The 144,179-nt window shown below is 44.9% G+C and overlaps 4 protein-coding genes and 2 long non-coding RNA genes across 10 annotated transcripts in view; 3 read left to right on the top strand and 3 right to left on the bottom strand.

Annotated features, from left to right (window-relative positions):
- LOC138745503 (sorbitol dehydrogenase-like) overlaps window positions 1-3,068 on the top strand; it is a 45,257-nt gene extending 42,189 nt beyond the window's left edge. For all 4 annotated transcript variants that reach the window (XM_069902586.1, XM_069902584.1, XM_069902587.1 and 1 more), the window contains one exon: window positions 2,775-3,068. In XM_069902586.1, coding sequence (XP_069758687.1) covers window positions 2,775-2,928 — 154 coding nt within the window. In that variant the 3' untranslated portion in view covers window positions 2,929-3,068. The remainder of the gene's footprint in view (window positions 1-2,774) is intronic.
- A 2,422-nt stretch (window positions 3,069-5,490) lies between these two features.
- On the bottom strand, window positions 5,491-81,168 carry LOC138745501 (dual oxidase 2-like). Of its 2 annotated transcripts, none has more exons than XM_069902580.1 (34): window positions 80,912-81,168; window positions 72,656-72,801; window positions 70,542-70,625; window positions 67,235-67,399; window positions 65,902-66,089; window positions 64,750-64,951; window positions 62,351-62,517; window positions 57,361-57,421; window positions 57,181-57,277; window positions 56,403-56,493; window positions 55,151-55,253; window positions 53,895-54,064; window positions 52,550-52,725; window positions 50,104-50,222; window positions 47,089-47,226; window positions 45,283-45,402; window positions 44,081-44,274; window positions 42,412-42,597; window positions 39,849-40,074; window positions 37,725-37,818; window positions 36,272-36,447; window positions 35,043-35,106; window positions 31,612-31,680; window positions 28,531-28,709; window positions 25,845-26,075; window positions 22,039-22,138; window positions 18,031-18,080; window positions 17,219-17,346; window positions 15,528-15,681; window positions 15,144-15,376; window positions 13,533-13,691; window positions 9,776-9,931; window positions 8,441-8,569; window positions 5,491-7,365 (listed from the first exon to the last, which is right to left on the bottom strand). In XM_069902580.1, the coding sequence occupies exons 2-34, from the start codon at window positions 72,723-72,725 to the stop codon at window positions 7,243-7,245; spliced, it is 4,602 nt and encodes a 1,533-aa protein (XP_069758681.1). In that variant the 5' UTR covers window positions 72,726-72,801; window positions 80,912-81,168; the 3' UTR covers window positions 5,491-7,242. The 2 variants fall into 2 exon arrangements, with proteins under 2 accessions (XP_069758681.1, XP_069758683.1); XM_069902582.1 differs by lacking the exon at window positions 80,912-81,168 and adding an exon at window positions 75,900-75,964.
- On the top strand, window positions 77,798-93,268 carry LOC138745505 (dual oxidase maturation factor 1-like). The gene is made up of 8 exons (XM_069902595.1): window positions 77,798-77,944; window positions 80,027-80,084; window positions 84,652-84,786; window positions 85,927-86,140; window positions 87,060-87,274; window positions 88,085-88,257; window positions 90,482-90,554; window positions 92,853-93,268. The coding sequence occupies exons 1-7, from the start codon at window positions 77,798-77,800 to the stop codon at window positions 90,527-90,529; spliced, it is 990 nt and encodes a 329-aa protein (XP_069758696.1). The 3' UTR covers window positions 90,530-90,554; window positions 92,853-93,268.
- Window positions 91,839-95,852, bottom strand: LOC138745506 (uncharacterized). The gene is made up of 3 exons (XR_011346311.1): window positions 95,519-95,852; window positions 94,146-94,233; window positions 91,839-92,927 (listed from the first exon to the last, which is right to left on the bottom strand). It is a non-coding gene; the product is annotated as an uncharacterized lncRNA (long non-coding RNA).
- A 4,717-nt stretch (window positions 95,853-100,569) lies between these two features.
- Window positions 100,570-130,401, bottom strand: LOC138745509 (sorbitol dehydrogenase-like). Its single transcript, XM_069902597.1, has 9 exons — window positions 130,176-130,401; window positions 126,677-126,710; window positions 122,938-123,102; window positions 120,734-120,893; window positions 113,262-113,380; window positions 111,886-111,951; window positions 105,279-105,457; window positions 103,073-103,194; window positions 100,570-100,914 (listed from the first exon to the last, which is right to left on the bottom strand). The coding sequence occupies exons 1-9, from the start codon at window positions 130,227-130,229 to the stop codon at window positions 100,671-100,673; spliced, it is 1,143 nt and encodes a 380-aa protein (XP_069758698.1). The 5' UTR covers window positions 130,230-130,401; the 3' UTR covers window positions 100,570-100,670.
- LOC138745510 (uncharacterized) overlaps window positions 129,952-144,179 on the top strand; it is a 15,285-nt gene continuing 1,057 nt past the window's right edge. Inside the window, exons 1-2 of the long non-coding RNA XR_011346314.1 lie at window positions 129,952-130,052; window positions 144,068-144,179. The exon at window positions 144,068-144,179 is cut by the window's right edge and continues 18 nt beyond it. This is a non-coding gene — a long non-coding RNA (uncharacterized lncRNA). The remainder of the gene's footprint in view (window positions 130,053-144,067) is intronic.

Genomic DNA, 144,179 nt, shown 5'->3' on the forward strand with positions numbered 1-144,179 from the left:
ATGTCCCGGACCCTCCACATTTACAAGTTGGCGGTAAACCGTCTTTCCATTTCATCAAAACTGCTCGTCTGGCTAGTCCTTTGTGAATTAAATTCGAGGAAATAGTCTCCTTTTGAGAATAAAATAGTTACGCACCTTTTAAATGTCACGATTAATGTAGAAATTAATTTACCATTTCATTTTAATGACTATTATATTTTGAAATTTTTAAAACTTATCAAGGTTACAAGAAAAATAGGAAGTTGGATAATGTCTCAGCCTCCAGAAGATGGACGGATTAGCCCTAGGGCTCCCAAATCCTCTAAAACTGGCAATTCTGATCATATCCAGAAAATGGGCTCTAACACCTTGTCAAACTGAAACGTTTTATCTTTAATACTATACCTAATTTTCTCTAAGCTTAAATATGGCATTACATCGTGTGGCCACCGTGCATGAGCCGATGGGAGTTCATCTTTCCACCTCATTAAAGCCTTCCCGTCTGGCTGTCAACGTGCTAAAAGCTAAAAGTTTCTTTTGAGACACCGATAAAAGTTTATCTGGTTCACGTGAAAAATCAAGCAGTGCACTTAAAGGGCAAGAATCTAATCTTAAAAATCAGAGACAAGGAATTAAAAATATTCGGCCAATAACTTCATAATTTAGGACACTCCCAAAACATATGAATCAGTGAGGTTTCAAGAATGTTACACTTGTCTCAAAAGGGCTCGACATCCACATAGAAACGGGATCATTTGAGTTTAAACCTGTGCATCACCTTAGATGATGTCAGAATGACACCTTAGATGTTGCACAGAATGAAGATTCATTGATCAAAGTAAGAGAGGGAGCACCAATCCTCATCTCGAAATCTCATCCTTATCATGTTCCCATTAGCTGTTGGGGCTAATCTTAAATCCAATAGATCAACTTATCTCTGTATACATATTCTAAATTTCCATCTAAAATAGTTCATGATCAGTTTCAATATTTAGGAATCACTATTTACAAACAGTTATAAGAATATTATGAAAGAAAATTTGATAGCATCACTTAATCGGATTAAAATATTATTATCGGGATGGTCACCTCTTTCGATGACATTGATTGGACGTATTAATTCGATTTGGCAGGGAAAACAATCACGTAGAAAAGAATTGACAGATATGCAGGTATTCCCTGACTTACCACCTATGTGACTTACATATGACCAAAAATAAGAAATATAGATGTAAATATAAAAATTACAATTTTGAGGTGAAAGTAGTGGCTTACCTACGGAAAATAGTGCCTGTGGCAGGGGTGGCCAACCTCTCGGCCTTGGTGGCCGCCATGTTGTATTTGACGAACGGTAAAATGGATACAGTGAATTTCCAACGTATGTCGAGATATGACCGGTCAGTCAGAATGGAACGCAAGTTAAGGACTACCTGTATATTCACAGTCGTAGTTAAGCCACAAAAAAAAAATTGTTTTATTAGTGCAGACAGATCTTTTAGCCGTTCTGGAATAGTTTATGGACAGGGTTAAGGTAACACAGGTTCTGTACCTTCTACCTGAAGACTGGGGTGATGGGAGTCCTTCATGACGTTGACTGCTTCCTTGAGGCAGCACCTCAAGTGAACAGGAGGTCAGAGCCCATGATGGTCTTGGCCAGGTTTGCTACTTTCTGGGTTTATGGCCAGTCCAGGTACCAAACCACCAAGTGCTCCAACCAAACTTCAAATTTATTGTTTGAGTAGATACGTGACATCACAAAGAAACCTGCAATTTTTTTCTGGGCAGTGTGCTCTCCACAGTAGAGGTTCGATGACATGCAAAATTGCCCCAGATTTCTCAGAGAAGTATGGTTGGTTGTTTTGATGAGTTGGTTTAAATTTTACCAGCACAGTAACAGTCCCTTCTGGCCCATGAGCCTGCACCACCCAATTAACCTACAACCCCTGGTACATTTCAAGAGGTGGGAGGAAACTGGAGCTCCCAGGGAAAACCCACGCAGACACGGGGAGAATGTACCAAGTCCTCACAGACAGTACGGGATTTAAACCCTGGTCCCAGTAATTGGCGCTGTAACGGCATTGCGCTAACCGCTAAGGGAGGTCATCTACTATGTGGATTCCTAGGAACTTGGAGGAACTAACTATCGTCCCATCAATGAAGACAGGTGCGTGATCCCTTAGGTCCGCCATAAGCCTGGAGTCTTGCTGACATGAAGAGGAAGGTTGTAATCGACATAAACCTCAGCTCACCTAAAACTCAGCAGCTGAGCCCAGCTCACCCATTGACCTTGTGATCTCTGACAATATGCTGTGTCCTGGTCAAACTTTGGTTCAACTTTCACATTCGAATTGTGGTCTTCCAATCTCTCTGTGTCCTCAATCCTCTCTCTCTGACCCACTGTGGCTCAGAACATCTCCCAATCTCGCTCCCTGTCTGTTCTGGGCTCCCCAGTGTTAAACACTCCATCAATGGCAACAATGCCTCCAGCATCATCCATCCATGAATCTTCTATCCCCCACTAATTTTTCCCTAATCCTCCCTCTCCCCTCCCTATCCCTCTCCTTCCTCAATCTCTTTCCTCCCTACCCCTCTTCTCCCTCAATCTCTCTCCTCCCTGCCCCTCTCTTCTCACTAAAACTCTCTCTCTCCTCCTTCACTACACCCCTTACGTGTCTCTGTCTGAGCCGTTCCTTTGCGTCACTCAGTCACAGATTTGGTTTGTTGATGTGCTTTTTAAGTTCAGTTGAATTAGGTTCCAGACCAAATGCAAACATCCCTTTACTTCTCTACATCAGGTATCCAATGGCAATTGCTATGTTGGCTTCGAAGAAGGTGGATGTGAAGCCTTTAATCACACACCGTTTCCCACTGAGCCGGGCCATTGAAGCATTCGAAATAACAAGGAAGCAGCTGGGAATTAAAGTGATGCTAAAGTGTGACCAGGTTTGATCAGATCAGTAGGTATGTGAGATTGGCCAAGTTGACTCCTCAAAATAAACTGCAGACCGTACCAGCGAAGGAAAGTCTTCCTCCCCAACAGAGTGTATGTTTAACTCTCTGAGAGCATCATTAAAAGATTTTCTCTTGGCTGATGCTGTATTCACCTGCGTTTTTGTTCAGCCTGAGAACAGAAACTAGGGCTAGTAGATCCCATAATTGAAACATTTCAGCACAGAACAGGCCCTTTGGCCCTTGTTGTTGTGCCGACCTAGACATATTCCTTCCAAAAAAAAGTACTAAACCCTCCCTACCCTGTAACCCTCTATTTTTCTTCCATCCATGTTCCAGCTTCCACCACCACCTCTGGCAAGGCATTCCAGGCCACCACAACTCTCCGGATAAAAATGATCCCTGACATCTCCCCTCAACTTCCCTTCCTTCACTCTGTACAGATATCCCCCGATGTTTGCTATTCTTGCCTTGGCAACAGGCTGCTGTCTGTCTGTCCACCCTATCTATGAATCTCCTCTCAAACTTCTTCGCTCCAGAGATAAAAGCCCGAGCTCTTCTAACCTCACCTCAAGTTTTCCAATCCAGGCAACATCCTGGTAAATTTCCCCTGCACCCTCTCCACATCCTTCCAGGAGCATGAGAGGTGCTATGTAAATGAATCATTTTATTTGAATTCAAAGCCAATACCCAATATCTGATGATGTTCATTTGTGCCGAAATTCTTCCTTGCCACAGCTCAACAAGTACTTTACAAGATAAAGCAACTTCAAAACCAATTAAAAAAATACTTGGTGCATCCAGCTCTCCTCCCCCCTTCCCTCTCTATTCACCCAGCCATCCTTCCCCACCTTGATCGCTGCTGTCCTCTCCCTTCGTTCTCCACCTATCACCCCCTACCTTTGCGACTACACCTCCCTGCCCTACTCTTCTGTTCGGACGCCTGACCACATTTTTCCGTACCTTGATGAAGGGCTCGGGTATGCATTTTCACCTTTGCTGTATAAAGGACACGATTTGACCTGCTGAGTTTCTCCAGCATTTCTGCACTTCTTGAGAAGACCGAAGTGGGCAAGGCTACCGGCCACCATTTTGTCAACCTTCCATAGGAGTGCAGCCCTGCGCCAGTCCTCCACTTCCCTGGAGTCTGCAACCCCTCGTAACCACTGCTGATTTTAGGCGCCGCCATCTCGGGCGCGGACCCTGCGGTCATGGAACTTTAAATAAAACCACCGTCGGCTCCATTTGCAGGCCGTTCATAGCCTTTACGGCGCCGATGGCAGACGGACTAGGCGGTTGGACCCCTCAGGAGCACGGTGTCTCTGCTCCCTGCGGGTCTTCACCAGCATTGCTGTTAACAGCCCCTCTGGCAGTGCCGTCAATTTCAAATCCATTATATAGGTTCCAGTACTCCCATTTTTCCCTTTATACAGGCACCTGTCTGCTTTCTACTCGAGGAAGGGCTCAGGCATGAAACATTGGTGATATATCTTTACCTCCTACTGGCGCTGCGAGACCTGCCGAGTTTGTACTTGGTTCCTTAGAATGATTACTGAATGGTTTCTACAGAGAGCAAATCCATTTTTGAACAGAGTTTCTGCCCAGAGTACGTCAGTGAATAATTAACTACAGATTTTGCATGTTGTCGGTATGAGTCCAGGTGCTTATCCATTTAGCCGTAATTCCGAAAACCAAAATTTTTCTCTGGATGTTTATGAGCTCACCAAACATGACCTGATGTGACCTTATACTTAACTCGCGTTTGGAAATCCCGAGCCGGCCCGCGTTGGTAGTCAGTGAACCGTGGGGGACGCCAGTCTGCAGGCATCAGGGGAGACACTGTACAGGTATGGACGCCGCTGCAACCCCCTCCCCCTTGTCCAATGCCATTGCAACCCCACCCCACCCCCCTTGTCCAGCGCCTCCTATTTGGAACACGTGCAGATGGGTCTCTGGGGAGGGAGAGAGACCAACAGCAACCTGCAGATCCGTTCGTATCAGGTACACCTGGTTCCCCGACGTCGGCCTCCAAACAGGAGCGGGAACGATGTTATAATCCCCCATCCCGTTCAGCGCTGCCGCAACCTCCCCCTGTCCAGCGTTGCGTGCCTTAGTTTTGCCACCATTTTAATTCCAAAATCCGAAATGATCCGCGTCCTGAAAAGTGTGCAGTCCCAAGGACTTTGGATAAAAGGACAGGCACCTGTACTATTAATTGACTTTTAGCCCTTCTGGCCCATGAGCCCGTACCACCCAAACACCCCAATGAATCCACGATTCTAACACACTTTGAAGGCTGGGAGGAAAGCGGAGAAAACCCACAGCGGACACGGGGAAAAAGTACAAACTCGATTCGAACCCAGCTCACTAGCGCCGTGGATGGTATTGCGCTAACCCGCCACGTGGCGATGTTGAATGTTTGCATGCTTTAAACATCACATCGACTCCCAGACCATAATCTCTCCACAATGACAGGGGTTCATTTGCAAAACCTTAACCTCACATCGAGAAGAAATGGCCACTTGATCAAAATTAAAAAGCAAGAGGACCAATCTACATCAAACCATTTAATTTTTATTTTTCAACTCAAAATTGTACATAATTTACTAACTCCATCATCGGCAAAAGTCAAGTGGAATAGAATGTTTTGGGAGTCTGGCCATGGGAAGAACAATCATGTGGAGGGTATTAGCCTGGGAGATTTGAAGGAATCTGTAGAGCTAATTTTGGTAGCACCACTCAGTTGCTTTGATATAACTTCTGTGGACATCCCTGTTTCTGGAGCGCATAGGAATACTCTGAGATTTACACTTCATTTAGGTTCTTAATTGCAAGAGGTTGGAGCTTTAGAAATGGAACACATTGTAAGAACTGCAGAGGGAACTCATAACGGCACACTGAGCACAGCTCCCTTCATTTAAGAACGGATATATTGGGTTTGGAGGCTTGAGGGCAATTCTTGCAAATGAGAGGGGGGTCCCAACACAAGCTGCAACTCCCACTGACTGTGCAAGAACACTTACCCTCCACAGCTCCTTTAAACTCCCCCACCCCCTCCCTCTTGCTTGAAAGGCATACCCTTCAGTGTTTGACATTTTAACCCTGGGAATAAGATTCTGATTGCCTACTAGATCAACAAATGTGATTTTGTAGCGAATGGTCACAAATCCCAATCAAACTGGCAAAGACTTTTCTTCTACACGTGGTGGCCTCAGAGTTCAAGTGCCCCTGAAGGTGGGCACTTGGGAGGCCAGGATGCGGGTGAGAGGTGCCACTGTAAATCGCACTGCAAATCCCTCGACTCTCACAGCGATTACGCTCCCTTCACCGCGACTCCGGAATGTGACCTAGATTGCTCTTTCAATGCACGCCCGTTCTAGAATCTGGGATTGGGAATAATCGGATGCCAATGGACTACTTTGGAAAGGGAAGGTGACCTCTCGGAGCAAATGACAGGGAAAATTGGCTTCGACAAGCTCAGTAGCAACGAGATTCTCAGGTGTACGTCAAAGAAGGTGGAATTTTGCCACCACATCTCCAGTTTGTCAATAGAAGAAGTGAAGTGGCCAAAAGGAGCAAACAAACAAGATAAGCAAAACACATTCCAAAGTCACTTTAATTCTCTTCCTATTTCCTGTTCCCTTTTGTCATCACCTCCTGTACCATTCTGATGTAATATTTAATCAAACATTAGAATTCCGACTCCCTCCACAAACACAAATTCTACCTCTTCTCATTGATTGGGAAACAATTTTAAAATTCATAGCACAGTCGAAGCCGATTCCGGCCCTTCAGACCCGTGCTGCCCCACTGACCGACAACCCCACGTGCTTTGGAGGGCGAGAGGAATCCGGAGCACCCGGGGAAAGCGCACGCAGGCATGGGGAGGTCCATACCAGACAGCGCCATATTCGAACCCCGGGTCGCTGGCGCTGTTATAGGATCGCGCTAACCGCAACGTTAACCGTGGAAGGACCGAGACTCAACTGGCCTTCTTCACACGATTGTCAACTCAACCCAACCAGTGTGCTCCCTGTCCTTGCAATACTTAAATGGCAAACACTTTGAACAATAAAACCCCATTGGCAGTTCTTAACTGATTGCTGAATGATTATTTGTTCTACCACCTCCTTCCCACAGGTATCCTACATAACACTATCAGTATATAAGTACACCTACATAACGCTGAATACATATCTGAGAGATGAGAAGAGGGAAACAGTGCATTGGAGAAAATAGCGAGGGATTGTACACTGAAAAATTGTTACAAGGCATATTGTTAACATCTTTGCCCTTGGGCTGAGGGCTCGTGGCTCAGAAGTTCTCGTAGTGATGGACAAAGTGAGCTTGGTCTCGTTTGTTGATTTGCTGGGAAGCCTTATCTACATTTTTGGTCAGGCCTGGTGGTCCACAGCTGAACACTCCAATCTTGCCCACCTGGAAAAAAAAGTCAAGGAGGTGCCGAGTCAGAGATCGATCCAGCACTGACTGAGGCCCCATCAGACCATCAAGTCCACATTGACCATCAGCCACCCACTTGCACTAACCCTTCACGAATGGCATTTTTACACTCGTACATTCTCACCAATGCCCTCCCCCCACCCCTAGATTCTACCATTCTGCCCACGCACAATTTGCAGTGTGATTTACAGTTCACCTCTATCAGCTCACATGTGTTGTGGGAGGGAAACGGAGTGCCCAGAGGAAGCCCAATTAATCACAGGAAGGGGTGGAAAACTCGATGCAGATAGTGCCCCAGGTCAGGGATTTAACCCGACACTGCTAAACTGTGGCCCATTTGAACACAGTTACTCTCACAGAACTCAAACCCACTCATGCACTTCCATCCGATGTAACAGACACCACCCCACACCTGCAGAAAGCCTACGGGAAAAACAAATGTGGAAGTTGGGGCAAGACACGGGAAATTCCAAACTGTTCAGGAGTCAGGGGGAATTACAGAGATTGCCTAACTGCTCATGTTTCTGATGTTGACCTTTTGCCAGGTTACGACTCTAGCCTCCACTCCAAAGATTGGAGCCCATTGTCTGGTTTGACCCTCCAATGCACACCAGGAATGATTGAATCTTCGGAGGCCCCCTTTTTTTTTTAAAAAAAAAACCTGCCTGCTCTTTCAGACGAAGTGTTAAACGATTTTATGGCACAGAATTGCTCAGAGAACTCTGGGTGTGAATTATAGGGTGGCATGGTTAACAGCGGTTAGTGCAATACTATTATGGCACCAGTGACCTGTGTTGGAATCTGGTGCTGTTTGTATGTGCTGCCCATGTCTGCATGGGTTTCCAGGTGTCCTTTCACATTCCAAAAATGTTAGTAAGTTCATTGGTCACATGGGTGTATTCAGGTGGCACGGGCTCGTGGGCGGGTATCTCTAAAAACGCAAGCAGAATTTCCATCTCTAATCCTGCATTCTTCTCCTGTTTGTCCATGATCACATCAATGGTCCTCTGACGGACTCCCACGTCTGTGCATTTGAAGATTTCGGACTCACCTCTGGATGAACTTCCTGAAGTGAGTTGAAGAAGGGGACAAACTGGGGCCTCCCGAAATGTGTGATGGACCGCAAACCAGTGAAGAGGCTACGGTTTGACACTTTCTGAAAGTGGCGCTCACAGATGTACTGAGAAAAAAAGAGAAATTTGTTAATAAATGAATCCCCTGTTAATATCTACATCAGGAGCTGTTGCAAGAGACCTGTAACACCAGGAGCTAATAATCAAGGACCTGTAAAACTATGAGCTGGCAATGACCTGTTAAACCAGAAACTGATAATCATGGATCTGTGACTCCAGGAGCTGGTACAGGTACACAATCCTTTATCCGGACATATAAAATCCGGAAAGCTCCAAAATCCGGCAAGTGGGGAGAGAGACGGCAGCGCTAGTCGGGCAGGCAAGGGTGAGAGACTGGCAGCGCGAGTCGGGCAGGCAAGGGCGAGAGACTGGCACCGCGAGTCGGGCAGGCAAGGGCGAGAGACTGGCACCGCGAGTCGGGCAGGCAAGGGCGAGAGACCTGCAGCGTGAGTCGGGCGGGCGAGAAACCGGCAGCGCGAGTCGGGCAGGCAAGGGTGAGAGACCGGCACCGCGAGTCGGGCAGGCAAGGGCGAGAGACCCGCAGCATGAGTCGGGCGGGCGAGAAACTGGCAGCGCAACTGGAAGGGGGTGGGGGTGGATACGACAGCACTATTCAGGTGGGCTTAAATCTGGCTTTCTGAAATTCGGAGCACATTGTCCCCCAAGGGTTCTGGATAAAGGATGTGTACCTGTACATGGGAAAACGGAACACCAAAAATTGATACAGAGGCACCATAAAACCAGGGGGTTGGTTGGAACAGGGGCATGTAACTCCCGGAATTGATACTTGGAGACCTGTGACTCCAGGAACAGATACACAGGGATTGCTAACACCGGGATTTGGTACACAATGCCCTGTTACTGCAGGAGCTGTCGATGTGGTAAGTTGGCAGCACGATTAACGACCCAGGTTCGGATCCCACGCTGTCTGTAAGGAGTTTGTATGTTCTCCCCGGGTCTGCGTGGGATTCCATCGGTTTCCTCTCACCATTCAAAACCTACCAGGACTATAGGTGGATTTGGTGTAATTGGGTGGCAAGGGCCTGTTTCCGTGCTATATGTCTAAATTTAAAATTTAAATTTAAAATGACCATGCCAGAGGAAAGTGATGTTCCTCCATAATTTTACTGAAACATTCGGCCCGCTTCTTGCTGCATGGAAAGGAAAAGAACGGTTTACACAAACTTTGGGCCTTCTCTGGGCCTTGCACGAACAGTATTTTGTCAGTTATTGGCATTGAGAGGGCAACTTACAAGCATAGTGGTCCTGAGGTCAAACTTTTCAGCCAGCTGGGTAATATAGATGTGGACGGACACGAGGTCATTCTTGTCATTCTCCTCCACTTCGCGGATGATGTCCGCCATCCATTCAAACTGCCGCTGCGTCCGCGTCACCCAGATAAAGTACACCTGGCGAGGGAGAGGTTTAAAACACCAGCTGAAATCTGGGTCAAGAAGGAACCAAAGAGTAGCCAGTGTTTGGGCTGAACTGTTCAGATACATGGAAGGGAAGGTGGTCAATCACACAAAGGAGAAGGGATAGATAGGTAGAGAGTCATATCAAGGTCCTTTGCCCTGACAAGTCTGTGCCAGCCGTCAGGCCCCAATTTTACACCCTAAGCATTTTATCCTTCCCACATTGCTGGATTTAGATAGCCAGTCCATTGGTGCGGACACAGATTGCACCTGAGGCCCGTAACAAGTTAAGGGACAGAAGGTGAGAGAATCCGGTGATGGGAGAACCTCCACTGTCCTTTCCAGGAGGAAGACTCGACACCAGAAAGGAAAATAAGGAAGACCTTCTCTTTCAACAACATTCCTTTCAGGGCTGTCCCGAAGTGGAAAGGGGTGTGAGGCAGGAAAACCTTGGATTCCATTCACCCCCACAATGTGAGTGAAGAGATTAGTTTCCAGAAGCAAAACTAGTAATAATCTGCAGGCCCCAGGTGCTTAAAGGTTGACAGGAACAAAATGAAATGAGTAGCAACAAGAAATGCACTGGAGGAAATCAGCGAGTTGATCAGCATCAGTGGGAGACCAAACGCTCGGGGCTGGAACCCAGCCTTGGAGAGTGTTTGTGGCCAAAAATGGACTATTTTTTAAAAATCTCCCACCTGCTGATTTCCTCAGAAGCAGATAATTCGTTATCTTTGGCTTGGCTTCGCGGACGAAGATTTATGGAGGGGGTAAATGTCCACGTCAGCTGCAGGCTTGTTTGTGGCTGACAAGTCCGATTCGGGACAGGCAGACACAGTTGCAGCGGTTGCAGGGGAAAATTGGTGGGTTGGGGTTGGGTGTTGGGTTTTTCCTCCTTTGCCTTTTGTCAGTGAGGTGGGCTCTGCGGGCTTCTTCAAAGGAGGTTGCTGCCCGCCGAACTGTGAGGCGCCAAGATGCACAGTTTGAGGTGATATCAGCCCACTGGTGGTGGTCAATGTGGGAGGCATCAAGAGATTTCTTTAGGCAGTCCTTGTACCTTTTCTTTGGTGCACCTCTGTCACAGTGGCCAGTGGAGAGCTCGCCATATAACACGATCTTGGGAAGGCGATGGTCCTCCATTCTGGAGACGTGACCAACCCAGCGCAGCTGGATCTTCAGCAGCGTGGACTCGATGCTGTCGACCTCTGCCATCTCGAGTACTTCGACGTTAGGGATGAAAGCGCTCCAATGAATGTTGAGGATGGAGCGGAGACAACGGTGGTGGAAGCGTTCTAGGAGCCGTAGGTGATGCCGGTTGAGGACCCATGATTCGGAGCCGAACAGGAGTGTGGGTATGACAACGGCTCTGTATACGCTTATCTTTGTGAGGTTTTTCAGTTGGTTGTTTTTCCAGACTCTTTTGTGTAGTCTTCCAAAGGCGCTATTTGCCTTGGCGAGTCTGTTGTCTATCTCGTTGTCGATCCTTGCATCTGATGAAATGGTACAGCCGAGATAGGTAAACTGGTTGACCGTTTTGAGTTTTGTGTGCCCGATGGAGATGTGGGGGGGCTGGTAGTCACAGTACAGGCCCTTCGGCCCACAAAGTTGTGCTGGCCTATATAAACCTACTCAACAATCTAAACTTCCCCTACCCCAGACCCATAATCCTCTATTTTTCCTCACCTGTTCCAAAGTCTTTTAAATGCCCGTCGAACCAGTTTCCAGTACCGCCCCAGCAATGCAGTCCAGGCACTACTTGGTGTAAGAAACGTGCCCCTGATGTCTCCCACTGTCCTCCCTTCACCTCTCCTTTCTTTAGCATTTGCTGCTGTCACCCTGGGAAATAAAGGTTCTGGCCATCCACTCTATCCATACCTCCCATAATCTTGTGAACCTTTGTAGATCTGAAGTCTCTGATAAAATTATAAAGCAATTTGTGAACACATACACCCTAGAGAGAAGGCTGATGGAAGCACATTTGCTAAAAGAATGTGTATTATGACCAGAGAAGAACTGATAGATGTGGTGGGACTGCGGTACCCATGATTACCCGGCTCTGCCCAGTCCTGTGACCCCTCCCTCTTTGACCTTGTATAAAGCCTCTAACACCTTTGCCCTTCCTCAGAAAGCCCGGGTCACGGCACAGGACGAGATGCCTGTCCATTGTGAATAAAAGCCTGTGGATCAGTGAGAGGACAGAAGAGATCAGAATCAGAATTTATTGTCAGGAACATGTCCCGAAATTGGCTATTTTTGCAGTAGCTTCACAGTGCAAACATGTCAGTTCAAGAAAATAGGAGAAAGTGAGGTAGTGTCTGTGGTTCATTGTCCATTCGGGAATCTGATGGCAGCGGGGAAGAGTGGGGGGGGGTTCCAGGGGTGGAGAGTGCTGCACCGAGCAGTGCCGTGTAACCGTTTCCTGGGCCGGATCACTGACAGCCCAGCTGCCTGTCACCACTGCGTGTGGGAGTCGACGGTGGGCTGCATCTTTGTGGAATGTGGGAGGCTGCAGCCCCCTCTTTGTCTACCTGAATGGGCTTGCTCCTCAACTTCTGGTTGCACCCCAGCCTCCGTGTTCCTGATCTACGGCTGCCCAGTGCAAAAGGGGGCCAGGCGTTCAGTGGATCTCCTTGTGGGGCTGCTGCTGGGGTTGGTGTGTTGGGGACGGGGTTGTGGTAATATGTAATTACACCACTAGGTCACTAGGAGTCATCCTGGTGACCTTGTCTCTAAAGCAGTCCAGAGCTACAGTCTAGCCTTCCAGGTTCGTCTTGCAGAGACAAGACCTCTTGTAATTCCACCACTAGGTCACCAGGGGTCATCCCGGTGACCTTGTCTATAAAGCTGTCCAGAGCTACAGTCTGGCCTTCCAGGTTTGTCCTGCAGAGAGACAAGACCTCTTAGTGTCCATATTAGTTTATTAAAGCTGCCTTATACTTGCACTGCTGGTGTGGTTATTGTCAGTATATGGGTGGCGGGTGGTCAAGAGGTTGTGGGGAGAGCTGAATGCCTGCCCATCTTTCGGAGTTGCATCTGGTATTGGAGCGGGAACACTCAGTGTCTGAGGGAACGGTGGGCTTCCCAGGGGATCGTGTGTGTGGTAGGTGTTTTAATTTGATGTGTAATAGATTTGATGTGATTACTGGTTCTCATGGCTTTGTTATATGGTTGTTTTTGGTTTTAGTTGTAATGTTTGTAATGTTGTAATTTGAATAAAGTTTGTATGTTTAAAAAAAAATCTGTCCTTGTGCCGCTGAGTGCTCGTCTTTAGGCTCCTGTAACCTTTTTCCCGATGGCAGCAGAATGAAAAGGCCATGGCCTGGGTGGTGGGGGGTCCTCGAGGATGGAGGCTGCTTTCTTAAGAAAAGAATTGATGAGATAGTGAGAGAAGAACAGATGTAAGAGCTTCTCATGGGATAGAAATCATTGTTTCTTGGCTATATTACAAGTTACAGCAGGAGAAATTTTGTCTAGCATTCCATGTAAAATGTTGGGAAACAAAAATGATGTTTTAATTATTGGATTGACGAATGCCAGTCAGAAATACCACAAGCTGATTATAAACCAGGTTTCATCGATAGATTTCTCTGGTTACCTTCTTGCAGACTATCTTGTTATAGGTTGATGACTTAAAGACGAGATCTTTGAGGATTGATGAAAATGGCGTCACACCAATGCCCCCTCCGACCAGGACGGACACTTCATATTGATTCCATTCTTGGTGCCCTTCCCCGAAAGGCCCATCCAGGTAGATCTGGAGGAGAAGACAATGTTTCCTGTCAGTCATCACCAATTGGTCCTTCTTTATCTTAGCTCTGCAAATTAGCTTTCTATTTGAGATTTTCACTCAATTTTCTTGTCAATCTGGACAATTTAATTTTTTCCCACATTTTATTCCATTTGTCACAACCTTGTCTACCTATTTAACCGACTTATACTTAAGAAATAGGAGGAGGAGTCGGCTGTTCGGCCCGTCAAGCCTTCTCCACCATTCAATGAGATCAGGGCTGATCTGACAATCGGCTCATCTCCACCAATCTGCCTTTTTCCCATATCCCTTAATTCCCCTACTTTGTAAACATCTATCCAACCTTGTCTTAAATATATTTACAGAGGTCACCTCCGCTGTTTCAATGGGCAGTGAATTCTACAGATTCATCACCCTCTGGGAAAAGCAGTTCCTCCTCATCTCCATCCTAAATCTACTCCCCTCGATCTTGAGGCTATGTCCCCTGGTTTTTGTCTCCCCCACCAATGGAAATAACTTACCTACCTCGATCGTATCTATGCCTTTCATAATATTATACATTTATATTTGATTCCCCTCTCATTCTTCTAAATTCCAGTGAGTACAGTCCCAGATGACTCAATCTCCCCTCATAGGCCAACCCCCTCATCTCTGGCATCAACCTGGTGAACCTCTTCTGCACCACCTCCAAAGCCAGTCCATCCTTCCTCGAGTAAGGAGACCAGAACTGCACGCAGTCCTCCAGATGCGGCCTCACCAGGACCTCGTATAGTTGCAGCTTAACTTCCAAGCTCTGAAATTCAGTCCTCAAATGTACCTTCTTTACATCCTCTTCAGAACTGACTATCTATAAGATAGATTTGGTGCCTCCTTCTAAGCAATTCACAAAGCTTGTAAACAATTGAAACCCCAGCATCCAAAACCATGAGATGCAACACGTCATTGAAAATTCATTTTCTGCATTCGCACTGATCCTGGTGCCATCCGTGACGAACATAGTGAAAGGTTTCACCAGGACATTGCGACCATGGACAAGTGGTATCAGGGTAACTGGAATCCATCAATGCTGACCAACTATTGTTGGACTGACATGAGAGGCATCAGATGCTGAGTACAAACAAAAATCACCGACCGCACCAGGATCAGCAGGGAAGGAGTCCATGTGAGAATGTATAAAATGAAGTTTCAGTGACATGTTGTACTTCATGGTTTTGGATGCTTGAAGTTGACTTAAAATATGACAGGAAATCTCTAAAACAGGTATTATCTAAAAAATACAGTTGGCGATAGGAAAATTCAGGAAGTGCAATCTTCATTGTCCAGTGTTATTGTTGAATTCAGCTTGAGGTTGTCTATCTTAAGTCCCATATTTTTTTCCTCTGTGATTAGCCCGAGATCAGAAGCACCACATCTGCCATGCCACTGTGTGAAAAGCCAGAGCTGTGTGCTCGTCGGTACCTTTGGGTTGCCGCCGAGCTTTCCCACATTCTCTGGAGAGTAGGTCTCACGCAATTTTGTCGTCCATGGTCCCACTGCCCTGATGTGGAGACTGAGGGTGTCCTGATTCGGTGCTGAGGTCAATGTGAAGGGGTGGTACTCGTCTGTCCCCAGTGACAGACATGCTATGCGCACCCACTGACCCGATTTGTAGTCAAAGTCCTGAGGCCGTTTAAATTGGAGGTAAGTCACACCTGCAACCAAGAATAAAAGCACACAGGTGAAGGTGAATCGGAGCAGCGGAGGTTCTGGACCGCGATGTGATGTTATCCATGTGATAACTACAGTCGTTTTGGCTACAAGTCAACCTGTGCAAAAACTCGGCAGAGAGCGGTGGGGAGTTACCTGAGGGCAGCAGCTCTGCATTGACAACCATCAGCTCCTTCTTCTTTCGACTGAGGCTGATGAGTTTGTCTCCCAGGTAGATCAGGGCTGGGGCGATGAAGTAGAGGTAGAAGCTCTGTTGCTGGATCAGGTTCGAACTTCCGTGGATGAGGATCTGTTGTTGGGATGAAGCGGGTGAAGGGGATCAGGAGAGAAAAGACAGGACTGCGATGTTCGAGCTACCCAAGAGAGGACATGTGCCTGAAAGTGGTCAGGAGGCTGCGGAAAAAGCCATTTGATGCCAACCTGCTTGCACTGTTGAGGAACCGTGGGATGGATACGGTGGACTGCTGTAGCCAACTGAAGCACATGCGCACAAGTCATGTCCATTGACTTTCCTGCACTGACGCTTACACAGAAATCTTTCCAAACTCAGTAGCAACGTCCAACCCAGAATGATTTGGCTCATCATCGATATCATGTTTGCTTCCATCCACAACTCCTCCTCTTTCCCATTAGCCCAGCCAATCATTTCTCTCCTTTTCTCTTTTTCCAGCCAGTTTCATGTCATTACTATTCCTCAAGGGATAAATATGATTCTTCTCACCTCCCCCCCACCCCCACCTTTTACCTTATACTCAAATATTAAACCTAAGCCCTTGAACCATCTAGGGTTGGAACAGCTTCCCTCCACCATCCCCAATATTGACCTTGGTCACCTCAATCCAATTTCCTCTCACGTTTCTTTTCTCTGAAGAAAACAACCTTCAATTGACTTTGTGGTTGTGATATTCCTCCCTGTAACTATTCTAATCATTTCTCTGGGATTTCCACATTCTTCAGAAAGTCTGACAGCCCAGAATGGAGGCTGATCTCCACTTGTCTCCTAATCAATACTTTACAACCATAAACCTCTCTAATTTTACACTTCATGCCCGGTACACTTTCCTCTCTCAATGTGTCCTGCCAGTCAGACAAAAGTGATATCATCCCATTTTCTTGTGAAGGCACCTTCCATGGTACATTTAAGTGGGAGATTCTGCCTTTTGATTCGAATACAATGGAAGTATCCATGTTACTGTCTAAATCAATGAGATGTACATGAGCCTATTTAAATGATAGAGATTCATTAAGCTGTGTTCCTCTGTAATTAGATCTCAGATTTATTGTCAGAGTGCAAATGTGACATCACATACAACCCTGAGATTCTTTTTTCTGTGGGCCAGGCAGAATTACCCCTAACTGGTAGTGCAGATCAAAGCTGTACACCATTATGAAGTCAATGACTTCAAGGAAACTTGACGTCATGGAAGCAGATAGGCCAGGGCTGCTAAAGCTGTACACCATCAGCTCTATCCTCTGTCCATAGTGTCTCAGGATTTATTCAAAGACATGGCTAGCGTAACTTAGTTATAGCCCCAGCGACTGGGGTTTGAATCTGGCACCATCCATCGGGCTTTGTATGTTCTCCCTGTGTCTGCGTGAGTTTCCTCTCACCCTTCAAAATGTATTGGGGGAGTAGGTCAATTGGGCTCGTGGGCCAGAAGTGCCTGTTATGTCTAAATTTAAATTTAAACTGCATTCTTTGAAGAAACCGGCTCACCAACACCTTCTCAAGGACCAGAGCTGAACAATAAACACCGGTCTAGTTTCTACTGGGGACGGGGGAGAAGTACCATCACCCTGAGATTTAAATTGATGAGGTAAATTACCAGAATATACAGGATCACGTAGAGGTGATGTGTCACCCAGAATCCACGAAAGCTCATGCGACGAAGTTGGCGGGAAGCGAAGACGTATATGATAGCCAGCACCACAAGGAGTAGAATGCCCGTCATTCCTAAAGTGAAATAAAAGAAATGGCGTCATGAGTCCAGCTCTGGCACTGCGCGAGATTACAGCTGACACGCCACCTCAAATCCGCATTCTCTTCACCCTCTCGTCCCTTAAGCTTCCCTTGGTCTCACGCCCAGTGATCATTCACAGCCCTCTGACAATTTCAAATGTTGACAGCTCTCTCTCAGCCCTAAATGCCAGTCCTCCTCCTGTGACTGGTCCAGCTCGAGAACCAGGCTCTCAGCATCTACTCTGTACGTTCCTCTCAGCCCCTAGTGGTTCAGCAAGAGCACCCCTCCTACCATTGTCAATATCTAAGTAAAAGCCTTGTTTTCTTTACACCTCACGTAACAAATACTTTTGTTTATTTAGTCGATAGGAGAAACCAAAACATCACAGGGAAGGGGGCCCATCAACTTTGAGCAAAATCCTGACAGGATGCCCATAGCAGTAAAAAAGGCTGCTCTAGGCCAGCTCTGGTTTCCTCCCACCCTCCAAAAGCATTTGGATGGCACGGGAGGGCCTGCTACCATGCCAAAACTAAATTATAATGGCCAAAGGGAATCTAACTGATTGTGAAGCCAATTTCAGAACTTTTTGAAGGTTCAAGAATAACAGTGGTTATGAGCTGAGATTTAACAGTTCAATTCAAGTCCTTGGAAGATCATGATGGTTCAGAATAAGTTACCTGGAATGGTCTGAAACAACCACCAGTAGTATTTCTTGGGAAGCTCCGATCTACAAATCAAAAGAAGAAAGGTATCATTACACTGGACAACAAAGATTTTACTTCCTGAACACTTTTGGGTGCAACGTGCCATTGAAAATTCATTTCCTACATTCGCACTTGGACTTCGTCCCTCCTGATCCTGGTGCCGTCAGTGACAAACATGGTGAAAGGTTTCACCAGGACATTGCGACCATAGACAGATGGTATCAGGGCAACTGGAATCCATCAATGGGGCCGATTATTGTTGGACAATGACATGAGAGTACAAACAAAAATCAGCGGCAAAACATTTTTAGGTCAGTTGACCTAATGCAACGTGTCAGTGTCACGATGAGATTAAACACGCCAAATTCAATAAAAGTTAATTTAACATTTCTCCAACTTCCTACGTGATGCAGCGAATCGGAAAGTATCTGTGTTCAGTGTGAAGTTGTCTATCATAATTCCAAACTTTTTTCAGGAAGCAGACCTTTTGAAAAAATTGTTGTCTATTGTAATTAAAGTCCGTGGAATCGAGGCTCTCATGTAAAGTATTTATGTCTTGCATCTTTGCAAAGATCGAGACCATCAAGATATTGTTAACCTGCATGTGTAGACGGGGACATCTGAGGTCAAAGGTGGGTATCCAACAGGGCAGCATTGGCTCTGCAACAAAGTCAGTCCCCTCCAATACTTCCTGAATATACAGGCTCTCCAGTAATGCAGAGCTCCTCAGTACTGCAGCAAGATGTAGCAATCCCACAATCAATGCCACACTCCCTCTGTACTGTACTGTTCCTTCATGCTCTCTCTGTACTGGGCTCAACCAGTAAGGGACCCTCTGATAGGGTCCAATTCCTCAGTAATGGTTCTCTGCTCGGCTGCCACTTATTCAGTACTGTCCTTCCAACAGTTATGACAGAGTATTTAGAGGAATTGTTAGAGCAGCTTGCACACACACATTTTAAATCACAGAATATTTGCAGGACTTTTTTTGCAGGAAGCAACAGGAGCTGGCCTGGGAGAGCTTGTGATCTTTGCAGGCAGAGGAGAAAGAAGGAGGGAGTGAAGCAGGGAGAGAGGAGACAGAAATCAGTTCCAGAAGGACGAGCTGGCAAACTTTGGAAGGCTGCCTGGTCAAAGGAGAAGACTGGTGGCGTGAAAGGTGACCTGAAAGAAAAAGGATAATCCGGAGAACCTTGAAGGGGGCAAGTTTCATCACCAAGACTGATTGAGAAGGAATCAGTTGCGGATGTCCTGGAAAGGGAATCTCTCTCTGAAAACCAGCAAGGACCCTCCTGAGTGGTAACCATTTGCCTGTTAAGCACTGAAGACTGGTGAACTTTGTTCATGCTAACTTCTGTGCACAGTCCAAGAATTGCCTGCAACCAGTGAGATTGGACTGTGATCCAAAGAACTTTTCTAATCTTAAATATACATTGCACACACCTGCGCTTAGTATTAGAGGGGGGATTAAGTCGTTAGGTAGGTTAAGTAATAAGTTAAATTCTGTTTTCTTGTTCAATTGTAATTAAACACTACTTTTGTTTTAGTAACCCAGTGTTGTGGTACATATCTATTGCTGGTGGTTTTTGGGGTCCTCTGGACTCCGTAACACAGTATACCTTCAGTTTGGTCTTTCTGACTGTGATACTCCCCCAGTTTATATTAACTATGAAAACCCATTCAGATTCAATGCCATGTTATTCCAGGTACAGAGGGAAGAGTTCTGCTGCGAGCAGACTAAGAGGTTATCTCAAACATTCATGGGGCTATGTAGAGGAGCACAGAGAATGAAAGAAAAATAGAGGGTTACGAGATAAGAAGGGCTTCATTTTTTTTGGTAGGAATATTGAGGGCTGAAGGGCCTGTGCTGTGCTGTAATGTTCTATAATATTACAATAATCAATTTGTTCAAAGGGAAGTCAGCATGAGAGCACTGTCATGGGGGATATTCAGGAGGGCACTGTCATGGGGGACATTCAGGAACTTGATGGCTGTTGGGAGGACGCCACCTTTAAGACTGTTAGTATGCGCTTTTCCATTCTTGAGCCTTCCACCCATGGGAGGAGGGAGCAGAGAGAGAGAGAGAGAGAGTCTGGGATGTGATGTGTCCTTCACCATGTTGGCTACCTTTCCTAGCCAGAGGGAGTTGTAGGTGGAGCCCATGGTGGGGATTTCAATGCATCGTACTCAAGTTCCTTTATTCTTCTTTCTACACTTGGATTTGCAATCTGATTAGCAAATCAATCAATTGGGAGCTTCTAACATTCAGCAAAGGAGTTCCTCAAAATTAGCCACGTGTATTATCTTTAAAGCAGACTTTTGCTTGCATATACAAAAGCTCGTTGATGTTCGCATTCTGGGGAGCTGCTTCTCATTTCCACTGCCAATGAACTTGACTGGTTGATGCTAAATCTAGGACACTCTATGTACAAGACCCAGTGGTGACTGTGAGTGACATTCCCCCTTCGTCACGAGAACACAGCCACCCGCAGCGCTGGAGTCGGGAGCGAGTCATCCTCGGCCCTGCAGGGTTGCTCGAGGGAGAAGAGGAGAGCGCAGAGAGACGGGGGCCTGCGTGGAGGTATAAACGTTTGCAGAACCACGATGTTGTGGCCAGATTCAGTGCAGCACCCTCGAGGCATGTGGGGACACAGGCCCTAGCGCTGGCACTGTCTGGAATGAGCGGAGTTCAGATAATATCAACAACCTCGCCTGGCTCGCTGCGGTCAGACAACTCTTTAGCTGTAACACATTCAATTGTAAATTGCCACTCATGCAGATCGAGTGAATGTTAGTCTGTGAAAAATTAACTGACGAATTCCACGGTGTTAATTACAGAGACATGAATGTCCTGAATTTATAGCAGAGGGTAACAGGTAGTTTTATTGTGCAAGAAGGAAGTGCACGATAAGATTTCCCTTGATCATTAATGTTTTTACGAAGCAGTTGTGTCCCGCTCTGTCCACAGATTCAACACTTCCCTACCATATGCATTTCATGCCCATCCTTGCCTTTCACACTAATGTTTTCTTAGCAAGCATCTGTCAGGGCAGGGGGGCCACCCTGCCACAGGGGCAGGACTGAGGGATCTCCACGATGTTGGAGAAGTACTGCGAGAGAAATGAGGGATCAATGCTCTGATGAAGAGACAACACGGAGAGGGAGTGCCACAGTGCTGGAGACTTGGCACTAAGAGAGAGCTGTCCCACTGGGGGAATGATGCAGGGAGAATGTTGGAGGAGCGGTGCTGAGTCGGTGATATGTTGTTAGAATGGGAGGACTGACAGATTGCTTGCTATCCACGGTGGAAGGAAAAATGGAAGATCAGAATATTATTTAAACAGCAAACGATTGCAGGTGTGCAGAAGGACTTGGGATGGGGTGTGCATGAATCGCAAAAGGTTGGCTTGCAGGTACAGCAGGTGATCAAGAAGGCAAATGGGATGTTGGCCATCATTGTTCGAGGGATTGAATTTAGAAGCAGGGAGGTTCCCGCTGCAACTGTACAAGGTCCTGGTGAGGCTGCATCTGGAGGACTGGGTGCAGTTCTGGTCTCCTTACTTGAGGAAGGATGGACTGGCTTTGGAGGAGGTGCAGAGAAGGTTCACCAGGTTGATTCCAGAAATGAGGGGATTGGCCTATGAGGAGAGATTGAACCATCTGGGACTGTTCTCGCTGGAATTTAAAAGACAGAGAGGGAATTTTATAGAAACAAATAAAATTATGAAAGGCATAGATAAGATCGAGGTAGGTAAGTTGTTTCCATTAATTGGGGGAGACCAGAACTAGGGAACGTACCCTCAAGATTCAGAGGAGTAGATTTAGGACAGAGATGAGGAGGAACTGCTTTTCCCAGGGGGTGGTGAATCTGTGGAATTTGCTGCCCATTGAAGCAGTGTGGGGACAGTGGGCTGAGGGAGCACTCACTGTTTGAGTGGTGGTATTTAGTGAGTGCCACTCCTGCCAGGGCCAATAACTTACCCATCATCGATGAACACACTGGGGAAGAGGCAGACAAGACTGCTGAGGGAACTGACACAGAATGTGTAAACATTCACTCCATGCCCAGCACTGTGAAAGACTGAAAGAAAAGAAAAGGATTATCTTTCAATGCACTTGCTATGGTCATTACCAGAGGCCCATTTTCCCGTGTTTTACAACTAATGACCAGTCTCCGGAGCTTTGCAAGGGGCAAAGTTTCCAGTGTTTGTGAATCTATCCTCAACGACCGAAGAGGAAACTGTTTCACTTGCTCCTTCACCTTGGTCATCACGAACAGCTTAATTCCACCAATCGGAGACAGAATCTTAGTCGGACAGAAATGTCAGGTGCAGGCAAAGGCCCACCACATCCACGCTTGGCAAAAGCGTCGCATGGTTAATCCTCTTCCCAGGTCCTGATCTGTGGCCCTGCACGTTTTGTTACCTGTTCAGGTGAGTGAAGGTTTCCACCCCTCATGCCTTTGCAGGCAGTGAAGCCCAGGTTCCCACTGATCATTGAGTGAAATAATTCTTTCTCAAAACACCCCCTCCCCTCTCCTTCTACCAATTAACCAAAATATGCACCTCCTAATGAGGAACTTTGCCGATCCGTGAAGTGCATCCTCTAGTTAGTCTGCCTTATCCTCTCATGGCTTTTTTACATCTCAATTAGAACTCCTTTTAGTCTTCTTTGCCCCAAAGAAAATCTAATCCTCGTTCTTTCTGTAATCTTATAGTCAACCTTTGTCTAATGGCACGGTTTGTCTGATAGTGGCATGGCTGGCATAACGGTTAGTGCAACACCTTTACAGCACCAGCGATCGGGGTTCAAATCCCGCACTTTGTAAATTCTCCCCCGTGTCTGCGTGGGATTTCGTCGGGGGGAGTTTCCAGTTTCCTCCCACCATACCCGGGGTGTAAATTGGGCAGTACAGACTTGTGGGCCTAATTTAATGTGCTGCATTTCTAAAAAAAAAATGCATAGTCAAGATCTTCTGTCCTCTGTCATTTGATGAATTATGCTCCATGAATAACTCTCCGGTGGTGAACTGGAACTGAATGCCCTTGCAGTTAGGGTCCACTGGAGCGCAAGAGATTGAGTCTCCTGGGACTATAGTTGATGAAATTTAGAAAAATGACAGGCAATGTATTAAAAGTAGATAAAAATATGCCTCAGATAGAGGCAGGAAAGTGGTTTCCATTGGTAGGTGAGGCTAGGACTAGGGGACATATCCTCAGAATTCAGGGGAGTAGATTTAGAACAGAGATGTGGAGGATCTGGTTTTCACAGAGAGTGGGAGGCACGGTTGGCACAACGCCTTTACAACATCAGCGAAAAGGACCGGGATTTGAATCTTGCACTGTCTGCAAGGGGTTTGTACATCCTCCCCATCTCTATATGGGTTTTCCCCGGGAGCTCTGGTTTCCTCCCACCATTCAAAAATGAACAGGGGGTGTAGTTTAATTGGGCGGCATGGACTCGTGGGGTGAAGTGGCCTGTTACTGTGCTGTATGTCTCAATTTAAATTTATTCATCTGTGGGATTCTCTGCCCAAGAAGGCAGTAGATGCTGCTTCGATATATATATATATATATATATACACACACACAAAGAGGTGCACCAAAGAAGAGGTACAAGGACTGCCTAAAGAAATCTCTTGGTGCCTGCCACATTGACCACTGCCAGTGGGCTGATTTCGCCTCAAACCGTGCATCTTGGCGCCTCACAGTTCGGCGGGCAGCAACCTCCTTTGAAGAAGACCGCAGAGCCCACCTCACTGACAAAAGACAAAGGAGGAAAAACCCAACACCCAACCAACCAATTTTCCCCTGCAACCACGTCTGCCTGTCCCACATTGGACTTGTCAGCCACAAACGAGCTTGCAGCTGACGTGGACAATTACCCCTCCATAAATCTTCATCCGCGAAGCCAAGCCAAAGAAGAAGATATATATATATATATATATATATATATCTCGACTTCAGTAAGGCCTTCGATAAGGTCCCGCATAGGAGGTTAGTTAGGAAGGCTAAGTCCTTGGGTATTAATTTGGAAATAGTTAAATGGATTCAACAGTGGCTGGAAGGAAGGTGTCAGTCATAATAGTTTGTCAGGATGGAGGCCGGTGACAAGCGGTGTACATCAGGGTTCTGTATTGGGACCGTTACTGTTTGTCATATACATTAATGATCTGGAGGATGGGGTGGTAAATTGGATTAGTAAATATGCAGATGATACTAAAATAGGGGGAATTGTGGATGATGAAGAGGGTTTTCAAAGATTGCAGAGGGATTTAAACTGCTTAGAGGAGTGGGCAGAGAGATGGCAGATGGAGTTTAATGCTGATAAGTGTGAGGTGCTTCATTTTGGAAAGAATAATCAAAGCAAGACATGTAGTAAATGGGAGGGCGTTGAAGAATGCAGTGGAGCAGAAAGATCTAGGAATAACGGTGCATGGTTCCCTGAAGGTAGGGGCACATGTGGATAGGGTGGTGAAGAGGCCTTTAGTATGCTTGTCTATATAAATCAGTGCATAGAATATAGGAGTTGGGAAGTAATGATGAATCTGTACAAGGCATTAGTGAGGCCAAATTTAGAGTACTGTGTGCAGTTCTGGTCACCGATTTATAGGAAGGATATTAACAAGATAGAGAGAGTGCAGAGAAGATTTATAAAAATGTTGCCTGGGTTTCAGCATCTGGAATACAAGGAGAGATTGAGCAAATTAGGTCTTTATTCCTTGGAACGTAGAAGGCTGAGAGGGGATTTGATAGAGGTGTTTAAGATAATGAGAGGGGTAGATAGAGATGATGTGGAAAGGCTTTTCCCATTGAGAGTAGGAGAGATGGATACAAGAGGTCATGAGTTGAGAGTTGACGGGCAAAGATTTAGGAGTTACATGAGGGGGAACTTCTTTACTCAGAGAGTGGTTACTGTGTGGAATGGGCTTCCAGGAAAGGTGGTGGAGGCAGGGTCAATTTTGTCATTTAAGAAAGAGTTGAATAAGTATATGGATGGGAGGGAGATGGAGGGATATGGAGATGGAGGGATATGGGCAGAGTGGTGGTAAGTGGAATTAGAGGAGGGTACTTGGATCAGTGCGGACTAGAAAGGCCAAATTGGCCTGTTTCTGTGCTGTAATTGTTATATGGTTTTATACACACACACATATATATATATATATATATATATATATATAGTTAAAATTCAACCCCACTACTTTGGCCCAAAAATCTGGTATTTTCCATATATTACATGTAAAGGTTGATTCTCCATCAACCCCCCACCACACCCATTTTTGGCCCAGGCCACCCACCCACCAGAACTCACAACCACCCACCCACCAGAACTCACAACCACCCACCCACAGACTCTCACCTAGGCCTTGGCTGCCCACCCATCCAAACTCACAATGCCCCAACAGTGGACTTACCACCCGGTCCCGGCTGCCCAGCCTTCCTTCCATCCCAAACGACATAGGTACTTACCGCGATCAAAATTAGTATACCTGTATTAGTCGATGCCCTAAATTTTATCCTAAGAATTGGTGCACAAAATTCAAATATAGATGGCATTTAAGACAGAGATAGATTTTTGCATGATAGAGGAATATTATGGGGAACGGTCAGGTCGTCAGATGGACCATGACGGGCCAGATGGCCGACTCCTGCTCTCATTTCTTACGTTGTTACTCTAGCTCCGTATACAGGTAAATTAAGTTCTGTCACACTTTGCATCATATTACAGGCTTGTCACGATGGAGGACGGCCCCGGAGTGGTGATACTTGCAATAGGAGTGTACTAACTTGAGAGGACAACCGCTGTCATTGCAATCCAGCGATGAAAGTCCACAGCTGCGTCGAAAGGGATGTACTGGTTGAGGAAAGTTTCTCGCAGGAACGTGATGAGGTTGCGGCACATTGTCAGGAGGATGTAGGCGTACATGAAGGAGATGCTGGCGGCTGATCCACGGGACACAATGATGCCAACATAGGTGGTTTGGGGGATCCCGGTCGTCTCCGCCTCAACGGCGTAATCTGAGCAGAAAAGTAAAAGCAAATCTCAGTACAATGAGAAAGGGAAGAGGTGGTGTCGATTCCTGGTTTTAATACAAAATGGTAGCAGAAGATCTTGTAGATAAATATTGGGAGAATTTGGTAAAATTAGAGTAGATTACGTACATACACACATTTTAAAACAGATCTTATTTGAAATACGGAAGATAATTAAAAACAACTTTTGTTTAAGTGTCTTGGTGAATATCTATTGCTGCTGGCTTTTGGGGTCCTTTGCACTCGTAATAATCTAAAGAACCTCAGGGCTGTATGTAATACCTACTCTGACTATAAACCTGAACTTTATTTCGACCAGCACAGTAACCGGCCCGCGTTGCCCACAGACTCCAATTAACCCACAACAGCCATGTGTTTTGAACGGCGGGAGGAAATCGGAGCACCCGCAGGAAACCCACGCAGACACAGGAAGAACAAGCAAAACTCCTTACAGTGCGCGTCGGATTTGAACCGGGGCCAGTGGTGCCTCAATAGCTACACTTTTCCGCCCTTTGGAACGGCTTGAGAACAGGAACCACAAGATTCAAGGGTAGATTATTCCTGATCTTATCAGACTCTTGAACTGACTTCTTATTGGTAAAAGATGATACCCTGTACTGTTTAACGGTTAGTAAAAACACAACGCTGGAGAAACTCAGCTGGTCGAACAGTGGGCTTTATGCGGCAAAGATAAAGATACATAACCAATGTTCTGGGCTTGAGCCCAAACGAAAAGGTATTTCAACCATGGTATCTGTAGACTTTTGTGTTTCACTGTACTTTTCCCTATATCCTGCACTTTGTTCTTGTAATACTAAACCTTGCACTTTGGGACTTGCTGCAAATTGCACTCTTGTTTGATTATTGCACCACCTATTGTACTGGATGAACTTGCCTCGAGAGCATGAAAAACAAAGCAGTCTCAATGACCAATTCAAAAGGTGTCAAGGGCTTTCACACAACAAATTCCCACCCTTGGAACGGAGACGACTCTTCAGGTCATGAACTCCTCCGTTTCCCTCAGCATAACATCTCGTCCTTCCGACTAAAAAGGCCGCCTCATCGACTCGGCCGAAGGGAACGGTCGCTAATGGCAGCACTCTGAGTAAGTGCAGGCTGGATCTGTGTGTTCGTATTCCCTGGCGTGGGATTCAAAGCCAGACATCTGACTCAGGCAGCTGCCTCCTGTGGGCTTCAACGGTTCAGAGGGACTATTACTTCACCTTCAGTGGTTTGCTGGGGAGCTTTGAGTGCACTGAGAGCATTTTTCCCCACAAGGAGTCCGCCCATCAACACAGAGGGACTCCATCAAGAGCTGTGAACTATGTGGAACTAGCTTTCATTCTTCCTGGTATCTAACGTCAAAAAGGAAGGTACAGAAGCTGAGGTTTTGTGGTTGGAAATTGGTGACAACTCTTGGTGTTCTGCGGGGGTATGGTTTCACATTGAAATCCCAACGTTTTGTCAGTGATTTTCTGCGTTCCTGCAAGGTGTACTGTCCAGTAGGCCTTTTCATGTCAAACAGAATTAACCACAAATTAGACTGTTTTAACCATTCACACTGTAAAATGCTTTAAAAAGTGCCACACTGTCAAGGAGTCATTGGATGTTCAGCCCACGGAGATCTGCATGCACCATCATGGACTCTAACCATACCCTAACCCATCAAATCTTTCAGCTCTCCCCATGGCCTACGCACTAGTGACCAATGAACCAACCCACGGATCTTTGGGAGGTAGGACAAAACTGAAGCACCCAGAGGAACCCCCCCACCCCATGGGCACAGTTAGCATGACACTATAATAGCACCAGTGACCCGGATTTGAATCCAGCGCTATCTGTGTGGAGTGTGTACCTTCTCCCTGTACCTGTGTGAGTTTCCTCCGGGCGCTCCAGTTTCCTCCCACTGTTGAAAGCGTAAGGTGGGGGGAGTTGCAGGTTAATTGGGCTGCAGAGGCTCGTGGGCTGGAAGGGTTGCATTGGGCGGCACAGTAGCACCACGGTGTGACAGCGCCGGACACTGGGGTTCGAATCCCACGCGGTCCGTAAGGAGTTTGCACCTTCTCCCCGTGGAGATTTCCCCGGGAGTCCCGGTTTCCTCCCATCCTTGAAAAAGCACCAGCAGTATAGGTTAATTAGGTGGCACGGACTGTGGGTCTAAATTGAAATTGAAATTTTAAGCACCCAAGACCTGACTGATACATTGACGAGGCAGCGGACTTAAACATTGCATTACTGTGTCACCAGTATTTTCTAGAGCTGGAAGCAGATACTGAACCACAACTGCACCTGACCTAATTCTGCCCTTTAAAAAAAAAATGCTGTTCAACGTGACTAAGATCACTTTATATTAGCAATGGGTTTTAAAACATTACTACCATATTTACAATTCTGCAGATCATCGCCTTGAGCTGTTGGGCGAGTCTGTCCCATGACTTACGGTAGGCTCGTTCCACAAAAACACCGGCTGCGATTCCATAAAAGATCAGAACACAGATGATGTGCCGCCGATAATTCTCGATAAAGCGCTTGAACTGTTGAATTTTCTGCTGCACTTTGCTCCGGTTGTATTTCTCCCGCTTTGCCTCTGTGAAGGGTTTAGGGTGGTGGTAAGGAGACCTGTTGGTGGGGCGGATGGGGGAAGAGAGATTTGAAATGCCAAATTATGTTTATTCCAGAGTTCCCAACCCTTTTTTCCCCACTCACACCCTACTTTAAGTCATCCCTCTGCCATCGGTGCTCTGGGATTAGTCAGGGATGGCTTAAGGTGGGATGTGGGTGGGAAGGGAAGGTTGAGAACCACTGCTCTCGACCCAATTGTAACTGAAATATGTGCACGGTTTCCGAGATCCAAAGGAAATGGGCCAATGACAGTTTTTCTCAAGCAAAATATTTCAGTAACACTTGGGTCGAGAGCAGTGGTTCTCAACCTTCCCTTCCCGCCCGCATCCCGCCTTGAGCCATCCCTGACGAATCACAGAGCTCTGATGGCCTTGGGATGACTTAAAGGGGGACGTGAGTGGAAATAAAAAGGTTGAGAACCACTGGGTTATTCCTACCCTCCTTCTCCCCCCATCTGCCTCTCGCTTTCCCTGCACTCCTGAACCTGGCTCCATTAGCTGTGAAGATCCTGGTGGATATTCTACGCAAATCAGACCAGGGAGGACATTTGATCAGGCTCTTCAACTTTGTGGCGGCAAAATAAATTATGGCAATATCCCGTGAGCTCCTCCAACGTCTTCCCTTACAATGTATAATCAGTCTGCTCTCCCTACACTTTATATACTACTAATATTTCACTTTAACCCTTCTGATCTTTCTTTGCATTGTAATCGTAGACTCTAATTGTCCTCTGCACACAGCAGAATGAATCTTTGGAGAAGTATCCGTCTCGCTGTGCAAGTTACTTTGTGACATGGTAGATGTGAAGATCATTTAAACAATATAATTTTGGGAGAAAGAACTCAGCTATTGAATGCAAATGGGCCATATATCTCTGGGGGCCAATGTTCAGGCATTGAATGTAACGTCGAAGTACTCGAGATGGCAGAGGTCGACAGCATCGAGTCCACGCTGCTGAAGATCCAGCTGCGCTGGATGGGTCACGTCTCCAGAATGGAGGACCATCGCCTTCCCAAGATCGTGTTATATGGCGAGCTCTCCACTGGCCACCGTGACAGAGGTGCACCAAAGAAAAGGTACAAGGACTGCCTAAAGAAATCTCTTGGTGCCTGCCCCATTGACCACCGCCAGTGGGCTGATATCGCCTCAAACCGTGCATCTTGGCGCCTCACAGTTTGGCGGGCAGCAACCTCCTTTGAAGAAGACCGCAGAGCCTACCTCACTGACAAAAGGCAAAGGAGGAAAAACCCAACACCCATCCCCAACCAACCAATTTTCCCCTGCAACCGCTGCAATCGTGTCTGCCTGTCCCGCATCGGACTTGTCAGCCACAAACGAGTCTGCAGCTGACGTGGACTTTTTACCCCCTCCATAAATCTTCGTCCGCGAAGCCAAGCCAAAGAAGAAAGAATGTAATTAGAATTGAGAAATGCAAGCTGGAATGCTGAGTGAATCTTGAATCTGGAGGGTCTCAGCAGGTCAGGCAACATCCACGGAGAGAAATGTTCAGTCAGTTTCGGGTCAGAGCCCTTTATCGAGACTAAATTAGAAGGGGAGACGTCAAATTCAAGTTTATTGTCACACGTTTTGAAAGTGCCATGATAGAGGTAGTTTTGCAAGCAGACAATAGATATCACAGACATCATACAATAAGTAAGATGCAGTCCAAAAATGCAGTTACAAAGAGAAATCAGTTGGCACGGAGCAAAGGCAACGTAAAACAAGTCCTATGAGGAAAGGTTAGCAGAGCTGGGACATTTCTCTTTGGAGCGCACAAGGAGGAGAGGGGACTTAATAGAGGTCCACAAGATTCAGAGAGGCATAGATAAGATGGACAGCCAGATCCTATTTCCCAGGGCAGGAATAGCAAACACCAGGTGACATATCTACAAAGTGAATGGAGGAAAGTTTAGGGGAGACATCGGAGGTACTTTTTATAAAAAAAAAGAGTTGTGGGTGCCTCGAATGCCTTGTCAAGGGTGGTGGTGGAGGCTGAAACATTAGGGGCATTTAAGAGACAGACACATGGATGAAAGAAAAGTAAAGGGTTACGAGGTAGGACGGATTTAGTACCTTTTTTTGGTAGGAATATTTAGGTTGGTACAACATCGAAGGCTGAAGGGCCTGTACTGTGCTATAATGCTCTATCTTTTATGTTCTAGAATTTAAACTAATTCAGGGCTCATTTGACCACAGTGGAAAAGAGATTCTCCTTGAATCTCACTCATGTGATCTCACTCATGTGAATCTTCTTCCAAGGGGGAAGGGAGTGTGGAGAGTGTGAATGGGAGTGGGATGCTGGCTGCTTCTCCAGGGAGGTATGACAAATATATAAAGGGAGGGGGGGAAAGGGAGTAAGGGATACAGAGGATGATGGGGTGTTGGAGAGAGGAGGCTGGGAGAGTTGAGGGACTGGTACAAGCAAAAGGGAAGTGGAGATGGGTGGGAGAGAAAGTGAGGGATAGAAACAGTGAACTTGCTAGAGGCAGGGGATGGGCTTACCAGTCATCAGAATATTCAGACCTTTAGTACTGCCTGTGTGGAGTTGGCACGTTTTCCCCCCAGAACCACATGGGGTTTCCCAGGCACTCCAGTTTCCACCCTTATCCTCAAGATGTGTGGGTGGGTAGTTAACCGGTGACTATGAATTAAACACCCGTGTTTGGGTGAGGGGCGGAATCTGGGAAGGGGTTGCTGGATACAAGGGGAGAATAAAAATGGGACTGGTGTGGAATTAACGTGGCTGAGCGAGGGATGGTGGCAGTTTCCTTGCTATGCAGAAAACTGCTAAATTTGATCTTCCGTAGTATTTTACAGGGGTTGACTATGTCAAAAACAACGCTAGAAATTTCACTTATTGACATATATTTCACCGACAGCACAGAGGGCGAGGCCTTACTTTTTGTAATATCGGTCTCGGTTTCGGAATTCCTGTCCAACCTGTTCCACTGAGGTCTCCTGGTTGCTCCTACAGCAGGAGGAGAACAAGAACGTTATTCATTTGCCACGAGGGCGTCGGTTTCATTCATGACTGAAAGGACAGGCCTTATAATTCGGCACAACCCACAAGCCTCGGTCGTAGAAGGAGGGAAAGCAGAAGCTTGGTCACCTCAGATCGATCACCAGAGCCGAACGGAATTGGGTTTCTCGACAGTGATTTGCAGAATCAGGTTTATTATCATGAACACGAGACGTAAAATATAGCGCGGGACAAGGAGCAAAACTGCAATAAATTACAAGCCCGTAAATACAATATTTAAATAAATAAATAACTCAGTAACTGGTGCAATAAGAGAAAAAGTGAGGCAGTGTCTATAGATTCGCTGTCTATTCAGAAATCTGATGGTGGGGTGGGGGGGGGGGGGGAAAGAAGCTGCTTTTGTGTGTCTTCAGGCTCCTGTCCCCCTTTCGTGATATTAGGATCGTGTGCTCAGGAAACTTTTCTTTCCCAGGGCCAATTCTCCAATAGGATTCCACTCCAGATACGCACGCAATTGGTTCCAACACAGGTGGGAATTACTGCCTTGTGCAGAAGAGGTTTGCCTGAATAAAAATTGTGGCTGGCTGTCAGAGCTGGATCGTAAGTGCTTCCGAATCACAGAGAGTTTCTGAACTGTAGGAGAAGACTGGACCCTGTGTGTCCGAGATGCTGATTCATAGCTCTGCATGTTAGAGTATATCAGGTAATTATCTGGGAAATTTTTAAGTGTGATGGCATTTTCTGCCTCTCTCACTCTTTCAGGCAGAGACGTCCTGAACCCCACGACTGTCTGGTTGAAAGAAATTTGATTCTCACTCCCATTGCTATGTTACCACCAAATGGACTGATTACTACTGAAAGAAGGATTTGGTTAGCGCAACGCTATTCCAGTGCCAGTGGCCTGGGTTTGAATCTGGCGCTGTCTGTAAGGAGTTTGTACTGTCTCCCTGTGACCTGTGTGGGTTTTCCCTGGGCGCTCCGGTCTCCTCCCGCCCTCCAAAACATTCAGGGTTTGTAGGTTAATTGAGGGTCAATGGCCAGAATCAGCGTCGACCGAGCTGTGAATAAAAGAAAACACTGCCTTTTTATTTTTCATGACATCCTAAGTCAATTTAAGTTGATTGTCAGGTAAACAGTGAGAAGGTTCATTATGCAGGAAATCCAGCTCGTCAACACAAGTATAGTACAGCGACAATATACAGAGTTACAGATCATTTAGAATAGAGCAAAGGTAATGTGATTTGAATAGTGTGAAGGTTCACTCAAGAGTTTCATGTAACATTGAGAACTTGGGCACCAAAACCCCCCCATAAATACTGTAATAGTGGAATTTTGAGGATCCATTTTTAGGGTAAAATTTAAGGGCTTGATCATTGCACGCATGCTACATTTGACCGCGATAAGTCCATGCATCATTCAAGAAGTCGAGAGCTCCGAAAGGTGGGTGGGCGGCTGGGACTGGGTGGTGCCACGTTTGGGGCATCGGGAGTTCGGATGGGCGGCAGGCAAGTCTGGGTCGAGACCTTGGATGGGCGGGCGGCTGGCCGGGATTGGGCGGTAAGTCCACGTTCGGGCCACCGAGAGCTTGTCCGGGCGGCTGTAGTTGAGAGTCCATGATCAGGGCGTCGGGAGGTCCGGTGCATGGGCGGGTGGGGCTAAAAATAGAGTGGGGGAGGGGTTCGACTTTTACACCCAATATATGGAAAATAGTGATTTGACCTTTACTATTACATGTGTTTCTACCTTTCAAATATTGTCCAGAACATCCCTCTTCTTTAAAAACTCAGATAGGGCCTTGGGCTTTAATGTCTGATCTAGACTTACAACATTACAGTACGTCCACACCAGCCGGGCCAGCAAAGATCTCGAGTGAGACTTGGATGTACACCAAACCCAGTGGAGAAAGTGTCCATGAACTGTTAGGATTGGCTCTTTGAAATACTCCCCTCTGATTAATTTTTTTAAAAGAGTGAGAGGCAGGGAAGGTCAGTTTGTTGAGTGGGTTGACACATCGTGGGCTATGCTGTAATGTTCTATGAATTTATAGCACGGATGGAGACCATTCAGTTCATCGTGTCTCTGTTGACTCTCTGAATGAGCTTTCTGCCTTTGTTCAACATTTCTGGTTTTTACCCGTAAACCTGACGATTTGTCACTTAAATCCCAAATTCAAACAGTGGGGGGGTGGGGGTGGGGGGAAAACCCTAAGTGATTCCTTTTAAAAGGGTCTGTGGCCTTAGTCTCAAATGCATTTTCCAAGTCTTCAATCCCAACGCTTCACCCAGTGAAAATGTGCTCCTGCACCCTGCTAAGGGGAACGTGTAGGCACAAGTGGTCCTTTCTTCTGAAGAAGATCAGGGAAGGTTTAACATGACCGGTACATACCTGAGGGAAAGTTGCACTGGCAAGGCTTATATCTGCTGAAAGATGAGGCAGAAGCGTTAAAGATCCAAAGCTGTTCTCTCTATCCACTTATCCGACTTAAAATGTTGATGTTACTTCACTCGTCCAGTTCCGAGTGCCGATGAGTTGAAGCATTCTCATTGCGGTTTCTCATTCTGTGAATGCCTCCTGACCTACTGAGTTACTGAATGTGTAGCTATTTTGGGGCCAGCAGATCCTTCCTCTTGAGAAGAGACTGAAGGATCTTTGAGCAGTTGAAATTTGTGCAAATGATGTACCCTCAAGGGAATGCCGAACGTGGAGTCAACAATTCATCCCTATCACACTGTTCCTCTCTTTAATGAGATTATAACTAATTTGTTTCTTAACTTCAATCTGTCATATTTATCATAACCTTCTGAGTGAAACAATTACTCTCTTCTCTGTCTCAACTTATTGTCAAACAATGTCCCCTTCTTCTCAATTCTGCCACAAGTGGTAAACATCCTCACATCTATGCCATCAAAACACCTTTGGATCTTTAACACTTCAACCGAATGCCTCATCTTTCAGCAGATACAAGCCTTGCCAGTGCAACTTTCCCTCGTTAAACAGATATGTTTCGGAGAAGAGGGTGGAGAGCTGAGAGAAAGGGAAGGGAGGGAGAATGGAGAGTAGGGCGGAGAACCCGGAAGTCGATGTTAATGTCATCTGGTTGGAGAGTGCCCAGATGGAAAATGTTGTTCCTCCAATATATGGGTCTTAGTGGGATAGCTGCATAAAGTTTCTCCAGTTGTGTGCTTTTACAGTTAATAATCATCGCCTGCTTTTACTTCCATCCAATAGTTATTTCAAAACACATGCCAAATCCCTTCTAATAGATACCAATGCAGAAGATTATTGACCCTTTAACAAGGTCCCATCTTTAAAGTCTGATGGGGTCCTTCAGCTGAGATACTTCGACTCACTTGTATGGGTTTTTCACAAAGGAGACTCGCTGGAACTTGTTGGTTTTATCTCGGAAATCCAAACCTGAAATAGAAGTTGATAATGACATTTTTGTGGTTGACAAATAGAGTCACAACTTGGTTCAGAGCTCACCACAAGATACTTCAACACGGGAAATCAAATAACAATCAACTTTTCTAATTTTAGCTCACCCCCCCTCCCCCATCTAGATCCATCTCTTATTTATCTATTTCTGTCCTCACCATTCTCCCTCACTCCCTTCACCTTTCCCTTCAATATCCCTTCACCTCTTAACTCTTCCCTACCGTCCCTCCTCTTTATCCCCCTTGGTATCATCTTTAAATTTTATATTTAAATTTAGACATACAGGATGGTAACAGGGCCCTTTGATCCATGAGCCGCCCAATTGCACCCAATCCCCACCCCGTGGGAGGAAACCCCTGCAGCCACAGAGTACGCACCAACTCCTTACAGACAGAGATGGATTCGAACCCCGGTTCCAGTCACTGAAGCTGTAACGGCATTCGTCTAAACCAGTGGTTCTCAAGCTGCCCCCCCTAAGTGCTCTGTGGTTAGTAAGGGATTGCTTAAGGTGGGATATGAGTGGGAAGGGAAGGTTGAGAATCACTGCTCTGGACCCAATTGTTTTGCTTGAGAAAAATTGTCACTGGCCCATTTCCTTTGGAGTTCTGAAACCGTGCACATAACGAGTCAACGAGGTATGATTTTCAAACTTTTTCTTTCCACCCACATCCCACCTTAAGCAATCCCTTACTAATCACAGAGCACCTATGGCATAGGGATTGCTTAAGGTGGAATATGGGTTTAGTGGGTAGTTTAAAAACCACTGGAATGGATCTGAAATGTTGACTGGCCATTTCTCACTCCAGATACTGGCTGACCCGCTGAGTCCCTCCCGCTTCTCCTTGATCATGTATTGAGACAGAATGGGCTTGAGGTGCCAGGTGGCCGACTCCTGCCCTCGATTCTTGACAGTCATGTTCGCAGAAAAGGTGGGCAAGGTCTCAGCACAGGAAGTGTGAAGAAACTTGCCTGTTGTCAGTCACTCTGCCCTACTCTTTTCACCATCTCTGTCTACACAGTGAATGTGGGAAAGGGGAAGTGCCCTCTAGCTCATTGTTGGGAACCTTGAAGCAATTGCCTTCAGGCCTACCAACAACTCCCAGTTTCTTCCTCTGCCCAGTTATGCATGAAAGAGATTGCTGACCTTTAACATTGAGCTGAGCAAATTGCAGTTCATCTCCGTGATCGCGGAAGAGATAATGGAAATCCTCCCAGGTGAGCTCGTCTTTGTCCTGGAACCCTGCTTCCTTGAACAGTGAATCCATGATCTCGTCTGCTTGTAATTTTGATAAGCAGTTGTGGGAGATTTCAATGAAGGATCTGGAAGGATAAAATGCATGATGCCCATGTTCACTGAAGCAGTCAGGTTAATGGTTCAGAAACTACCCACCACCATCCATTCAACTTTCCACAGGAGCTCCATTGAGAGGGTCCTGCCCGGTTGTGTCACAGTGGGGTACAGTTGCTATAGAGCATTCGATCAGATGTCAATCCACTGAACCATAAGAGTGGCAGAGAGAATCACTCTCCCTCATGGACTGGGACTGTTGTCTGAAGAAGGCACGCAAAATCGTTGAGGACCCCTTCCACCCTGCGCGCAGAATCTTTCAGCTGCTCCCATCGGGGAAGAGATACAGGAGTATTAGAGCCAGAACCACCAGGCTGAGGAACAGCTTCTTCCCATGGGCAGTGAGACTGATGAATGACTGACGAAATGCTCATTCAATCCCTCCGAGACTCTACTATTTCCTTATTTTTTTTCCATATTAAGTGTGCTAAGTATATATGTGCGTTTTGCATGTTTTGTCCAGTTGTACTTATACAACGGAACTATAATAATAAATTTGAATTTGAACAAGAGACTCAATTGCAAAAAAAAACCATTCAGCCGGAGGAACTCGGCGGGTCAAGAAGCATCGGTGAGAAAGAGAGAATTGTGGGAACCATTCATCAAGTCTGAGAGCGCAGAGTGGATATGAGGACAGGGTAGAAGGGGGTTGAGCAAGGACCTGTGGGGGAATTGGTGAACCAAGGAGGGTTGAAGGATGGCGGGCTGACGGGGAGGCGGAGGCAGCTGCAAGGTACAAGTCTACAAGGTACTAGACACAACCAAAAACATTGAAGGAGCTCAGCAAGCCTCGCAGCGTTCACAGGAGGTAAATATACCGTATACGTCAGCATGTAAGACAGTATTTGAATCTTAAAAATGTCATCCCAAAACCAGCGGTCATCCTATATGCCAAGTATAAAAGCTGAACCTTAACAGCGAAGTCTCAGCGCTCCCCTGCGGGGTCTTTCCGCCCAATCTGACTGCCATTGTCTCCGTACATGCTTTAAACAGCCCGTTAAAGGATTTATTTTAAAATTTAAACTTTTATTGTGACAACATCGCTCCACTGGTCAGTGGGATGGTTGGTAAAGGACTATTGGGGTAGTAGGACTTGGGGTAGTCTTAAAGAGCAAGTGCAGCTCAAAACCTACATTTTAGGTAGAAATTCAGGGGGTCGGATTATATGTTGGCATATACTGTCTATACCCAATGTTTCGGCCTGAGCCCTTCTTCAAGAGATATATATATGACATTTATCAGAGTTTACCTCAGTAACACAGAAAATTCCTCTTTTGATAGGAATCCATTTCCATCAACGTCATACATCTGGAACATCAGCTTCGACTTCTCTTCAGGAGACCCTGTGAGAAAAACCCACAAAGAACATTACGGCCTTCTGGAACCAGGACTGCAGACAACTTGCTCCTTCTTTCTGTCTGAATCAGAAGTGGCCACTTCTGCCAGTCATCCACCTGGCCCTTTTTATTCTGACCCCCCCGCCATTAGTATAACGTGGCTTGCTGGGCACGTCCCACACCCTACACATGATCTGCTGGATGAACCCATTTGGTCTCACCCGATCGCAGATATTCCCTTTGTCCCTTCCACCCTTCCCCCTACCTTCTCTCTGACTGAAAGCGAGCATGCTTTCCCTTTTTTCCCCAGTGCAGACGAAGAATCTTGGACCTGAAACTTAATTTCTCTTTCCTCTGGATACTGCCTGACCTGCTAAGTGTATTTTCTGGTTTTATTTCAGATGACCGGCATCTGCAGTTTTGAAGTTCCTTGAAAAGTAACCCATTTAATGAAGTATCAGTTAACTGGCATGTTTTTAATATTATCTGAAGAACACTCATTTTATGAATTAATAAGAACTTAGCTTCAGAGAGTACTTTTATTGTAAAACCTTTTGATGGGAATCACCACCACAATTTGAGAAGGGGATAAGGCTTCACAATCACCATCATGGCAAGAAATGAACAATAACTTTTAGATCTTCCAAACAAATGGTTTTTGTTTGATGCCAATGCACATTGGACTGCTTCCATGTTAGTTATGGGAGTGGATCGTGTTTCACGGAATAATGTTATAAGTCTCTTTCATCGATACTCATAAAAACTCATCTTCATGCTGCTTTGTATTAAACTGGCTTGCATCACAAACAAGGTTTCTTTTAAATGCTTTCAATTCATGTGACATTTACACATGATAACACATCCTGTGCGTGGACAGGATGAAACATAAGGGCAGTGACCACTCAGGATGGAAAGCTGTCGTACACGGCTCCCTGAGTTAATACTCACTCACGTCAATCAGCTCTTAATTTGATCAATTTCAATGCGGTCACGCATGGTGCCCCAAAGCGCACCCTTGCACACGAGGCCTTCAAAGCAGTGCCGTCCATCAAGTGGATTCCTTCCAAGACACTTAATTATGTAAGCACTCCTGCCCTAACGTCATGAGAATCAATTAAACCAAGTATAAACCTGAATCTTTACAGACTAATTCTAAATAAATTACCTTTCGTGCAATGAACAATGTGTTAAATCAACTATCGTTCATGGGTCCCATTTCACTGGACAAGGAAGATTTTGCTTCTTGAACACTCTGGGGTGTATTTTGTGGATTTTGGATTGCTGATCATGAAAATCACCTTAAAAAGTTCCTATTATTTGCCATTTTTTGAAAAAGATATAACCTATGTGTTATATTTTAAGTCTACTAGTATATTGTCCACAAAACAAACTGTTTTGGTCAGTCCATGCATGCCTGGCCATGTACTCAGTACAGGTTGTATGCAAACGTTGTCTTACGCCTGGGCATGCTTCGTCAGGATAGATTTAAAAGCAGCTCACATATACAGATGCTGTGCATTTTGTTGATATAGATTGAACGTACGTTGATGCGCACGTTCTTCAGGCCTAAGCATAGAGAGTGTAGTTAACAATAACATTTATTGTCTTCAGGAAGATTCATCACATAGAAACCTTACAGCACAAAGTTGTGCCAAACATGCGCCTACCTTAGAAATTACTAGGCTTTCCCACAGCCTTCTATTTTCCTAAGCTGCATGTAGCTATCCAAAAGTCACTTAACATTGCAGCAGAAATGTCTCGTCAATGCCACAACAACTGTGATACATTTCTGGCTAGTATATGCTTAATGGTAAATTCCATAAAATAATGTTTCTCCAACTTTCTGTGTGATACAGCAAATCTGAAATTATCTTTGTGTTCAGCTCGAAGTGGTCTCTAATAATCCTCAATTTATTTTTCAGGAAGCAAACCTTTTGGAAAAAAAAAATTGTTGTCCGGTGTTAAAAATGTTTGTCAGAAAGTACTGCTGTCGATCTCAACTGGATCCAAAAGATTACACAGAGGTTTCTTTTTACCTTTCATGAATATGATCAAAATATCGAAGAATTCTCGGAAAGATAGGTAACCGTTTCCATCTTTGTCCGCTAGTGAGAACATCTGCTCAACAAACAGGGAGTCGTCCTTTAACCCCAGGGCGTCCGCAAACTCCACCCGTGTCAGCTCGCAGTTCAGAGACTCCTTTGCCTTCCTCGATATCTCCATGTTGAAATCCCCAGCATCTGATCTGTCAATCTCTAGAATCTATGGAGTAAATGAAGGAATTCATATACCTCCTTTCCCAGCCTCCAATTTGTCCCGCCATGCTCCAACGTGACGTGGGGTCCACTTGGCCTTGCTGGAAACCCTCCAGACAATTTTCAGACAGAAAAGTCCAAGGTGCGTTAACAATTTATTTTAAGGATGTTATATTATTATGGGTCAGGGTTCCATAAAGAATCTGCTTCTTAAGGCGGGGGAGTGGGGTGGGATCTCTTATATCCAACTCAGTGGGTAGATGATTTGGATTATAGTATAGATGGCTTTGTGGCTAAATTTGCAGACAATACCAAAATAGGTGGTGGGGTGGGTGGTGCTGAGGATATAGAAAGGCTGCAGAGAGATTTAGATAGATGAGGAGAAGAGGCAAAGAGGAGACAGGTGAAATACAACGTTGAAAAGTGTACGATCGTGCACTTTGAAATAGACTGTTATAGAGATGGGGAGAAAATTCAAAATTCCAAGGTGCAAAGCGACTCGGGAGTCCTCATGCTGGGTACCCTACAGGTTAACCTCCAAGTGGTGAAGAAGCAAATGCAATGTTGGGATTAATTTCTAGAGGGTTAGCATACAAGAGCATGGATGTGACTCTATAAAGGACTGGTGAGATCTCACTTGTAGACGGTGTACAGTTTTGGGTTCCGTATTTGAGAAAAGACGTGCTGGGCGTTGGAGAGGGTTCAGAGAAGGTTTACTAGAATGATAACAGGAATGAAAGGGTTAATGTATGAGGACCAATTGTCGGCTTGTAGACTGTTCTTATTGGAGTACAGAAGGATGCGGGGGGGGGGGGAGAATCTCTTAGAGGCATTTCAATTTAACACAGATGCGGATAAATTTCTTTAGTCAAAGGGTTGTGAGCCTCTGGAACTTATTGCCACAGGCAGCTGTGGAAGCGAGGTCATTGGGTGTATTAAGGCAGGTTGACAGGTATTTGATTAGTCAGGGCATCAAGAGATATGGCGAGAAGGCCAGGGAGTGGGGTTGAGGGGGAGGATGGATCAGATCATGATTAAAATGGTGGAGAGGACTTGATAGGCCAATGGGCTTCCGTCTGCTCACATATCTTGTGATGCGCCCTCTGTTTAATATCTCATCAGAAAGCCCGTTATCTCTGCACAGCAGTGCCAGCCTCAGATGTTGGCTCAGGTTTCTAGGGCGAGGCTATGTGGAAGTTGACCCTAGCGTGTTTCCACGTGCAGAGTCCGGGAGAATAGGAGGGAATGAGCGGCTATTATTGGGGGAATTCGGGAGAACCTTTTACTGGAGATTACACAAAAATGCTGGAGAGAGTCAACAAATCATACAGTGTTCTTTACATGGCAAAGATAAAAGATACATAACCAACATTTTGGGCCTGAGCCCTTCATCATGTTGTAAGCAAAATGCAGGCAAGTTCTTTTCCATTGAACTTAAGATATCCTTGTCAGCCTAAAAGAAAATGTTAGCTTTTTACCTCACTGATAGCTAGACGAGCAATTCTATTGAAATGGCAAAATAACTCTTCACTACTTGTATCCAATGGTTCCATGATATTATTTCATATTTAAATCTGGAGAAAACAATTAGATACAATATTAAAGGTGTAACATTTGAATTTGACAGGATGTGGGGCCCATTCATGGATTATTGTCATCAATTGAAGATTTGAGGTGTATGGAATGTTCCAGAGACTCCCTGTTTGGTATCTGAAGGTCCATATCTTCATTATTTATCTCTTGACCTTGTTTAGAGGGAGGGGTTTGATTAGTGGGGGGGGGGGGCTGTTTTCTTGGGGGGTTTTTCTTCTATATATTTTTCTCCTTAGTCGAGATTATTAGATAAAATTGAGTTATTATAGATCAGAGCTTAAAAATACCTTTTTTTCTTATACAACGGGATTATAATTCTATCTAAACTATTTCATATTCAATACTAATTTTGTTATAATATGTGAAACAGATCAACTGTTAACTTCATATAATTATCGAGTTGGATTTTTGTAGGAGGTAAACATTATGGACCTATGTCTGATTTATAATTTATCTGTGTATTCTATGCTGTTAACTAGAAGACTATGTATAATCGGGGTTTATTTATTAAACTCAATGAAAATATTTTAAAAGAACTCCCCTCCACCCACCCCCCAGTCCGAAACCTCAAATCAAACAGCAGGAGGAATATCTTGTCATCCAGTTGGCCGTCACTGCCTCGTCTCTCAAGCATAGAAAGGAAATCTGTGGATGAGATTATTGCATTCCTGATCGTCTCTTGGAAGCATCTCCAGTGTGAGTCCAGATGATTGTGACTCCAAATAAAGGCATTTTATTCCTTCCACCATACCTGTGCAAATACTCGCCGAAAAAATGTATCCAAGATCTGGCTCCGCTGCTGTTTGGTGACCGCCTCTTTGAAGATTGCTCTCTGACTTGTTTCGTTCAGGAGCAGGTGAGCCCCATTGCTCTCGAGATGGGCCCTCAGTTGTTCAATGAATTCACGATGGTCCTCCTCGGTGTCGAACAACAGCACCTAAAACAAAAAAGCCGCAAACAGTTGCACTCAGTTGCTGGTAACACTATCGTGTCAGACTCTCCGCATCTCTCACTATCAGACAGCCTTCCCTGGTGTTCACAGATGCAATCGCAGAGGTAAAAGGTAAAGGTTCCATTATTGTCATGTAATACTACATTTAGAATGTAAAATACATGAAATTCTTTAACTTTTGCCTACTGTAAGGCAGGCAGAGTCGCCACTCTGGTCCAGCGCCCCTCACAGAAACCTACAGCACCTGGTGTTTCTTGGTGGTCTCCGCTCCAAGTGGCGACTTGACCAGGGCTGAGCCTGCTTAGCTTCCGAGATCAGACAATCTCATGCATATTCAGCCTATTATGTTTCAGGTTTACAGTGATGGGGAGTGGGTAAAGTGCAGATATTTATACAATAAAAGTCCGAAAATCCGGACTGTTCGGGGATTGCGTCGGAATAGATTTTCATATTTTCTGGATTCTTGGGTAGCAATTTTAAAATTCAAGTTTAAGGAGAATAAATAATAGATTAACAGGCAAATTTTGATAGTTTATTGAAGAATTTTGTTGCTGTGCATCTGCGGCTAGCTGCAAAAGCTTGCTAAATTTTAAAAGTTTGAGAGTCTTTGAGAAGGTCCAGACTTCAGGCATCCGGATTTTTGGACTTTTACTGCATTGTGTAGGACTCTTAGTGTCTCACACCATCAGACAACTTTCCCTCTTGTTCACAGATGCATGCAAGACTCAGCAGTTATAACAGGCTGGTGATGGGGAGTGGGAAAGGTGCAGATATTTATATACAGTAAAACCCATGGTATCTGGAATTCAAGCAACCAGCAAAAAAAAAAGGAAAATAAATTAAAAAAATTAAAATAATTACCACTTATTGGTGGTGCAAAAAAACTGTACACAACATACATGTAAACAAATAAAGAAATGTAAAAAGCACTGCAATACAGAGATGAAAAAAAATCAATAAAATGCAAAAGTACGAGTCTTTAAACGAGCCCCTGATTGAAGAGTCTGATGGTGGACGGGGTGCAGCTGTTCCTGAACCTGGCGGTGCGAGTCTTGTGGCCCCGACACTTTCCTGATGGCAGCAGCGAGAACAGAGCGTGTGCCGGGGGTTGGGGGGGGGTGTGGATCCCTGATGATCGCTGCTGCTCTCCAACGGCAGTGTTCCCTGTTGATGTTCTCGATGGTGTGATGTGTGCCCACTACATTTTGCAGGGCTTTACACTCAGGGGTATAAGTGTCCCCACAGCAGACCGTGATGCAGTCCCCATCTGTCAAAATTTGCCAGGGTTTCCAATGTCATACCAAACCTCCGCAAACTATAAAGTGAGTGATGTGGTGAATAGCAGAGACTTCATCCAGGGAAGTTGGATAAGCACTCATGTAGCGAGGATATGCTAAAGGACAGAGCAGATGCACCACACACTCATATAATAGACTAATGAACAAAAAAAGACAGGAGGTCCACTCACCAGATCGTACTCCTTGGGCACTTTCAGTAACAAAACCCTCTGGTCATTGCTTGATATGACAACGTGCATGTCCTTGGTGAGATTAATGATGCGGGTTGGGGAATGCTTGTTGTCCAGGACCCTGATGCGATCATTAGGGTCGAGACAAAGGGCCACTTGTCGAAGCGACTCGTTGGGTCCCTGCCATTCGGAGGCTACAGATTGGAACAGATGGTGGGGTTAAAAAAAAAATCAGCCGACATCTGTGCTGGCTTCGGCACCGAAGGGCTCTTGGAAATTTATTTCGTGCACTTTTCAAGAGGAGGCCACCATTGGCAACACCAGCATTTAACTGCCCATCATTCACTGCCCCTCGTCGACTGAGTGGTGTGCCGGGACAGTTGCATTGGTGGAAGCCAGAGCCACATTTGGGCCTGGCCAGGTAAGGATTGCAAATGGAGTGAGACCTGGAAGTCTGCAGACACTATGATTACATGAAAGAAAAAAAAACACAGACATGCTTGAGGAACAGCATCCGTGGGAGGGAAGGGAACAGCATACAACTGACATTTCGGGCCTGAGCCCTTCATGGGCTGAAAAATGCCAGATGCCGTTTAATGCGGACAAGTGTGAGGTGTTGCATTTTGGAAGGACAAACCAAGAAAAGACGTAAACGGTAAATGGTCGGGGACTGAGGAGTGTGGTAGAACAGAGGGATCTGGGAATACAGATACACAGTTCCTTGAAAGTGTTGTTACAGGTGGATAGGGTTGTAAAGAGAGCTTTTGGCACACTAGCCTTCATAAATCAAAGTACCGAGTACAGAAGTTGTTAAAGTTGTTTAAGACATTGGTGAGGCCAAATTTGGAGAATTGTGTGCAGTTTTGGTCACCAAACTACAGGAAAGATATCAATAAGAATGAAAGAGAACAGAGAAGATTTACTGGGATGTTCTATATTCTAACCGGCGATATACAGAACAGTGCTGTTGTCATCAGTTAGTTTTATTTAAACACATTTTTCTCCTGCAATTTTAAGCATGGTCAAGATGGTCTACTTGAAAATTTATACTTAAAAGGAACTCCGACAGTCACTGGACTCCCATTGTTTTGATTGAACGGAGGCTGACAAGGTGCTCAGGTGAATGAAGGCACACAGCAGCGGTTACTGAGATCTTTAGATATCAGCATTTTTCCCTCCTATGAAAACAAGGATCGGGTTACCTCTGATTCCTGCTCCAGGTTCAGCCTTCTTTCTGATAGACTCATGCCTGTTCGTTTTTTGAAGTTTCTTGAACTGTGTTTTACGATAAAAGGCGACTGCGTAAGCTGGAACCAGGCACACTGGGGTGGGGGGGGGGGGGGGGGGGAAATCATTAGTCCTTTTTTTGATAAACACAGTTTATCACACAATTCTTTTCTCAGCAATGCATCGGAAGGACCGTCCTATGTCATGTCAAAATAGAAAGGAAACAAAACATGCATTTAAAGTGTATATTATACATCTAGAAGACGTTCAATAGCTAATACAATTGCTGCACCAGCTAATTCCTAAGATCCCACAAAGAGTGAAACATAATTAACTTGCCCAAGCAGAGTTGGAGAAGTTCTGAGAAGCACCTTGAATGTGGGGAGAGACAAAGAGAAGAGATGGTCTCTTTAATTCGTGAATAATTATCTGTCCTTGCTTGCATTAGGATATTGAAGATCTCCTGCATCCTTTTATGGGGAATATTTGGATTAGACCTGGGGAAGGTTCAGCTGATGGATTTGCCGGTCTGGTAGCGATACACCCTTTTGCGTTGGTCTTAACGCGAGAATGTAAACAGCTGAGAGCGACCCAGTGGCATGGTTTGTGGAGCATCTGCCTCACACCAATTGATGAGGAATGGATGGCATTTCCCAAAAAGTCCCAGGGTGTCTTGTGCGGTTGTTCTTACTTAGGCCCACAGTGGTGAGTTTGTCCGTTGACTGAAGGAATGGACTAGCAGTGCACTTATTCAGGCTCCATGTAAATAATCTTCAGCCGCAATCAGATCTCTTAAACCTTCAGTTGCATTAAGTTTGCTTGGTTTTAATATTGTTGGGTCTTATTCAGAACTTGTGGCACTCGAAATTTGTCTTGAGATGTTCAACTATGACCAGTGTAAGCATGGGCAATCTTGCTCATGCCAACTTGATTCATCTGAGCGTAAACACTTTGCTGATCCAGGGGCTTTTTGCTTAAAGTGATCAAAGGCATTTGCTCAATCTTAGAGAACAGAGTCGGAGCTGATTAAAGAGAGTGACATCGTTCATGAGTACTAGGATGGATGGCATGGTTGGTTCAATGCCTTTACAGTGCCAGCAATCAGGACTGGGGTTCGAATCCTGTGTCTGCATAGGTTTTCCCCGGGGCCTCCCAATGTTCAAAACGTACCGGGGATTGTTGGCTAATTGGGTGTATATTGGGCAATATGGAGTCGTGAGCTGCAATGACCTGTTACCATGCTGTATGTCTAAATTTAATACTTTGTTCTACAGTGACAAGCAAGAGTGGCCATGTTCATTCTGGCTGCATTTGAATGTCTCAAGACAAGCTTTGAATGCTGAACTTCTGAATAACCTTCATTGAGATCCAACAATATTAAAAGCAAGAAAATTTAATGCAACTGAAAAGAGCTGATTGCAGCTGAGGAAATATTTACAAGGAGGCCGAAAAAGTCATATTCTGCTTTTAACTGGACACTTGGATCAAATGCTAAAGCCTCACATTGAGAGGGTAAAATCATTTGCAGAACAGGGAGGGGAATGGGGTATTAATTAAATAATTGGAACTGTTCAACAATCTGATCCTTGGGCCACCTTGAAACCACAATTACACATGGGTAGGAGTTTGCCATTTCCAGAGAAGCTCTTCAACATGAAAAAATGGAGATCTTCCTGTCTGAATGATGTCTAAACCCTTCTGAATCTGGCCACATTTTCGACAGATTCAATCAATCTGAGAACAGCCTCTGCTGAGCCTGGAGAGGAAAGATTTTCACGGACCTAGTGGTAAGGAGCAGAGTGTCACAATAATAATCCCATAAGGTCCTCCGCTGCCCTCAAAATAGTCGATGGCGATTGGGCCGGTGCAAGGTTCCAGGTCGTTCACGGTCAACTGCGCTGGCTGTTGGCATTGGTCACCTGTCGGAAAACAGTAGGTGAGCAGAATTAGAATTGCAGGCGCTCCCCTACTTACGACGGCCCAACTTTCAATTTCAAATTCTGATCTGCTCCCGCGTGCAGCTCTCTCGCGATGCTGGGTGATGGCAGCATCGTGAGAGGGTATCATACAGCAGACCCCCTCGTGATGCTGACTCAACCACGTTTGCCGCCTCTGTAGTGATCACGCGAACGACTGACATTGATGACCCTGTTGCTTTAGCGTTTTCACCATCCTGCAATTAATTTTAGTTCAACGCTTCAAACATTCTTCATGCCCAGTGTGCCTTCATCTGTGTACATTAATGTTTTTATTTCAGTGTAGAATAAAGGTATTCAAAATTTAATTATAAAAAATGGAAGACGCGGTATTCCTTTTCAACAGAACATAACCCCTCGGTAAGTTGAGGACCACCTGTATAGAGGGAGGTCAGGAACAATTTGTTGGGGAAATGTCAACACCAGCTGCTGCTGCTGTACGGAATTCTCTCTCTCCCTCGCAGAGAAAAGCCCGTTTGACTCTCTCTGCTTGCAAAACCACATGACCCTCTTAGAACAGCAAACTGCACTCAGACAGCCTGCAGCTCCGACGAGTTCTTTTCTTTTCAAAACAACAATCCATTAGTGAAGTCTCTTGGGCACTCTTCAAAGTTTTTACAAAGGCTCTTGGAGCCGGCCTGCCTGGCTTGAGCAGAGCTCCAGTATTTTAAATGAGATCTGTTCTGAAATGTTTGTATGTGACCTACACTAAAACTTTGCCCCAATTTATCTCGTTTAAAACATATCTATACACAATCTATCACACCCCTCATCCTCCTATACTCTAACCAATACAGTTGAAGAGTCAACAATCATTTCTCATACACTAACCCTTTCATTCCAGGTCTCATTCTAGTAAATCTTCTCTGAACCCTCTTCAACGCCAGCAGGTATTTTCTCAAATATGTCACTCAAAACTGCACACAGTTCTCCAAGTGAGGTCTCACCAGAGCTTTATCACATCCATGCGCTTGTATACTATTCCCTCTGGAAATGAATCCCAACATCGAATTCATCTTCAATATCCACTCAACCTGGAGGTCAACCTTTAGGACAATGGTCCTCAACCTTTTTCTTTCCGCTCATATACCACTTTAAGTATTCCCTATGTCACAGGTGGGATGTGAGTGGAAAGAAAAAGTTTGAAAACCTCTGTTTTAATCGTCCCTCATTGACTCGTTATGTGCAGGGTTTCACAGCTCCAAAGGAAATGGGCCAGAGACAATTTTTCTCAGGCCAAATATTTCAGTCTCAATTGGGTCCAGAGAAGTGATTCTCAACCTTCCCTTCCCGCTCACACCCAACTTGAAGCCATCCCTTACTAATCACAGAGCACCGATGGCGTGGGGATTAGTGGAAGGAAAAAGGTTGTGAACCACTGGTTTAAGGTGTCCTGTATGAGAACTCCCAGGTCCCTTTGCACCTCAGAATTTTGAATAATAGTCCATTTTCAGCAGATTTATTTGTTTTGCAATCGCTGCCGGTGCCTCCTTCACCCATCAACCTCTGCCACCTATCTATAGGCACCTCCCTGATATTAACGTTTTGTCCTTGTGTTCAGCTCCCTTCCTCAGCATCATCCATCCCCACCTCCATACATTCCTCCTTGCAAGCATGAGGTGCCCCTCTAGCTCTTACATGCCACTACTTGTCATGGACCTAAATTCCGCCATCCCATTCCGAAAGCTTCACCACTTTTCCCTGCCTCCCTATCTCTTCAATCAAACTAGTCAAAATAGATAATGCTGGAGGAACTCAGCAGGCCCATGGAATTACAGGAAGGATACCAGCATGGCTGGTTGGCAGGGAACAGAGAGTGGGAATAAAGGTATCCTATTCCGGTTGACTAGAGGTATTCTGCAGGGGTTGGGGTTGGGGCCTCTTTTCACCTTTATATATATTTAAACGATTCGGATTATTTGTGGCTAAGTTTGCAGGTGGCAGGGAAGATGGTGCTAAAGACACAGGAAGGCTACAGAGAGGCGTGGATAGATTAGGAGAATGTGAAGAGTTGGCAGATGCAATACAGTGTTAGAAACTGCTTGGGTCATGCACCTTGGGGGAAGAAATAGGCGAGCAGGTTATTATTCAAAATTCCGACGTGCAAAGGGACCTGAGAGTTCTCGTACAGGACACCTTAAACTAGTGGTTCTCAACCTTTATCCTTCCACTCACATACCACTTTAAGTAATCCCCATGCCATTGGTGCTCTGTGATTAGTAAGGGATGGCTTCAAGTGGGGTGTGAGCGGGAAGGGAAGGTTTCAAAAACAGAAATGCTGGAAGTCTCAGCCAGTCAGACAGCATCTTAAATTTAAATTTACACCCCATTAACCTACACCCCTGGTACATTTGGAATGGTGGGAGAAAACCAGAGCACCCCCTCCAGGGAAAGCCCACGCAGAAATGGGGAGAACGTGGAAACTCCTTACAGATATCACGGGATTTGAACACCAGTCTCGATCGCTGGCACTGTTAAGCTTTGCGCTAACTGCCACGCCAACCATGCCATCTGTGGAGAGAGTCAACGTTTCAGATCAGCGACCCTTCCTGAGTTTTTTCTGGTTCCGAGGAAAGGTCACAGACCCAAAACTTTAACTGGTTTCTCTTTCCACGGATGCTGTCTGACAGGGTGAGTTCTTCCAGAACGTCTGTGGGGTTTTATTTTTTTATGGAACTATGACTCCGCAGAAACGAGGGAAAGAAAACAAAGGGTTGATGCCTTCATGAAAACCTTGGGCAACTTTCTCTCCTCTCCTAAGGCATCAATGCACCATAAAGATGACCCAAAATCAAAGGCCCTTGCCCAAGATTCACTCACCTGCTTTCAAGACAAAGACGTCCTTCTGAAGTTCATTTTCATTTGTATTTAAGGCTTTCGCCAGGACGTCAAAAAATGTAATACCCTGGATTTTATTGATTTCTTCAGCTGTGAATAATCTAAAATCGAATGCAAAAATAACAATTTACCATCCCTGCATCTTAACAAAAGTAAAATGATCTCACAATAGACAACTTTCAATTTTCAGCTTACATTTTATGCCCTATTTAAATGAAGACAAGCAACTCACACACCATCACTACCCTAGCCAGGGGTGTTGACACTTCCAGGTAATTTGATCCATGGGCTTTCCATGTTCATCAACATTTCTTGGTGCCCTACCACCTCTGATCTCCATTTAACTTCCCAATGTGCATCGTCTCACATTTGCCAGGATAAAATTCCATCTGCCAAAGCTCTGCCGAAATTTCCAACTGATCCACATACTGCTGTAGGTTTAGACAGCCTTCATACCAAAGCACCAACAATTCTCACGTCACCTGCAAGCTTATTGACAAACTTCATGTCTAACTCGTTAATCCATATCAAAAGCATCCCGGTCCCAGCACGCAAGATGGATCCCGCAGCACAGAACACCTTGGGCACATACACAAGGAAACTTCCCAGTGGTAGGATGGCAAGAAAATATTGTTCTCTCACTATGAACTACAGTAAAATCCCCGGTATCCAGCACCTATGGGAATCGTGGATGGTCCGTTATGGGTCATTGACCCTGCCTGTGAACTGTGCCTGAAGCACAAGTGATAACACAAGCCAAAGGTTTCGCATCAAGCCTGACGGAGGAGGTGAAGAGGCTTGGGGTGCATGATCAAGAGCTGAATGGAATCGCGGGGGAGGCAGCAGAGAGCAGACAGCACCTTGACATAAAATGGACCCGCTCCAGGTTCTCCTCTCTCGTGCCTCTCAAGCATCTCTTACAAGGTTGGTTCAGCTGCCAAAATAAAAAAAAGCCTTGCGCGTACACAGTGTACTTACAATGGTCAAAGTCTAACCAAGCTCCACGCTGTCAAAATTTCCAAGATTTCAAGACCTGCTCTCGAGCAGTTGCACCAGAAACCTGAGCCTCACCTTGGTTTTTAAACACACAATAGAAATGTCGATTTCAATCCCATTCTCTGCACAAACCACTGGATTTTGAAAGGATTATGCGTCCAGGATTCCCCCACCGCATTTAAATAGAAGTGTCATCAATGAGCCCCTGGAGGGTAAAAATGCAATGCTGAAATGGGATCAGGTTTGGTGCAATTTCACAACTAGAATTGAATAGGATGAGTTGAATGGTCTCCTTCTGCATTATAACCGCTATTGAGTCCATGAGCAAGCTGCCTTTGTATCCTTTAACTCAGCCATTCTCAACCATGTTTCCCCACCTCCACCTAGAACCCTGCTCAAAGCTTACTTTCCCTGTGAACCAGTCAAGTTTTGGCTTCTCTCGTACTTCACTCCTGACAACTTAACACAGTTAGCATAGCGGTTGGCGCCATGTTGTTACCGCGCCAGCACCAGGACCAGGGATTCAGTCCCGCACTGTCCATAAGGAGTTTGTACGTTCTCCCCGTGTCTTACGTGGGTTTTCCCCGGTGGGGGGGGGGGGGGCGGCTCTGGTTTTCTCCCACCCTTCAAGACATACCAGAGGTTCGAGGTCAATTGGATGTAGTTGGGTGGCACGAACTCGTGTGCCGAAAGGGCCTGTTACCGTGCAGTATGTTTAAAAAAACTACATAAAATATATTTTCAGTCCATGGCCCACCTTAAATGCTGTTACCCCTGAAGGGTGGGGGGGGGGTGGTGGGGGTGGGGTGGAAGAAATATAACCTTTGTTGAGAATGGCTGGTCTAGAGGACAGGGTGGGAAGGATGAGGCAGGGGTCCCTTATGTGAACGGTGAACGAGGGAGAGGTGAAGCATGACGGACAGAGGGGGTATGTTGGGAGATACCGGGCAAAGGAAGGAGGAGGCAAGAAAAACAAAGGGGCCAGGCATACAGGGGTCATCATACAAGGAGGAGCAGGTGGTTAGAAGGCAAAAGCTGAAATCTAGAGAAGAAGGGAAGGTGAGAATGGTGGGAGAGACCAGATGGAACTGAAGAAGGTGGGAGTGGAAGAATCCAGTGGGGAGATGGGGGTGGAGGGGCACTGAACAAAAGAGGAGGAGGGGGGGTGATGAGAATGTAAGGGTAATTGGGTGGAGATGGGGAGGGAAAGGGGGCCACAAATGGAAGGGGGAAAATGGTAAGTGGTATGAAAGGAGAGAATGAACTCATTACCTGAAATTCCAAACTTCTACGTTCACACTATTAGGCTATAGAAGGGGATGCTTCTGAATTGATAGTATGCTGCACTCTGGCAGTGGGAGAAGGCCCAAGAAGACAGGTCTACCCAGCTCTTATTCAAAAAAATAAAATGAGACCACCAGTGAACTCGCACCCATTCTGCTGATTCTCAAACCAGAATCTGTCTCCATCTCGTATGCGCTGGAACTGCTCAATCATGATTTTAGACAAGAGGTCCTCCGCCCCACCTCTGCCCTCCAGTAGGACTCCGGGCCACAACTCCAGTTTGGATATGTCTCCTCCATATTGTTCAGCCAATTCATTAAAGATCTGTGAAGCCATGGAAAGTCAAGGTCACTCAGACTGGCGATGAAAATACCACAGAACATAAAGTCCCAAATAACTTCCAAACCATGGCAAATTTCGACAGGTGTGTGGTGGAAAGAGTGCCGACCAGCTGCATCACAGTCTGGTATCAGGTCACCAATACCTTGGAGCGTAAAGCGCTGCAAAAAGGTAGTGGACACAGCCCAGGACATCACAGGCAAAACCCTCCCCACCATCAGGAACGCTGTCGGAGAGCAGCAGCAATCATCAAGGATCCACACCACCCAGCACGCGCTCTGTTCTCACCGTTGCCATCAGGAAAGAGGTACCACAAAACTCACACCACCAGGTTCAGGAACAACTGTTACCCCTCCACCATCAGACTCCTCAACGTCAAACTCAAACAGGGACTGTTACTTTTGCATTTTATTGATTTTCTTTCTCTGTTCTGTTTAAATTTTTCTATTTCTTTCCATGTGTACACGGAGTAGTTTTTTTTTGCACTGCCAATAAGTGGTGATTCTGCTGCACGGCCGCAGGAAGAAGAATCTCAGGGTTATATGTGATGTCGTGTATGTGCTCTGACCATAAATCTGAACTCATCCTCTCGTGAGCTTTGACACAAGGTGCAGTGAACTGGCAAAGCTTATAGAGGCACAGAGAGATACAGGACTAGCTCGTTGATCATTCTTCCTCACCGTCTGATGCTGGTCGGCCCGCTGAGTTCCTCCAGCAGATGATGAATAATTATTGAGGTGGGTTCACCCTCTTGCCCAGCCAACCCTTCCTCCCACCAATTTTTTTTTACAAATATGGCTTGGGTTTAAAACTGTAGCAAAGTGCTATAGAAAGTTGTTGAAGGAATTTCTAGAAGTAACATGCATTAGGGACAAATTCAACAACAATTTTCATTTCGATAGTGTTTTTAATATAGTAAACAACCCAGGAGCATAATGATATAAAAGCAAACATAAAGTTCAGATTTATTGTCGGAGAACATATAGGATATCACATACAACCCTCTTTCTTTACTGATAGGGCAAAAAAAAACTGTACTAAACACATAAACAAATAAAAAAATGTAAACAAGCTATTAGAAAGTTGAAAAGAAGGAATCTCACATCTCGAAGATCATTTTCAGTTGGAGAAAATCAGCGTAAAGAGTAACTGACCTGGGTCTGGTTCATCAGGTTGGAATTGATGTCGACCCAGTTGCCAACTGCTGGGAGCTGATAGGCTTCTCTTGCTGTGTTGTACGTTGGAAGACCATTATCTCGCCCCTTTTGAATGGTGAGAGCCACTAGGTCGGACCGAGAGAACTTCAATGGGCCGAACATGTAATCTGGGTGTGATAGAACAATTTATCCATTAACTAGCCACCCATGTTTCAATCAAGTCCTGAATCATTTATTTTTGTCAATTAATATATGGCTCAAACGTGATTTATTCTTTTATAGGATGAGGACGTCACCATTTATTGCCCATCCCCATTGTGCTAATTGACACCGGTGGATCTGGAGTCACACAAATGTCAACTGGTAAGGATGACAGATTTTCTCATTCATTACCTGGGTCTCTACGTCAGTCCAGTATCTTCACACTTAGCTTCATTGAGAAAATTAATTCATTGTTCTAATTAATCAAAACAAGGCCAGTTGGGGACATCCTCAAGATTTGGGGATTAGATTCAAGACAGATATGTAGGGAAGCTGCTTCTCCCAGAGTACAGTGAATCTGTGGAATTCTCTGCCCAATAGAGGCTGTCGTTAAATATATTCAAGGCACCAACAAATCAATTTCCACATAGTAGGGGAAATTAAAAATCACGGGTTACAGGCGGGTAAATGTAGCCGAGTCCGCAACCACATCAGGCTGAACGGCGGAGCAGGCTTAACTGGCCAGTTGGCCGACCTCTGCTCCTATTTCTAATGTTCGTATGTCACGGTGGAACTGAAGGACAAGTGAATGTGTTTAGTTAGCTCCATCTGGCCTTGTGTGACAGTGAGGTTGGGGCTTTTTACCCTGGAAGGTAGGATAAACGTATAGATTTATAAAGTCATGAGGGGCTTAGATAAGGTGAAGGGCCACAGTCTTTATCCCAGGGCACGGGAGTCCAAAACCAAGGAGAAAGGGGAAAGATGGACCCGAGGGGCACAGAGGATGGTGAGACTGTGGAATGAGCTCCCGGCGGTAGAGGTGGGACCAGAGACGATACAAATGCAGGAAAACGGTTTCAGCTCAAACTTGGCCAAAGTTGTGCTGATGGGCCTGTTCCTGTGTGGCACCACTCGACAGACTCCATGAGCTCTGCCATCCCAGGGATCTGATTGATTCTGAAGAATGGCCTTGCATGGGCAATGAGGAGATGATGGACCCAACTAATGTAGCACATCATTGCTTTGCCGAAATGGGAAGCAAACAGGGTTACCTCTCAGATCTTCCACTATAATGTGGTCCTCTCTCTCAGCAACTTGAGAAGCCATCCCAAAAATTAACTCCTCAAAGGCAGCAGCAGTTTGTAGGTTTGGCTTCTGAAAAATAAAAATAAAACAGGTCAACTGTTTTCTTTAGGATTTGGGGAAACGGATTTGATCCATAATGGAGCAAATGTCCTTCCAGAGTTGTGCGTTTTCTTCAGGACCCTTTATCCACTTTGGATCTGTCTATCAGTTTTCCTGTTTAACCAAATTGCTTCAACTTACGCTGGAGTGTTGTGTTTTGAGGTTTCAGTAAGGCTAAGGATAATCTTTGCGAAACATGCAAGTCGGCAGACGCTGTGATTGTAGTAAAAACACAGAAATGCTGGAGGATCTCAACCCATCTCGCAGCGTCCACAGGAGGTAAAGATATATCACCGATGTTTCGGGCCGGAGCCCTTCATCAAGGTGTGGATCTTCACCTGCTTTGGAATCTCCAGAGTTTAGAACCATGCAGGAGATCTTCCAGCTCATTGAGTCTATGCATTTCCTCCTAACAATTGATATATACTTTTTTCCATTCAGCTAAGTATTTCATTCCTTTTTGAAAGCCGCAGCAGACCCAGCTCAACAAGATGGATCGCAGAGCTTGTCCCTTATGCTTTACTGAGGTTTTGAATTTTAAAGCAAGTCTTCAGAAGAGCATCACGAGAAAAGAACAGAATCAAGAAGCAAACAGGGCAGCAGCAGCCACCCTGGTTTGTCGGATGCTGTCTGCAAGGAGCTTGTGCATTCTCCTAGCGTTTGCGCGAGTCTTCCCCCGGTAGCCTGGTTTTCATACAGGGGGTTGCAGGTTAATTTGGGTGGCATGGGTTTAAATGGATGGAATCGGCTACTAATAATTGAGAACAGAGCCGGTACCTACGAGTTGCACAGACTCGAAGTGAAGGGGAAACTTGTAAGGAAAGCCCTAAAATTCAATTTAAGGATGCAGCTTCCCTTCTAGCCCACAAGCATGCACTTTTCAGATATACCCATGTGATTAATTAACCTACTAACCCCCTATTTCTGTTTGGAACATGGGAGGAAACCGGACCTCCCAGAGGAAGCCCATATGATTTTGAGGAGAATATGGTGCCAACTGCTCCACCAACCATGCCGCCCCATTTATTTGCGAATAAGGGACAACAAAGACGACTGAAAGGAGTGGGCAAGTTGTCCACACAGGCCACCATTTGCAACCCAGCTGTCCAGACTCTTTACCTGTCTGTTCCAGAAGTTGTTGCAGAGACGAAGAGCTGGAGACTCCCGGTTGAAGATGTTACGGACGCGTCGGAATCCACAAGTCCTGTTCCTGCAGTGAGCCAAGACAGAGTGGAAATTAGATCAGCAAAGCTACAGTGCAAGAGGATGCCATTTGGCCCGTCTATTCATTCTGACCCAGTAGCCAAAGCCACCCACAACCCTGCAGTGCCTGTTGAAAATGTCGGAGTTCCATCTTTCAACAGCCTTTTTAAGGACATCAATAAGATTGAAAGAGTGCAGAGGGGACTTAAGAGGACATTTCTGGGACTTGATCAACTGGGTTACAGGGAAAGGTTAAACAGGTTAGGAATTTGTTCTCTGGAGTGAAGAAGAATGAGAGGAGATTTCATGGAGGTGTACAAATTTATGATGGGTATTGGTAGAATACCTTGCAAGAGGGCTCGGGCCTAAACTATTAATTACATATCTTTACCTCCTATGGGCGCTGCGAGACCTGCTGAGCTCCTCCAGCATTTCTGTGTGTTTTTATTTTTCTAGATAGAGTAAGTGCAGCAGTGAACTGAGCGACAATATTGTGGTCATTAGTATTTGTGAACCTATTAGCAATAACTTTTTGGAGAATGAAGTAGTAATTAAAGAAAAAGGAGAAACATTAAAAAAAAGGACTTCCGTTCAGTTACATTGGGGGAGGGTGGGGGGTGCCGGGTGACACCATGAGTTACCACACTGGTGCCACCAACCCTAGTGACAGCACTGACAAGAGTCTCTCTCTTACCTCATGTACACTCCAGGTGGTACCATGGTAGCAACCGATTTTAATGCGGCCACCTGAAACTCAGGTGAGATACCAGGGTCGATAAACTTCTTGTAACCTGTGGAACCCAACATCTGGTTAGAAGAGCCCAACATTGGAGCTTTAAAATCTTTTGAATTGTGCCATTCTTGTGTAGATTACCTTGATATTTGGAAATAGATTTTCCCAGGTGTTTGGGTAACCACTCATAGAGTGCAATGTTCTGCAGAGTAAAATAAGGACGGTCAATGAGGAGCAATGATTACGGGCACCAGACTTCACTCCATCGAGGATGTCTTCATGAGCCGGTGTCTTAAAAAAGCAGCCTCTATCCTCAAAGACTCCACCCACCCATCCACCCAGGCTATGCCCTCTTCCCTCTGCTACCATTGGGGGAAAAGGTACAGGAGCCTGACAGCAAGCACTCAGAGGCACAAGGACAGCTTCTACCCCTCTGCTATCAGATTTCTGAATGATCAATGACCAAAGACACTGCCTTACTTTTTCTGCACTTTAAAAAAAAAATTATTGTTGTAAAAGTGGTTTATATGAATGTTTGCACTATAAAACACCGAATTTCATGACTTGTTCGTGGCAATAAATTCTGATTCTGATCGCCAACCACAATTTCAATTGCATTGGAGTCTTTACCACAAGACAATTTCTAGGAGTTAACCAGGAAGATTTTAGGGCAGGTGACTTACAATCTTTACCTATGGTCATTTTCAAAAAGAGAAAGCATCTTTTAAAGGAGCAAAGAGGGATGGAGAGACAGAGAAATTTGGTTTACTTGGGTGAAGGCAGAGCTGGCACAAGAAAATTTATGACCTCAAGCAGTAGGGCTGGAGAAGGGTGCAGGGACCAGGAGCAAAGTGATGGCATGAGGGAGGGAGAGATTCGGAAACAAGCTCGAGAGGTTGGGATGGTGGTGGATCAGAGCCTTAGGTGAAAGGGTACATGTGGATTTAGCTTTCTTAATAAATAGGTCATAAATGAATAATAGGTCAAAGTTTGGATCCTCGTTCCCAGTGGATTGCAACTCAGGATCCCAAACTGAAGGGGTATAAAATGAAACCAAATGGAAAAGGGGCTGCGATCTTGCGGTCAACACTGTGACTGCAGCACCAGCGACCCGGGCTCGAATCTCATGCTGTCTGTATTGAGTTTGTACGTTCTCCCCGAGGATTTCCTCCGGTTACCTCCCACCCCAAAAGGTATGGGGGTTGAAGGTTAATTGATGTATTTGGATGACACAGGTTCATGGGCCAGAACGGTCCTTTACTGTGCTTTATCATATATCTTCTTCTTCTTTGGCTTGGCTTCGCAGACGAAGATTTATGGAGGGGTAAATGTCCATGTCAGCTGCAGGCTCGTTTGTGGCTGACAAGTCCGATGCGGGACAGGCAGACACGGTTGCAGCGGAAAATTGGTTGTTTGGGTTGGGTGTTGGGTTTTTCCTCCTTTGTCTTTTGTCAGTGAGGTGGGCTCTGCAGTCTTCTTCAAAGGATATAACCATATAACAATTACACCTTAGAAACAGGCCAACTTGGCCCTGCTAGTCCATGCCGAACACTTTCTCTCACCTAACCCCACTGACCTGCACTCAACCTGTAGGTCGTTCCACACATCCACCACTTTCTGCGTAAAGAAGTTCTTCCCCCCTCCCCCCCTCCTATGTTTATACACTAATATGTACACTAAGAGGTCTTGTCTCTCTCCAAGACGAACCTGGAAGGCGAGACTGTAGCTCTGGACAGCTTTCTAGACAAGGTCACCGGGATGACCCCTGGTGGCTTAGTGGTGGAATTACATATCACCTCATTTTTAATTTTTTTCCCCCCTCTCAGCTCATGTACTCCCGTTTGTACCTCCCTCTTTCTTAAAGGAAAAAGCTTCTCCACATCAACTCTATCTATACCACTAATAATTTTAAATTCCTCAATCAAATGCCCTCTCAACCTTCTACTAGAAACCTTCTAAAGACCCAACTTATTTAACCTTTCCCTATAACTTAGACCCTGTAACCCTAGCAACATTCTAGTAAATCTTTACACTCTCTCCAAATTGTTGATATCTTTCCTATACTTGGGTGACTAAAACTGTACACAATACTCCAAGTTTGGGCACACCAATTTTAACATAACATCCCAGCTGCTAGACTCAATGCTCTGATTTATAAAGGCCAATATACCATATCCACCACCCTATCCACATGTGACTTCACCTTCAGGGAACAATGTGCCATTATTCCTAGATCCCTCTGTTCTACTGCCCTCTGCAATGGCTGTCTTATTTTGATTCGCCCTACCAAAATGTAACACCTCACACTTATCTGCATTAAACTCCATCTGCCATCTTTCAGCCCACTCTTCTACTGGCCTAAATCCCTCTGCAAACTTTGAAACACTTCTTCACTATCCACAGCTCGTCCACAAATTGTTCCCATCCTTTAGGTCAATATACCAACAGCTGAGATATGCATCTGAAATATAGTGGCTTATTACAATTATGTCAAACAAATGTAATGGAAACACGCTCCCACCATGAAGATTTTCACATAATTGTTTTTCCCAGGGGTGAAATTTGATCCTTGTAGAGGCATTGCTCAGCAGTTTAGTCTTGAGCAGGATGTATAATCAGGAAAGTGGTTGATATTTTAAGCACATAACTCAGAGACGCGAGATCAAATCTCACAAAAACAGATCAGGAATTAAAATTCACTTATTGGAGCGAAGAAGAATGAGGAGATTTGATTGTGTTTTACAAGGTTTTGAGAGGTATAGACAGAATGGTTGTGAATAGACTTTTTCCACTTCGATTGGGGGAGATAAATATGAGGGGCCATAATTTTAAGATGAAAGGGGAAAGGCTTGCGGGGAGCAATAGGAGGAAGTTCTTCAGAGGGTGGTGGGAGTGTGGAATGAGCTGCCAGTTGTTGTGAATGCAGGCTCGATCGTGTGTTTTAAGAATAAATTGGATAGGTACATGGATGGGAAAGGCCTGGTGGGTTATGGAATGGGAGCAGGTCAGTGGGACTAGGGAGATAATGGTCGGGACAGACGAGGGGCTGAATGACCTGTTTTCTGTGCTGTAGCTTTCTATGGTCCTAATTGTCTTGGAGAGAGACAAGACCTCTTAGTGTCCATATTAGTGTATAAACATAGGAGGTGGGGGGGAGAACTTCTTTACTCAGAACGTGGCACAGGCCTGTGGGCTGTATGTCTAAATTTATAAAATTTAAAATTTACGCTAACCTGTTTTGCTCTGATGAAGCTTTAACCCTCTCTCTCCATGGATGCTGCCTGACCTGCTAAGAGTTTTCAGAATTTTCTATTTTGATTACAGTACAGCATTGCTATAACCTACTCTTCTCTCCTTTAGGGAAGAAATTTACTGTCTGTACATAATCTGGGCCTACACACGATTCTGAGACCTGCAATAACCTGGCTGAACCTCCCTCTATAATGAGCTGGGAGGACACTCAGTTCGAGTGCAAGAATAGTTGGCCTTGATTGGCTGGATTGCCAGCCCAAATCTTGCAAATGAATCCCATGGGAGCTGGAGCAGTGGTGCGGCTAGTGGAGCTGCAGCCTTGCTGCTCCTAGTGGCCTGGGTTCAATCTTGCTGCTGTCTGCATGAAGTTTGCAGGTTCTCCCTGTGCTGGGCACTCCAGTTTCCTTCGACTTGTGGGTTGGTGGGTGAATTGGCTACTAAGCGTTATCCCTGGTGTAGCGGAGTGGGAGGAGAAATGGGGAAAGCTGAAGGGATGCCAGAGGCAATAGCCTGCCAAGATGTTTGTAGGGGGATGCGACTGCTGAGAGCCAACATAGATTTGATGGGCTCCATGGCCTACTTCCAGGTTGCAGGGAAATATAAAATATGAAATAAATATTTGTCAGACTGAGGTGCAGACATTTCCAATAATGTAAACCAGTCAACTCAATGCATCACCAATGGTCACTTGCAATGGCTTTGATAGCTGTACCTTGTTTCATTCCCCAGAAGAATACCCATTTCCAACCACAAGAGCAAAAGTCCAACAAAGCCCATCTTCAGTATTGAGGAAATACTTGCGTTAGTAGGTCTCATACAAATTAATGGGGACACTGCTGACCATCTGATTAGATCACTCAATTTGGCAAAACTAATTACCCGTTTGTTAAATCAACTAGTGCCTTTGTACAAAACCAGAAGTTATTTTAAATGCATGTGCCCTCCTGCAGGGACGATCTGACCCCAGATGCAGATAAGAGACTTTTTGGCACCATTGCCTTCATAAATCAAAGTACTGAGTACAGGAGTTAGGATGAATTATATAAGACATGGGTGAGGCCGAATTTGGAGTATCGTGTACTGTTTTGGCCACCTAACTTTTGGAATATCAGTAAGATTGGAAGAATGCAGAGGAGATTGACAGAGATGTTGCCACGACTTGAGGAACTGAGTTAGGATTTTATTCCCCAAGAATGAGGGGAGATTTAACAGAGGTGTACAAAATTATGATGGATGTAGATTGAGTAAATGCAGGTAAACTTTTTCCACTGAGGTTAGACGAAGTAAAAGCCAGAGGACATGGGTTAAGGTTGAAATGGGAAAGTTGAAAGCTTAAAAGGAATATTAGGGGGAATGTCATGCGAGAACAGTGGGAGTGTGGAATGAACTGCCAGCTGAATGGTGAACACAGGTTCGATTATGACATTGAAGAAAAGTTTAGACAGGTACATGGGTGGGAGGGGTATGGAGGGCTATGGTCCGGGTGCAGGTCAGTGGGACCAGGCAGAAAAATGGTTCTGCACAGACTAGAAGAGCTGAAGGGCCTGTTTAATTTTTTTTAAAATTTAGAGGTACATCACGGTTACAGACAATTTTGGCCCTCAAGTCCATATCCCTCAATTAACCTACAACCTCCAGTACATTTCGAGGGATGGGAAACCAGATCCCCCCCACCCCCAGGTAAAATCCACACAGACTCAAGGAGAATGTACAAACTCCTTACAGACAGCACGGGATTCGCATCCCGGTCCCAACTGCTGGCCCTTTAACGGTATGCAACTGTAACTTATTCCAAACTGGGACTATGATCATTTAGCCTTTCTTCTCGCATTCATAGCTGTTTGGACACTCACTCCATATTATTTTTGACACCTCTTACCTGGAATGTGGCAATAACCCACTTTCTGACTTGCTGGAATATGTCTTCATCCGACCAAAGGGGGTTCTGAGCTTTGAACTGGGAGGCCAGGTAATTGTGGTACCGGAACCAGACAATGTTCTCTGCCATGATGAATGGGTTTTCATTGATCGCTGAATTTCCAGAGTCTGCGACAGAATTTGACGCCTGTTAGAATTTAGGACAGGGTGAACCGGGTGTCCTTTCTCTCAATGTAATAGCTCAAAATTATTCCAGGCTTCACAGAGTAGATAAGGTAAGCCTTGGAGTGCATCACTGGTCGGTCATGTATGATAAGACTGACCTGCTGTGCATTTCTGAGACCAATAGGATTTTACTTTATAAGGAGGTTAAAATTTTTTTATTTATTTAAAATTTAGACATATAGCACGGTAACAGGCTATTTTGGCCCGTGCCGCCCAATTTACACCTCATTAACCAACACCCCCACCCCCGGTACGTTTTTGAACGGTGGGAGGAATCCGGAGCCCCCAGGGACACAGACACGGGGAGGACGTACAAACTCCTTAAAGACAGCGCGGGATTCAAACCCCGGTCCCGATCGCTGACGCTGTAAAGGCGTTGCACCAACCGTGCCTCCACATCTCTGTTCCAGATCTACTCCTTTAAATGGGTAAGAACCCCGGCCCGCTGGCACAGAGTTGGGCATGGAATGAAAGCACCAAGTGGACTACTTCTGGTAGGGCAGAGCTGACCCTGCGGGATGAACCAAATGCTGGGTTAAGGAGCCCGATAATGATACTCATCAATAAAAAAGGTGAGTTTCTATAAATATTTGCACACGATTGCCGCCACAAAACAACAGATTTTGTGACATGCTCGATTTTGAAGTAAGAGTTTCCGACAGCAAGATTAAAGGCCTCAAATACTACAAGAAACCCAATGAGGAATTCAGTTCAAAAGGAACCTCTTTTTACTGTGTGACGGTGGAAGTTGTCCACCTCAGGGAGTGGTTGAATTGGTTACATCTGAGGGTGAACCCCCACCAATCCTGCTCAGGAACTTACTTATGAATGGACATGAACATGTTAACTTCATCTTTGGTTAGCACGGATAGCATAGCGGTTAGTGTGATGCTAAATACAGTTCCAGTGACCCAGGTTCCAATCCAATGCGATCTGTAAGGTATATTCTTCCCATAATCTGTGAGGGGTTTTCTTGGGTGCTCTGGTTTCTTCCAAGATGTACAAGGTTGCATGTTAATTGGGTGTAATTGGGCACTGGGATATCAATGGTCGGAAGTGGCTTCTACCATGTTGAAAAATTAAAATTTAATCTTCCTCTCAGTGGAGCAAAAAAAAACGTTGCTCTCCACATTGAACTTTGTCTAGTGAAGATGAGCCAAGTCCAGAACATTGGCAAAAAGCAAAAATGAAACCTTGGTCCTGTCCAAACACTGGCTAATTTGGTGCTCCAGTGGCCATGCCTATTTTTGAGAAAGAACGTTCCCAAACCAAGATCTCATTGTTGAACCACTGTTAAACTGAAGCAAGGGAAAAACGCAGGCTGTGGTTGTAGTAAACATACCGAAATGCCGGACGAACTCAGCCGGTCTTTTCAGCATTTATGGGAGACACTTCTGTTTTTTGGTTTTTTTCACAAATGCTGCGCTCCAGGAAATTATTCCCAATTTCCCAGAACACAAACTATGTAAAAAGATAATTCCCATCCCTACATTTTACCTTCTCGACCCCTAGTTATTTTCACAGGTCATCTGTGGCCTAAACTGAACTGCAGGTGATCCGTGAACAATAGTTGTCCAGCCTTCTTACATACTGCACTTCAGGTATTCTGTCTAAACTCATGGTGCGATCCGGCTATTTGTAACTTTGGTCATTCCTGTGTGAATGGCCGCTCCTGGAAGGTAGGGAGACACTTCAGAACAGAAAAATCATTCAAGTTCTATGTAAAAAAAAAACATGAAAGATATATCACCGATATTTCGGGCCTGAGCCCTTCTTCAAGAAAAAATCTGTAAAGGCTGAAGCAGGATATAGCAGAAGGTCTCAGAATTCAAACAATGGGGGAGGAATCAGACCAACAAAAGGTGGTAATTGGATATGATATAGGAATTAAGTGAGAGTTTATCATGTCTGCGCTCAAGGAGTCAGGGGGTGGGAGGGGGTTTTAATGAAAACCAGAGAAGTCAATGTTAATGCCATCCAGTTTGAAGGGTGCCCAGTTGGAAGATGAGGTGTTGTTCCTCCAATTTACAGATGGTCTCAGTCTGGCAGTGCTCGAGAGCATGGACAGACATATCGGCAAGGGAAAGGGGGATGGAGCAATGAAATGGGTGGCCACTGGGAGATCCACGCTATTGCAGAGGACAGAGCCGAGTGAGCTCGGTGCTACGAATTCACCGTAAAATCCTTTGAGGCCCGTGTCACCACGGGAGGGATCGGGATGGTTCCACATCATCAGCTTTCCTGTGCTCGACCTGGGAAGTCCAGGATCAGGCCCCGAAGCCAGCCGACCGTCGGAGAAACTTCGCAACTCATCCGACCAAGAGTGAGAAACTCCATAAATGGAGCTGCCATCGATCCACGCAGAAACTTCATTGATCTGTGAAAGGCAACGGCAAAAGGACTCAAAACAACTCCCTGATAATTCTTTGTGCTTCCGGCAAAGAATTGATGTCCCCATTAGTTTCAATATTGAGTCAATATCTGTGAAGAAGAGTGACAGTGAGGTCAGTTAAGAATTTTATTTTTAGTGCCTGCAATTATGTTTCCAATTGTTAATGTGATTTACTAGTTTCATCATTTATAGTTCCTCAATGCCAGAGATATTCTGACTTTCAGAAGCTCTAATAAGCCCTGGCAGCTTTGATGAATGTCAGCACTGGGGAGGATGTGGCTTTGTTGCCAGTAAAAGGTTTTCCTGGCAGCTTTGTGAACAGAGCTGATTCGGAGCCATACAGGTGACTTGGTAACATCATGAAAGACCGTGGGTTCGTTAATTGGGCACAGAGTGCACTTAGCAATCAAGTTCATCACAGATACATGTGTAACTATATAATATGCATGTACTAGTTGATAGCATGCAAAATTCTACACCCCTATCTTTGGCCCCCAAATCTGGTATTTTCCATATTTAATGTAAAAGTTGACCCCCCCACCTATATTTGACCCCGACCACACCACCCACCGGAGCATCCGTTGCCTTGACCGCTGTCTCTTGTCTAGGCCCCAGCCGCCCACCCATCCGAGTTCCCGATGCCCCGACTCTCGCCTGGACCCCAACCGCCCACCCATCGGAACTCCTGGTACCTCGAACGACACAGGTACTTAACGAGGTAAAAAGTAATGTGTGTGTAAAATAGCCACCCCCCTAAATTTTCTAAAAAAATTGGTCGACAAATCTCGACAATTACACAGCGTGTTTGGAGGAACTGCACATCTTGGTCATGAACCTAGAGATGGTCATTGAAGCATGGAATCACCCATACACCTGGCATGGACATTTACATGGGCTGAGGGTGGTATTTTTCTCTCTCCTCATGTTCCTGTTACCTGTATCCTTGGATTGTTGGGGCTGTGTCCGGAAAATTTGTCCCAAACTTTGCGCCAATACATTAACCTCACACTTTCTGTCCCGTTGGGGTCAAAGACTGAATCACCACTTGGGACGGGAACATCAAGATACTCAGGGGGACAGGCTGGCTGCCTGGCATCCATAACCTCACTTATGACGTGATATCCTGCACACATTTGGAAAAAAAAGACAATAATGGCAGCTTAATCTTGTAATGATGAATTAATTGGGAAAAATCATGCCAAGATAATTCTGTTACCCAGATGCACCATTCAGGGGCCAGTCTGCCCTCTCCTATCCTCTCATCCCATTACCTGCCCCCTCCCATCTATTCCCTCAGTCCCAAGTAAATCCCCTCACCACCAGCACTCCCCTCAGTCCCAAGTAAGCCCCCTCACCACCAGTTCCCCCAGTCCCATGTAATTCTCTTGCCATTGCATCTCCCCCAGTCTCACGTAAATCCCCACATCACCAACCCCTACCCCAAATCCCAATCCTTAATCACCACACCTCCCCGAGACCCATGAAAACTCCCTCACTGAGACACATCCCATTAGTCCCATGTAACCCTCTCACCACCGCACCTCCCCCAGTCCCATGTGAACCCCCTCATCAACAGTCCCTACCCCCGTCCCATGTAAAGCCCTTCATTGCGAGCACCAACCCTACTCCATCTGTGTGCATCCTTCAGGCACGGAAAACCAGATATTGTCAGTATCAGTGGCACCAACAAACAGGAAGGAAACAGCGTAAAGGAAAGCTTTGGAGGGGGTGCAGAGGAGGTTCACCAGGTTGATTGCTGAGATGGTGGGGTTAGCCTATGAGGAGGGATTGAGTCGTCTGGGACTGGACCCTCTGGAATTCAGAAGAATGAGAGGTGACCTTCTAGAAACATAAAATGATGCAAGGTATAGATAAGACAGAGGTAGGTAAGTTGTTTACTTTAGTAGAGGAGACCAGAACGTAGTCACAAGATTCAGGGGAGTAGACTTAGGACGGAGATGTGGAGGAACTGCTTTTCCCAGAGGGTGGTGAATCTGTGGCTGCCCATTGAAGCAGTGGAGGCTATCTCAGTAAAAATATTTAAGACAAGGTTGAGTAGATATTTAGATAGAAGGGAATTAAGGAATATGGGGAAAAGGCAGGTCGGTGGAGATGAGCCCATCAGCCATGATCACATTGAAGGGTGGCCCAGGCTCAACGGGCCAGAGGGTCTTCTCCTACTCCAATATTTTTATTATCTTTATGTTCTATATTAACAGACAGGTGTTTATTTTTCTTGTTGCTACAGACACAGCTCAAAATCATTACCAAAGAAAACACTCAGCACAGTAGTGCGTGCATCAGACTGCAGTCCCGATGAACCCTTGGCTATTATGTTACTGATAGTCCGTGCGTTTGGTACGTCTGGCTCAGTCAAAGCCTTGTAAACACCATCAGCATATCTGGCAGGCATGAGGCGTGTGAAGGTAGAACCTGAAAATGAAACAGAACCGCAGAGGGTTATTGCGGAAAACGATCACCGTCATTTTTATTGATGAACTAAACACCCTAATAATTGTACTTGGGCATCAGCCATTTCCCTAAAAGTAAACAACAGAACATGCTTCAGTGAGTGGTTAAATTGTCTGAAACACGTTCAGTACTTCGTGCGATTCAGACTGAAGGGCCCTAGTTTGATATAGTAATGGAGAGAATGGGAAGAAGCTGCTGGGTTCCTGAATTTACATCGAGATATATTGACTGCCAGACAAGGGAAAAACCAGAACTAAGATAGAACTAGATAAAATAGGGGAGAAGGTACTGGAACATATACTTTATAAGTGGGATAAAAAGCTGGTGCAACTCACCAGTATTGCATCATTTACTTAACACATGGAAGAAGATCAACTTAGAAAGGAAAAAAACAAATTACCAAATACCAAAATTACTCTTGACGCAAAATCCACTAATCCCTTTTACAATAGACAACCTTTCCTTTAGAGAATGGGAGAGAAAAGGAATCAAAAGAATAGAAAACTGTTTTTTGGGAAATAATTTATTAACATTTGAACAGTTGAAGAACAAATATGGAATAACTCATGGTACAGTGTTTGCATATCATCAACTAAAAGCTTATTTAAAGGATAAATCGGGAAACAGACTGAGATTACCAGAAGGAAGCTGCTTTGAATATGTGACTGCAGACACAGTGATAATTAAAAGATTTATAACCAACATGTACATTAAGCTGCAAGATAAGGAAAATGATGAAATAAGCTATAAACCCAACAAAAGTGGGAAAAAGATTTAAATAAAGATAAAAATTATGTTCTGGAACTCTGAAGCATATAATAAACACAAGGTTACGCATGATGCAGTATAATTAGTTACACAGGTTATATATCACGCCCCAAAAGTTTAAAAGAATGGGATCCAACATTATCAGATAGATGTTTTTGCTGTAAGAAGGAAATGGGAACAACAGTACATGCAACTTGGGCATGTACGAAAGTGAAAATGTTTTGGGAAGATCTAAATCAGATATTAAATAAAATCACAAAAAATAACATACCAAATAATCCAGAGATCTTTCTTTTAAGTAACATAAGAAGTAAGGAACTAGGCCTCAAATTGGATAAAGTGCAAAAAAGATTTATTATGATAGCCTTAACAGTAGCAAAATAATGTATAATGTCAATTTGGAAAATGGAAGAGAGCCTGAGAATACAGCAATGGCACATGGAAATGAATAAATGTATTCCACTGGAAAAAATAACATAATTTAAAAAATAAAGTCACAATGTTTGAACAAATTTGGGAACCATACATAGAACATAACAGAGAGGGTTTGCCTCGGACCTCCAGCACCTAAAATGATAAGAAGACAAAACGACTAGATTCAGTGTGTAAAAGTTGATGATGCATTTTTGTTTATTTTCCTTTGTGTGAAGATATTGTTTTATGGTTTTATTATATTGTATATTTTGAATATTTATGGGTTTTGGAGGGGGGTGGGAAGTGGGGAGGGAGGGAAAGGGGGAAAAAAGGGAGAAAACATCACTGTGTATATTTAATGAGAAACGTTTGTATATATTTTGGTTGATATGGTTCACAGTGTGAAAAATTAAAAAATTGTTAAAAAATGATGTATTAACTGCAGGCCATCAGACACTCTGGGTGAGTCCAATGCCCCATGCCTTTGGCATACAATATTGTGTTCCGGTCTGGTCACCTCATTACAGGGAGGATATGGAAGCTATGGAGAGGGGGCAGAGGAGATTCACTAGGATTGGAGAAGGTGTCTTATGAGACAAGACTAACAGAGATGGGGTTTTTCTCTTTGGAGTGAAGAAGGATGAGAGGAGACTTAATAGAGGTCGACAAGATTATGAGAAGCATCTTTTTACTGGGATGACAGTAGTAAATATCAGAGGACATCTGTACAAGGTGAAGGGAGGACAGTTTAGGTAAGAGGACCGGGGTAGGTTTTCACACCAGTGGGTGCCTGGAATGCATTGCCAGGGGATCTAAAGGCTGGCACCAGATTTCAGGTCAGATTTATTGTCAGAGTACATACATGATATCACTCACAACCTTTCTCTTTTTCCTGCAGGTGAGGTGGATTTGCCACTGATCATCAGTGCAAAAAGAAAATGGACTCAATGTACACAAATAAAGAAATGTAAATAAACTGACTGTGCAATACTGAGAGAAAGAAACAAATCAACAATGTGCAAAAGTAAATAAGTCTCAAGTTGAGGAGTCTGATGGTGGAGGGGTAGCAGCTGTTCCTGAACCTGGTGGTGCGAGTCTGGTGGCACCGAGACCTCTTCCCTGATGGTAGAAGCGAGAACAGAGCGTGAGCTGGGTGATGTGGATCCTTGATGATTGCTGCTGCTCTCCGAACATCCCTGGACATTTAAAAGACTCTCAGGCAGGCACATAGATGAAAGAAAAATAGAAGGTTATGGGCGTGAGGTTGGGAAGGTTTAGATTGTTGAGTAGGTTTATACAGATGGTCACAAAATCATGTTCTGTAAAGTTCGATGTTCTATGTCTCAGGGAGCAGAAACCAAACACCCGAACCAGTATCAATCTGCTTTCATTTCATTTGTCTGTGGGCATTCTGCCTAAGCCTAGCAGTTTCCCAATGACTGGATGAAAGTGAAGATACAGACCAGTCGTTGCTCAAAAGAATGATCTGTAGCACTGTTGTAATAGTGTTTAGCGCAGCACCTTTACGGCACCAGCCATCAGGACCGGTGTTTGAATTCTGTGCTGTCTGTAAGGAGTTTGTACATTCTCCCCGTGGGTCTCCCCGGGGGCTCCGGTTTCCTCCCGCCATTCGAAACATACTGAGGGTGTAGGTTAATTGGCTGGCACGAAACGGCCTGTTGTTCCATGCTGCATGTCAATAAAAGAGGAATCAGCTTCTTAAGCGATAAGAACCAAGTTGCCCATGAAATAACTGCATTGTTTTATGTTTGTCCATGCTTTGTAATGAGAGATGTACACAATTAAACTCAGCTGATTCAATGTTGTGATATCGGTGACTCACCAAAATGATTTGTAGTCATAAAACTGAGGAAATAAACCACATATTTCCATTGGGGAAACTTTTAAGCAGGGCTCTTACCTGCTGCGCCTCGTCTATGATAGGCGAGATTGTTGTACCAACCATCATATCTCTGCACTTCCCAATGGATATTATTTTGGGCAGCTGTAAGAAGAGAATTAATCAACGAGTGAACAAATTAGATTAACAGGCCATGAAAAAAAATTATGCAAATCTGTTCATGAAGATATGGTAGATAAGCACACCAGAATCTCCAGGCATGAAGAGGGGAAAGGATTACATTTTCACCATGACTCAGTCAAATCGATGCGCTCACTTGTGGAGACTCTTGTGTTTTAATGACAAAAGATGTGCTGGCATTAGAGAGGGTTCAGAGAAGTTTAATAGAATTATTACAGGCATAAAAGGGTTAGTATATGCAGACAAATGGAATCTATATGGAAATATAATGGAATATTTATATTTATAAATGGAATATATATAGAATGCAAATGTGTGTGTGTGTGTATCTACACACACATCCCTCCCTCCCTCCCTTCCCACCCCCAATAAATTATCAAAGAAAAGAAAGAAAAAGAAAAAAAGTTAGGAGAATGTCAAAAAGAAATGGAAGTCTCACAACTAACAATAATGGAACTGGGGGTTACCAACAGGACGGGCTTCCAGAGAGTCCTTAAAAATTTCAAACCAACATAGAGTAAATATGGGCTCCATATTGTAAAAAAAGTTGATACTTATTATGTAGATTATGTTATTTTCTCAAGTACAAGAACGCAATTCAGCATGTCACCTCTCCATCACTAAGTCCTTATCTGATTTCCAAGTAATGGCTATGCTCTTCCCAGTAAAAGCTAAAGCTAATCATAAAAATTCATTTTGACACATAGTTAATCTTAATTTGGGACTAACCACTTTAATATTACCCAACAAAAATAACATTGCAACCTGTGAAACTTTTACCTCTAATATTTTCTCCAAAAAATTTCTTACCTCTACCCCAGTGGTTCTCAACCTTTTTCTTTCCATTCACATCCCACTTTAAGTAATCCCTTTTCCATCGGTGCTCTGTGATTAGTAAGGGATGGCTTAAAGTGGGATGTGGGTGGGAAGGGAAGGTTGAGAATCACTGCTCTGGACCCAACTGTTACTGAAATATTTTGCTTGATAAAACCATTTCATTTGGAGTTCTGAAACCATGCACAAAAGAGTCAATGAGATACAGGTACAAGATTCTTTTTCTGGAACCCTTGGGGGACAGTGTGTTCCGAATTTCGGAAAGCCAGATTAAGCCCACCCGAATTATGCTACCTATCCACCCTCACCCCCTTCCAGTCATGCTGCCATCTCCCCACAACCCCCCCACCCCCCGACTCGCGCTGCCAATCCCTCCCTCACCTGCCTGACTGGCGCTGCTGGTCTCTTACCCTCCTGACTTGCGCTGCCGGTCTCCCCCCCTCGCCCGCCTGACTCACGCTGCTGGTCTCCCCCCCCTCGCCCGCCCAACTCGCGCTGCCAGTCTCCTGGCCGCTTGACTCGCACTGTCAGTTTCCCCTGCCCTCGCTGCCGGTCTCTCAGCCACCCGACTCATGCTGCTGGTCTCCCCCCCCTCGCCCGCCCAACTCGCGCTGCCAGTCTCCTGGCCGCTTGACTCGCACTGTCAGTTTCCCCTGCCCTCGCTGCCGGTCTCTCAGCCGCCCGACTCGTGCTGCTGGTCTCCCCCCCCGCCCTCCCGATCTCCTGATGGCCCGACTCGCGCTGCCACCTCTCCCCCCACTTGCCGGATTTTGGAGCTTTCTGGATTAAAACAGTGGTTTTCAAATTTTTTCTTTCCACCCACATCCCACCTTAAGCAATCCCTTACTAATCTTAGAGCACCTCTGGCTTAGGGAATACTATGTGGGATGTGAGTGGAAAGAAAAGGTTGAGAATTACTACTCCAACCAAAAAAGTTTTACTCGAGGACACTCCCAAGTAGAATGCAAAAATGAACCAAATCAACACCAATTTTTGTTGCAAAGCAAAATTAATGGAAATGAAAAAAACAAATGTAGGACAATTGGTAATGAGCAGAGGAGTGGGGATATTGTTGAATACTGGTACAATGGTAGGGACGTGTTGGTTTTAATATCAGATATTTCTCTGTCCTGGACAAAGAACCACTGAATGCTACTTACTGATGAGCACCAGAGGGAAGAGAAAAATCCATGCTGCCCTCAGCAGTTTCCAGCTGACAGTCTGTGCCATGTTCTCTCTGAGATCCAACCCTTTCACGTGTGCCAAAGGTGCTTCTGATTGTTCAGTTCCAAATACAAATCGCCTGCTGGAATTCAGATAAGGAAACAACTTACAAAGGGCTTAAAAAGGCAAAACCAGACTATTTAGAATGAGTTACAAAGAAAAATACTTTAATTCCCGGACATTAGGTCTTAACAAATTTTAATGTGTATTATTTGCTAATGCTCCTCGGGAGTGTGGCATGGGAATCGCTGGCAAATTTCTCTTGACATGTGGTGGAAAGTGTACTGATCGGCTGCATCACAGTTAGGCATGGGCACACCGTAAAGCCCTGCAAAAGGGACCACAACCCAGAACATCACAGGCAAAAACACTCCACCACCATTGAGAACATCTATGGTCAGAGAGCAGCACAGCAGCGATCGACACCACCCAGCACACGCTCTGTTCTCGCTGCTGCCACCAGGAAAGAGGTCTCGGTGCCACAAGACTCGCACCCCCAGGTTCAGGAACAGCTGCTCCCCCTCCACCATCAGACTCCTCAATGACAAACTCAATCAGGGACTCATTTAAGGACTCATGCTTTTGCATGTTATTGTGTTTTTCTCTCTCTGCATGGCACTGACCAATTTAACAAAAATTACACAGCAGAATGGAGTCTTTCTCTGGAGTCTATACCCAGCAAAACAGAGGTCTTCTCTGAAACTGATACCTAGCAGAGCAGTCCCCTTCACTGGAGTCTATACCCATCAGAACAGTGTCCTTCTCTGGAACTGATATCCAGCAGAGCAGTGCCCTTCTCTGGAGTCTATAAAGGGCAGAGCAGTGTCCTTCTCTGGAACTGATACCCAGCAGAGAAGTCTCCTTCACTGGTGTCTATACCCATCAAAACAGTGTCCTTCTCTGGAACTGATACCCAGCAGAGAAGTCTCCTTCACTGGTGTCTATACCCATCAAAACAGTGTCCTTCTCTGGAACTGATACCCAGCAGAGACGTCTCCTTCACCGGTGTCTATACCCATCAAAACAGTGTCCTTCTCTGGAACTGATACCCATCAGAGAAGTCTCCTTCACCGGTGTCTATACCCATCAAAACTGTGTCCTTCTCTGGAACTGATACCCAGCAGAGAGGTCTCCTTCACCGGTGTCTATACCCATCAAAACAGTGTCCTTCTCTGGAACTGATACCCAGCAGAGACGTCTCCTTCACTGGTGTCTATACCCATCAAAACAGTGTCCTTCTCTGGAACTGATACCCAGCAGAGAAGTCTCCTTCACTGGTGTCTATACCCATCAAAACAGTGTCCTTCTCTGGAACTGATACCCAGCAGAGAAGTCTCCTTCACTGGTGTCTATACCCATCAAAACAGTGTCCTTCTCTGGAACTGATACCCAGCAGAGACGTCTCCTTCACTGGTGTCTATACCCATCAAAACAGTGTCCTTCTCTGGAACTGATACCCAGCAGAGACGTCTCCTTCACTGGTGTCTATACCCATCAAAACAGTGTCCTTCTCTGGAACTGATACCCAGCAGAGAAGTCCCCTTCACTGGTGTCTATACCCACCAAAACTGTGTCCTTCTCTGGAACTGATACCCAGCAGAGACGTCTCCTTCACTGGTGTCTATACCCATCAAAACAGTGTCCTTCTCTGGAACTGATACCCAGCAGAGAAGTCTCCTTCACTGGTGTCTATACCCATCAAAACTGTGTCCTTCTCTGGAACTGATACCCAGCAGAGAAGTCTCCTTCACTGGTGTCTATACCCATCAAAACAGTGTCCTTCTCTGGAACTGATACCCAGCAGAGAAGTCCCCTTCACTGGTGTCTATACCCATCAAAACAGTGTCCTTCTCTGGAACTGATACCCAGCAGAGAAGTCCCCTTCACTGGTGTCTATACCCATCAAAACAGTGTCCTTCTCTGGAGCTGATGCCCAGCAGAGAAGTCCCCTTCACTGGTGTCTATACCCATCAAAACAGTGTCCTTCTCTGGAACTGATACCCAGCAGAGAAGTCCCCTTCACTGGTGTCTATACCCATCAAAACAGTGTCCTTCTCTGGAACTGATACCCAGCAGAGAAGTCCCCTTCACTGGTGTCTATACCCATCAAAACAGTGTCCTTCTCTGGAACTGATACCCAGCAGAGAAGTCTCCTTCACTGGTGTCTATACCCATCAAAACAGTGTCCTTCTCTGGAACTGATACCCAGCAGAGACGTCTCCTTCACTGGTGTCTATACCCATCAAAACAGTGTCCTTCTCTGGAACTGATACCCAGCAGAGAAGTCTCCTTCACTGGTGTCTATACCCATCAAAACTGTGTCCTTCTCTGGAACTGATACCCAGCAGAGAAGTCTCCTTCACTGGTGTCTATACCCATCAAAACAGTGTCCTTCTCTGGAACTGATACCCAGCAGAGAAGTCCCCTTCACTGGTGTCTATACCCATCAAAACAGTGTCCTTCTCTGGAGCTGATGCCCAGCAGAACAATGGCCTTCTCTGGCGCCTGTAGCCAGTGTAAGAATGTCCTTCTCCGGAGCCCATCGACAAGAAACACACAATCCACGGCGCCAAACACTCTGGTGTGGAGTATCGAGCATGACGGGTTCCGACATGAAACCTGGCCCATTCTTTTTCTTCCATCTGATCAGTCGAGTGCCTCCAGATTGACTCCAGCATCTCCACCCGACACTTCAATAATGAATTCTTCCCCAAACGCCAGGGGGGTGCAAATCTCGCAAACATGCCGTGGTCCAGCCGAGCCCGGACCAAAGAGTGGACGGCCACGTTACCCAAGGGAGCGCGGGTCCCAAGCCCGGCAGCCCCGCCACCGTGTTCCAACGGGGTCCACGCCACTCACAACGCGTTGGCCGGCAGTATTCAGGAAAAGTTGCCGCTGGACCTGGCGTGCGCTGGAAGATCGACCTCAAATAACTGACCCACTCGACTAAGTGCAATGCAACAAATCACTGCAAGTTTAAACTGACCCAATTAAAATTAAATGTGTTCAGGAGCCCAGGCTTTTGAATCCTTAAGGACTTTGATTTGCTTAGCCTGTTAAATAACTCGAATGCAATGAAATAGAAAAAAGTTCACTGTCCCGGAATCTCGGCTCCCAGATTGCCCGTTGCGGGCTCGGACAACCACACACTAAAGTTTTGAAGCCACTCAGCCCACTTACCTGCAGCGCAGAGTTAATGCATTGACGGGCTCCGGTGCCCTGAGGTGGGGAAAGTCATCTGCCTCTTTCACAGCGCAGGGAAGGAAGGGGTCCTCGTTGCGTGGAGAGGTGTGGGAGATGTTCTAGGAATTCCCACTTTTACTGAGTACGTGACGCAAACATCTGGAGCCGAGCCAAAATTGGGGAGAGCAGCAATGGTATAAATTGGGCGAGATCGGGACGCAGCGACGAACAAGTATCCCGTGTCTTTCCTTGGAACGCCATTTATACCCCGGTGGCTCCAAATCAGCCCCGCGTTCGGTGAGTTGACTATTGGAACACATACCTCTACCTTGCTGGAATTCTTAAATGTTTGGGAAGGAAAAATCTATTTTGAATGCATTCGACTTTTCAACAGGAGTGGGGGAGTGGGGGAGTGGGGGAGTGGGGAGTGGGGAAACATCCTCACATGGAGGGTGGTGGGGGGAAACATCCTCACATGGAGGGTGGTGGGGGGAAACATCCTCACATGGAGGGTGGTGGGGGGAAACATCCTCACATGGAGGGTGGTGGGGGGAAACATCCTCACATGGAGGGTGGTGGGGGGAAACATCCTCACATGGAGGGTGGTGGGGGGAAACATCCTCACATGGAGGGTGGTGGGGGGAAACATCCTCACATGGAGGGTGGTGGGGGGAAACATCCTCACATGGAGGGTGGTGGGGGGAAACATCCTCACATGGAGGGTGGTGGGGGGAAACATCCTCACATGGAGGGTGGTGGGGGGAAACATCCTCACATGGAGGGTGGTGGGGGGAAACATCCTCACATGGAGGGTGGTGGGGGGAAACATCCTCACATGGAGGGTGGTGGGGGGAAACATCCTCACATGGAGGGTGGTGGGGGGAAACATCCTCACATGGCGGGTGGTGGGGGGAAACATCCTCACATGGAGGGTGGTGGGGGGAAACATCCTCGCATGGAGGGTGGTGGGGAGAAACATCCTCGCATGGAGGGTGGTGGGGAGAAACATCCTCGCATGGAGGGTGGTGGGGAGAAACATCCTCGCATGGAGGGTGGTGGGGAGAAACATCCTCGCATGGAGGGTGGTGGGGAGAAACATCCTCGCATGGAGGGTGGTGGGGAGAAACATCCTCGCATGGAGGGTGGTGGGGAGAAACATCCTCGCATGGAGGGTGGGGGGGAAACATCCTCACATGGAGGGTGGGGGTGGGGGTGTGGAACGAGCTGCCAGCTGAAGTGAGCTCAATTGAGGAAGTATTCGGACGGGTGTGGATTGAGTGCAGGTCATTGGGACGAGGCAAAAAGAACGTTTCGGCACAGAGTCGAAGGGGCGAAGGGACCCGTTACTGCGCTGTTATGTTCTCTGGTTCAATATAGATTTAAAATTCGTGGCAAAGCCCTCGTTTTTTAAAAAAAACAAGCAAGGGGTGAAGATGCAGAAATGTAAAATGCAGATGGGCACTGGGAAGGGGGTTGGTTCTTTCGCGGAAACCCCCTCCCCTCTGGGCTTCGATTAAAGAAAATGTTGGATCCCTTTCAAATAACGTTCAGGGGAGATGGTTTTGCTCTGATCATTTTTTTTCTCCCCACCACCCTCCATGCGAGGATGTTTCTCCCCCCCCCCCCCCCCGTTAATGTACCTTTGCAAAAATAAGAAAGCAACCCCCAGGCAGATACTGAGGGGAAAGGAGGGGACGCCCAGTTTGGAGGATGGAGGAATGGGAAACAATCCCACTGCAGGAACAACATCAACGCGAGCAGAGAAAGGTCGATGTTCTGGGACCAGAGCCCTGACGCCCTGTTGACTGGCAAATTGTTGTCGGACGCCCATGAAATCGCATGGAAATAACCGGGTATCTTTTCTCTTCCCCCTCCCCTCCTCAGAAGCGCCCACCATGACTCTTTCGGACGGGATCACTCCCTTCTACATCCACGGGCCGACCGCGTTCGTTTTCGCCGTCACGGTCATCGTGGTCATCCTCGTCTTCTTGGTCGTGGCCACGTCTTTTCTCATCATTCTCCCTGGCATCAGAGGGAGAGGGGTGAGTGGGGCAGCCGCTCGTCTCCCGGCTGTCCGAAGCGCCAGCGGGCATCGCAACGCAGGGCTCTTCCCCCGTGCGCTCTCGTCCAGGGACCACCAGCTCGCCTGGCTCACCCACTCTCTCACTCACCCACTCTCTCACTCACCCACTCTCTCACTCACCCACTCTCTCACTCACCCACTCTCTCACTCACCCACTCTCTCACTCACCCACTCTCTCACTCACCCACTCTCTCACTCACCCACTCTCTCACTCACCCACTCTCTCACTCACCCACTCTCTCACTCACCCACTCTCTCACTCACCCACTCTCTCACTCACCCACTCTCTCACTCACCCACTCTCTCACTCACCCACTCTCTCACTCACCCACTCTCTCACTCACCCACTCTCTCACTCACCCACTCTCTCACTCACCCACTCTCTCACTCACCCACTCTCTCACTCACCCACTCTCTCACTCACCCACTCTCTCACTCACCCACTCTCTCACTCACCCACTCTCTCACTCACCCACTCTCTCACTCACCCACTCTCTCACTCACCCACTCTCTCACTCACCCACTCTCTCACTCACCCACTCTCTCACTCACCCACTCTCTCACTCACCCACTCTCTCACTCACCCACTCTCTCACTCACCCACTCTCTCACTCACCCACTCTCTCACTCACCCACTCTCTCACTCACCCACTCTCTCACTCACCCACTCTCTCACTCACCCACTCTCTCACTCACCCACTCTCTCACTCACCCACTCTCTCACTCACCCACTCTCTCACTCACCCACTCTCTCACTCACCCACTCTCTCACTCACCCACTCTCTCACTCACCCACTCTCTCACTCACCCACTCTCTCACTCACCCACTCTCTCACTCACCCACTCTCTCACTCACCCACTCTCTCACTCACCCACTCTCTCACTCACCCACTCTCTCACTCACCCACTCTCTCACTCACCCACTCTCTCACTCACCCACTCTCTCACTCACCCACTCTCTCACTCACCCACTCTCTCACTCACCCACTCTCTCACTCACCCACTCTCTCACTCACCCACTCTCTCACTCACCCACTCTCTCACTCACCCACTCTCTCACTCACCCACTCTCTCACTCACCCACTCTCTCACTCACCCACTCTCTCACTCACCCACTCTCTCACTCACCCACTCTCTCACTCACCCACTCTCTCACTCACCCACTCTCTCACTCACCCACTCTCTCACTCACCCACTCTCTCACTCACCCACTCTCTCACTCACCCACTCTCTCACTCACCCACTCTCTCACTCACCCACTCTCTCACTCACCCACTCTCTCACTCACCCACTCTCTCACTCACCCACTCTCTCACTCACCCACTCTCTCACTCACCCACTCTCTCACTCACCCACTCTCTCACTCACCCACTCTCTCACTCACCCACTCTCTCACTCACCCACTCTCTCACTCACCCACTCTCTCACTCACCCACTCTCTCACTCACCCACTCTCTCACTCACCCACTCTCTCACTCACCCACTCTCTCACTCACCCACTCTCTCACTCACCCACTCTCTCACTCACCCACTCTCTCACTCACCCACTCTCTCACTCACCCACTCTCTCACTCACCCACTCTCTCACTCACCCACTCTCTCACTCACCCACTCTCTCACTCACCCACTCTCTCACTCACCCACTCTCTCACTCACCCACTCTCTCACTCACCCCTCCCCCTCTCACCCTTCCTCTCTCTCACACACACACAAAATCACCCCAAAAAGCGACATCAATGCAGTTTCCTTTAGTTTTATGCTGCAAATCTTAAAAATTGAAGAGGTCGCTGGTTATCCGATTTTTAATAAAAGTTTACTACCTTAAGTACATGCAAGTTTGGGTCGGAGATGCATGTAGATTCTGGCATCAAGAACAATAAATTATTTTATCCGTCCAAAAGCAGTGAAAACACCATGTGACTATTTAAAAAACATCCAAATTAGTGAAAAGGGTGTTTATTTCGATCAATAGGTGTTCTTGTTTTGACTGAATAAAACTTGGCTCCCTTCCAAAACATTTTTTTCTCTTTTATTTATGCAGAGAATTTATTCGTTCTGTCGAGTTCTTGTAAGTCTCTTCATTGGAGTTATCATTGTCGGTATGTAGAACGTCTCCCTTTTTTAAAAAAACCTTCCTTTTGCAAAGTTTAGCTGGCACAGTGGTTCTCAAACTTCTTTCCACTCACTTACCACTTTTAAGTATTTCCTATGATATCGGTGCTCTGTGATTCGTAAGGGATGGCTTAAGGTGGAAAGAAAAAGTTTGAAAACCACTGTTTTAATCGTCCCTCATGGACTTGTTATGTGCAGGGTTTCCTAACTCCAAAGGAGATGGACCAATGATCATTTTCTCAAGCCAAATATTTCAGTAACAATTGCGCCTGGAGCAGTGGTTCTCAACCTTCCCTTCCCACTCACATCCCACCTTAAGCCATCCCTTACGAATCACAGAGCACCGATGACACAGGGATGACTTAAAGGGGGATGTGAGTGGGAAGAAAAAGGTTGAGAACCTTATGTGCTGCAAATGAAGACCCTCCTAGAAATAATCAGCAATGGGAGGGTCAGGAGAAGTAACATCGGACAACAGAATGTTTCCTAAAGGTTTGCTTCCTTAAAGAAAAAATGCTGATGTCTGTGTCCTCTTGATCTGGCACCTTGAAGATTCCCTCTGTGGTCATGATTGCCAAATTCAAGCTGAACACAAAGATAATTTCATATTTGCTGTATCATGTTAGAAGTGGGAGAAACATTAAATTAATTTAACATTAAATTAAGTACCTCTGATCCAAGCTCTCAGGTTGAGTGCACATGTTACATCACAAATGTGAGGAGCCAAGGGTTGGTCTTGGTCACCAATTTTACTCATGGGCTTTCTTAACAAGTGCAGTCATGCTGCGAATTTGAGCCTTAAGCGTGTACTCACCAGAGTTAGGAAACCCTGCACATAACGAGTCCATGAGGAACGATTAAAACAGTGGTTTTCAAATGGAATGTATCGCAGCTGTTGCAACATTGAGACGTTTCTGCTGCGTTGAATCTTCCTGTAGATAATAAATGCTATTGTTAAGTACACTCATTGTGCTATTGCCTGAAGATCACGTGCATCAACATGCGTTCAATCTATAATCAAGGTAATGCACAGCAGCTGCATATGTGAGCTGCTTTAATAGCTTGTCTGCATTTATCTTGACTCAACTAGGCCTAAGATAATATTTGCATAACACCGGCTCTGAGTGCATGCTCAGGCATGCATGGACTGGACAAAACCATTTGCTTTGTGGGTAATATACTAACAGTCTTAAAATATGACCAGAAATCACAAAAATAGGTGATATCTAAACAAGGCACATGGTAGGAAAATCTTAAGGTGATTTTCATGACCAGCAGCCCAGAATCATACAATACACCCAGAAGTGTCCAGGAAGCAAAATCCTCATGGTCCAGTGTAATTAATTGTTATATTTCCTTTTTTTTTAAACTCCATGATCTCCCTGTGGCAAACTATTTCCATGCTAAAAGTATAAACGCAATGCTGGAGAAACTCAGCAGGCCAGATATAGCAAAGATACATAACCATAACAAGTTTTGGCAGGCGGTGAATAATGGTGATGGAGGGGGACTGGTTAGGTCTCTTGTCAACAAAGAAATGAAGGGCATTGAGACCTTCTGTATGGGGATGGAAGTGTAAAGAGATTGAACACCCATAGTGAAAGTTCAGGAGTTTTAAAAGACAGACAATGTCTGTGTCCTCTTGATCTGGCACCTTGAAGATTCCCTCTGTGGCACCAGCTGTCTGGGCCCTTGTTTCTGAAATTCCTCCTTAAATCTTTCTACTACTTTCACTTCACACTCCCTGGCCAACTATTCAAAACCCATCCCAAGCTGCTGTGTAACTTAAATGGGAGCAGAAAATGGAAATGGCTCCTCAAGCTTGCCCCTCCATTTGAACTGATCTTGCGACTTAAAGCCATAAATACCTTGACTCCTGAAAACATGGCTGCATAATTAACGTGGGCTTGTCTGCAGGAGAAGTGGCAGTGAGTTTATCAGTAGCTCAGGGGCTTTTAAATCTCTTGATTCCTTTATTGTTCAACATTGTGTTGACTGCAGTCTTGAATCTTCTCAACTACAATATAACTGTAGCCCCTAGGAAAGGGAGTCCCAAAGATTTATTGCCTACCCTGATCTCAGCACTTGAATAGAAGTTCTTATCTGGAGTTTGACAGGTTACAACAGGGTATAGAAAGGATGCAGAGTTGGACAGAAACATGTTCAAACTAGATAAGTGTGAGGTGATGCAATTTGGAAGGTCAAACCAGAAAGTTAATGGTCAGTTACTTAACAGTGTGGAGGAGTGGAAAGACCTTGGGGTCCAAATCCATACATCTCTCAAGGTTTCTGCACAGTTTAATTGGATAGTTAAGAAGGCCAAAGGGATGTTGAGGTTCATTATTCAGAGGATTGAGTTCAAGAGTTGAGAAATTATGTCCCAATTCTACAAATCTCTGGTGGGACCACATTTGGAATATTGTGTTCAGCTCTAGTTACCTCATTCTAGGAAGGATGTGGAAGCTACCAGGATGTTGCCTAGTTTGGAAAATATCTTGTAAGGTTTACAAGAGTGATCAAAGAGGGACCTGGGGTGGCAATATTTCTACTGAGAGGCTGGAACGAACCACCAGAGGATCAATTCTGACATTTAGGTGACCCTTGGAAGGGAGTTAGAGGGAGGGGTAGAGACTAACTTGGACAGCAAGGCTGGGTTGGGATAAATGACCTGTTGTGTACCCTCTGGGTGTGTAAATGCTGCTGCTTCTGCCCCAGAGGACATGGCAATAAGGTCACAACAGAGGTGGCCACACCGAGTCATGGACCCAACGTCCCCAAGGTTTAGAGCAAATAAGAATGAGAGTTGGCTTAATAGAGAACTACAAGTCCAGAGGAGTGGGAAACCTCAGATTAGGCTGTAGAAAAAAAAACCTTTCTACTCACTACTGCATGTACTCCAGTCAATAATGCCATCTACCCTTTACTGCTGAGTTGAAGTGAATCAATGCCACCTTGTGCCACAAGATAACCTGATCTCTATTGCCCAATCAGGTTCCTGCTGATCTGAGCTTTTAAAATCCAACTGCCTGTCATCTGACTCCAATTGCCAAGTTTAGTCTTCAGATAAATCCCTGTTGAAGTCTACTACAAGGCAAAACATTGAGCAGAAAATATATTTTCCTTTTGAACAATTGTAACTAATCTGTTTAAAAAAAAAAATTTGCATTTGCTAAATATAGAGCTAAAGCTTTTAACCATATAACCATATACAGCACAGAACAGGCCAGTTTGGCCCTACTAGTCCATGCCGGAACAAATCCCCATCCTAGTCCCACTGACCAGCACCTGGTCCATACCCCTCCAATCCTCTCCCCTCCATGTAATTATCTAGTCTTTCCTTAAATGTAAATAACGTCCTTGCTTCAACCACCTCTGCCGGAAGCTTATTCCACATCCCAACCACCCTTTGCGTGAAGAATTTTCCCCTCATGTTCCCCTTATAATTTTCCCCCTGCAATCTCAAACCATGGCCTCTAGCTTGAATATCCCCCACTCTTAATTGAAAAAGCCTATCCACGTTGACTCTCTCTGTCCCTTTTAAAATCTTGAACACCTCCATCAAATCCCCCCTCAATCTTCTACGCTCCAGAGAAAAAAGCCCCAGGCTGCTCAACCTTTCTCTGTAACTCAGACCCTGACATCCTGTCAACATTCTCGTGAACCTTCTCTACACTCTCTCTATTTTGTTTATATCCTTCCTATAATTCGGTGACCAAAACTGCACACAGTACTCCAAACTTGGCCTCACCAATGCCTTGTACAATTTCATCATAACCTCCCTACTCTTGAATTCAATACTCCGATAGATGAAGGCCAACATTCCAAATGCTGCCTTCACCACACCTTCTACCTGAGTATCAACTTTGAGGGTACTATTTACCATAACTCCTAAATCCCTTTGTTGCTCTGCACTCCTCAGTTGTCTACCATTCAATGTATATGACCTATTTAGATTTTGCCTTTCCAAAATGCAACACTTCACACTTATCCGTATTAAATTCCATCAGCCATTTCTCAGCCCACTCCTCGAGCTTTCCTATATCTCTTTTTAAGCTACGGTAATCTTCCTCGCTGTCCACAATACCACCAATCTTTTGTCTTGTTTATCGGCCCTATGCACTGATCCAGTGTGTTTAAGAATTGCCACAAGGTCCATTACACATGCAATGGAAATAGAGTGGAATTTGCTTTATGAAGTGTGTTTAAAGTTGCATCACTTGACCAGATACGGTTTCTGCACCACAGAACTGGAGCCTTATTAATGGAGGATTGTAAATACACTTCTGGGGCATAGCCTGGGGTAGAGAACAAAGTGAATGCCAACTCTTGGACTCTTAGTCATAGAGTTTTCTGGCACAGAAACAGGTCATTCAGCCCTGCTTGTCCATGCTGACCACGTTGTTTACCCAAACTGCTCCCCTTTGTATGTATTTGGCCCACGTCCCACTAAGCCTCTCCCATCCGTGTACCTGCCTAAATGTCTTTTAAACTTTACAAATGAGTCTGCATTTGCGACTTGCTCCGGCAGCTCATTCCATGTTACTCATTCTGCAGTGGTCAGCTTTACCAGTGACTGGGAAGAAGGATATGTCACGGTGAACACAAGCTACAAGGCCTTCACCAAGGAGACAATAACAGCCAGGGTGGGTCTCCATATTGGACTGTCAGGAATCAATGTAACTCTAAAAGGTAGGTCACCCCCCGAATATAAATCAACAGATTTTGTGCCATTTCTTAAAATATCTACTGAAGGTTAATGGCCTGGAGCACTATGGAGAAGAGGTGGAAAATCTCGTTATGGTGCAAGTGGTAACAATCTGAGTCTTAATGTGGACAAGGTAAAGGAAATTTAAATTATACATACAGCACGGTAACAGGCCAATTCGGCCTTGTGGGTCCGTGCTGCCCAATTTACACCCCATTAATTTACAAACGGTACATTTTTGAAGGGTGGGAGGAAACTGGAGCCCCCCGGAGAAAACCCACGTCGACAAGGGGAGAATGTACACACAAATGATTGTGGACTTCAGGTGGACCAGGAACAACCACATTCCACTACCCATCAATAACTCTTTAAGAGAGAGAGAGTGCAGAGCACTAAGTTCCCTGGCGTCCACTTAACTGGTGACCTGTGGTGGAGACACTGCATTTCTGCCCTTGTTAGGAGGGCGCTACAGCGACTGCACTTCCTGAGATGACTGAATCTAGTAATGCTAGCAACCACCATCATGTCAACCTTCAACAGGAGCTTCATCGAGAGCATCCTGTCTGGCTGCATGACGGGTCAGTTGGACTAGGCAAAAAAAAAGGTTCGGCACAGACTAGAAGGGCCGAAGAGGCCTGTTTCTGTGCTGTAATGCTCTATGGATCGTGTGAATCGGCAACAATTCACTCATTATGTCAAGGGACCAGCATGCAAGAAGAGGTTTTGTGCAATTCAGAAAGGAGCTTGAATAGGTCTGTAGAGCTGAGCTGGTGTCAGTGGGAATGAAAATGATACTGGAATGATGAATATTATTGCAGCTCACTGAATGAGATAATGTGGCACACTTCATCGACACTCCTCTCCGCCACTGATTCTGCCTGAACTCTAATGCACCCGCCGAATTCCTCCCGCAGTTTGCGTTTCCCTCCAGGGAGCGGCGGCTGCAGCCTCTCGTGCGGCCCAAAGCTGGTTGAACAGAGAAAGCTAACAAATTCTCCAAAATTCATATGGAAAGGGGATTAGAGTTTCAAATTCTATCTTGGTGTTTTCTAGGCAGATTTCTTGGTGTATTATTGTTGCTTTTCCCTCACCGTTGTGCGTGACCTGATTTAATGCGCACTCAGGTCTTCCCGTGAGTCAGCTGAACGAAACCATCAACTATAATGAAAATTTCCGCTGGAAGATGGAGTTAAGTTATGACGAGGACTGCTACAAAGGATTTGAACGGGGGCTTCCAAATCCAATCCTGTACATTTCTGAAAAGTTTACATCGAGATCCCCCTGTCTTGTTAATGGACAGTACAGGTTTTCCGGACATTATACAACAGCAATGATGTGGTAAGCAAGATATGTTGTTACATTTCAAGCAGGTGGGGCTCTTCTTAAAGAACAGGAGGGTTTGTTTGCACAATGTGGTTCTCCAAAGCACTTAGAATCAATGTTGGCGCTTTTCTTTATGATAACAGATGGATTAGGGCAGAGAACCAAAATGCTCAATGAGTTCAAATCCCATCCAAAATAACATGCACGGGCAAAGAGTAGAAAATCTCCACTTGGGAATATTGTTAAAACCTACCAAACCATATTGTTTCCGTCAGTGACTGAAAACAAATATTTCTATCAATGCTGACATTATTGTTCATCTCTGATTTGGTCCAAACTCCATTTGTAGCGCATCGAAGCCAAATCAGGTCCATTTGGCAAATTTCCCTCTGTGAAAGGGCCAAGTTGTTATTACTGACCTGCCACTGCTCAGCCCCATAGTACGAGTGTCCTCCTTATCCTTGGCTGCTGTCTGTGTGGAGTTTGCATCCCCCCCCCCCCCCCACCTTCACCAATGACCAGATTTCCTCCTGGTACTCTGGTGTCCTCTCACACCCCAAAGGCGTGCAAGTTGGTGGGTAATTGGCAACTGCTCGTGGCCATCGGTACGTGAAGGAAAACCATTTGTTTTCAAAAGGATTGCCTCTTGAAAGAAATTGGGGATTATGATGAAGAACACTTCAATCTGAACACAAAGATCATTTCAGATTTGCTGAAAGTAGTTGCCTCTCCTCTGGCCCTTTTGTAGTTTCTCCTCCAACCGTTGTTTGAGGGGCGACCCCACCAGTCTCAGCTCCTCAATGTCTGGTAGCAGTGAGTTGGCTCTTAATTTCTTCTAAATAATTTCTAACAGCAAGATTTTTGCCACAGTGGGACAGAATTTTGAAAACCTTGTCTGGAAATCTCAATTTGGGCCTTGTTCTTCCCGCATTAGGGTGGCGTTTTGTGCCTGGATCATCTCCAATGTTCTCTTCTCCATGTCGACAATTGTGTATGGAGGGTACATGTCCTTGGTTACATCCACGTTCATGCTCTTTGGGGTAATCTCTTTTGGCACTACTCGCAATGTCCCTCCGTGCCTCATTCAGTTTGGTTCAGTGACCTTGAAGACTCATCTGAGTGTTTCTTTCTGGCTGACCCTGGCAACAGGTGAGCACCGAGCTTCTGTCAGTAAAGGGTTGAACTTAAGAGAGGCATCTGTGCCCGAATAAATTTGTCTGAATCATCTGTGCCTGGATCCACCCAGTGTGTACCAGAGACATCACCCAAACAGCGTTCCTTAATTCCTAAAGTGAAAGGATGCCCCAACCAGCTGAACCACAACGAGGTGGAGACTAGAGTCCTTGTGCATGCATTCACTTCCCTGTCCCCAAGGAGGGAGAAGGAAGGGGAGAAAGCAGCTGGGGTCAGATGGATTACCTGGGTAGGTCCACAATGGTGCTCCCAGCTATTGTTTAAATGATTGCGAACTTGATGGTCCAGGAAGTTTACATGTCTTTAGTTTTAATCCTTCATTCAGTTGGGGAAGGGGTATGTTCTATTAGTGTTTTACATTCTAAGTCAGAATCAACCAAATGACCAATTCCTTCTTCAAGACCAGAAATGTCAACTATCCTATTTACACGTGTAATAGTTGAGTTATGTGGTCTACTTCTTGGGTCAAATTTAGTGGGTCGACTATTGCACGCACACTACTTTTGCATCGCTTGAGGTGTTGGGAACTCAGATGGCGGGCGGGTAGCCGGGATTAGGTGGTAAGTCCGCGTTTGGAACTTGGATGGGTGGGTAGGCAAGGGTTTGTGGTCGGGGCTTCGAGAGTTTAGATGGGTGGGAGGCTAAGGTCAAAAATTGGGCCTTTTCTCCCACTGATGCCGGTAGATAGTGTTTTGTTTTGGCTCCAGTTTTCAGTACCTACAGTCTTGTATGTCTCCAATCTATTCCTTCTTCTCTTTAATCTAGCATTGCTGTGTTTTGTGCTTGGAGTACTTGTAATAGTTATGGATACCTTCATCCCAGAGAAACTGAGGGCATTCTTTATCCTGAATGGCGAGGAAGATCACAAGGATGAAATGAAACATGGGATAATTAACCATTACTTCACTAATGATTGTGGAGACACCATCATTTTAAAGGTGAGTTGATCGCAGGAATATTATTCTCTCAAACGCCACCTTTGTTCCCAGAGTGACACCCACCCCATCCTTGTCGTCCTTCAAGCATGGTCGTGATGTCACATGGCTGGTTGAAAGGAATAGGCCACCAGGATGCTTTGTGTGAGTACAAGACTGAACAAAGCACTGACTCAATCGAACACATGTTGGTCACTGCACAGAGAATTGCCAGTGGCTGCAGTGCGTACGATCTGTAGCACCAAGAACTTTCCATCTGAAAGAGAAGGCAACTGCACTACCAGTGAATCGCCTTCTCCTCAGCACCATTAGTTCTGAAGCCCGCTATTCCTTCAGATCAGATTTATTGTCAGAGTAAGTACATGGCATCACATACAACCCTGAGATTTGTTTTCTTGTAGGTGAGACAGAATGACCTCTTATTGGCAGTGCAAAATAAAAACTGACTCAATGCACGCGTGTCAATAAATAAAGAAATGCAAACAAATTGCAATACAGAGAGAAAAAAAATCAATAAAGTACAAAAGTACGAGTCCTGAAATGAGTCCCTGATTGAGTTTGTGGTTGAGGGGTCTGATGGTGGAGCTGTTCCTGAACCTGGTGGTGTATTTAAAATTTAATTTAAATTTTTTATATAATTTAGACATGCAGCACAGTTACAGGCCCTTTCAGTCCACGCGCCCTTGCAGCCCTAATTGACCTGCAACCCCCAGTACATTTTTGAATGGTTGGAGGAAACCTGAGCACCCCGGGGAAAGCCCACGCAGACATGGGGAGAATGTACAAACCCCTTACAGACAGTGCAGGAATCGAACCTGAGTCCTGATCGCTGGTGCGGTAATACCGTTGCGCTAACTGTGCACCTATACCTGCTTCTTGTGGTATCTATACCTCTTACCCAATTGTAACAGCATGTGCAGGGTGGTGTGAATCTTTGCTGGTTTGCTGCTGCTCTCTGATGGCAGCATTCCCTGATGGTGGGGAAAGTTTTACCCATGATGTCCTGGGCTCTGTCCACTAACTTAAGCAGGGCTTTAATTTTAGGGTCATTGGCGTTCCTATACCAGGCTGTGATGCAGCCAGTCAGAACTCTTTCCACCACACATCTGTACAAGCACATAAGGAGATCTTTTATCAGAAGGACTGCAGTGGTTCAAGAATGTGGCTTCACCACCACTTCCTCAAGGACAACTAGTCACATGCAGTAAAAACTGGCCATACAGTGGTGCCCAGCCAAAGGTCCTCTGAATTCCTGTGTAAAGTGTTCTTTTGATGCCTCAAAGAAAAGCCATCACATCCTTGTCTTTATGTCCTACTTCAGCCCAGTGTGTCTCATGCCTCTGGGCTGTGTCTCACTCCTTTTCCTCATTCAGAACTACAAACAGTCTGGAAAGTGCCACATGATTATTTCCGATTGCTGAGATTTTACTTTCAGGATTTGTTTCTGTGCCGGGATTGTAAATGCAACTCACTTTGTATAATTTTCGCCATCATGCCAGCTGAAAGACATTACATGTGATTCCCATAAGGAAACAGGAGCAGAAAGAGGTCACTTAGCGCTTTTAACATACCCCACTATTGATGGTGAACAAGGCTGATCTTCCTCAGCCCCCATCTCCTCTTCTGAATAGCACTCCAATTCCTTGATTAAAAAAAAATAAATTACACCCAATGACCCAGCCTCCACTAGAGTCCAGGGCAGAGATCTCTAGAGGTTCTGCAAAGTTACTGAGTCCCTCTGCTTTAACCCTTTGGACTCTGTGTCCCAGTTTTAGGGACCATCAACAAATTCATATACTCTGTGTCCCTGTTTTCCAGGGCTGGCTTTACACCCAAATGGTTCACACTGGTGTTTGTACTGTAGTTTACCCATGGACCCAGTCCGGAGTATATATTATGAAAGATTAAAAATGGCTGGAGTCCAAAGGGTCTCTGGATGTATTTAAGGTAGAGATTGATAGGTATCGGGATAATCAGGGTATCAAAGTTTATGGGGGGAAAGAGAAGGGAAGGGAAGGAAGTGAGGCTGAGTGGGAGAATGGCTCAGGTCATGGCAGAGCTGACTCAAAGGGCCGAATGGCCTACTTCTGCTCCTATATCTTATGGTCTTATAGACTTGTGGTAGACGCTTTGTTTCTAAACTCAAAACCAAATGCATCTAATTCTCCAGACTAACATTAGGAGACTTTGAGACTGCCTTGTTTATTTCCAAATCTTTTCATTCCAGGAGACAAAAGATAGTTTCAAGGGTAAGGACTTTGTCGTTTACACCTAACGCTGGCATTCCACTGAACTGAGAGGTAAGTTGTACCCCTGTTCTGATTAGAATTCGCGCAGCATGGTTAGTGAAACAGTCAGCGCAACGGTATTACAGCGCTGGTGACCTGGGATCGAATCTGGTGGCGTCTGTAAGGAGTTTGTTCATTCTCCCTGTGTCTGCATTGGTTTCCTCCGGGTGCTGTGGTTTCGTCCCACCCTTCAAAAAAATGTAGGTTAATTGGTGTATCTGGGGGGCACGGGCTTGTGAGTCAGGCTCTGCCTGTCACTATGCTGTATGTCTAAATTTACAATTTTTAGAATTGAATTATTCATTTCCATGTGCACTGAAGAGCTTTATTTTGTGTGCTATCCAGGCAAGTCAATTCATGCTAATGCGCAGTAATTACAAATAAGTAAATAGACAAATAAACAAAACAGTGTAGTCACAGTTCAGGGAAGAAGAAATGTAGTTCTAAAAACCTGTTCAGTGCACAAATTTAATCCTCGCATGTCAACTTTTTGATTGTAGTATTGCTTAATCAACACACAGCTAAGAGTTGCTGTATCAGGATGAGAGCATGCAAATTTACATCTAAGTAAATCCGATCTTTTTGAAAATCAAAGACCCGCAGGTGCTGAAATCTGATATAAAATCAGCGGATGCTGTAAACGCTCAGCAGGTGAGGTCGTGGAGAGAGGAAAACAGTCGATGCTTCATTAGGGTTCTGACAAAGCATCTTGGACCTGAATATTCAGCTCTGTTTTTCCCTCTCCACAGATGGCTGCCTGACCTGATGAGTTTTTTTTAGTAACCCTCTGTTTGGAACCTATCTTGTATTCAAGCAGATTCAGAAAGAATTTTTAATTTTATAATAGATTTCACTACCTTAGGATGTCTAAAAGTGCTATGCATTTGTTGAAGCATTTATGGGTATGTGGTCATGTGGGAGATTTCTACACAACAACGGCCAGTGTGATAAACCTTGACAAAGAAGCTTTTGCTTCCTGAACACTTTTGGGTGTATTTTATGGATTTAGAGGCATAGATCATGAAAATCACTTTAACATTTTACTATCACATACAATTTTTTTTTAGATATAACCTATTTTTGTAAGTTTTTCCTGGCATATTTTGTCTACTAGAATATTCTCCACAAAGCAAGTGTTTTGGTCATCCCTGGGGATGCGCTAAGTGCGGTGCTTGTCTTAGGTCTGGGCACCATGCTTTGTCAGGAGAGATGGAGACAGGCTCTAAAAGCAGCTCACATCTACAGAGGCTGTGCATTACATTGGTATATATAGATTGAACACATGTTGTTGCACGTGTTCTTCAGACAATAATGCAGTGACTGTAGTTAACAATAGCATTTATTGTCTTCTGGAAAATTCAATATTGTAGAAATGTCTCATCAATGTCGCAACAAACATTCTGTTAAATTCACGGTGTTTATAAGCTTAAGACTAAGTTCGATCAAAGTTAATTTAATGTTTCTCCAACCTCCTACATGATACAGCAAATCTTTGTGTTCAGCTTGAAGCTGTTTACCATAATTGCCAAATTGTTTTCACAAAGTAAAAATGTGTTGTCTCTTGTAATCTGTGCTGTTTGTTGAGGCAACCGAACACAAGAGGGAACTCCCCAGCTCTCCTCTGTAAAAGGTCAAAGGATGTTTTAGCTTCCATCTGAATGTAAGGTCTTTTCTGTTGTACGACAGTCCAGGAGTGCTGCTGCTTTGCAAGCAGTTTGGACTGAGAATTGGGTCTTGAACTCCTGACACAAACGTGAGCTGCAGCTGATGAGTGAAACAAGAGAAGCGGGAGGGATTCAGAGGGTCAGGAAGGATCCATGGAGAGGGATAGTCAGTTAGCGCTTTGGGCTGGGACCCGTTGTCAAGACACAACCCAAAATGTTGACTATTTCTCTCCGTGGACGCTACCCAGACTACAGAGCTCCTCCGCTCCTCTTTGTTCCCTCAAGATTCCAAATCTGTGTGCTTTTCCTCACCTGAGGTGGGTTGAGAAGGAGAAAAGAAAGTAGGTGAGAGAGAAAGAGAGATGGGAGAAGGTGGAGGGAGAGAGTGAGATTCCATACACATACTGGAAGGTTTAATGTAACTCTGTTGCTTTGTGTAATTGTATGGAAATCTCCCACAAGCTTGCGAAGTCTACAGACATTTCTACATCCTTTTGGTCTTTCACAAGACTATGAAATGTTAAGAGAAATTCCTACCTCTTCGTTTTCTGTGCAGGAAGGAGAAATCTGAAACAAGCACTGATAGCAGATGAAGCAGGTGTGTTTCCCCTACCTGTGATGAATGATTTTCTCTGTTCATTCCTAGGTTTGGCATGCAGTTCCAAGCTCACTCACCAATGTGACAATCTCATTTGTAGAACTCCAGAATTTAATGATGTACCTGATTTAAGAAGAAAAAAAAGGTTTTATTTGTGAACTTAGCCAGGACTGTACCATTGAAAGAGAGCCCAAGATGGAAATCCTTGGGGAAGGTTTGCAAGCAATGATTGGAAACAAATATGAGCGACTTTTCTCCTACTAGAATGGCTGAAGTTGCAAAATTTGGGGATTAACAGGGGAATCTTGATCTTGCCACAAGGAACAATTTATTTACCTTGCATTATTCACTGAAATCCACCTGTACATTGCCAATATGTTCATCATGTAATTCCTGCATGTGAAATATGCCAAGGGCCTTGCTGAGCAGTAGATACAGGGAGGAAGTGCCCTTCAGGGGTTCTGATAGCCCAGTGGTTAGAGCACTGGACTTGTAAACCAGGGGTTGTGAGTTTGTTCCTCGCTGGGCCCTCATTTTCTGTGAGGGGCTCTGGACAAAGTGGTGACTCTCTGTCTTCCCCACAGTAGACAAAGTTAAAGAATTTCGAGTATGTTACATTCTAAAAATGTAGTATTACTTGACAATAATGGAACCTTTACCTCTGTAAATGATAGGATTACTAATGAACACGGGGGAGGGGGTGTTTAGCAGCAGGAGTAAGTAGATCAAAAGGTTTATACACTTGTACAAAATTCCTCCGCCTGTCCATTGGTTTACTGGCTGACTGATTTCCCAACAATAACTTTTGGTTTATAATTCTGCTCTGCAATATTGGAGGAGTGTTTGAACTGGGATGAGAACTTGCACCCTCAGTGGAGAGATGGTATAGAACAGCCATCCTCAATCTTCATTTTTTTCTGACTATGGCCCCCTTAGAGCTCTGCTCAAATTTATGGGCCCCCCTTCCCTGTGAAGCAGTCAAGTTTAGTTCCTTACTACTTCCAACTACATAAAAACAAAAAAAAATTTCAAGATTTCAGTCCGACTACATAAAAACCTTGGATGTGCTGTGGCGCCTGTTGAGAATGGCTAATTTAGAATGGAAAGAATTAGATTTTTTTTGTCCCCCTGCTCATTGGATGGAAACACAGGGGCTGTTGGCCTATTTCTCACTAGGGAAGCACAATTGAATAAATCGTCCTAACATCCATTTGGGGCATTGAAGTATTTTCCGTCTGAAACTTGCTTTGTGATACAAAGATTGTTTATTCATGACTGTTCTATTATTGTAAAGCAATAATTATGGAGGTAAAGAAAGGAGTGTGATGGCTTTGTACATACTGTATGCTTTATGGAAGTTTCCTTTGCAAGCGTAGGGTCCTGAATACGTGCCTGTTTGCTGTAGAGCTCTGCCAATATCCTTGAGCAACTGTAAACATATCAAGTGATGCATGTTTACCACTTATACGGTTTGCAAGTGTTCATTTCATATTTATTAAATAGGTTACCAGAGAATATAAATGATTGGTGTGTTTGCTGTATCATATTTTAATGAAGTTGCAAAAGAAAGGAAGCAACATCATATTCAGGGAATATTTAGGTCCTAATAACTTCTTGAATTTAAATGGATCGTTATTTTATCGGAGTAAAATACTAAAGTCTGCGGACACCGTGATTAAAGTTAAAAGACAACGCTCAGCAGGTCAAACAGTGAACTTTCAAAGACTAAGATACACAACCAACGTTTTGGGCTTGAGCCCTTCATCAAGCTTTGAGCAAGATGTAGGCAGGCGCCCGAACAAAATGGTTGGGGGGGGGTGGGGAAGGGGGATGAGCACAGGCCTAGTAGGCAGGAGGTAATAGGTGGATGAAGGAGGGAGGCATACCAGCAAACAGGGGGGAGGGGGGGGATGGCTCTGTGAATGGAGAGGTAAAGGGGGTGGAGAGCTGGAGGAATGAAGACAGAGGGATGGAGAAGAGGAGGAGAACGGGGAGTGGGCTGGCAGAAACCGAAGTCTATGTTAATGCCATCCGGTTGGAGAGAGCCCAGGTGGAAAATTAGGTGTTCCTCCTCCAATTTACAGGTGACCGTGGGCAGGCATGGAAATGTAGCACGGAATTGAAATGATTGGCCACTGGGAGATCCCTGTCACTCATGCGGAGAGAGTGAAGGGATCTCCCAGTCTGTGTCCAATCTCTCCGATGCAGAGAAGGTCACAACAGGAGCACCGGATGCAGTGGAGGACTCCTGCGGAGACACGAGTGCAGTTGATGCTTCTCTTGGATTGACTGTTTGAGGGTCCCAAATGGTAGTGAAGGCGGAGGTCTGGACGCATGTGCAGCACTTCCGGGGAAGGGTCGGGAGCTCAGATGGGCGGGCTGTTGGGGCCAAAAATAAGGGGGGGGGGGGTCAAATCTTTACACAGGATCGCCTATTACATGAGTACATATGGTATTAAATTTATTTCCCTTTATTTTTTTTTTTGACGGTTGCTCGAGGCTGCCAGTTGCTATAATTCTGGGGTTTTAATGGATTTGTCTTTTAATCATACTGTCTCCACTTTGTAATTAATTTGGAAGCAAGAGGGTTGAGAGATCCAGAGGAAGGATATAGAACAGCACAAGGGAAATAGGACATTGAGCACGATGTCAAACCGAAGGAAATCTCTGCTGCCAACATGTGATCCATATTCCCCCAATCCCAGCATACTCACAAATTTTATCTGAAAGCTTCTTGAATGTTACTGGTGTCCCACAAAGTTTCCAGCTTTCCAGGCAGTCGTGGCACTGAACAAACACTTCACTAAACCTGTTGCTGATTGATAATGTTGAAATCCCCTGCATGGAAAAGGATTTTCGGAATATCTGAGGAAGTTGTAAAAGTAAAAGGTGTTCCTCTCTTCGTCGTTTAGCATTCGAGAACAATAAGATGCATGCTCGACCTCAACAAGAAATGATAGAAGTACTTAAGTACCTTTGAAAGTGGGGCTCATTTATGGACGATTACCAAAATCTAGAGTCGGGTCGTCAAAGTGCTTTGGTGCCGGGCTGTCGAGGTCCAGGTCGATGTCACTTGATTTCCACCTATCATTTCTTAGCCTTGTTTAGTGGGAGGGGTTTTGAGCTATGGGGTGGGGGGGGGGGTCTTTTTTTTTCCTTTAGTTAGGCTTTTTTCCTTCTTTCAAACTGGATAATATAACAGATAATGGCCTTGCTCAACCGTGAATAATACAACTTGATAAAAATTCTTACAGAACGAAAAGAAAAGACAATTGTCAACCTTTTCCCATAAAGAAATTTTTTTAAATTTATTCGAGAAGAAATTTTAACTACCACTTGAGAGAATGACTTGTATCTGAAGAGACAAATATATATTTTGGAAGATATGAGCCCTTATTAACAAAATATGGGTGTTAATGTTTAAATGATCTGATGTTCCCTCCTCCTTAAGATCTCAGGATATTATAAGAGACTTTAAAGTAATAGGCTCCCCTGTTGAGGGTCTCTTGTCCCGTTCTTATTCCTTTTTTTCTTTCTTCCTTTCGTAGGGGGATAGAGGAGGGAGGGAGTGGTATATAGGGAAGGGGGTGGTATTTTAGGAGGAGGGGGTGGTATTTGAGGGGGAGGGGGAGTTCTTATCTTTTTTCTTTAATATACCACATGTATTTATTATTTTGAATTATTTAATTTACCACATTTTTACATTCTTTAATATTTAATAATTCTTTAATATACCACATATATTTATTGTTTTGAATTATTTTTAATTGTGTTTTATTGTGTGGTTTTAAACTAATAAATAAATGTTTAAAAAGAACTTTTAACTTTATTTTTCTTTTATTTACCTTTCTTTTGGGTTGGGTTTCCTTTTCATTTTTTCGAGGTTATATTTTATGACACTATTACCAATGTGCCTTGGTCCTTTGAATTACATTCATATTCAAAATCTTTTATCTATATTTTTTTTAAAGAGTACTGCATGTTGTATGCATGTATCATTCAATTGCTTATATATTAAATACCAATAAAAATATTTTAAAAAGAAAGGAAGTGGCTTCAAATACAAGATTCTTTTATGAACATGTCATAATAGAGTTAGGGTATTGGAACCGGGATTCAGGAGGGTGCTGAGTGCAAGAGGGGCTCCCGATGGACTTTGGGCGCGAAAGGTTTCCTGATTGTGTGGGAGGTTCGGATCTGGAGTTGCCAATGGAGGCCATGGGAGCTATGGAGGAGAATCCACGGACCCTCTCTTACTTCTCTTTCTCCTGTGGTTAGGAGCGCAGGGCAATGCTCACGGTGACTTTGTTTGCCTTATGGCAGATGAAAGTTAAAGTATATTATATATATTACATTTTTGTCAATAAAAGCAACCTTTGAACCTTAATGCAACAATGCTATTCCAAGCAAAATAATGAGAATTTTGCAGGATAAAAATCACATGGATAGGAAACTGGGGTTGTGGAAAATATGATGCTATTAAGAAGAGGCTTGGGAGCGTAAATTGGGAGAAATGTGTGGCAGAAATGTGGTAAATGTTCAGGGAAGGTTGGCATGGCATACTGCACATTGAGGCAGGGAAACGATGGTAAGATGAAAGAACTGTGGTGTCTAAGGGATGTAGTAAACCTAGTTCTGAAGAAAAGCAAAGGTTATGAGAGGTTTAAGAAGGTAGGAATTGACGGAACTGAAGAGAATAATGATTGCAGGAAAGAACTTAAGAGAGAACTTGGAAAAGCTAGAAGGGGCCATGAGAAGGATTAAGGAATACTCCAAGGCATTTTACAAGTATGTCAAGAACAAGAGGATGAGGGGGTGATAGGGGAAATGTGTGCATGGAGTCAGAGGAGGAAGTGAAGGTCATCAATGAATACTTTGCTTCACTATTCACCAGAGATAAGGACCTTGGCAATTATGAGGATGACAAAGTGGACTAAAATGCTTGAGGATATTAACATTAAGTAAGAGGATGTGTTGGAGCTTTGAAAAGCGTAAAATTAGATAAGTCACCAGGGCTGGATGAAATTTACCCAAGGCTACTGTGGGAAGCAAGGGAGGAGATCTGAAGGCAAGATATAATGCTAATAGCAGGAGTCTGTGCAGTGTGGACAGAGATCCATGTCGTGTGGTGTATATGGATTTCAAAGGCATTTGACAAGTGCTGTTAAGAATGCATATGATGTGTCGGCTTTCACTGACCATGGGATTGAGTTTTAAGAGCTGTGAGGTAATGTTGACCCCCACTTGGAATATTGTTCTGGTCACCTCGCTACAGGAAGGATGTGGCTGTAATTGAGAGGGTGCAGAAGAGATTTACAACAATGTTGCCTGGATTGGAGAGCATGCCTTGTAAGAAAGGTTGAGTGAATGTGTTTTATTTTTCTTCTTGGACCGATGGAGAATGAGAGGTGACCTGATAGAGGTGTACAAGATGATGAGAGGCATTGATCATGTGGATGGCCAGAGACCTTTTCCCAGGACTGAAATGGCTAATACGAGGGGGCATAGTTTATCGGTGCTTGGGAGTAGGTACAGAGGAGATGCAAGAGGTACATCTTTCAAACAGAGAGTGGTGGGTGCATGGAATGGTGGTGGAGATAGGTACAGTAGGATCTTTTAAGAGACTAAGAGAAATGAAGAAAAAAGGTTTATGCAATGGGGAAATTCTAGGCAATTGTTGGAGTAGGTTATTAGTTCCGAAAGGCCTGTACAGGGCTCTATGTTCAAACACAGGCAAATGGAACTAGCTTGGTCAGAATGGATATGTAAAGTCAAGGGGCCTGCAGAGCTCCATTATCTATGACTCTATAACAAGCTCCTTCAGATTCTCAGCTTGTCGATCTTCCCCAAAACTCCTTATTGACTCATTTTACCCCCCACCCTTTGCTAAAATCTGGATCGGTTCCAACCAGGGCCAAATGCACAACGTCTCAGTAGGTTTTCCAGAGAAAACCAAGTCCAGTCAAAAGATTCCTGTGAGTGAAAGAAGCTCCAGCTGCCCAGTCACATCAGTGTCCCTTCAGATTTATTTTCCCAATTTTGGCGGTAGCTGTGCCTCGATAGGAGAGGTGATGGCTGGGAACCTCTGCCAAACAAAGAGAACCCCTCAGGCATCCTGCTAAGCTGACGTCAGACTCATTGGCCACAGGGGAGGTGTCGGCGGATTGAGAATGCCAAATGTGGTCCTTTTGTTTAAGAAGGGCAATGGAGAGAATCCAGGGAATTTTATGTCATTGACTTTTACGTTGGTGGTGTGCAAACTATTGGAGAGGATTCTTCAGGACAGGATTTCTGAGAATTTGGAGAAGTGCAGTCTTCTCAGGGATAGTCAGCATGACTTTGTGAGGGGAAGGCTGTGCCTCACGAGCCTAATTGAGTTTTTTTGAAGAGGTAACAAAAGAAATTGATGAAGGTAGGGCGGTAGATTTAGATTTCAAAGGCATTTGACAAAGTCCCCATTCAGAAAGTTGGTACGGTACGGAACCTGTGGATTCAGGGCAAGAAATTTAAGTAAAACAGATCCAGCAATCTTGTGTGAACAAGGAGAAGCTGAAAGCGGCTGCAGCCACGGTAAGAAACAATCAGTCAGTGTTTCAGTTGGGACATTTCATTCGGATTCAACCAGAAAGGCTGACACAAAATATTTGACCATTTCTCACCATTGATGCTGTCTGACCCTGCTGACGCTCTCCAGCTTCTGTTGGTTCACTCAAGCTTCAGGCCATGCTAATGCCCTCCTGTTTCACACGATTAGATCAAGGTGGATGTTGTTACAGATCTTGGCGCAAGCCAGCAGCCGGCTGAGGAACTACGTTCAGCTTCAAGAAAACCTTTTGAAAAAAGTTGAGGAGAGAGAGAGAGAGAGAGAGAGAGAGAGAGACAGCACTAGAGAAAAGGAGACAGCAAAAGAAGATGGAGGGGGTTAACAGACACCAGAGAAGTCGACGTTAATGTCATCTGTTTGGAGGTTTTCCTGAACATGAACCCAATGAATTCCCATTGGAAACATTTTCTGCAGGACGTCAGCAAACCGATGGATATCACCTTTATTTTGTAATGCTATAACGAATTCCATTGGGCTCATGTTCAGGAAAACCTCCAACCGGGCGACTCTTCTGTTCTTTTCGTCCAGTTTGCTCCAGCAAGAAAATAATTTTGGTGTAACTGTACAGATCTGTACCTAGGTAATGACAATTAACTCTCATCATTGCTACATACAGTTCTTCGAATATATTGTGAAAATCAGTGTCTTTGGGAAGATTAGAACATCTTGGTCTCGACTTGGAGGGTGACACTTGTTAGCTATTGGTGCACCCATCCATGAACACTGGGCTTGGTCAAATTGACCAGTTAATTTTTAAACATCGTTGCCTCTATCTTCTATCTGTTTGGATTTTGTTCGACTTTACTGGAAGCAAAGGACTTGCCAAAGGCATCGCACTGTTAACGGAATGATGGTGGAGAAACTCAGCAGGCCAGTGTACTTTATGTAGCAAAGATACATAACCATTTTGGGCTTGAGCCCTTCATCAACTTTGCTCGAGAAAGGACACTGTTTGACCTTGCTGAATTTCTTCAGCGTTATGTTTTTACTTCGATCACGGTGTCTGCAGACTTCCGTGTTTTATTAATGGAACGAAGAGGGGTTCAAAACTGGAATGGTCATTTTTTGCATTCTTTTAAGCCCTAAAATTAAATCGGGAAATAACGCACAACCATTTTGTCCACCAAATGTGACAGTCAAGACATAGGAAGGGAGAGAGAGTTGTGGAGCAGTTAGACTCAGTGTTTATTGCAGAGAACTGGATCCTGATCTGAAATGCAACTCGTGCAGTGGTCGTGAATGTAAAGGTGCGACAGCCGGAATCAGAAGAAGCTGTGCTGGGGGCACTGCTTTGTTTGACACTGGTTTTGTTGTTGTTGGCACTGTTGCAGACAAAGTGATGGGCACTGTTGTTGTTGCTGTTCACAGTTCACAAGGACTTTGATCCCGGCACCTTTCTTTACGACCTCAAATGCTTCTGGGGCCTGTTCCAGTGGGAAGCGATGTGTGATGAGAGGTTTCACATCTACCTTCTTGGAAGCTATCAGGGCGATTGCAGTTGGCCATCTAAGTTAACCAGAAGAGAGAGTTAACAACAGCATTCATCACACCAGCACTGGTGCTGGTATCACTCACTGGAGTTTCATTCCTGCCTCTGGTTGTTGAAGGTGAGAGGTTCAAATCCCACTCTATATACTTGAATGTGTATCCAGGCTGCCTAATGATGCGATCTTGATGGTAAATGTTCAGCTGAACCTTCTACAAGTTATTGGACTTCTGCACAAATGCAGGACCCAAATCGATTAGCCATTGGAACCCCTGTACAGCCTCTTACTGAGGTCGGCCAATATCACTGGACAACGAAAATTTTGTTTCTTGAACACTTTTGGGTTGTTGATCATGAAAATCAACTTTACCATTTTTTTTAAAAGTTAGAACTGATTTTTGTGATTTCCTGTCAAATTTTAAGTCTACTAGTATATTGCCCACTGTTTTGGTCAGTCCAAGCATGCCTGGGCATGCACTCAGTGCAGGTGCTACACAAATGTTCTCTTAGGCCTGGGCATGTTTACTTTGTCAGGCTAGATGCAGACAGGCTACAAAAACAGCTCACACATATAGATGGTGTGCATTATATTGATCTCAAATGAATACATGTTGATGCACGTGGTCTTCAGGCAGAGTGAGTGTACTTTACAATAGGGTTGGGGTTATTGTCTTCAGGAAGGTTCAATCCAGCAGAAATAGCTCATCAATTTTGCAACACTTGCGATACATTCTGTTACATTTGAGGTGAGTACATGCTTAAGGCTCAATGACACTGCACTGATTAAGAAAGCCTATGAGCTCTACTTCAGTTGTAAAATTGGTGACCATGACCAACCCTGAGCTCCTCACATTTGTAGTGCAACACTGATTAAGAAAGCCTATGAGCTCTACTTCAGTTGTAAAATTGGTGACCATGACCAACCCTGAGCTCCTCACATTTGTAGTGCAACACTGATTAAGAAAGCCTATGAGCTCTACTTCAGTTGTAAAATTGGTGACCATGATCAACCCTGAGCACCTCACATTTGTAGTGCAACAAGTGCAGTCAACCTGAGAGCTTCATTATGCGACTAAACGTGCTAAATTCAATAAAAGTTAATTTAATGTTTCTCCAACTTCCTGCCTGATACAGAAAATATGAAAATATCTTTGCATTTAGCTTGAAGTTGTCTACCACAATCCTTCATTTTGTTTCGGGATGCAAACCTTTAGAAAAATTTGTTGTCCAGTGTATTTAATGGCGACTCAAAAATCTCAACCAGGGCACTGGCAATATCCTTGGATACGGAGATTTTTCTACCTTCATTGTCCAGTAAAGCCCTTCTGATGGGTAACTAAACCACATGGTGATACACATTGCTTCTCCCAGCTATGAACTGAAAGGTTTACGTCGATTAATGTACAAGCAAGCATTATTGGCGAGTATTTTGCATGGCACTCCACAATCTTCAAGTTCTTATCCACAACAACACACAGGCTATCGGACTGTTCTGTATCCTTGTTAACTGTTGACCTATTGAACATCAGGCTCATCTGCAGAGAGAAAATTAACTCAAAATTGAGCCTTACATCAGGATAAAAATGTCCTGCATTACTGACAGAGCCCTGCACTGCTAGAGATTGCCTCATGCTGAAGAGCACTGCCTTCTCCTGTATTAATCACTATGATTTATGATTTGGTACAGATCATGTTGGAACATTTTAAACATGAACTGTTGCATTCAAGTTCACTCCTGAGAATACCAAGCTCTCTCAGCTTTAGAGCAACATGTTCTAAAGTAGTGGCTCTCAGCCTTTTTCTCTATGCCATAGGTGCTCTGTGATTAATAAGAGATTGCTTAAGGTATGTGGGTGGAAAGAAAGTTTTTATCATCCTTCATGGGCTCGTTATGTGCACTGTATCAGAACTCCAGAGGAAATGGGCCAGTGACAATTTTTCTCAAGCAAAATATTTCAGTAACAATTGGGTCTGGAGCGGTGGTTCTCAACCTTCCCTTCCCACTCCCGTCCCACCTTCAGCAATCCCTTACTAATCCCAGAGCACCGATGGCCTAGGGATGACTTAAAGTGGGATGGGAGTGGAAAGAAAAAGGTTGAGAACCATTGTTCTAAAGCCTAGTACAGTTATAAAAAAGGTTGGTATTTTGTTTACATAACAGAGGTATCAAGTACTTACGTGTTTGTATATTTAAAGCTCCCACGGATATCCACCTCTCTAACGGTTGCATGTAATACAGGAACATTTGATGTGTTCGTTCCCAGGCCAACCAAGACAACAATCCCACCAGGTTTGACGGCCTGTGAGTTTTGGCGATAAGATAGGGGTGCAAAACATGGTTAAAATATATTAAGGTTGCATCTTTATGTTGTGAACTTTCAATATAAGGACAAGATCAGAATTTGTCATGGACATGACATGAAATTTGTTGTTCTGTGGCAGTATTGCAATAACATTATATTTAAAAATACTGTAAATAAACTAGTGCCAAAATAATCAAATGTGAGGTCATGTCTGCACTATGCATTCATTCATTAGTACAGATACAGTACCCCTTATCCGAATACCCAAAATCCAAAATGATCCAAAACTTCTTTTCATCTGTGGTCCCATGAGGTAATAGAGTTCAAAAATCCCGATCGGAGAACAGGATGTATCGGATGCAAGTCGTGCATTATTGAGAGTAGATTTTCCAATATATGTCTACTTCAGTTAATTAATGCAAATGCAAATATCTGTATTGTAATGTGAATGCATGTATCTTTTAGTCTGAGTGAATGAGTGTATTTTTTAAATGGTGTTCCAAAATCTCAAACTCTTCTGGTCCCACGCATTTCAGATAAGGGAAACTCAATAGAAATTATTACTACACATGAACATAGTGCCGTGATCTGTTTAAATTATGTATAGCCTAATTTTTCAGAGTGTCTCTTTCACGGTGAGCCTTTAAGGCTCAACCCTGATTTGTGGTGAGCTCTCTTCTTGAACCGCTGCAGTCCTGATGAAGGCGTTCCCACAGTGTTGGTGGGGAGGAAGTTCCGGGATTTAGATCCAACAATAATGAGGGAATTGCTCCTTCTGGGAGTATCTATTATACCAGTCTACTATATGGTGTAGACTGTGTTCAAACACAGTCTACGAAATGGTGTTCATGTAAGAGAGAGTTCAATACTCAGATTTGTTGCTTGTCATTTATAGTTTTTGAACAACCAAATAGTTTTGAAGATTCATTGGAGGGAACAAAACTTTTTCCAAGCAAATGACTGTCCCTCAAGCTTGACTGATGTTGGTACACAGCCCCTTCATTTGCTTCCTGCAGTAATAGCAGTTTACAGGTTACAAGCCTCAGCACTCTCTCCTCTCTCCCCCATCTAACGTTGGACACCAAACATTGCGCTGCCTTGTCAAGGCTTTGAAGAGGGTGAGGTGTTGCATTTTGGAAGGACAACCCAAGGTATGACATACACGGTAAATGGTCAGGTACCGAGGAGTGCAGTAGAACAGAGGGATCTGAGAATACAGATGCATAATTCCCTGAAGGTGATGGCACAGGTGGACAGGGTTGTAAGGAGAGCTTTTGGCATATTGGCCATCATAAATCAAGGTATTGAGTACAGGAGTTAGGATGTGATGGTAAATTTGTATAAGACATTGGTGAGGCCAAATTTGGAGTATTGTGTGCAGTTTGGGTCACCTAACTACAGGAAAGACATTCATAAGTTATCTTCTTATTACCCGGACTTCAGGAACTGAGTTTCAGGGAAAGGTTAAACAGGTTAGGACTTTATTCCCTGGAGCGTAGAAGAGGGGAGATTTGATCAAGGTATACAGAATTATGAGTGGTATATATAAATGCAAGTAGGCTTTTGCCACTGAGGTTGGGTGAGACACAAACCAGAGGACATGGATTAAGAGTGAAAGGGGAAAAGTTTAGGGGGAAACATTAAGGGGAACTTCTTCACACAGAGAGTGGTGGGAGGGTGGAACGAGCTGTCCGCTGAAGTGGTGAAAGTGGACTCAATTTTTAGATCTTAGAAAAATTTGCACAGGTACATGAGTGGGAGAGGGTGTGGAGGACAAAGGGCACATCAGTGGGACTAGGGCAGAATAATAGTTTGACACAGATTAGAAAGGCTGAAGGGCCTGTTTTTAGTGTTGTAAATGTTCTACAGTTGTCAGACAACAGGAGAGGCACCAGGGGTGTGGGAGGGGAAGCTGGCTTGGATCTTAACGCAGGGGTCATTTAAAATGATTGCTGGTTTGGTGAAGTTAAAAACTATTCCACGTGACTAGGCAGTGAGTGACCAGGGGACAGGTTTGAGTCCCTGATGCTTTATGTCCATCTGCAGAGAAGCTCCTTGCTATTGTAAAGGCTGACACTTACGTAGACTCCAGCTTGGATGCAGGTATCAGCCCCAGTGGAATCAATACACACGTCAGGCATGGCGCAGAGGGAGGTCTTCACCTTCTGGGCCAACTCCATTGGACACGTGCACTTATCAACTTTCAGGACAATGGTGGCACCCAAACATTTTGCCTTTTCCAAGCGGTCCTGACACAAATCTGAAAGAATGCAAGGGGATTAAGAAATAAATCTTTTCAACTCCCTGCTGGTGATGTTTGTGACATTTGTGGCAGCAGTAATTGTGCAGAATAAGGTCCAAAGCTACTACAAACTAAGTCCCTCTACATCAATTCACTGCTCTCCTGCTTGATTTAAAGTGGCATAGTTGGGAACACCTTTACGGTGCCAGCAATCGGGACCGGGGTTCGAATCCCGCGCTGTCTGTAAGGAGTTTGTACACACTCCCTGCGTCTGCGTGGGTTTTCCCCAGGGACTCCGGTTTCCTTCCATTGCTCAGAACATACCAGAGTTGTAGGTCGATTGGATGTAATAGAGTGGCACAAGCCCGTGGGCCTAAAGTCCCTGTTAATGTGCTGTATGTCTAAATTTAAATTAAAAATTCAATCTTTCCTTTTCTCCAAGACATCCCACATCAGAATCAGGTTTATTGTTATGAACATAATCATGAAATTGGTTGTTTTCCAGCAGCGGGATTGTAGAACAAGGTGCAAAATTCCTACAAATTACAATTCCCTCTATGTCCCCCACATGCCTGACAACTTATTTCTTCACCCACCCTTTTGGAGCCTTGCGCTAATATCTCCTTTCATGACTTAGTTTCACTTTTTAATTGACAATTCTCCTGCAAATCATCTTGGGAAGGCACTTGCAAACCTATTTCCTGTTTATTTTATAAACTAGACGCATTTGGTTAATAAAGAAACAGACCTGCTCCCTCTAATGCTAGCACGTTCTGTTTTCAATCAAAAGGAGGAGGAGAGAAAGAGAGAGAGAGGAGAATGTGTGAGTTTAGATTGTGAATACAGGGCATGTCCAAGAGACCCAAGAACATTTAAACACAAAGCTCATTTAAGGACCTGCATTAATATTTTAAAAAACAGATATAATAGTTACCCTTGCTTTGGGAACTTTTGGACAAATTTTGGTAAGTTGCATGTTATTTTCCTATAATATTATCAGCCTGGTGCCAGATACAAATCTCACTTCATTTGACAACGTGTTTCAGAGTGGAGACAATGTCAGTCAGAGATGCATTTTGTGTTTTGTATTCCTGATAACAGATCATCATCCATGTCCTTAACCAGGTAAACAAGAAATCTGCAGATGCTGGGGGCTAGTATGGGGCGCACAGTTGGCGGAGCAGTTAGCGCAACGTCTTTACAGCGCCAGCCATCGGGACCGGTGTTCGTATCTGTAAGGAGCTTGTGCGTTCTCCCTTTGTCTGCGTGTTTTCCCCGGGGCTGTAGGTTAATTGGGTGTAAATTTGGCGGCATGGATTTGTGGGCCAAAATGGCCTGTTACTGTGCTGTACGTATAAAAGTTTTAAATTAAAAATTTAGTGCAGTACACAAAAGTGCTGGAGAAACTCAGCAGGTCATGCAGCGTCCATCGAAAGCAAGGGGCAGTCAATGTTTTGGTATTAACCTCTGCCATTAACTCAGCCCTCACCCAAATGCCCTCAGTTTCCCACACATCGGCCCCGTTTCCTTGCCCCACAGATGCAACAAAAACAGAGTTCCTCTCGTCCTCACCTACCACCCTACTAAACTCTATAAGCTGAAGAAGGGCTTAGCCCCAAAACATCAACGGCCTTTTGCCTTTCATGGATGCTGTGTGACCGGCTGAGATTCTCTAGCTCTTTTGTGTACTTCAGCTATGATCTGTAGTTAATCTCTTGCTCGGTGTAATTGACAAAGGAATGACAATGGAGTGAAACAAGTGAGTCTGCAGACGCTGTGATTGTCGTCAAAACACAGAAATGCTGGAGGAACTCAGCCGGTCTCGCAGCATCCATAAGAGATAGAGATATATAACTGACATTTCAGGCCTGATCCCTTCCTCGAGGTACGAGTGAAAAAAGAAGCATCTGAATTAAAGGTTGGGGGAAGAATGGGAAGGGTGGGGGGGGGGGGTATAGACCAACAGACAAAAGGAGTTACTTGGATATGGTAAGAGGAAAGGTGAGAATTGATTTTGGCTCTGTGAAAGGAGACAGAGGGAAAAGGGAAGAGAGAGCGCACTGGAGGAAAGGCAATAGGGTGTTGTGGGTGCCTGGAATGCTTTGCTAGGGGTGGTGGTGGAGGATCTTAGACAGGCACATGGATGAAAGAAAAATGAGGTAGGGTGGGTTTAGTACATTTTTTAAGGAATATATGGGTCGGCACATCGAGGGCCGTACTGTTCTGTGGTGTTTTATATTCTAAGGAGAAGAAGATGGAGGTGGGATTTCTAAAAGAAACGAGAGAAGTCGATGTCAATGCCATCCGGTTGGAGGGTGCCCAGACGGAAGACGAGGTGTTGTGTCTTCAATTTGCGAGTGGTCTCACTCTGGCAGTGCATGAGACCATGCACAGACATGTCAGCAAGGGAATGGGTGGCCACTAGGAGATACACGCTATTGCGGTGGACAGAGCCAAGGTGCTCAACCAAGTCATCTCCCATTCTGCACTCAGTCTCTCCAATGTAGAGGGGACAGCACAACGGGAGCACCGTATGCAGTAGATGATCCCTGCAGATTGCAAGTGAAGTGGCGATTTGGAAGGACTACTTGGGGCCCTGAATGGTGGTGAGGGAGGAGGTGTGGGTGAAAGTGGAGCATCTCTTGCGATCACAGAGGTAGGTATCAAGGGGACGATTGTTTCCTTTGAACATGGAGATTGTACTCAAAATTATTGGTTAAATGGCCACAGTGAATTGTCCTGGTATAGTTGATGGAACCTGGAAATGTGGAAAGAATAAAATAAGATTAATGTCAGTACAGTGTGGGTCAGCAGGAAGCCAGGAGGAGAAAGGGCCTGATTCTGTGATCTGCATTAACGTCCTCAGCAACAAGCCTCATTGCCAGTAGATGAGCCATTCCCTCTCACCCAACCTTCCCAGTTGATCCCACCTTTGCTGAGCTCAGTACACACACCTTGCTGTTCCAAGGAGCAGCGTGACCCAGCAAAGGATGTTTTCGATTCCAGTGCAGGCACGTCACTTACACCAGCAATGAATCGTTCTGAACAAGTGCCATCAAGCCAATTTCCAGCCTCCTCGAGTTCCAGTAATTCATTCAAGGGAATGGAGAGACTGCTGGCAAGGCCAGGAATCATTTTCTAATCCAAGTTGTCACTTGGCAATGAACAGTCCTCTTACATCGCTGCAGTCTTTGCGGTGTTGGGACACCCTTACTGCTCTTATAAAGGATTTCCAGGATCCATATATAGGTAGTGCCTGACTTACAATGGGGTTCTGTTCCGGCACTCCCATCGTAGGTCGGAAAAAAAATCGTAGTCCAAAAAAGAATACCGCACCTTCCATTTTATATAATTAAATGTTGAATACAACATGTTGAATGTTGAATACAGCGATTGCAAACATGATTGAGTCAGCATCGTGAGAGAGAATGCTGTACGCTACTGTACTGCCATTGCTCAGAATCGCCCGAGAGTAATGTGCTGCATATTGCAAGCGTGGGGACACATCCAAACTCAAAATAGAAAGTATGGATTTGAACCATCGTAACTGAAAATTCATAAGTCAGACCATCATAAATTGGGGACTGGTAAAGGCTTATAAGATTACAAGGAGCACGGATCAAGTCCTTTTCCCAGGGTAATGATTCTAGAACTAGAGGGCATATTTAAGGTGAGAGAGGCGAGATTTAAGAGGGGTTCGTGGGGCAGTTTTTCGCTCATAGGGTGGTTGGTATCTGGAATGAGCTGCCAGAGGAAACTAGCAGTGGCGCAACGACATCTTTTAAAAGGAACTTGGATAGATGTATAGCTGGGAAGGACTTAGAAGATTCAAGGTTTATTGTCTTGTACAGAACATGTAATATTACACGAAATTTCTTTCTGCCTGCTGTAAGGCAAAGAATCGCCATTGGTGTCGCTCGGCAGCCCCTCACAGTAACAGAAAAAGAGAAGCAAAAGAGAGTCCCTTCAGTCACCGAGTGCCCATGGATTCACAGCCTCTGTAGCCGCACAGACTCCTGTTCGATCCATCAGCAACCTGGGCTCCAGGTCCAAGCCTCTGACACGATCAGGAAGCCTTCAGCTGCTGAGACCCTTTGGGAGCCCTTCTTGCCCTCAGCCACCTTCTTGAATCCCAGACCAAAAGTAGGCAAATGCAACTAGCACAGAATGCCCGCTTGATGTCGACGAGTTGAGGTGAAGGGCTTTTTTCCATGTTGCATTTATCTGTGACTCTACTTAGGCCCAGATGCAGAGGAGTACCAGTCTATTTCTAAAGGAGGGAGGCTTGTAGCTTGGAATAGAATTTGTTGGTAGAACCTACTCGTGTTCTTGAATGATTTCTTTTTAATTTAAATTTTAAAAATTTTAATTTAAATTTTTAAATTTAAAAAAAAATTTAGACATACAGCACGGTAACAGGCCATTTCTGCCCACAAGTCCGTGCCACCTAATTTACAACCAATTAACCTACACCCCCAGTACTTCAAATGGTGGGAGGAAACCCATCCACACAAGTCAGCGCGGGATTCAAACCCCAGTCCCAATCGCTGGTGCTGTAAAGGCGTTGTGCTAACCGCTATGCCAAGCGTGCGCCCCTAATGGTTGGTTTGTAGTGGAAATTTGGAGGGTGCGATTGAAAATGCCCAGAGAAGTTTGTAGGTGGCACAGCATGAAGCCACAATGCATCTGTGACAAGGGGAGTGAACATCCAAAGCGATATTTTTAAGCTGCCTCACCCAAAGCAGGTAGGTCCATGTTATTCTTTTGGAATCTGCTCTGCTGCAGCCACGAGGACCAGTGGAATAGCGTAGGACATCAGCAGTGGGGAGAACCCTCCCATTAAGATGGAGAAGCAGAGGAGGTCACCCTGCAGGATGGTGCCCCACAGCAACAGGCCAGCGAGGGGCTCAGTGACTGAAGGATCCACACATGCTATGGGCTGTTGGCGACTTGCGGTCGGGGGACCCGCACGGGCTGTGGGGTGCTGGACACCGGCTCGTGGGAACTAGGTATCAGAGCCAGGATTTGAGATGGGATTGAGGGAAAGAAGGGTCCTGGAGGGCCTCGGGCGCTGAAGGCTTCCTGAACATGTTGGAGGTTTAGATCTGGAGCTCGGGTGGCCAAAGAATAGATCTGGAGTTCGTGCGGCTGCAGAGGATGCAGGACCACTGGCGGTGAATCCACAGACACTGAGAGTCTCAGAAGGGACTCTCTTTTGCTTCTCTCGTACTGTAAGGGCATCAGGTGATAAAACTAATGGTGACTCTTTGTCTGCCTTTGGGCAAGTAAAGTTGCAACACATTTTGTATGTGACACTTTTAATATATTATTACGTGAGAATAAAGGGAACCTTGATGGTGGAAAGGATGTGTGCAGCCAGGAGGTAGCGATAATTCGGTCTCTGCTCAATTCTTTATGGGGTTAGTCCAGTTTGACCCTCCCAGGATGTTAATGGGGGCATTTTCAAATAAGTGGAAAGTGTGTGGTACAAACACAAGTTGGCTCTGATGACCCAGGCATCAAACTTGCACCTTGTAAATAGTGAAATAAATGTGGCGGAGGAATGAAATCTAAAGAAAAATATTTCGTTAATTTGGTGGGACCTCATTCTTGACTAACAGAGAAACCCTGCCTCAGCCATCACTTCACTTTCACCTTCTCCTCGGGAGCCCAAATGAATAACACGGCCCTTTTGCAGGGAAAACTTCAAGAGGCCAGAATAAATGCAGTTTGAGAATATGAAAGACCATGGCATGAAGAAGGGCCCAACATAGTCTCGTGGAAGAGCGATCAAGGTTACAAAGCTGCAAGAACAAAGTGAATTGCAAAAACACAAGAATGCCCGAGAAGGGAAGGGAGATGGCTCTGTGAAGGGAGAGCAGGAGAAAAGAAGACAAAGGGAAAGGGAAGGGAGGGATAATGGGGAGTGGGCTAGCAGAAACCAGACGTCGATGTTAATGCCATCCGGATGGAGAGTGTCCAGATGGAAAACCCTCCTCCAATTTGCGGGTGGTCTTGGTGGGACAGTACGAGGCCATGGGCAGACATGTGAATATAGGAGTGGGGCGCACAAATGAAATGATTGGCCACTGGAAGATCCCGGTCACTGATGCGGGCAGAGCGAAGGTGCTCAGCGAAGCGATCTCCCAGTCTGCGTCCAGTCTCTCCGATGTAGAGAAGGCCACAGCGGGAGCACCAGATGCACTAGTTAACTCCCACAGATATACATGTGAAGTGTTGCTTCACCCGAAAGGACTGTTTTGGGCCTGAGTCGCGGTGAGGGAGGAGGTGTGGGTGCAAGCGTGACACTTCCTGCGGCCACAGGAGAAGGTATCAAGGGGCTGATTGGTGACACAAGTGTACAAAGTTAATTGTGTCCATATAACCATGGCATTGGAAATTCAGCAGACCATCCAAGCTTAGGATCCAATTGTATGAAAACTTACCGCAAACCACAGTAAGAGTCACTCCAATAGCCTTGCAGGCGAGCAGAGTCAAAAGGCCAATGGGTCCTGAATAGATTAAAAATAAAAGCCATTAGTTAAAAACAAACAAAATTATACTTCCTGCATAGATTTGCCACAGCTACTGTAACGGTGGGAACAATGGAGCTTCCTCCACTTAGGAACTGGTGTCCTGATGGTGCATGGCTGAGGATTGAGGTTTCCTGGAGAAGGCTTCTTTGTGCTGCTTCGTGACAGTGTAAAAACACCCCAGCATAACTGTCATGCCCCACAGTTCAAATCAATATTCTATTTAAAACGTCCAAAGGCACTGCCTTGTAAAAACCAAGTCTGAGGTTGTGGGGAACCCAAGTGTGAAATTGGACACAGAAAGTCAGAGAGAGAAATATGGAAAAAGAGAGAGAGACACACACACATGGTTAGACACACACATACGTACAATAATCGTCATAATTTAGAGGGTGAATAAAAATATTGTGTGTGTGTGTGAGAGAGAAATAGATATATCAACATTATTATTTCCATGTTCTGGGATTAAAAGTGGACTTCAGATGGAGCGAAAAGCAAGAACCTCCATTTGCAGGACATTTTGCACTTCTCCAGGAATTTGACTGGACAATTCCTGGTTCTCATTGAGAAATGTCCTGGCCAGGCTGACATGAAATTTAGGTTTCTTACTTGGCGCATTTTTTTTTTGAGACCCTTTCATCAAAAGTTGGAACTCGAGCCATGAGCTCAACAAACGTCGCTCTCTGTACACTTCACCTTGGCTGCCTTGCTGTTGGATACAACAACAGGGACGAAGTGGACTAGCCCTCCCACTTTACCAATGGTTTCCTTCTTCTATACAGCCTCAGTAATGATGGTTCAGATTTTAAGCAGGTCAGCTGCAAGGCCAGTCAAAATTGGGCAGATTCCACATCAATTCATGTGGAGTTATAGGGTTAGAGTTGGACTGGATGCAAATGTTACTGTAGTCCTGCACCTCTGTGGATCCTAGCCCTGAAAATGACGAGGACCAATTAATCTGCATAGAAGGATAAGAATAGAATGCCAGTAATGATAATGCTTATGATCATACACATTGTACCATGTACATATCCCGGAAATTATTACTTTCAACAGCCAAACAAGTACTTAGAGGTTGAATATGTTCTTTGGCAAATGCAGAATGACAAATCTGACGGAAGCGAGCTTGCCAAGAAAACACACGAGCGTAGTGGAAGGATTTTGGAAGAACAAAACTAAATGACAGCGGTGGTTTCTCTTTGCTATTAGCTGGGTAATATTCATGGACAGAATTTGCCGCCTCCACTGGAGGCGGGAAGGAGTTTCAGATCCAACTGCAAAACACTTACCTGCTCCACAGATAAAAACCTTATGACCCACTTTTACTCGTCCTCTGTGACAGGCGTGAAGTGCAACGCAGAGGGGCTCGACTAAAGCCCCTTCTTCTAAACTCACGCATTCAGGCAATCTACAACAGAGATGGTACAAACGTCAGCTGCGGTGGGTTGGCAATGGTGCACGAACATAAAAAGAGGTGCTGACACTATTAAATATTGAGTGAAATGTGAAAGGCAGCAGACATTGGGATTGCAGTAAAAACACAAAACTGCTGGAGGAATTGGCAGGTAAGGGCCCGGACGTGAAATGTTGGCAATTCCGTTTGTATTTTATCCTGGAGGATGGCACAGTTAGCGTAGCAGTTAGCGCGCCAGCGATCGGGACTGGGGTGCGAATCCTGCGCTGTCTGTAAGGAGTTGGTAACGTCCTCCCCGTGTCTGCGTGGGATTTTTTCCAGGTTTCCTCCAACTGTTCAAAACATAGGTGTAGGTTCGTTGGACGTCACGGACTCGTGGGCTGAAATGGCCTGTTACCGTGCTTTATGTCTAGAAGACGTAAATATATCATTATCGCCGACGTGCGTTGCATGACTTGCTGACTCCCTCCAGCACTTTTGTGTTTTTACACTAAAATATTTACTTTCTGCATTATGCAGTTTATTGCATTTTTTTTGTTTACAATTCTCTCTTTTGTATACGTATCTTTTCTTCTTGAATAGTTTTTTTTTGGCACTACTGATAAGTAGAAATTCCGCCTGGCCTGCAAGAAAAACAATCTCAGGGTAGGAGGTTGCATCCTTCATGTACACTGACAATAAATCTGAACTTGGAAATTTTAATAGACTGCACAACGGTAAGAACGTAAATAGCTCTGGACTGTTGTTCTGTATATATTTTTCATGAATAAAGTTTATATTTGAAATAAATAAGCATTCCTTCTTTCTTTCTTTGGCTTGGCTTCGCAGACGAAGATTTATGGAGGGGTACGTCCACGTCTGCTGCAGGCTCGTTGGTGACTGACAAGTCCGATGCGGGACAGGCAGGCAATGCTAATAAGCATTAGCTTCTAGCTAATATACATAAAATAAGAAGCATTAGCTTCTAGCTAATATACATAAAATAAGAAGCATTAGCTTCTAGCTAATATACATAAAATAATCCAAATGCAGTAATATTTCTACAGAGTAGGAATGATTGATTTGGCCACCCACTAACACTACATGTTAGATAAGGGAACTTCTGACAGGGATGTAAATTTTTCTTTTAAATACACATTCAACTATCCTCGACTCAACGTGTACTTGATACATTGGTGAAGAACATTCATCTGCATTTTATTTACAAAGCATTGGTACGTAGCATAGCCGAGTGTCCAGAGGTGACATATGTGGCTTTTGGTGGTCTGAAGCTTATGCAAAGGTTCGGTCGCCGGCATGGTTAGTGCACAGTATTACAGTGCCAGGGTTCGAATCCGGCCCCATCTGTAAGGAGTTTGTATGTTCTCCCCGTGACCTGGGTCGGTTTGCCCTGGGTGCTCCCACTCGCTTAAACATCTGCGGTAGTAGGCGAATTGGGCAGCAGTGGTTTCAGTGGGCTTGAATTGGCTTCTTCCAGGTTGTAAATAAAATATTTAAAAACTATTCAGTTGCTAGAATGGTGTTAATGACTAGGAACGGGGTGTTTGGGTGGGAACGAAGAAGTATGGCAAAAGAACAGAATGAGCCGTTATCTTGCCTGAGTACAAAATCAATTTAAACAATTGATATTCATTGTAATACACAACGCTGGAGAAAGTCAGCAGGTCACTCAGCATACTTTTTTTTATAGCCAAGGTGAAGATACATAACCAACGTTTTGGGCTTGAGTCCTTCATCAAGGTAAGAACATAATGTAGGCCAGGTGCCCGAACAAAATGGTGGGTGAGGATGGGGAGTGGCGCAGTCCCACAGGCAGGAGGTAATCGGTGGATAAGGGAGGGCCCACCTGCAAACAAGGGGAGCAGCGAGATGGCTCTGTGAATGGAGAGAGAAGGGTAGAAGAGCTGAACGAAAGAAGACAGAAGGGAAGGGAGGGAGAACGAGGAGTAGGCAAGTAGAAAGCAGAGAAGTTGAGGTTTGACCTGCTGAGTTTCTCCAGCCTGAGTTTTTCACTTCAATCACGGTGTCTGCAGACTTTGGTGTTTTCCAATTGATATCATTTGCTAGGTTTCTTTGGAGGAAATTATTTAATCCCACAGCTGACTGCTGCATCTCTGAGGACCTGTCCTGGAGCCTCCATGTTGATGCAATCATGAAGGAGGCCCACCAGCGGCTACACTTTGTGAGGTGCTTGAGGTGGTTCAGTAGGTCACCGAAGGCTTTCAAAAACTTCTACAGGTGTATCAGGACTGGTGGCATCACTGTCTGGCACGGCGGCGCCAAGTCTCAGGACAAGAAAAATTCCAGAGGGTTGTAACTCAGCCTGCGACATCACACCATCGAGGACACCGACACGAGGCGGTGTCTTAAAAAAAAAAATCAGCCTCAATCCTCAAAGACTCCCATCACCCTCTTCACTCTGCCGCCACTGGGAAGGAAGTACAGGAGCTTAAAGACGAGCACTCAGCGGCACAAGGATGGCTCCTTCCTCTCTGCCATCAGATTCCTGAATGATCAATGAACCACAATCACTGCCTTACTTTTCATGGACTATTTTCATTTTTTAAAAAATATATTATTGTTGTAAGATGGTATGTAATATGAAAGCTTGCCGTCACATAATGCCGAATTTCACGACTTGTGCATGACAATAGATTCTGCTTACAATTTAGATGAAGACCACAGCCTCTGACTTGTGCTTGCAGTTTATAATTTCTATGCAATATTTAAACCTCTCCAATTTTCCATGCTCCAATTTTTTGTTAATACAGTTATGCCTCAAAATTGAAAACCAAGGTCCTTTGCAACTCTGTGGTTGAAAAGGAGCCTCGACAGTGTGAAAGTGTGCATTTCCAGGATATTTCCCATCATTCTGGAAATGACTTCCTGCACTAATTCATCCCAACAGTTTACATGATTTATGCCTTGCATGGGAAGGTAGACTCAGATGATTGGGGAGGTCCTATATTTCCCTTTGAGCCATCAGCCAAATACAGTAAAACCCCTGGTATCCAGCACCCAGGGGGATTGGTAGAGGCTGGTTGCTTCAGACTTTCTCTTACAATGCCTAGCTCATACACCTGTATTAAGAATAAACAGTTTAAAAGACAAAAATACTAGAATGTACACACTGAACAAACTTCACTTGCATAAATATATAAAGCAATTTACTTTCTTTTCAGCCATATTCTTTGAAAACAGTTAACCATCGGTGCATCTGCAGGTTCCTCCCCCTCCATGAAGCCGCCGAAAGATGATCAATAACATTACAGATAATTAACCACCCCCCTCCCCGAAGTTTACAGATAAAGCCTCTAACCGGGGTGACTCTCCCTTAAGCAGGGATAAGGAGACACTTTAAGAGAGTCGCCCGACAGCGAGCGGCATCAACCAGCTCTTCAACCTGGGTGACACCATTTGCTGCTCCACACAACTTTATTCAAACAGCTGCTACGAGCAAAGCCCGACCAAGGCCCTCCCTCCGCTGGCCGAATATTTGCTCCCGTCTTCAAAGGTTTGTGTTACTTCTACTTTTTACAATTTCAATCTCATGTATTTTTTACCTTTTATTTTATTCTCATTTATTTTATTTTTTTAATTTTCCGAGATTTTTTTTTCCGGTTGCTTGAGGTTGCTTGAATTCGGATAACAGGGGTTTTACTATACACCATCAGCACACTGCTTCAGAGCTCAAGCACAGTTCCAGTGAGACCAGACAGAGGTAGGTAAGTTGTCCCCATTGGTGGGGGAGATGAGAACGAGGGGATATAGCTTAAAGATCCAGGATAGTAGATTTAGGGTGGAGATGAGGAGGAACCGCTTTTCCCAGAGGCAGGTGAATCTATGGAATTCTCTGCCCGTCGAAGCAGTGGAGGCGACCTCAGTAAATATCAGGGCTGGGTAGGTTTTTACATGGTAAGGGAATTGAGGGAAATGGGGAAAAGGCAGGAAAGTGGAGATGAGCCAATCATCAGATCAGCCATAATCTCCCTGAATGGAGGAGCTGACTCGATGGCCTATTTTTTCTCCGAGTTCTTATGGACCCCTTGAGTGTTCATGTCGCCCACTATGATCCTGAGCCCCGATCTTAATTGTCCAAACTGACCCCGTACTCACCTGAATCCCTTAATGGAAGTTTCAGTCTTTCCTATCCCCAACCTCTGACTATTTACCTTGAAGTCACATTAACACTAGGCCCTGATCACATTTACAAACCCCTTTCCCTGACCCGATCCTTCAAACCTCCATTTACTCATTGACAGCCAGACTCCAGTCTTCAATCCTCAGTCAATGGACACTGGCAATCCTGCCATCTTCCTGAACCCCTGGACCTGTTCCACTGTCAGCTTCGGGAAAACGCAGAGAACTTTCAGTGATGCCTGAAATTAGCAGCAAGAAGCCCATAAACAAAATGCTCAGTGGCTTCTCCTTAATCTCTCATCTAACTCATAAGACATAGGAGCAGAAGGAAGCCATTCAGCCCATCGAGTCTACTCTACCATTCAATCATGAGCTGATCCCCTTTCCCTCTTCCCGACCTTCTCCCCATCACCTTTGAGGCCCTGGATAATCAAGAGCCGATCAACCTCTGCCTTAAATACACCCAATGGCCCGACCTCCACAACCACCTGTGGCTACAAATTCCACGGATTGTCTACCCTCTGGCTGAAGCAATTCCTCTGCATCTCTGTTCTAAGCAGTCGCCCTTCAGTCCTGAAGTTGTGCCCTCTTGTCCTGGACCTAGACTCTCCCTGTATGGGAAAAAACTCATCCACTCAAGGCATGTAGAAATGTATTTGGCAATGCATTCGGAGCAAATCTGGTCCCAGGTTATAATTCATAAGCTAATGAGTTTTTATTTTAGCAAAAGGAAGTGTATTAAGGAACATCCTAAATTGCAACATATTCCTGCTGCTGTAAAATAGAACACTGATTAATAATGATTCATTTTAGACATATTACTCCATTCCTTTGTGGTGTACTGTTGCCGAACTTTGGACTAAAATCTAGCGAATCCACCCTGTACCAAAACAATGTCAGTATTTCCTGATCCATCTTTACTTCCTCAGAAATCTAATTAAGTCTTTAACACTTGCATCTCACTAAATTCTATAAGAGCCTTGATATTAACTACACACTGTGGAAGACATCATTATCAGGATTTATTGTTATGAACCAGTCATGAAATTCGGTGTTTTGCGGCAGCGTCGGAGTCGAACATTCATATTATTCAGATGTCATGACATTTTTTTTCCCAGTTACCGCAATCATCGAGGATCCACACCACCCAGCACACGCTCTGTTCTCGCTGCTGCCATCAGGAAAGAGGTCTCGGTGCCACAAGACTCACACCAACCAGGTTCAGGAACAGCTGCTCCCCCTCCACCATCAGACTCCTCAACCACAAACTCAATCAGGGGCTCATTTAAGGGCTCGTACTTTTTTTTCCCTCCTGTATTGCACAGTTTGGTTACATTTCTTTACTTGTTTACATGTGTGCAGTTATTTTTGAGCTACCAATGAGTCCAAGAATCCTGCCTCATCCACAGGAAAATGAATCTCAGGGTTGTATGTGATGTCATGTATGTACTCTGACAATAAATCTGAATTCTCATTATACTTCAACAGTGTGAGTGCTTAAAACAAGTTGCTGACATCAAATACCTTCAGCCACAAGGAATTTGTTAATCTTATCACCACACACCAACTTAGAGTAAAGCATGAAAAGTCTGCAGACACCGTGACTGAAAGTAAAGACACAAGGCTGGAGAAACTCAACAGGTACTTTAGATAGCAAAGGTAAAGATACATAATGGAATGGTTGGCGTAGTGGGTAGCGCAATGCCTTTACAGCGCCAGCAATCAGGACAGGGGGTTAAATCCCGCGCTGCCTGCAAGGTGTTGGTATGTCCTCCCCATGTCTGTGTGGGTTTTCCTCCCACCGTTCAAAATATACCAAGGGTTGTAGGTTAATTGGGTGTCAATTGGATGGCATGGACTTATGGGCTGAAATAGCCTGTTACCACGCTGTCTGTCTAAATTTAAAAAGAAATTATGACCAACGTTTTCGGGCTTGAGTCCTTCAACAAAGAAGTTCTCCTATGCTCTCTGAAGGGAGTTCTGTGGTATTCTCTCTCACTCATCTTCATCTGTAATCCCTGATGTTCTGAAGCTCTACAACCATGTACTTACCCAAACTCAGTTCTACAGCCTAAACCTTGATGAAGGGCTCAAGCCCAAAACATTGGTTATGTTTCGCTAACTTTGCAAAATCAACTACACTCTTTGACCTGCTGAGTTTCTCCAGTGTTGTGTTTTTACACCAAACACCAAATTGTTCTTTCGTTTTTTTTTGGGGAGATATTTTCTAAAAGTTCCATTTATCCAGGAAAGGCCACAGAAGCCATGGCTTTCGTTTTTTTTTGGGGAGATATTTTCTAAAAGTTCCATTTATCCAGAAAAGGCCACAGAGAGTGCAGAGAACGTTCACGAGAATGTTGACAGGATTTCAGGGTCTGAGTTACAGGGAAAGGTTGTGCAGACTGGGGCTTTTTTCTCTGGAGCGTAGAAGATTGAGAGGGGACTTGATCGAGGTGTTTAAGATTTTAAAAGGGACAGATAGAGTAAATGTGGATAGGCTTTTTCAATTAAGAAAGGGGGAGATTCAAACTAGAGGACATGGTTTAAGATTAAAGGGGGAAAATTATAAGGGGAACATGAGGGGAAATTTCTTTACGCAGAGGGTGGTAGGGATGTGGAATGAGCTTCCGGCAGACGTGGTCGAGGCGGGATCGTTGGTTACATTTAAGGAAAGACTGGATCGTTACATGGATAGGAGGGGACTAGAGGGGTATGGACCGGGTGCTGGTCAGTGGGACTAGGAGGGTGGGGATTTGCTACGGCATGGACTAGTAGGGCCGAACTGGCCTGTTCTGTGCTGTAAGTGGTTATATGGTTATAAGGCAGGCTTTCGTTTTTTATGGGGGAGATATTTTCTAAAAGTTCCATTTATCCAGGAAAGGCCACAGAAGGCATGGCTTTCATTTTTTTTTGGGGAGATATTTTCTAAAAGTTCCATTTATCCAGGAAAGGCCACAAAAGGCATGGAGAAATATACCATGGAGGCATGATTTTCGACCCACTGAGACCGTGCCAATGTGAAGAACCCCTGTGCACGCTACACCTCCCTATTTTGTTCTCTGCACAATTGCAATAACTCCCCCACGTTCTCTACCACTCACTGGTACATGCAATTGACAGCGGATAGTTCACTTGCCAACCCAAAAGCCTTCTAGATGTGGGAGGAATGAGGGCAAGTCCATGCAACAAAGATGGCTAGAAACTAACTTGTAGCAGTAGTTGGCTTTGTGGGCATAAAATCGGCACATAGCCCCATCATCGGGAGGAAAACCACTTGTGAAGCTCGTTGGGGTCAGGTTGTAACGTCCAATTCTAACGTAATCATCATTCTCTCTGGGGACGCCGGGCTCAATGGCAACCTTGTCACCTGCAGTGAAAGGGATGAGACACTTAGGGCACAATGCATTGACCAGGAGCGTCGCGCGCAGGCTTAATTACTTGCGCCAGTGTGAAATACTTACTCTTGGATGGCTAAGAATATTGTGCATCTGCTACTGGGTGAGCAACCAAGAACAAGTCTAAGTGCTGTAGAAATGGGAGTTCAGATGGCAACTTGGCAACGCAGGAATTGTAATTCATTGAGTAAACTAACCCCAGTTGGTTCACGAACGGAGAAGGAGGGGAGCACATTTAAATATAAACCCTTGAGTTTATTTTTACCTCGTGTTACATAAATGTTTATTTTAGTTGGTAGTCGAGAAGTACAGAACGCAAGAACATTAGAGATAGAAGCAGGAGTTGGCCAACCAGTTCGTCGAGTCTGATCCGCCAATCAATGGCTGATCTGATGATGGCCTCATCTCCACCTTCCTGCCATTTCCCCATCTCCCTTAATTCCCCTACTGTGCAAAAATCTATCCAACCTTGTCTTCATTATATTTACTGAGGTCGCCTCCAGTGGGCAGCAAAATCCACAGATTCACCACCCTGAGAACACCAGTTCCTCCTCACCTCTGTCCTAAATCTATTCCCCTGGATCTTGAGGCTATGCTCCCTAGTTCTAGTCTCCCCCACCAACGGAAATATCTTACATGCCTTGATCTTATCTATGCTTTTCATGATTTTATATGTTTCTATAAGATCCACTCTCATTCTTCTAAAATCCAGTGAGTACAGCCCCTGACGACTCAATCTCTTCTCATTGGCTCACCCCCCCATCTCTCTGGAATCAACTTGGTGAACAATAAAAGGTAAAATGCCATATGCCAGCCAAATCAAGAGGGCAAATCCCCTTCCCGAGAGCACTGGTTTGCTTTTATCGGGAGTGACTCCAGACTGGACAGGTTACGGGAGGGGAGAACTGAGGGTTGAGGGCTGGTGATAGAATTTAATGGAGGAGACAGAGACTATGCTTCAACTTGCACTTCCAGTTAAATGTGCAAAAATTACCAATAGAAGTCTTTGAGAAAATCTAGAGAGAAACCGATTCACAATCACTACCAGAAAATCAAATAACACTGGACAGCTTCCTGAACACTTTTGGGCATATTTTATGGTTTTTTTTGGCACCTTAAGATTTTCCTATCACACATCATTTTTCAGAAATGGCCTATTTTTGTTATTTTCTATTTTAAGTCTACTAATAATATTGCCCACAAAGCAAGCTGTTCTGGTCAGTCCACGCATCCCTGGCCGTGCACTCAGTGCAGATCTTGGTGCAGTCAGTGAGGAACACGGTGAAAGGTTTCCCCAGGACATTGCAACTATGAAAAAGCGGTATCAGGGCAACTGGAATCCGTCAGTCCTGGCCGTCTGTTGTTGGACACTGACACGAGAGGCATCAGATGCTGAGTACAAATGAAAATCAGCGGCAAAACATATTTAGGTCAATTGAACTAACGCAACGTGCCAGTGTCATTATCCGATTAAATGCTAAATATAATAAAAATTAATTTAATGCTTTTCCAACTTCCCACATGATCCAGCAAATCTTTGTGTTCAGCTTGAAGATGACGGTCATAATTCCCATTTTTTTTCAGAAAGCAAACCTTTTGAAAACAAATTGTCCCAGTGTCACCAATATGTTAATGAGAAAATCCTTCATCTAAAGCAATGGTTCTCAACCTTTTTTTGCCAATCACATACCTCTTTAAATAATCCCTTACTAACCAGAGAGCAACTATGGTATAAGTGCTCTGTGGTTAGTAAGGGATTACTTAAGGTTGTATGGGAGTGTAAAAAAAAAGGTTGAGAACCACAGCGAAATTGAATCTATTACACCACAACCAGAATGAGCATTAATATATGCAAATATCCATGAGGGAGAAAGCAAGAGAATTGTACGTTAATTGGGTTAGAGTGAGGAAGGCTTCTGTTAAATATGAGGCAGGACCTAATGGCCCTATGTCTCTACTATAACCTCTAATTCAAAGGTTCTTCCTTGAGCAATACCAAGCTCGATGTGGACTGACCTGCTTTCAGATGGGTCACACCACAGGACACTTTCACCACGGTCCCTGAGGCTTCATGCCCAAGAACTAAGGGCTTCTTGACGACAAAATCTCCAACTTTTCCCTCCAGCCAGAAATGGATGTCGGTCCCACAGATCCCAACAGAATTCATCTTCAGCAGGACATCTTTTTAAAGAAACCCATTGAAAACATTTTATTCTAAAGCAGAAATACTGTTTCTTTTTTAATAAACTGAGGAGTGCCAGAGATCTCATTGAGCAGATCCCACAACCTTGCACTACTTGATGGAAATTGACACGGTACTGTTCATTAACAATGTCAATCAACATTTACTATGGGTGCCTATATGGAAAGAATTATTAGAACTCAAATGAATCAATGATAGATCAAACACCAGAATTTTCTTTGTCTTTTGGCCACAGACAGTAACATCATAATCAGTTTTGATTACTCGCTGAATCATCCTGAGCAAGGGTTCATGACCCACCTTCATGAAACTGTTGCAGTCTTGTGTTACTGATGTACCCATGTTGGGAAACTGAGTAGGGAGTTCAAGTTGTTATCTCAACTGTAGCCACCTTACTAATGTCACTCGGTGGCTTCGCGGACTAACTACTGGAGCAAGAGTGTGTTTTCCTTTTAAGCTCTGGGATTCACACCAGTGGGTTTAACTTTCAATTCAGAGCACAAGTATCTCAGTCCACAATATCCACGCACAACTGAAGCAGACCTACTGATTGGGAGGAGATGGCTTCACATGGATGTTCAGCTGCCTAGTCTGCCTGGGGGATATTTGGTGTCCTCTGTTATGTTATTTAACTTTTAATGTACACATACAGCACAGTAGCAGGTGTTCCCTGCTCAATTGCACCCAATTAAACTACGATCCAGTATATTTTTGAATGGTGGGAGGAAATTGGAGCACCCAGAGGAGATGGGGAGAACGTACCAACTCAATACAGACAGCACGGGATTCTAACCCCGGTCCCAATCGCTGGCACAGTAACAGCATTGCGCTAACCGCTATGTTAATCGTGCCGCCTCTTTGGCTAGCTGACTTTTCTGTTTCATCTTTTCTCCCTTATTGCTTTTCTTGTTGCGTTCTGTAAAAAGTTTTAAAAAGCTACCCAATTCTCTGTCTTCCTGCTTGTACCATATGCCCTGATTTTATGCGATCTCTGACTTCCTTTATCAGCTCGGACTGCTTCTTCCGCCCTTGGAACGCTCCCCCTTCTTCGGGATAAAATGATCCCTCCTCATTTGAATTATTCCCAGAAACCTGCCATTGCTACTCTACCATTCTTCGCTGCTGGGGTCTCCTTCCAATCAACTTTGGCCTGCTCCATCGCGAGCTTTACAGACACATCCGATTTTAACTTCTCCCTCTCAAAATCCTTTAAAATCGCAACCACTGCCTCCTAATGGTTTTTTTTTTGCCTTAAGCATCCTCATCAAATCTGATTCATTGCACAGTACCTAATCCAAAATTGCCTTTACCTAGTGGGCTCAACCACAAGCTGCTCTAAAATGCCATCTTGTAGGCATTCCACAAATTCGTTCTCTTGGGATCCAACGTCAACCTGATTTTCGCCATCTACCTGCATTTCGAAATCCCCCATGACCACCGTGGCATTACCTTTTTAAACTCCTGTAGTAATCTGCAAACAGTGCGTTTTCCCCCGTATCTGAAAAGCTTGGGACCGGACGGTTTTCAGTTATTGGGTTTTTTTTTGAGGTTATTAGAACAACGGGCTTATGCAGCAGATTACCTGTATCAGCGGTTAAACAACAACAAAAAAACAACAGCAGGCTTTTCGAGCACGACATAATGTTTAATACGTACCCAAAAGAACAACTTGATCTCTGCTTAAAAATAAGATAAATACAGCACCAAACTCGAGAAATTCTCCTCGACGGCTTTTTCAAATGTTTCCTCCGGTGTCACCTGCCTCATTAGCAATGGTTTCTCTCTTTGATTTTACAAACTGACATGATTTCTTGTTCTGATATGCACGCTGCTCTAGTGCATCAGTAATTCCATCACACATTTTCACCCTCTCAGAGCCCCACACAGGCAAGTCGGGTGGTAACTTGTGACGTCAAGTTGGCGCCGCAAAAAAAGTTCGGTTAATGGATCATTTCAGCTAACGGAACTTCAGATAAGGGAAAACGCACTGATCTACACCCTGGCGGCTATTTGGAGGCTAGTATGCAACTCTATTACCCTTGCAGTTTCTCAACTCTACCCACAAGGATTCGACAACCTCTGATCCTATTGTCCCTTCTCGCTAAGGATTCAATTTCATTTTCACCCCCTCTGCCCACCTGCCTGATAGTTCCATAGAGGTTCAGCTCCCAGCTGTGCTCACAATGCCGTGTACCTGCCAATTTCTAACTGCGCTTTGGGCTCATCTACCTTGCACTGTGTGTATTTAAATGCAACACCTTCAGTGCTGTGTTCAACATCCTTCTCACGTTTACATTGGTTTTGCCAGAGTTTAAATGTTCATCCTTTTCTAAAATTTCTGTCCTCTATTATGGAGATTTTAATAACCTTCACTCTCCCTCCCTTTAATTTTATCCAGAGGTGACAATAGAGGACTACAAGAATATGAGAGGTTTAATGAGGGGGGTAGGGAGAGCATCTTCTTCCCAGGGTGATAGTAGCAAACACTAGAGAACAGATGTCAGGGATAAACCTTTTTACACAAAGTACTGGGTGTCTAGAATGCATTGCCCGGGGTTGTGATGGAGGCTGGTACAATGGGGACATCTTAAAAGACTCTGAGATTGGCACATGGATGCAAAACAAATAGAGGGTTAGAGGGTGTGAGGTAGGGAAGGTCTAGATTGTTGAGTAGGTTTATATAGGTTGACACAACATCGTGCACTGGAGGGTTTGCATTGTGTTGTAGTATTCTGTGCTCTGTGCTATAATTGGAATGAGAAAAGGCGGAGAGCATGTGAGATGTTCTTGTTGTAGGTGGGACGAACTGGATAAGTGGGGAAAGAGAGAGTTGAGGAAGGAGATAAGAAACAATGGATCTGTTTGAGCAGTCCTGTTTGTGCATCTTGGATAGAAGCAGGCAGAATGGAATGGGGTTGCAACCAGATTGGTGGTTCTGGAGGGTCCTGAAGTGGTGGGATCTGAGATGGTATGAGAGACTGTGGCCTGATTTTAAAAAAAAAACCAGTGAGGTCATGTCCAGGGAGAGGTACAAAGAGCTTTTTGAGAGCTGCCGTCTAGCCTGTGCAAGGTAGAAGTCAGTCTGCCACCAGTCCTCCTACATTGCACAGATGAGCTGGTTAGTAAATTCACTGGCCTCTGTACAATACCCAGACTGCACGTGGCTGGCAGGATGAGAGAGAATAGTTTGTACATAAATAAAAGGGGTTGATGGAATTGCTCAGAGATTGGACGTGTAGACTCTGTGGTCCAAAAGAGTTGTGAGGAAATATCAGAAATAAAACCACAGTGATACCAAAGTTCAATACTAAAGAAGAAACTAAGTTTTCTATTAGAGACTCATTGGCAATGTGGAAGTAAGTTGTGTCTGTCAGAGTCCTGAACAATTGCGTGCAGAATGAAAACAATCAAGAAATTTGAACCAAAGTGAGTAATTTTTTTTGGCACTGATTAACTAGCAGATTTATAGCTTATTTGATTTGGGTGTAACACTTAAAAATAATTAGAAGTATTACACAAAACTATATATAATAGCTTTAAAAGTGCACTTACCTCCAGGGCATAGCTCTGGAAATGGTCGTTTCTCCTAAGGAGAAAAGAAAGACACCTATTTAAAAGATGCTGAATGTTCCAGGGGTGACATAAGGATTTCAGCTGTAAACTCTCCTTTATCAAGCTACTTAAAGTTTGGTGTCACTTGTTACACAAGCCTCCCCTCTTCAAATCGACTAAGCTGAATACATAAAGACGTCTCTTCCCTAACTACACTGGACAACAAAGATTTTACTTCCTGAACACTTTTGGGTGTATTTCATGAAAATAGTTTTCCTATCACATACCTTTTTTTTTAGATATAACCTATTTTTGTGATTTCCTGCCTACTTCAAGCAGACAAAACCGTGAAGTGCAACGTGTCATTGAGAATTCATTTTCTGCATTCGCACTTGGACTCCTTCCCCGCTGATCTTGGTGCAGTCAGTGGCGAACATGGTGAAAGGTTTCACCAGGACATTGGGACCAGGGAAAAGCGGTGTCAGGGCAACTGGAATCCATCAGTGCTGGCCGATCATTGTTGGACACTGACAAGAGAGGCATCAGATGCTGAGTACAAACGAAAATCAGCGGCAAAACAATTTTAGGGTCTGTTGAACTAACGCAATGTGTCAGCGTCGTGATGGAATTAAACATGCCAAATTTAACAAAAGTTAATTTAATGTTTCTCCAACTTCCTACACGACACAGCAAAACTGAAATTATCTTTGTGTTCAGCTTTTCAGGAAGCAGACCTTTTGAAAAAAATATTATTGTCCAGTGGTATTAAAAGGCATGACCTATTCAGTCCAATAGAACAAAAAAAAATCTTACAACTTTGCATTTCCTCCATCTGGGTGCAGAAAGAATGGAAAAGATTTACACCTGCTGTCCTATATTAACCCATCATTAAATTGTTTTTCAATCACATCAGGAAATTCCCCCTTTGTTCAACATCCTAGTTCAGTGGTTCACAACCTTTTTTCCCCACGCACTTATCACCTTATGTAATCCCTTACTAACCACAGAACATCTATGACATAGGTGCTCTGTGGTTAGTAAGGGATTAATTAAGGTGCTATGTGAGTGGGAAAAAAGTTTGCGAACCAATGTTCTTAGAGGTAAGATGCACATGCTAGAACTTTTCAAGTTTTCAAACTTTTTCTTTCCACTCACATACTATTTTAAGTATTCCCTATGTCATTGGTGCTCTGTGATTAGTAAGTGGTTCATCAGTGGAAAGAAGTTTGAAAACCACTGTTTTAATCGTCCCCAGTTGACTCGTTATGTGCGCAGTTTCAGAACTCAAGAGGAAATGGGTTAATGACAAATTTTCTCAAGCAAAATATTTCAGTAACAATTGGGTCTGGACCAGTGGTTCTCGATCTTATTTTCCCACTCACATCCCACCTTCAGTAATCCCTTACATAAGTGCGCCTATTGCAGAGGGATTACTGAAGGTGGTTTGTCAATGGAAAGAAAAAGTTTGTGAATAGTCCTGCTATTCTGAGCCTGCGGGTAGCCATGGATCATTCTTCTTTTTCTTCTTTGGCTTGGCTTCGCGGACGAAGATTTATGGAGGGGTAAATGTCCACGTCAGCTGCAGGCTCGTTTGTGGCTGATAAGTCCGATGCGGGACAGGCAGACACGGTTGCAGCGGTTGCAGGGGAAAATTGGTTGTTTGGGTTGGGTGTTGGGTTTTTCCTCCTTTGCCTTTTGTCAGTGAGGTGGGCTCTGCGGTCTTCTTCAAAGGAGGTTGCTGTCCGCCGAACTGTGAGGCGCCAAGATGCACGGATCATTACAAGCTACTTTAAAAGTCTTCTGGTCTCTCCCACCTTGTTTTATAATGATTTTTCTAAAAGAAAAAAGACCCATAGTTCTGGAACACTTACTGGGAAGACATGGAAGTGCTTAACCTTCTAGGTGGGATTTTACTAAAAAAAAATAAATCAATGCACATCTAAAAACCACTAAAACACGAAAGTCTGTAGACACCGTGGTTGAAGTAAAAACACACCGCTGGAGAAACTCAGCAGGTCAAACAGTGCACATTATTCAGCAACGGTAAAGATACAGAACCAACGTTTTGGGTTTGAGCCCTTCATGAAGGTTTGAGCAAAATGCAGACAGGCGCTCGAACAACATAAACCTTGTCAGAGTAAACTTCATCCAGAATTGCTCTTGGCTTTCCTTGATGATCTTTGCAAAAGCACTAGACCGCTGGACTCCTCGTTAATAGGTTGTGCGGGAATGATTAAAGCTGAACGATTCCCTGACACCGCCATAAACTACATAAGGAGTGATCTGGGAGAAAGAATTGAAATGCCTCATTCTTGGGGCAGGGAGCCACTCTTTGTTTTTTTAATCTATTTGGATTCGATGGTAATAAAGAGGCAACGATCTGGGTTTCGAAAGTGGGGCAAGGTGAGGCTGGGCTGGGGCAAGGTGAGGCTGGGCTGGGGCAAGGTGAGGCTGGGCTGGGGCAAGGTGAGGCTGGGCTGGGGCAAGGTGAGGCTGGGCTGGGGCAAGGTGAGGCTGGGCTGGGGCAAGGTGAGGCTGGGCTGGGGCAAGGTGAGGCTGGGCTGGGGCAAGGTGAGGCTGGGCTGGGGCAAGGTGAGGCTGGGCTGGGGCAAGGTGAGGCTGGGCTGGGGCAAGGTGAGGCTGGGCTGGGGCAAGGTGAGGCTGGGCTGGGGCAAGGTGAGGCTGGGCTGGGGCAAGGTGAGGCTGGGCTGGGGCAAGGTGAGGCTGGGCTGGGGCAAGGTGAGGCTGGGCTGGGGCAAGGTGAGGCTGGGCTGGGGCAAGGTGAGGCTGGGCTGGCGGCAAGGTGAGGCTGGGCTGGGGCAAGGTGAGGCTGGGCTGGGGCAAGGTGAGGCTGGGCTGGGGCAAGGTGAGGCTGGGCTGGGGCAAGGTGAGGCTGGGCTGGGGCAAGGTGAGGCTGGGCTGGGGCAAGGTGAGGCTGGGCTGGGGCAAGGTGAGGCTGGGCTGGGGCAAGGTGAGGCTGGGCTGGCGGCGCTGCAGTGGAGACGAGGGGAGCGCTGCAGTGGAGACGAGGGGAGCGCTGCAGTGGAGACGAGGGGAGCGCTGCAGTGGAGACGAGGGGAGCGCTGCAGTGGAGACGAGGGGAGCGCTGCAGTGGAGACGAGGGGAGCGCTGCAGTGGAGACGAGGGGAGCGCTGCAGTGGAGACGAGGGGAGCGCTGCAGTGGAGACGAGGGGAGCGCTGCAGTGGAGACGAGGGGAGCGCTGCAGTGGAGACGAGGGGAGCGCTGCAGTGGAGACGAGGGGAGCGCTGCAGTGGAGACGAGGGGAGCGCTGCAGTGGAGACGAGGGGAGCGCAAACGCCGCGGTGACCAACCCGGCATGGGACTGGCAACAAACCGGGCCACGTCGGACGGCAGGTGTGCACATACATCGCGCTGAATGCACCTCACCCTCCTCCCCAAGTTACTCCGTGCGTTCACACCTCTCGAGAAGGATACATAGGGTGTCACTAAACAGTTGAAAAGAGGTCAATTGGTTACCACTTTGAGTTCTCCACAGTTTAAGACCAAGGCACAGTTCTCTTGCTGAGACATGCTTTGTTTGAGATTCCTGACTTTGGGCTGGAATCAGTTCCAGTACCAGTGGCTCTTGTTTGCCCTCTGCAGGATTCCTTGCCCCCCTTTCCCCGGAGCTGTTGAGACGGCCACCCTTACTGCAACCAGTGCAACTGGACAACGTGTTTGCTTGCCCCATGCAGTGGGGTTTACAAAAGTCCACTCATAGACAAAAGCCATGGCAACCTTTGAGACGTTGGGGGTCGTCACTGGCTCCCATGGCTACGTCTGTTGGTGTGTTGGGGGGGGGGGGGTGGGGGTGGGGGGTACGTCCAATCCTGCAGGGCTATCTATGATTGATGGAGATAGACTAGCTTAACCAATTAGAAGTCAAGGTTGCTCAGTTTAACTCCACCTCCTGCCTTTGAGATGGTTAGTCCAGCCAAGTTCGTTTTGGGGAATGGTCACTCAGCAGGTCCGGTGTCCTCCATGGAGCAAAGGGCAAAAATACACAACCGACGTTTCGGGCTTGAGCCCTTCATCAAGGTGTGCTTGAGGGAGAAGTGGAGAGAGTAGCAGGTACCTGAGATCCTTGCAGAGGCCAAACTGCGAGGCCTGGAATCAACGCCTTGATGAAGGGCTCAAGCCTGCTATCGATTATGTCCTTTTACCTTCTGCGACATAAAGGACACCTTTCGACCAGATGAGCTTCTCCAGCACTTTGCGTTTTTACTTCCAAATAACAAGTTCAAATTGATGAATCTGATATTATAAAGTACAAATGGATGAAACCATGCTCTTCAGTTCGGTGGAATAACATGCAAACACATATTTAGGCACAGCACACATATTTACAAATGATTTATATGCAGTACATATATAAAACTAAATATTGGTAAATAAATAGTAGATTCTTGACAGGATTGTCTGAGCAATCGTTTAGCAGCGTCACTGCCCGTGGCAAGAAGCTGTTTCTCAGCCTGATGGTTCTGGCTCTGATCCTCCTGTATCTCTTTCCTGACAGGAAGATGCACAATCCTGCAGAGACCTTAACAATTTTCCGGCACCTCTTCAGACAATGATCCCAGTAGATCACGTCGATGTTGGGGGGGGGGGGGGGGGGGGGGTGGGGGGGGAGACCTAAGTGATCCTCTGCCACTCTTCAGGTCCTGTGGATTGACCTCCAATCCAAAGTTCTACAGCAACTGTTCCACACTGTGATGCAGCCAGCTAGCACACTCTCCATAGTGCTCCTGTAGGAAGTCAGCTGGATAATGGTCAATAGCCTTGCCCATCTCAGCCTTCTCAGGCAGTACACTGTCTCGCCTTCGTGACAAGTCAGGAGGTGATGTGTCACTTAAGTAGACTCCAAGGAACTTGGTGCTCTCCACTGCAGAATTATTGATGAGTCGAGGATGGTGGTCGTCCGTGTTCCTCCTGAAGTCCATAATCATCTCCCTCATCTTATCCACGTTGAGACTCAGATTATTATTCTCGCCCCATGAGATTTTCCACCTCTTCTGTGCAGGGCAACTCATCGTTGTTGCTGATGAGGCCGGCGATTGTTGCGACCTCGCTAGTTTCACACGAGGCAACGTTTTGATTCCCTGCCCGAAGTTTCGGGAGCCAGTAGCTAGGAATTTCTTGTTTTGTCCTGTATTTGAATTGGGTTGATGAAGGCTTCTTTTACCTCCATTTATGCTGCTTGACCTGTTGAGTTCTTCCAGATGATTTTTTTTTTTGCTCTGGATTCCAGTATCTGCGGTCTCTGATGTGTCCCCAATTTAAAAAATTTAACGCTAACAGGCCATTTCTGCCCACGAGTCCGTGTTGTCCAATTTGCACCCCATTAACCTAAATTCCCGGTGCGTTTTGAACAGTGTGAGGAAACTGGTGGTCTCGTAGAAAACCCACACAGACACACTCCTTGGACAATGAGGGATTGGAACCCTGGTCCAGTCCCCATTGCTGGTGCTGTGAAGGTGTTGTGCTACATGACCTGTACCCATGTTTCCTGTGGTAAACAGGAAAGACTGCAGATGGCAGTCTTATTACCTCCTATTACCTCCTGGCTGCTGAGATATTATCCCTATTTCTTTCCTCATTCACCTGCCTCCATAAGTTCACATGAGCTAGTTCCTAGTTTCCACTCCCACCTGTATTCACCTGTCATCTGCGAGCTCGTGTTCCTTGCACTCTCCCCAACCCACCCTTTTCTTTGGGTTTTTGCCCTTTTTTTCCAGCCCTGAAGAGCTTGCAGTCTCAATGGTTGACTGTCTAATATGGCACAGTGAGTGTAGCATTTGGCACAACACTGTTACCACATCAGCAATTGGCAACCGGTTCAAATCCCGCACAGTCTGCAAGGAGTTTGTATGTTCTCCCCGTGTCTGCGTGGGTTTTCCCCAGGGGCTCTGGTTTCCTCCCACTGTTCAAAACGTACTGGGGGTTGTGGGTTTACTGAGTGTAATTGGACAGCATGTACATGTGGACCGAAAGGGCTTGTTCCCATGCTGTATGTCTAAATATTAAAAAAATTACATTCCATAGATGCGACCTGACCTGTTGCGTTCCTCAAGCATGCTATGCATTTTATAAGATTCCTATAATTACTTCCTGCTGACTCCCAACCCTATCTCAATTTTCAGCGGATGCGAACCCATACTTCCTGAGTTGCTGCACTGTCTCAACACTAATAAATCCCAATAAGTGGTGGCAACTTGAAATGTTCACCCTGCTCCCATCACTACAGCCCCTCCTGGGCTCCCGGCTTCTTTTGGATTTACTTCGAGACCACAGCCCGTTCTCGTGTCTTTTTACACCACAACTTGAATGTGAAGGATGCCGTGGATTGCAGAATCTTCCACCTGCAAAGTTTCACAAATTGAAGTTTAATGAACCAAAAGTTTGGTTTTCCATTTTAGTCGGTAGCTTTAGACAAGGGAAGTGAATTGTGGTTAGATGACTAGACCAGTGGTTCTCAACCTTTTTCTTTCCACTCACACACCTCCCTAAGCAATCCCTATGCTATAGATGCTCTGTTAGCAGTAAGGAATTACTTCAGGTGATAATATGAATGGGAAGAAAAAGGTTGAAAACCACTGTTTTAATCATCCCTCGTTGACTCGTTATGTGCACCGTTTCATAACCCCAAAGGAAATGGGCCAATAACACTTTTTCTCACGCAAAATATTTCAGTTACAATTGGGTCTCGAGCAGTGATTCTCCACCTTCCCTTCCCACTCCCATCCCACCTTAAGCAATCCCTTACTAATCACAGAGCACCGATGACCTAGGGATGACTTAAAGTTGTATGTGAATGTTAAGAAAAAGGTTGAGAATCACTGACTTACACTCTCACAAGCACAGTACAACCCATTCATATCGGACTCAATACTACCGATACGAAGAACTGTTCATGCAGATTTATCACAACAAACACCAATTATTCATTACCTTTGTCTAACGTGGGCTCAGAAGCTATCCACAACTACAACAGTACACAACCACCCCGATCCCTACGTAGTGCTCACCTTCCCAACGACTCCACCAGCATGGTCCACAGCGGAGTCCATCTCAGGGCCGAAGGGCAAAAGAGAAAGAGCTACTGACTTTATAGCACATTAAGCTGGAGGGTTTGTCCGGGTCATCACTGGGTGATTGAAGGGGCCAATGGTCAGGTGTGCACTAATGGGTGGGCAGAGTCCAACCTTGATTGGCAGGTGATGCGATTTCCAACTGGGTTCCAGATGAAGAAGTCATGTGACCCCACACACTCCATTCTCCCATCAGGTTCCAGACAGAGAGACCCACATGACATGACCCTCCACAATCCACACTACATGTGTCTGACTTGATATACTTTGTAAATGATGTTCAGCTCTATCACTGCATGTCACACAAACTTGAACTTGAGGTGAAGATACAGCTCTGCCATTCAATATGATCATGAGTTCCAATACCAAATTCTCACACCAGCCATACCCATTGATAATTTACATCTCAATATTTATCAATTTCCTTCTTTAAAAAATTAATTGACAGCCTCAGCAGTTTCATATAGTAGCAAATTCCCCACATTTACTAATCCATCTCAGAAATGATTCCTCATTTAATTATTAAACATGGGGCCCTGTCATCTAAGATTATGATTGCTCATTCTAGACACCCCAGGCAAGGAAACTTCCTTTGCTTATTCAAGTTCTCCTGTTACCAGGCCAACATACCTCATGCCTTCTTGATTGCTTGCAGCATTTGTATGTCTGCTTTCAGTGACTGGTGTACAAGAACGCCTAGATCTCTTTAGTTTCCGATTTATTGTCAGAGTACATACATGACATCACATACAACCCTGAGATTCTTTTTCCTGTGGGCCAGGGAGAATGACCACTTATTGGTAGTGCAAAAGACAGTCCACAACGTACACATGCGAGCAAATAAAGACGTAAACAAATTGAGCAGTACAGAAAAAAATAAATCAATAAAGTGCTTAAGTAAGAATCCTTAAATGAGTCCCTGAGTGAGTTTGTCGTTGAGGAGTCTGATGGTGGAGGAGGAGCAGCTGTTCCTGAACCTGGTGGTGCGAGACTTGTGGCACCGATGGCAGCAGCGAGAATAGAGCATGTGCTGGGTGGTGTGGATCCTTGATGATTGCTGCCGCTCTCCGACAGCAGCGTTTCCTGTAGATCTTCTCGAGGGTGGAGAGTGTTTTGCCTGTGATGTCCTGGGATGGGTTCACTCCTTTTGCAGGGATCTACATTCAGGGGCATTGGTGTCCCCATGCTAGACCATGATGCAGCCGGTCAGTGCACTTTCCACAACCACGTCTGTAGAAATTTGTCAGGGTTTCTGATGTCATACCAAACCTCTGCAAGCTCCTGAGGAAGTAAAGGTGCTGACGTGCTTTCTGCACAATACCATTGGCAAGTTGCATCCAGGAAAAATCCTCCGAGATAGTGACTCCCAAGAAATTAAATTTTCTCACCCTCCCCACCTCAGATCCTCCCAATGATCACTGGATCATATAATTTCTGAGTCAACAATCAGCTCCTTGGTTTTAGTGACTTTGAAAACAAAGTTGTGTTGGTACACCATTCAGCCAACTTTTCAGTCCTCCTCCTGTATGCGGACTCATCTCCCCTTTTTTTAAAAACAACCCAAGGCAGTGGTATTGTCAGCGAATTTGTAGATTCGTACATCCCAAAGTCTAACACTATTTAAATTATATGCATTTTTCTAAATGGGTTTATCATGTCTCACTCTGTCTCAGTTGCCTTGAAGCCTCAGGGGGTTACGGGGACGTCAGCCTAAATTTTGTGCCTACATTTCAGAAGTAATGTAGGATTTGAATATTTCTGACTCCGAAGTGAATGCCTCTTTAGAAGAAGTAGGAACTGTCACACAGCAACAACATTAACCAAGGCCAAAGCTGGTTCCAATTTTAGCTATGCTCATATTAAAAATTCAAGCCAGCTTGCCAGTCGAGTTGCCAACCTCCTGCCCCGAATTCATATTTTCATGTAAAAACACAATGCTGACATAAGCTTGAACTTGATACATCTCTATCATTTAATATGATCAGTCCCAAAACCAAATTCTCACATGGAATTGTTTTTTTTTTTCACTCTATGAACCATATTGACCAAAATACACATAAACATTTCCCTCTTATTGGCAATTTTCTCCCCTTTCCCCCCCCCCCCCCCCCCCCTTCCCAACGTTCAACATGTACGATACATTAAACCAGGTCATCACACAATGAAAATAAACAAGAAAATTGTATCATCTACTTTTACACATTTTGTCGTCTTCTCCTTCTGTCATTTTAGGGGGTGGAGGTCCGCGGTAGGACTTCTCTGTTGTGTTCCATGTACGGTTACATAGAATTGTTTAATGTAGCTCATTTTATTATTTATTAAATGGTGTGTGTGTGTTTTTATATATACTTATATTTTGATCAAGTGTTGTGTATTACCCAGTAGCATTTTATTTCATTGTACGTTTTATATTTAAGATACAATGACAGTTAGAAGTGAGAACAGAGCATGTGCTGGGTGGTGTGGCTCCTTGGTGACTGCTGCTACTCTCTGACAGCAGCGTTTCCTATAGATCTGACTATATTAATAATTAGGTCATAATTATCCATAAGGTAATATCCAGCATTGTTTTAAAATTAATTTATTCTATTTTTCTTCTTTCTTGTTCTTCTTTTACCTTTCTTGCTTCCTTTGGGTTTTTTCTGTGTGGGAGTGAGAAAAATGGAATATAAAATGATATATAGAATTTTTGGTTCTGTGTGTAATTTTTACATGTGACAATAGAATAAAATTTGAGGGAACAAAAGATAGTACATAAAATTTCCTTTAGTTTGTCGTAAGGCAGACAAACAGATGCCATTGCCTTTACAGTAAGAGAAAGAGGAGTAAAAGAGAGTTCCTTCAGAGTCACTGAATGCTTGTGGATTCATCTCCAGCGTTCGCTCCCACAGCCTCATAGACCCCTGTTCTATCCACTGGTAACCCTGAGCACAAGATCCAACCCTCTGACATGATCAGGAAGCCTTCAGTGCCCGAGGCCCTTCATCTAATCTTCATCCAAAGTCTAAAAATGGAATATCATAAATCTTTGGGGGAAAGACACCACTCACCTTCAAATGTGACGAAGAAAGTTGATAAAGCCAGAAGGATGCAAGGTGACTTGCAGGAAGAGAAGTTGCAATGATCTTCACTGAACATTGCTTTACTGCTTCAGAAAGCTGGGTTTGAACCTGACCCTGGTCGCTGTCTGTGTGGGGTTCTCCTTGTGACCCTATGTATGGTCTTCCAGGGCACTTCGCTTTGTTCCCACATCCCTTAAATTGCGTGTGAGTGGTAAAATGAGATTAGCGGAGGATTAATGTGCAGGGCATCTTTCTACGATGTATGACTCCATGTTAAACAGTATCTCTTTTTTAAGCAATATGTTAAGACTATATACGAAAAGCATTTTTGTTAAAGTGCTGGATCACATGAAAAATGAAATGGAAAATAGGGATCAGGACAGTTAATAAAGGTCCTCTTCAAGAGAAAAGTCCAAAGCATATAAGTGACAGTACGAGATGGCAGATATCAAGAGCAGTAGTGAGTATTGTAATGCGTGTCGAAAGAACCAAAGACTTGTTGATCCAAACCAAGGCTTTTATTAACTAAAAGACTGGAGCGTATCACAAGTAGGTCGACCAGTCCAGAATGACCTGGTCTGGCTAGGAGCAAGACCTGCCAGTAGGTGGTGCTACACTCTCAGCCAATCACAGTCACCCTACATGACCATCTGTACATATCCACATTGGTGATAGAATCTGTTCTATCACAAGTATAACATTAGATAATATACCTTCGATTGATCCATGTTGTTTGGATCACACTTCAGCATCACTTTGATTCCCAAGCCCTTCTTTACTGTTTCAAATGCCATGACTGCCCTCTTTCAGAGATAAGCAATGTGTGATCAGTGGCTTTACATCAACCATCTTGGAAGCCAACATTTCAATTGCAGGGAAATTGCAAATCAGCAAGGGGTTCTTTTCCTACGACTGCAAGTGGGTTCGGGACTACGCCACGAAGGCACGCCCTCTGTTTGACACTAAATCTTTTCCTTTCTCTCCAACAGCCTTGAAGGCTTTCGAAGGAATTAAAGCTGATATTGCTCAAGCTGCACCCTTGACCATTGACGAGGACGTCCCATTCCAAGTGGAAACTGATGCCTCAGATTGTGCCTTGGCAGGAACCCTTCATCAAACTTTTTCCTTCCACTCACATACCACTTTAAGTAATCCCTTACTAATCACAGAGCACTTGCTACATTGGGATTACTTAAGGTGGTATGTGGGTGGGAAGAAAAAGTTTGAAAACCACTGTTTTAATCGTCCCTAATTGACTCGTTATGTGCACGGTTTCATAGCTCCAAAGGAAATGGGCCAATGAGAATTTTTCTCAAGCAAAATATTTCAGTAACAATTGGGTCTAGAGCAGTGATCCTCAACCTTCCCTTCCCACTCACATCCCACTTTAAATATTGTCTTTACAAAGGCACTGGGTGCCTGGTCTGTCTCACTTGAGCAAAGCTCTGGCATTTTAAATGAGATCGGTGTTGTGAAGTGTTTTACACTAAAAAAAAACCCCACAATTTATCTTCCTTAAAACATATTTATATACAATATAAAATTTAATATAATCCATCACAAATAAAGTATGAACACAAGTGTTTGAAGCATAGAAAAACCAGGGTTGATTAAATTTGTTTTTGAGTGTTAAAGAATGCTGCAATACGACTCTCCCTTTTGTGTAAATATCAAAGGTTATGAAGTTAAATAAAATATGCTTCCTAGTTTGATACTGATCCACAAAACACTTTTCTGTACCTAGAGAAACCAGTACAGTGCACGATCAGGTTAGCCAACATATCTGCACCCAACCTGATACTCAATTTAAACTAAAACTTCGCTGCTCACATATTCTTTTTGCTGCATATTCGTGTGTCCATCTTAATGCCTCTAAATACCACTATTGTATCTGCTTCTACTACCAGGGCAGCATAGTTAGAGTAGTGGTTAGTGCAACGCTGTTACAGCGCCAGTGATCTGGGTCCAAATCAGGCACAGTCTGTAAGGAGTTTGCATATTCTCCCCATGTTTGCATGGATTTCTTCTGGGTGCTCCGGTTTCCTCCCACCCTTCAAAAACATATGGGATTGTAAGTTAATTGGGTGTATGTGGTGGTATACCACTGGGCTACTGCAGGGGGCAACCTCTGTACCTGCAGAAGAGCATGGAGACAAGACAACACCTGGCCAGCTGTCAATCAGCCGACCTGAATGGACCAAGCCCCACCCGGTCGGGTGTCAATCACCCTCCGGGATACAAGCCTGAGCCGGCCTTTCAAAGTCACACTCAGAGCTCACAGAAGCACAATCTCCCAGCTGGCTCTGTGGAAGTTTATGTTGAATAAAGCCTGTTGTACAGTCTTTTAGTTCTGTGTGTTTGCTTCTGACTGACAGCGCACCACAGTGTAATTGGGCGGCACAGTCTCCTGTATGTCGACATTAAATTATAACTACTGGTTCCAGGCACTTGTGTAAGAAAAGATCCCACCCATCATCTTAAAACTCCACAGCCCCGTCATCTTAAATGCGTGTCCTCTCGTTAATTTTGAAAACTTCTATCAGGTCACCCCAGAGAAAGCAACCCAAGCTGCCCAACCGCTCCCCATAGTTCAACCCACCAACTCTAACACTGTAGAACTGAATTCTTTTTCTCTCACTCCCAGAGAAACAGCCTGGTTGACGGTTTCTGCTTGCAAAACCACATGAGCCTCCTAGAACAGTGGAAAGTGCTGTTTTGGTCTCCTCAAATGCCTGGAGTGCCTCCGTAGACCAGCTGGGCTCCTTGTTACCTGCATTAACGAGGTGAAAGAGAGGCCGCTTGGTGGCTGCTGCTCCTGGGTGGAAGCAATGGTAAAAATACACCATCCCAAGGAATTTCTATAGGCTTTTGAGGGTTTTGGGCCTGTGAAAGTTCCGAATGGCCTCGTCAGGCAAAGGTGTTGCTCCTTTGCTGGAGATGCGGTGCCCAAGGAAGTTGATGGTAGACAAACCGAACTGGCACTTGGATGGGTTGATGGTTAGCCCGAAAGTCTGCAGCCAGGTAAACAAGCATTTTTAATGTTCTTTGAGGGCCCTGGTTTCTGGGCTGGCAATGAGGATGTCTTCCAGGTACATGAGGTGCCACATTTTTCAGCCCGAATGGCATTCTAAGGAACTCGAAGAGGTCAAACAAGATGATTATGGCTGTCTCTTGGACGGCGTCCTGGTGCACTGGGATCTGGTGGTAACCCTTCATCAGATAGGCTTTGGAAAAAATCTGGGCATCTTGGAATCATGCGGCAAAGTCTTATATGTGTGGGATAGGGTACCTGTCCGATACTGTTGCGTCATTGAGTCTTCACAGAGGCACCAGCCACCAGAGTTCTTTGGGACCATATGTAGCGGTGAAGCTCACGGGCTGTTGGAATGGCGGGCAATCCCCAATTCTTCCATCGTGGCAATCTCGGCCTTGGCTTGGAGGAGCTTATCTTGGGGCAGTCATATGTCTTCCATACATTTAGTCTCAATGCCCCACCTATCTACTTGCATGGATACTTTCAAGGATCCAGATTCCTCTGTACATTCATGCTTTTAAGAGCCCTACCATCATCTGAAAGAGTTCCCCTAACATTTAACCTCCCCGAGAGTAACACCTCACACTGGTCTGGATTAAAATAGCCAGAGCGAGGATATTTTCACTGACAGGAAGGTCTGTAACCAGGGAATAAGGATTTCAGGTCATGAACGTGATTGTGTAATAAACTGAGGTGAATGAGGAGAAATTGTTTCTTACAGTAAGTTGTCACAATTTGAAATTCACTGCCTGAAAGTACTACAAAAATAGATTTTTCAGCCATGTTAAAAATGGAAATGCATAAATAATTTATGCACCATGGCTTAAAGGAGTCAAGTGGCACTTTCAAAAGACAAGCACAGAAGCAAAGTACTAAATGACATTTCTCTGCTGCATGGTGGAGAATTAGGGGACATGGTAAAAAGGCCCATAAATGATCCTGCTTTAAATAAACCATGATATAGAACATAGAACACTACTGCATAGTACAGGCCCATTGACCCTTGATATTGTGCCAACCAATATATTTCTACCAAAAAAAACCCAAAACCTTCAAACCTCATAAACCTCTCTTTTTCTTTCATCCATGTGCCTATAAAAGAGTTTCTTCAATGTCCCTAATGTTTCAGCCTCCACCACCACCTCTGGCAATGCATTCCAGGCCCCCATAACTCTATGTGCAAAACACTTACCCCATGATATCTCCCCTAAACCTTTCTTCACTGGGATAAAGGAATTCTGTGATACACTATCAATAACACCAAGAAGCTGAAGTTGCAGAATGACAGGCTTTTAATACCATAAGACTTGGACACGTGCTCCTGTCCTGGCCTGATCTCAGGACTTGTGCTGAGGGACTTGGCGTAACCGCCTCTATAAGGGGTTATTGAGGGAAGGTGGGCCAACCATACATGTGGATACAGTGGTCAGTAACATAGTAACAGCATGCACTGGTGTATCACCACAGCTTTATCTGTTTCAAAGCAGTCATCGATAGTTTTGCCATCACCATAATTTAAGAAACTAACTTGTAGCAGTAGTTGGCATTGTGGACATCGTACTGGCACCCATCATCATAAGGTAGACCGGAAAAGTATGATGGTGACAAGTTGTAACGTCCAGCTCTGGCATCATTCATTTTGGCTCGACGGCAACTCTGTCCCCTGCAGCAAGGAAAGACAGTGATCCGCGATGAGATTACATTTCTTTCTGCAACTTGGTTTTCAACAAATCAAGATTGATTTATCACTGGCAACCTTCTAAAAGACAGTAAACACTGCCAAGAAGTCAGTAATATTAAAAAAAAAACATTTTATTTATTAGAAAACAAAGTAATAACCATAATTACAGAATTAGAATTAACAAATTATCAAAGAGCAAATTACATTGTTACCTAGAAAAAAATCTACAACCAAACCCCCCACCCCCACCCCTCCCCTTAACCTAAACTTCAATCATTTATTTAGTATTCAATGTGGAGATCCAACCGCACACGACCAGTTTCAGATTTTCAAATTAAAATAATCCAAATATGGGCTCCAAATCTTTTAAAATCTATAATATTGATCTCTTAAATTATGTTATCTTCTCCATTGGAATGCATGTCCTCATTTCTGAATGCCATCTTTGTAAACTAAGCTTTGAGTTGCTATAGCTGAAGACAATCTCAAATATGCCATTTTAAATTTATCTAATTTATGTAATAAAGCCATTTCAGTAAGGTTCCCCAATTAAAAAGATCTTTGGGTCTAGAGAAAAATAGATTTCCTGCAAACAGTCTCTTAATTTATCCCAAAAACCTTTAATCTTATCACATGCCCAAACTGAATGCAAAAATGTACCATTCTGCTCATTACATCAAAAACACAAATTTGAAGCACTCAGTTTATATCGTTTCAAACGTTCAGGAGTTAAATATAATTGATCTATAAAGTTATAAGTTACCAACCAATACAAGAAGTCAGTAATATTAGCCATGTGCCTTCCCAGAACATGGTCGCACAGGTGCTTTTTGTAACTAGTCCATAAGAATGGCAGAAAGCATCAATGGAGTCTCCCAACCCGCAACCCTCCCCCCCACCACCCCATCAGGTGATCCAGCAGGATCGTTGTCTGAAGAGGACCCCTTCCACTCTGCACACAGCTGCTCGCGTCGAGCAAGAGATCCAGGAGGATCAGAGCCAGCACCACCAGGCTGAGGAACAGCTTCTCCCCACGGGCAGTGAGAACGCTAAATGACCAAAGGAACTGCTCACACTGGCCATCTGATAGCCTCATTTGTAAAAAACAAAATCCATTTTTTTTATATAGATATAATACTTGTCCTGCATATGTATTATTTGTCTGTATGTGTGTTATATCTGGGTTGTGTGTCTGCATGTCTTGCAGCGAGGACCGGAGAACGCTGGGTTGTACTTGTAGAGATGACAACATACTTCACGTGAGTGAAACACGATAAGGCTGCAGATACTGTGACTTTAGTAAATGCACCAAAATGCTGGAAAAAAATCAGCCAGTATTTTCAGCATCTAAAGGAGACAAAGATATATTGCTTGACCTGAGCCTTTCTTCAAGGAAAAAAAAATCAAGAAAGGAGCAGGAGATAGGTACTCCCCGACATACGTCCACGTTTCATTCTGGATGACCGGTCATATCTCAGAATGGACACATCTTGAAATTGCGTACTTACCTCATAAGTCGGTGTCCAGGGGTCCTTAGGTTGAGTGCGGCCATCTTGATCCTGTGTGCTTGTGCGAGTCTTCATTAGAAGCACGCACCGTGGGTTCGCATATTGGAGTTCGGTTGGAGTTAAGTGCCCCAACGATATTGAATTTGCACCTTTAACTCTTGCAACTGGGCCAATTGAGCTCCAAAACATGAAACCACCGTGCATGTGGCAACCGAAGACTCATGCATGCACACAGGAATCAAGATGGCTGCACTCAGCCTACGGACGGGACGCCAACAAACGAGGGTAAGTTTGCATATTTTGGCTCTTACATGCTCTGTATCCCTGTTGTAGTTTGTCAAAAAGCATTCAGACGGACGCAAGATGCATAGGTCGCAAAATGGGGAGTACCTGTAAATCAGAAAGTCTCAGAATTCAAACAATGGGGGAGGAATTCAAAACCATAAAAGGTGTTAATTGAATATGATAAGGGACTGTGAGAATTTATCATGTCTGTGCGAAAGGAGACAGGGAGAGACAACAAGTGAAGAGTGTGGGGGGTGGGGGGGATTAACGAAAGTCAGAGAAGTCGATATTAATGCCATCCAGTTGGAGGGTGCCCACATGGAAGATGAGGTGTTGTTCCTCCAATTTACAGGTGGTCTCAGTCAGGCAGTGGATAAGACTATGGTCAGACATGTCACCAAGATGCATGCACCCACTTATCCCTATGCCATAGGTTCTCTGTGATTAGTAAGGGATTATTTAAGGTGGTATGGGAGTGGAAAGAAAAAGTTTGAAAACCACTGTTTTAATCGTCCCTAATTGATTGGTTGACAATTTTTCTCAAGCAACCTATTTCAGTAACATTGGGGACTGGAGCAGTGATTCTCACCTTAAGCCATCCCTTACTAATCACAGAGCACCGATGGCAGAGGGATGACTTCAAGTGGTTATGTGAGTGGAAAGAAAAAGGCTGAGAACCACTGCTTTAAAACAAACCACCCTCTTCTGCAGCAACAGGCCATCTAAAACATGTAGAGAGCCGAAAGCAGTCAGACCAGGCGGATGGCCTCCACGGAGGAGCGCTGAGACTTCGCCAATAATTAACAGGACATGCATCGGAGCT

The sequence above is a fragment of the Narcine bancroftii genome, chromosome 11, assembly GCF_036971445.1.
Source record: "Narcine bancroftii isolate sNarBan1 chromosome 11, sNarBan1.hap1, whole genome shotgun sequence".
NCBI lineage: Eukaryota > Metazoa > Chordata > Chondrichthyes > Torpediniformes > Narcinidae > Narcine > Narcine bancroftii.

Excerpts from the sequence above, each read along its gene's own strand:
- LOC138745509 (XM_069902597.1), bottom strand. The coding sequence starts at position 130,229 with ATGTCTCAGCAAGAGAACTGTGCCTTGGTCTTAAACTGTGGAGAACTC. Across the intron at positions 105,458-111,885 it reads GACTCTTACTGTGGTTTGCG|ATTTGTGTCAGGACCGCTTG; the intron begins GTAAGTTTTCAT and ends GCATTCTTTCAG. Across the intron at positions 103,195-105,278 it reads GCATCCAAGCTGGAGTCTAC|GCCGTCAAACCTGGTGGGAT; the intron begins GTAAGTGTCAGC and ends CAAAACTCACAG.
- LOC138745501 (XM_069902580.1), bottom strand. The coding sequence starts at position 72,725 with ATGGCACAGACTGTCAGCTGGAAACTGCTGAGGGCAGCATGGATTTTT. Across the intron at positions 57,278-57,360 it reads ATCTATTTCCAAATATCAAG|GTTACAAGAAGTTTATCGAC; the intron begins GTAATCTACACA and ends TGGGTTCCACAG. Across the intron at positions 36,448-37,724 it reads GAATTTTCTGTGTTACTGAG|ATCCTTCATTGAAATCTCCC; the intron begins GTAAACTCTGAT and ends TTATCCTTCCAG.
- LOC138745505 (XM_069902595.1), top strand. The coding sequence starts at position 77,798 with ATGACTCTTTCGGACGGGATCACTCCCTTCTACATCCACGGGCCGACC. Across the intron at positions 87,275-88,084 it reads CTGGCTGACCCTGGCAACAG|CATTGCTGTGTTTTGTGCTT; the intron begins GTGAGCACCGAG and ends TCTTTAATCTAG. Across the intron at positions 88,258-90,481 it reads GAGACACCATCATTTTAAAG|GAGACAAAAGATAGTTTCAA; the intron begins GTGAGTTGATCG and ends TTTTCATTCCAG.